Source organism: Oncorhynchus kisutch, linkage group LG6 (assembly GCF_002021735.2).
Source record: "Oncorhynchus kisutch isolate 150728-3 linkage group LG6, Okis_V2, whole genome shotgun sequence".
Taxonomy (NCBI): Eukaryota; Metazoa; Chordata; class Actinopteri; order Salmoniformes; family Salmonidae; genus Oncorhynchus; species Oncorhynchus kisutch.
This window is the reverse complement of record NC_034179.2, coordinates 74,448,414-74,578,154: the sequence shown is the minus strand read 5'-3', so window position 1 is coordinate 74,578,154 and position 129,741 is coordinate 74,448,414. Positions and strand designations below refer to the sequence as shown.

The window sequence follows — 129,741 nt, the reverse complement described above, 5'->3', positions numbered from 1 at the left end:
GCATGAACCATGAAAAACAGGCTCAGACCATTATTCCTCCACCAAACTTTACAGCCGGCACTATGCATTTGGGCACGTAGCTTTCTCCTGGCATCCGTCAAACCCAGATTCATCCGTCAGATTGCCAGATGGTGAAGCATGATTCATCACTCCAGAGAAGGCGTTTCCACTGCTCCAGAGTCCAATGGTGGCAATCTTTACGCCACTCCAGTCGATGCTTGGCATTGCGCATGGTGATCATAATCTTGGTGCGGCTGCATGACCATGGAAACCCATTTCATGAATCTCCCGACGAACAGTTATTGTGCTGACGTTGCTTCCAGAGGCAGTTTGGAACTCGGAAGTGAGTGTTGAAAACGTTATGCTCTATGCACTTCAGCACTCGGCAGTCCTGTTCTGTGAACTTCTGTGGCCTACCACTTCGCACCTGAGCTGTTGTTGCTCCTAGACGTTTCCACTTCACACTTACAGTTGACCAGGGAAGCTTTAGCAGGGCAGAAATCTGACAAACTGACTTGTTGGAAAGGTGGCATCCTATGATGGCGGCACTTTGAAAGTAACTGAGTTCTTCAGTAAGGCCAGTCTACTGTCAATGTTTGTCTAAGGCAATTGCATGGCTGTGTGCTCAATTACACCTGTCAGCTACGGGTGTGGCTGAAATAGCCAAATCCACTTATTGTCCACATACTTATATATATCGTGTAGCACATTTTTATGAAATGTGTTTTTATTTTACATTTGAACTATTTAATTTCATATCCCTGCTCTTCATGGTCTCTACTAACAGGAATGGTGCAATATTTATGCCTCACCAACTGAGTGTCTGCCTTTTATCCCATATCTTTGGTGACTGATTTGAGTTTTCTTACAGCCCTCTGAGTGGTCAAAGTTAGTGCCACTACTGATGCAGGAGGGCTAGGGGACTTGACCAATCAGGTTCAAGTGAAGATTTTTTTTCATATCCATTTCTAAATCGACTGTTAGTACATGCTCTACCAGCCGGTTGATAATATGGTTAAAGGGCTAAAAATCTGTGTGCGTGGGCCAATTATTTAATTGGGAACATTTTGAACTGGGAACATTTTCACGCGGCTAGAAATTTTACAACATGTCAATCAGAACGATTGGGAACTATCTCACTTTGGGAATATCTTTACATGACACCGTGGCCTACACCTTAAACTACTTTACCATAGAAATATACACTGAACGAAAATATAAACACAACATGTAAAGTGTTGGTCCCATGTTTCATGAGTTGAAATAATCATTTGTGTGCACAAATTACTGATGTCAATGTTGTGAACAGTGTCCCCCGGTGACGGTGTGGGTTAAGGTATGGGCAGGCATAAGCTATGGACAATGAACACAATTGCATTTTATCGATGGTAATTTGAATGCACTGAAATGCTGTGACGAGATCCCGAGGCCCAATAATTTTAAGGTATCTGTGACCAACGGATGCATATCTGTATTCCCAGTCATGTGAAATCCATAGATTAGCGCCTAATGAATTTATTTCAATTGACTGACTGACTTATGTGAACTGTAACTCAGTAAAATCTTTGAAATTGTCTGTGGCTTTTATATTTTAGTTCTGTATATCTACTATTTGTGAAGCATAATTACTATGGTGATTTGGAATGTCCAGTCAATTAGCATTACTAGTCATTCTACAGATAAAAAATTGGCCTACAAATGGTTACATAATTTGCATTATGACAGCTGGATCTACTGTGCCATTCCCCAAAAACTGGAAAATAAACTAAAATATAAAACACAGCGGTCATGCAGAGAAAGGAATCTGAAAATCTACCCCTAAACTTTGTTTCAATAAGTCAAAATACGTTTCTATTTACTCCTCAGATACCCGCAAACACAAATTTCCAAGACTGTCTCTGTACTAAAACTGATATTTGTTATTCATTTTTGAAGTTACAAGCCTGAAATATTGAATATAGACTGCTGACACCCTGTGGAAGCCATTGGAATTGCATCCAGGAAGCTAATTTTCAATATGACCTTATACGTGCCATTCTAAGAGGATGGTCTCTCTCAAAAACATCTGGATGGTTTTCTTTGGATTTTCTTCTACCATATCTATTGTTATATTCTCCTACATTATTTTAACATTTCTACAAACTTCAAAGTGTTGTCTTCCCAATGGTACCAATTGTATGCATATCCTGGCTTCAGGGCCAGAGCAACAGGCAGTTTACTTTGGCCACGTCATTCAGGCGGAAATTGAGAAAAAAAGGGGCCTAGCCCTAAGAAGTTTAAAGGGAAACTTCACCACGACACTATTTGGTTTGTTTTTCCAGTCTCACTACATAATTATGAGGGATGAGAGGCGTTTCAGACACAATTATGCACCATAACGCTATTTTTAAAATTTTCGAGCCAGGAGAGTTCAACCAATGACATCATTGGTAGATTGATGGTAACACTTTCCAAGAAGCTCTAGACGATGAATCTGTTTTTTCTCTTTACATACTAACATAGAGACGTAGTTAGCTTGCAATATAAGCTCTCTTCACAAGTGGTAGAGTTGTTCAGTGTAGTATAATTTTGAGAGTCCAACTACTACCCAAATTGAGCTAGCTAGCTGTTTGCTATACCCAAAATGTACTGTATCCTAATGTTATAGCTAGCTAACGTTAGCTAGTTCGCCTCAGTGCATCTTATTAGGAGCAAAACTGTATAAAGGTTTTGATGATGATGACAAAGGGTAAAGGAATGACTTCGGCATTATCACTCATATTAGTCTTTTAATAACTACCTGTGGGTTGTAACTAGCTAGCTAACGTTTGTCTATGAGATATTCTGCATTGTGCTGCTACATTAGGAATACAGACAGTACACAACAATTGCCCATGAAAGTCTAGTGTTTTGGTCATTCTCATACAGACAACACCACTTGATGGTCTACAGATTAATTTTGGAGTTTGTTCTATGTGTGGAGAAGCTAGGCACAGGACACCGAATCCCCTTGCCTGCATGTGTTGGGGCCATTCAAGCAATTTATCCCTCACAAGATGAACAGTATAGTATGTTGGATACAAATAAGTGATGACTTGAGGAGATGTGAAAAGTCCATAACAACAATCTATCCCTTTTATCAAAGTAACTCTCAACACCTCAATGCACCCACCATATGCAAGTATTCCCTTGGTAGAAGTGTATTATTTATTATAGGCGTTGGTAGTACACTCCATACAGTGCATTCGGAAAGTATTCAGACACCTTGACTTTTTCAAAATGTTGTTATGTTACAGCGTTATTCTAAAATTGATTTAAAAACATATTCTCAGCAGTCTACACACACACAACACCCCATAATGACAGTGACATTTTGTTGTTGTTGTACATTTATAAAAATACCTTATTCACATAAATATTCAGACCCTTTGCTATGAGACTCGAAATTGAGCTCCGGTGCATTCTGTTTCCATTGATCATCCTTGAGATGTTTCTACAACTTGATTGGAGTCCATCTGTGGTAAATTCAATTGATTGGACATGATTTGGAAAGGCACACAACTGTCTATATAAGGTCCCATAGCTGACAGTGCAAAAACCAAGTCATGAGGTCGAAGGAATTATCCGTACAGCTCAGAGACGGGATTGTATCAAGGCACAGATCTGGGGAAGGGTACCAAAACATTTCTGCAGCATTGAAGGTCCCCAAGAACATAGTGGCCTTCATCATTCTTAAATGGAAGAGGTTTGGAACCACCAATACTCTTCCAAGAGCTGGCCACCATAATTTGCAAATAAATTCAATAAAAATCCTACAATGTGATTTTCTGGATTTTTTTCTCATTTTGTCTGTCATAGTTGAAGTGTACCTATAGTGAAAATTACAGGCCTCTCATCTTTTTAAGTGGGAGAACTTGCACAATTGGTGGCTGACTAAATACTTTTTTGCCCCACTGAATATACATAAACTCAGCAAAAAAAATAAGTCCTCTCACTGTCAACTGTGCTTATTTTAAGCAAACTTAACATGTTAATATTTGTATGAACATAGCAAGAATCAACAGCTGAGACAAACTGAACAAGTTCCACAGACATGTGACCAGCAGAAATGGAACAATGTGTCACTGAACAAAAGTAACAGTGTCTGGTGTGGCCACCAGCTGCATTATGTACTGCACTGCATCTCCTCCTCATTGACTGCTCCAGATTTTTCAGTTCTTACTGTGAGATGTTACCCCACTCTTCCACCAAGCCACCTGCAAGTTCCCAGACATTTCTGGGGGGAATGGCCCTAGCCCTCACCCTCCAATCCAATGAGTCCCAGATGTGCTCAATGGGATTGAGATCCGGGCTCTTCACTGGCCATGGCAGAACACTGACATTCCTGTCTTGCAGGAAATCACGCACAGAACGAGGGTCATGTCATTCTGGAGGATCATGTCAGGATGAGCCTGCAGGAACGGTACCACATGAGGGAGGATGATGTCTTCCCTGTAACGCACAGCGTTGAGATTGCCTGCAATGACAACAAGCTCAGTCCGATGATGCTGTGACACACCGGCCCAGACCATGATGGACCCTCCACCTCCAAATCGACCCCGCTCCAGAGTACAGGCCTCGGTGTAATACTCATTCCTTCAACGATAAACGCGAATCCGACCATCAGACAAAACTGCGACTCGTCAGTGAAGAGCACTTTTTGCCGGGCCTATCTGGTCCAGCGACGGTGGGTTTGTGCTCATAGGCGACGTTGTTGCCGGTGATGTCTGGTGAGGACCTACCTTACAACAGGCCTACAGCCATCAGTCCAGCCTCTCTCAGCCTATTGCGGACAGTCTGAGCACTGATGCAGGGATTGAGCGTTCCTGGTGTAACTCGGGCAGTTGTTGTTGCCATCCTGTACCTGTCCCGCAGGTGTGATGTTCGGATGTACCGCTCCTGTGCAGGTGTTGTTACACATGGTCTGCCACTGCGAGGATGATCAGCTGTCTCCCTGTAGCGCAGTCTTAGGCGTCTCACAGTACGGACATTGACATTTATTGCCCTGTCCACATCTGCAGTCCTAATGCCTCCTTGCAGCATGCCTAAGGCATGTTCACGCAGATGAGCAGGGACCCTGGGCATCTTTCTTTTGCTGTTTTTCAGAAAGGCCTCTTTAGTGTCCTAAGTTTTCATAACTGTGACCTTAATTGCCTACCGTCTGTAAGCTGTTAGTGTCTTAACGACCGTTCTACAGGTGCATGTTGTTTATGGTTCATTGAACAAGCATGGGAAACAGTGTTTAAACCCTTTACAATGAAAATCTATTAAGTTAATTAATACAAATAATTTTGAAAGACGGTCCTGAAATGGGAACGTTTCTTTTTTTTGCTGAGTTTATGTACAAGAACTAGCAATATTTATACCACAATGCAGTTGTGACCATGCTAGGCATTCCATATTATACTACAACATCACTCTAACTGAATATGGATGTTGTGTTGGTGGAGTGTTCTAGGCATGGTCCTTAATGTTCTTCAGCTGGTGAACCTTGTCTTGTCTTGGGGAATGGCAGCTGGTCTGGCATGTAGGACCGCACCTGTCGAAGGTGGATCCAGTTGAGAATGGGTGTCAATAGGAACGTAGCTAACATTACTTACTGGACCAGCCACTCGTTCATTAAACATTAGCTTGTGAATAACTATTGAATTTGATTTTTATGTCGACATCGACTGCAAACTACAAACAAGCACATGCTGCTGGAGTAACATGTTTGATGGGGACAAAGTGTTGGCTAATCACTGACTAGTGTTCAGCAGACTCATCCTGCTGCTGTTGTTGATGACGTTGACACCAGCTTCAGTAGTACAGAGCCTGTAGACCTATTGGATAAGAGTTTGCAGCTTGGAACAAAGTCAAGCTCAACATCATCTGACTCAGAAGAGGAAAACACTGCACGGGGCTGGCAAGAGCCAGTCTTGGAGTCCATTTTACAGGGTTGGAGGGATACATTTTTTATGATAGTTCGAATTTTGAGTGCAGTCGTAAATTCACTCCGGCTATCTACTCCGATTTCAAAGCCCTCTCGTCTGTGTGCCAGAACGCAGAACAACTGATGCATTTACGAACACACAATGCCCGTTGAATATGACCTGTGTCAGTAAACGTTGGCAAAGAATATATATATATTTGTTGCAAGCAGCACAGTTACATTCGCCAACGCTCTAGATAACATGAAAACAGTCTAAGCAGCTCTGGTCAGACGAGGTTCTCTCATTTGTGTCTGGAAGTAGCTAGCAAACTAGTCAACTTTATCTAGTTACCTTAGGTGCTTGACTGCCGTTGTGAGGTCAGAATGCTCAGATCAACCCTGGTCCTCAGCTAGAGTGCGCTCTAAACGCTCCGAGAGCTAAACGCTCTGAATTTATGAACTGACAATCTGACAATGCTCTGAATTTACAAATGCCCAGAGCACACAATGAGCACACTCTGGCACTCTAGAGTGAATTACGAACACATCAATTGAAAACTACTGTCTTCAGTGTCATCATAGTATTGGCAGGATGACAATATTTTTTATTTTGCAAATTAAAATAGTGTTCTGTTTCTTTGGCCAACCCAATGAACCCTGATATAAATAATCACTTGGCTTTATTTAATGGTAATATGTCATGAGCATTATGGGTAAAAAATACAGAGGAATATGAAGTGGCCAGCCAGACCAACAGGAGGACGTGCTTCTTTTGAGCTTGAAATTAAGAAAATTGGTGCGAAATTGTAGAAGGGGATCCTCCTGCATCTTAGAATGCTTAGGATCTTATAATATAGATAATATAGCTAGATATATAAATGTGTATTGTTAGAAATTGGATATGTAGACGGGCGAGTCGGTCAAGGATCGATTCAGACAAATTGTATGACAAGCTACAGTTTATTCAGAGTGAAGATATCTAGAACAGCGTAATTACGGCTCTCCCGCTGGTTCGTACGGAACTGCAGACGAAGAGGCCGATACAATCAGTACACCACTTATATATAGAACAGAAAGTAGGTTGATTCTGGAAGATCGGATCTTTGGATTGGTTCAGCTGGGGTGTAGTCTGTAGTCTTCCGCCATTGGCTCGGTTGTCTGTCCGTCATCGTAGAATCCTCTTCGGGCACACAATGTTCAGCTACAACCGAGATTATGTGTGTGTGCGCTGGTTTTGGCAATTAGTGTAATGCGGGAGCTATCCTGTAGGGGACCCCACAGGCTCTACTTTGAGTTGTAGCCCTTTATTAACAATAGTTTGGTCACCTGCATAAGAAATAGCATTTCTCTACAAAACCCTCTCTTCACGTCTCACCAGAGACGTGACACAACCTAACTGGATCCAGACACAAAGAGAAACTTCTCCCAAGGGGACTATGAAATAAGGCACGGTATTAAACAGAAATAGATATATATGTATTACATCATGTTCTCCATTCAATCCCACTATGTACTAAGTTGGCTACCAGCCACCTAGGAACTTACAACCCTCATTTAACAGAGCGGAGAACAACAGCTCAAAATAAAAGTAAAATGCTTACATAAGCCAACTTTTTTCCCGCAGGAAAAAGTTGTGATTCCCTCTCTTCACATCTCCAAAGAGATGTGACTTAAACTAGGCAAGTCAGGCGGAATGATCCACTTGCATAACACATACATACATCCCCATAAGGCAACAGCAGATATAATGTAAACCTAATAGTCACTCTCCTCCTCATCCTCGAATTCAAGTAGGTCTTTATCCAGCAGAGGAAACATCTGGGAGGGGGAGGAAGGGTCAATAGCTCTAGAGATAACCCTAGTGGCAAGGGAACGGATGCATGGAATGCAACAGCATCCACAGAGAACTAAAATGGCAGCGAACACCGAAATGGATACCAAAATGGAGGACACCAGGGTTTTATATTTACCAAACGCACTCATCCAGGAGTCCCACATCGAGGTATCCATCCCAGAATGAGATTTCATTTTACCATTAAGCGTCCTCAAACCTTCTAGGGCCATGGTCAAGCTACCATCGGAGGCTGTGTTATTAGGGATGAAAGTGCAACACTGTTCACCAAACATAGTACAAGCTCCACCTTTCTCCGCCAGTAGCATATCTACTGCAATGCGATTCTGGAATGTCATAAGAGAAGTTGCAGCCAGGCTCTCATGCTCCATACCGTTATCACACACCTGGCTCCTGTTATCTAACAAAAGACCGCTTGTTCTCGCAACCCCACGCTCTGAATGTGCCCTCCCTTCTGTATTTTTTCCAGCATGAGAAAGTCCCCTGGCCCTGACACTTTTAACAATGTTTCAAGTCAGCTATGTTGCATAACACTTGCATACATCAACACAAGCCAACAGCAGATAATATTCAATCATATATATGGTAATGGCTATAATGTAAAACACAGGATCCAATAATCCCTCTTTTTCACACCCCCCAGGGTGTGAACAAAAATTCAGCAATGAATCATATAACAGTCACAGAGTTTAAAATACCTTCATGTCAAAAGAGAACAGCTCATTCAAAAACAGAACAAAAGAAAATGGTGTGAAATTTAAGTCCCCCTTTTGACACCCACAAGGGTGTCACTTAGCAAAAACAGGATAACACTTTATTGTTTATTGTCATGTAAGATACAGGATAAAACTTTGGTCATGGAAAACAGAGTAAAGCAAAGCAAAGCATTATTATAAACCATCTGGTCCTCTCAGCTACTATCCTGCACCAGTTGGGCTTCATGCCACCCAGGGACTCCAAACCATGGGTCATCCTCAGTCAGTCCCATCCTCCCCTGAAAGCATGCTTCAGTATCAGCATCTCCAACTGGAGCATCAAGCAAAGGCATCATCATGCCTGAAGCCTTCACCACATCTGTAACAGACTTCTTGAAACACGGTATGATGCAAGCAGCACACCACATCAAATAACAAAAATACAAAAATTGGGGTCAGAAATCCAGTAACCACCATTCTAGTGTACTTACCAAAACCATGCTCCCACTCAAGAGAACAGGCCAGACTCCTCCACCCCCGCCATGGTCCTCATCTCAGCAGATAGTGCATCAAGTGCATCAAGCCCACTAAGGGCCTTAGATATACTACCATCTGGACTGGTGTTATTAGGAATATACGTGCAACATTGTTCACCGAACATCTTGAATATGCCCCCCTGACTGGCAAGAAGCATATCCAAAGCAAGTCTATTCTGTCTGGCAACCCTAGATGTGGCCTCAAACTGTTCAGACATACCAGTGAGTGCATCACGGGGGTAATTAACAAAACGCTGTTGATCATAGTAGATGTAATGAATCCATGCAGTCTGTCTTGCATCCACTATGGCTGGACCTATAATCCATCATTCCTGCCCAAGGCCTGAAGCTCATGAGGAACCCCCACCGGCACTCCCAACAGGTTAGTGTGTATGTCAACTACATCCTCTGTCCATGGAGCACTACTTCTATGTCTCCCATGGGATGGAATGTTTTCAGGTCCCCTGGATACAGAACCCAACAGCTGTTCAGCAGTAACATCAACAATGGTCAGTGGAATTATCAAACTGGTCAGAGCACACGTACCTTGCCAGTCTCCTCTAAGAATGGGTCTCAGCACTCTTTTGGGTCCACAGATCCACCACACATCAGCCAGACCACTAGTTTGGTTTAGGCCTGTAACTGGCCAAGTGGAATTAATGGTTATGTTACTACTGCAATCAGCTTCAGGCAATCTCCCATAATCAATGCCATTACCTGTACCCGTGATGCAACTGTAATTGCCCCCATATGCCTCAACACCCCAAGGGGCCCGATGAGGAGGTACTGTAGGAAACACAAGGCTCAAAGAGGAACAGAGAGTTGAATTGGCCTCAACCAGGTAAAAACCTCTCAGAATACACAACCACCCCTCTCCTTCTCCTATAGCAAATGGGTGTGTAGCCAGAACAGGTCTATCATGACCAATGTTTCATGTAACTCATGCAGCCATTTCAGGGTCTTAACTGTATACCTCATATAAGAAAGCCACAAATTGTCCCTACCAATAACACCAGTCTCAGTGCCTAATTGATCAATAGCTGAATAGTCTCTAACATTAATTACCTGAATGGGATTTTTAACACAGTGGTGGCAGGTTCGGTCCAGGGGTGGTAGAGGAGTGTGTCTGGCCCTGGTTCATCTGGGACCTCTGGTTTTGGCAGCACCTTAATAGAAAACACACCCATCGTGTCTGTCCCGGTCCTTTGTAGTCCGAGGGTGTAAGTGCCTGCATCAGAGAGCTTAATAGTTTTGATGGTTAGTAGGATTTCATCACCTTTACAAAGTTCAACAGTGCTCCCAGGTTTTCCCATATCATGGAAAACCTATCCACCTTTGTGGGATCCCCTATGCTATAAGGATACCCTCTCTTCCAATCCCAGAACTGTCCCAAGTCGGTTATCCTGTAATCCCCATACGGACACCCTCCCAATTTAATATAATTTCATTTATAATTTTCGTCCACTTGTTCTGTAGACATACATTCAGCACTCCACGGGTCAGAACCTGGAATCCGCTGGTACATCACCATCTATTTCCATCGATTTCTCCAGAGTCCTGGAAATAAGGCCTCATACACAGGGAATTAGACAACAGCCCCATAAAACTAAACAGTCACACAGGTGAATGTAGCCCATAATACAGTGATCATAATATTTTCCCCATTTTCTGAACATACTATCAAACCCAATTAATCAGAGAAGTATCCACCCCAGTGTTTTCTGTCAACCCGTGAGCCAGGGTGGTCAAACCAGCTGAGGCTTCGGGCACTGATTAATCCGGAGCTGTGTTATTTGGGATGTCACCCACGATAAGACAGCTCAGACAAACAGCTTCCATGTGAAGCCCCACCCTTTCCCCGAGAACACATCACTTAGCAAGAGCCAGACACATCTTCACTTCTATGAACAAAAACAGGGGTGACAGGACAGGGAGGATTTTCTTCATTCGAGAGATGGCCCCCGGAATTCTGTTAATTCCAGTTCTCCTCTCGAACACTGTTTATTGTTTGATAGTGTCAGTGTGTCTTACCCTCCCACCAAGCGATATGAATCCGGGTAGCTCTTTCAGCTAGCTGTCACCAGGAGACCTTGGTACGGTCCCCCCAACAAGCCTCTGGGACTGGATTGAGTGACTTCACCTGCAGTTCACCTATAATGCATAAAATGCTGGACATACAGGCTTGGTTAACAAACAGTTTCTCATGTTTTATCTGATTCTATCTTTAACTTCTATGCCCATTTGTTAGCTACATTTAAAAAAATATTAGTTTCTTATCCAATAGGCCCCATCCTATCCTAGACCACAATTTACCTATCCCCCTTTTGATACCTGGCTTTGCCCAGGTAACAAACTTACCTACTCTAAATAATGACTTAGGTAAGATTAGTATATTATCCTTCTGTTCTGACATTATCATGTAGGAGCGCCCCTTTAATTTTCCACATGCCCAATTCTCCCTTTTGTCTCCACTCAGTGACTGTTATCTACACACTCCGTTATCTTTGCTCGTCCTGGCTCCCTTCTAAAACTTCTCCTCTCTGCTCTCCAACCGTCAAGGTCTCTGCAGTGCGGGGGAGGGCTCATCTGTCTGCCTTTTCCCATGTTTCCACATTTTAACTAAATGTCTCACTGTTTGGCTTTATCTAAACTCATGGATTTTTATTTTTAGAAAAACCTGTCTATGGTGGCAATTTCTAAAGTCTTTATATAGGTTAAGTAAACTCCACTATAATTAAGTTACCTTAAAAAACTAATTAAATTTCAAAAAAACTTTTTTAATCTTTTTATTCATTTTTTAAAACAGTATCACCCATGACCACAAATGTATTATTCAAATGGCACCCCCTTGTGGCTGATCAGACCACTCGAGAGAGCCATGAAATCCGGTCACAAGTTACACCATCCCCCTATATTCGTGTTCCATACCATAGACATATTAAAGAACCCTTTATCCTTAAAATAAAATAAAAATCACTTGTGTAATTAAAACTCATAAAATAAAAAACTCATAAAGGTTCCATATGTGAGCGTGCCTCTTTAAAATATCATGTCTCTGGGAACATGGAAATCCCCTTAACCCAAACATTTACTACAAAAACAAAACCTAATAATTATGATAATCCCCTCAAACTCAAATAATTTGTCTCGATGTTTCATGTCTTATTCGTGTTTCTCCAAATTGTCTCCCCAAAATACTTCTTAAATACCCAGCCATTAGACAGACACACACAACTGTGATAAATGTGCACTGTCCCTTTAACATAAAAACCTCAGCCTGCAATCCACTCTGCGGGCCTTTCATTGTTCTCCATAATGAAAACAGATTCTAATGTTAGTATACCTTGACCTCCTGTTTAATTTCAATGATGTTATCTGAACAATCAAACCAAAATCAATACCCGGGAAGTACTTGTGTAAATGAATTAAAATAACTAAATAAATCTACCTTATTTCTCAGCATTTGGTTAGAACACCACTCCCGTCTTACATCGACCACACCCTTCGCCCCGTACCTAGTGTACAGCTTATCTATTACTCAGTGGCTCAATTAATGTTTAACGTAAGTATGTTCAGATGTTGATTATGTAATTCTACAACATTAGTATAGTTCAAACATCATAATATAAATCCGCAAAAATAATTTTGCGTTAATAGAGTTTAACACTTTTTCCAACAGTCATGCACCCCCCTCAATATTCTATGATATAACTCTCATCAGCAAGCCTGCGACTTTTTCAACATTCTCACCGGTTCCAGCTCCAACTGAAACACCGAATGTACCACACTCGCTTTGTCCCCGACCTCATTCATATCGATATTAGTCCCCGACTGAATATCAAGCGTGTTTCATGCACAGGATTTGATTCTCACAAATCTTCATTTACGCCAGTAAGCAGACCAGTGGGAGACGCAATGGCCCCGCCTTCTGTTCATTCTCTGTTTGGTCCCTTGGTTCTTAAATACATGGCTTTTATTTCTTTCAACTTCTTTGTCTCTGGCCTCCTGCTACGTCCCTCTCAACTCACATTCCATTGTTTTCAGCTGGGCCCCTGTTGGCGGCCCCCCCCCCTAGATAACCTGCTTGTGTCCATCTTAACTTCAATCCCTCCCAAACTTTCTTTATAGGCGTCCATCGTTCCTTTCCCCCTGATCTATATTCAATTTTTTGTTCTAGGAACTCATTAAACCTCAGCTTTGGAGTATTGGGGGTCGCCATTGTGAATTTGCTTTAAACGTAATTTAATTTAATCGAAATTCTCTCCTTCTATCTGATTATAGTTAGCATATACTTCGCCCGACGTTGATTAATACCCACGATGTATTCGAAGAGACACTGCTGCTCATACTCTGCCTTATCTCAGAGCTTCTCCTTCGTATATTCAGGTTGAGAAAAAACGCATGGGCTGGTATAGCATTTGTGGAGCACACAACCAAGGGATCTATTCGACTATTTAGTCTCAATATTTAAATATTATATTCAGATATTATTTCAATTATACATCAGTCATTTCGTTCCTGATTATACATTTATACATGTACCTATTAACATAGGTACATACAATATAGAAGTTTCGGATTTATCCAATATCCCTTATTATAATTCTATCTCTCTCCCTCTATCTAACCACCAACAATCTTAATGGAAACAATTACAACCACATTGCATTTTAACATAACATAAACAGTTACAAATAGACAAAACAAGACAAAACAACACGTTATATCTCTGACCCCTGAAAGCCGATCCTTATCAGTGAATTTATATCAGACTGAGCCGTACCGGGTCACGGGATAAAATTACAATTTATCCCCTCGGCGCCAGATTTAATGAATAGTAATTAACTACCCCCTTACTGATCTCTATTCCTGATCCCTATCGAGCTGACCCCTATCAGAATTATTACACATGTCCGACCCCTATCGGTGAATCTCTATCAGACTGAGCCGTACCGGGTCACGGGATAAAATTACAATTTATCCCCTCGGCGCCAGATTTAATGAATAGTAATTAACTACCCCCTTACTGATCTCTATTCCCGACCCCTATCGGAACTATTCAGACAAAACAGTGATCACTCATCATTGAAAGCTAGCAGACTGTGCTGACCGGGTCACGGGTCCCAAAATTACAATTTGTCCCCTCGGCGCCAGATTTAATGAATAGTAATTAGCTATCCCCTTACTGATATCTCATCAATGATTTATATCACACCGGCCGTCGCCGGTTCGTTACTACATATGTTCACATACACTGTTATTTCGAGTCGTCAGCAAATTATAAATTTACACAAGAACTATACGACTATACGACAATATGCAAAGTTTGATTTAACAGGCTTTTGCTTACCTTATTTTTTCTGGTGCACCTTGAAATCAGTTTTCCGAGTTGAGCAGAATTGTTGTCCTCCCCCGAAAGTCTTCACCCGTCTTTTTTAAATATTTTTTATTTTGAATTGTCCTTTCACCAACTCGCCCCCCCCCCCCCACACCCAAATCAACTCACTTCGACTGGATCGTTAGTAAACCATCCTCTGCTACCATTTCTGTTAGAAATTGGATATGTAGACGGGCGAGTCGGTCAAGGATCGATTCAGACAAGGTGGTAAATTGTATGACAAGCTACAGTTTATTCAGAGTGAAGATATCTAGAACAGCGTAATTACGGCTCTCCCGCTGGTTCGTACGGAACTGCAGACGAAGAGGCCGATACAATCAGTACACCACTTATATATAGAACAGAAAGTAGGTTGATTCTGGAAGATCGGATCTTTGGATTGGTTCAGCTGGGGTGTAGTCTGTAGTCTTCCGCCATTGGCTCAGTTGTCTGTCCGTCATCGTAGAATCCTCTTCGGGCACACAATGTTCAGCTACAACGGAGATTATGTGTGTGTGCGCTGGTTTTGGCAATTAGTGTAATGCGGGAGCTATCCTGTAGGGGACCCCACAGGCTCTACTTTGAGTTGTAGCCCTTTATTAACAATAGTTTGGTCACCTGCATAAGAAATAGCATTTCTCTACAGTATTCAACACGTCAAATATCCTCATAGTTCTGCAGATAGGCCGATTGTCACGTTCGTTGTAACGAGGAGACCAAGCCGCAGCATGATGAGGGTTTTTATGTCTAGGGTTTTTGTATGTTTATGGGGTTTTTCTAGTCTAGGTGTTTTTATGTCTATGGTTGCCTAGATTGGTTCTCAATCAGAGGCAGCTGTTTATCGTTGTCTCTGATTGGGGACCATATTTAGGTAGCCATATTCCTTGGGTATTTGTCTGGTTAGTTGCATGTCAGCACTCGTTATATATATAGCATCACGTTCGATTTGTATAGTTTGTTTAAGTGTTCTTCATTTTCATTAAAGAAGAATGTATTCATATCACGCTGCGCCTTGGTCTCCTCGTTACAACAAACGTGACACCGATATACTCAAAGTGATCTACAATTCTTGGTTTTCTTGTATAAACAGACATTGAATTTGCTACAACTTATCGGAGTTCCTCCTGAGATGCAAATGGTTGTGTTTCCCTGGAATACAACATCTGAAAGTTGTCACAAGGGAGAGAGGACTCATAGGAGAAGGAAAATGAGTGGGCCACGTAGCTCGTGCACTGGCCAGGAATAAATTAGTGAATTATAGAAACATATCTCAGTAAATCTAAGTCGAATGGCAGGAAGGTCAAAGGCTAGAAAATATATAGGTCAGGGATGGGCAACTTTTGATGGGGGTGGGAGCCAGAAAACAATTTTGAAATCGTCACGAGGGGCCGCAGAGGCTCGCAGTTCTCCATACCCACATCGATACCCACATATGCAGCCTAGCGTTTTGGGTGCCCTAAGCTATTTTTTTTTTTAAATGTTTATAATTATGAATTGTGTTGTTGTATTGGATCAATAGAATATGGGGAATAAAATGTATCCAAATATACCAGTTAATCCTGAAATTAAACCTAGATTCCTTAGTTGAAGCATAAAAAAGAAAGCCATCCATATCGCGGTCACCAACGCCCCACTACCGGACCAGCTAAACACCTTTTTCTCACGATTCGAGCACAATGACCCTAAGCTGCCAAGGAGAGCCCTGATGACAACGTGGGCTACACACCCAGTATCCACTGAGGACATATGTAACTCATTCAAATGGTTTAACCCTCACAAGGCTGCCGGCTCAGACGGCATTGCTAGCCCTGCCCTCAGAGCATGTGCAGACTAGCTGGCTGTTGTCTTCTCTGACATTATCTCTCCCTAGGTCAGGCCGCTATACCCACCTACTTCAAGATATCCACTATCATCCCTGTGCCCAAGAAAGGAAAAGTAACTGAACTGAATGACTACCAACCAGTAGCACTCACTTCCGTTATCATGAAGTACTTAAAGAGGCTAGTCAAAGACCATATCACCTCCTCCCTTCCTGAAACACTCGACTCGCTCCAATTCGCCTACTGACCTGACAGTTCCACGGACGACGCAATCGCTATTGCACTGCACACTACCCATAGCCACCTGGACAAAAGGAATGCATATGTGAGGATGCTGTTAATCGACTACAGCTCGGCCTTCAATACCAAATATTACAAAGCTCATGGCCCTGGGTCTGAAGTCCTCCCTTTGCAACTGGGTCCTTGGTCTCCTGACGGGACACCCCCAGGTGGTGAAGGTAGGCAACATTACCTCGTCGACACTGATTCTCAACACAGGGGCCCCACAAGGGTGCGTCCTCAGTCCCCTTCTATATTCCCTGTATACACACGACTGCGTGGCCTCACACAGTTCCAACTCCATCATCAAGTTTGCTGACAACAAGCCAGTAGTAGGCCTGATTACCAACAACGACAAGAGAGTTTACAGCTAGGAGGAAGGCACTTTGACGGCGTGGTGCCAGGTAAACAACCTCTCCCTCAACGTTAGCAAAACAAAGGAGCTGATTGTGGACTTCAGGAGGAACAAGGCTGGACATGCCCCCATTCTCATCAACAGGGCGGTGGAGACAGTCAATAACTTAAAATTCCTTGGTGTACACATCTTAGAGAAGCTGAAATGGTCTAACCACACGGACAGATGAGGAAGGCACGATAGTGACCTTTCAACCTCAGGATGCTGAAGAAATTTGGCCTGTCCAGAAGGGCCCTCACAGTGTTCTACAGGTACATCATCGAGAGCATACTGTCGAGCTGCATCACAGCCTATTACGGCAACTCCACCGCCACGGACCGCAAGGCGCTTCAGAGGGTGATCCGTGCAGTTGAATTCACTATTGGGTGCACACTGCCTGCCCTACAGGACACCTACCACACCAGGTGTCGCAGAAAGGCCAAGATGATCATCAGGAACCCTGTTCTCCCTGCTTCAATCACTCAGATGCAAACAGTTGTAAGGGATTTCTGCCCTATGTTCATACAAGAGACCACAGGAAACTTCTTTGATCAGAGGTTAGTTTGTTTAATAAGGATTGCAACCCAGAGTAAACATTTACAGTAATTTGCAAGTAACACACTCAGTTCTGGAGATGGTGTTTGCCCTTTTAATCCCCTACTATGGTTCACCCCGCCCAGGGTGATGTCCCTTAACTTTAATATCATATAAGCTCATAATTATCAGTTGCTAATACAAAACTGTCTCTGCTAACCATTTTTTGAGGGTATGCATTGTTCGTTTACATTTAGGCCTACACTGTTTACAAACATTGGTGTCAAACAAGCTTATATTTTGGCTTCTGATGGGGTAGGTCTACAGTTGAACTAGCTCATGAGGCATTTATAACGTAGCCTATTACTCATGAATCAATGGGTAGAGGCTATATCATTATTTTAACGCCTATATCCAAAATTGGATGTAGCAACTAAGAGTTATAGCTGTGTTTGTTGGTTAGAATAAGAGAGCTCCTTTTACGGCTTGCCTCAGAAAGAAAAGTGAGGAGCGCTATACACTATAAACCTACTTCAAACTGAGTAATTTCAGAAAGGCTGCCAAGACATGTGGCTTTCCACTTACATCAAATATTGGGAAGAGAATGTTGGCTGCGTTCCAAAACGGAAAACTATTCCCACCAGGGTCCAGGAAACACGGCGGGCCACAACAGACAAACCAGATTAAGGTGTTTTTCGACAGTGCAGTGAGACCCAGGCTAGTGAAAAACAACAAAACCATCAATTGTTTTGTCTGCGCGTAATGCCTTGTTTATAGAGGCTTCCCAACTAAAATAACCATTATAGTGTATTTCAACTTCAAGACGACGATGCTCTTGCACACCACATTTTGTGTAAAAATAGTTACACATTTAATTTTCTATCTAGGCCTACATGTACAAATAAAATATCTGTAAAAAATATATCAACATAACCAAGTCCATTGAACAAGTATTTATTTGACAGGAACGCAATAGCCTTTCCACAGGGAGCATACAATATGTGCGTAAAATACACTTTACACAGGAGGAATGTTGGCCTTTATCCAAAAACTATTGGATTAAATCCCGGCAATTGCATAACTTTATTCAAAGTATACGAGAACTTTGAATTTCTTGAGGGTGCTGCACAGGGGAGGGACGGACGGGTGTGGCTCATCCCAAATTCACTTGCGCGCCTAATCTTATGTTATGCTCCTCGCAATCGCCTCCTCTATCCAGAACACCCCAGGATGTTTAGATTGTGGTTTGGAAAATGACTTCATTAGTTAAATGGATATTGATACTCTTTGGCCTGATCTCAGTAATAGCGAATATTGTCATCGTATGTCTTTACTCGGGTAGGCTGCCCAAATGCTCCTCGAAGCCGCATCATGTTTTCAAGGGAAAACACAATGAACGCAGCGCGATGTTTGCTGACCTGTCCGCCGAGGAATATCTCCAAGTCCGCGACTATATGAGTAATCAGAAAGACTTGAATATTTCTGTCAATGCGTTTACAAAGCCTTCAGGGAATTTTCTCTTCTTAATTGATATTTTGCTGCCAATGAAAGCGGATGCACTTGGCTACCTAGATAACAATAAACCCAAACCGGTGAGAGAGGCGACTGCGGTGGTTTTCTATGGCACCCTTGGGTACATTAAGGAATATGTGGTGGGACCTCTCCCCAACCCGATTTACCACCGCGATGTCACGGTTAAGAGGTATAAAGAAGAGTTGCCCATCAATGCGCGTACGGTCACCATTGGTGAATATGCACTTATTTTCAAGTTTATTAATGAAGAGGTATTTACAAAACTTGGCAAAATTGTGAAAGAAAGTTTTGATGTCAGTAAAGAGAAAACCCTGAATGGTTTCGAAGGCATGCCTCGGGGTGTCAAATCGGGAGAGAGACAGACATGGATATCTTTCTTTCGTGATTTGAGTGGGATGTACATCCACCCTGTAGGTTTGGAAGTTTTAATCAACCACGAAAGCACCAACGCGTCTCTTTGGAGTGTGAAGAGATTACTTTATAACGGACAGTACTTTGACAGTGTGGAGGATCTTTTAAAACAATATGATGCCGGGACAGTGACTAAAATTGTGTATAAACCTATCCAGAACTATGCATCACTCAAACCTAGAAGTAAACCCACCGGTTTAAGCCCTCAGCAGTTTTACGCGCAGGGTAAACGCTTCAGTGTCAAGAATAATCATGTCATGTATCTCGAATGGAGTTTTGCGTTTGGTCTGAGTTCCCTCACCGGTATGAGAGTTTTTGACATTCGTTTCAAGGGGGAGAGGATAGTTTATGAGCTTAGTGTTCAAGAGGCAATGTCAGTTTATGGTTCCATCACACCTGGCATGATTCTGACTAAGTTTTTGGACTCTAGTATCGGAATAGGTCGCTTTGCGCACGAGCTCGTTCGAGGCGTGGATTGTCCGTACGCGGCAACCTACATCGACACTTTCCGATACATTGACGTCAGTGCACCTCATAGATTCAGGAATTCAATTTGCATTTTTGAGCACAATACAGGCCGTCCTCTCAGAAGACACTTCTCGGACTTTTTCAGCAATAGTTATGGAGGCATGGTAAACAGTGCCTTAGTTTTTAGGACCATTACGGCCATAGGTAACTATGACTACTTGTGGGACTTCATTTTTTACCAGAGCGGCTCTGTTGAGGCCAAAGTGCATGCCACTGGATACATATCGTCATCTTTCAATGTTGACGGCAATCTCAAATACGGACACCAGGTGGCAGAAAATACTATTGGGAACATCCACACTCATTTCATCAACTTCAAAGTTGACCTGGACGTGTTGGGTAAGTGTGAACAATACATATGACCTAGTATGAACCGATGAAAGGTCAAGCACAGTTATAAATGTCTTGTGGCCACTGAAGACCTGGTTTTAACCCCAGTTGGTTACATTGGTGCTGGACGTGTCTGTGAGTTATCTTTAATTTCAATGATAAGATTATAACATGATCCAATCATTAGAATTTTGAATTGGGATTTTGTACCACAGGGGTTGAGAATGTATTCCAGACCAAGGACATGAAGTTTATGAATGTTTCTTTACCCTGGATGCCGGAGCGCTATGCCATGGTTCCTCAGTTGGTGGAGGCCCAGCTAAAGACTGAGAAGGAGGCTGCTCTCCGCTACGACACCAAGACGCCACGCTACCTTCACATCGCCAGCAACCGCACCAACCGCTGGGGCCACCAACGCTCCTACCGCCTCCAGGTGGTCAGCTTCACCGGTGACAGCCTTCCAGAGACGGAGCCAGAGGAGAAGTCCATGTCTTGGGCTAGGTGAGTCTCCCTCCCCTCTCCTCCTAAGGAAGGTCCTACTTCCTAAAACACAGGTTACAGGTAGACCAAAGGCAAAGCAGTTTGACCAACTTTTGTTATTTTATTTGACAGGTATAAAGTGGCCATCACTAAGCACAAAGACTCCGAGCAGACCAGCAGTAGCCTGTACAGTCAGAACAACATGTGGACACCAGCAGTGGACTTCAGCAAGTACATTGAGGATGACGAGAACATTGAGAACCAGGTGTGTTTTTGATCTTACATATATTTTGCCACTCTTGAGATTTGCACATTTTCAGGTCATTGATAAATGAAGGTTTGGTAGTCACCAAATTAGTGCTTTTTTGTCTAGGACCTGGTTGCCTGGGTAACCACCGGCTTCCTCCACATTCCTCATGCTGAGGACATCCCCAACACAGTTACCGTTGGAAATGGAGGTGGAGTGATCCTGAGACCACATAACTACTTTGATGAGGACCCGTCTATTCACTCTCCAGACGGGGTGTACATCAGTCCAGGGTCAGAGGGAAACTGTGAAAATAACAAGATGGCCTGCTTGACTGAAGACTCATGCACCCCAATCATTGAACCCTTCACCTACAATGGGTTTGAAGGGACCATGAAGTTTGAAGAGTGAAGAAAAAAAAGACCCCAGTCCCAATCCTGAGTGTGCTCTGCGCTAAACACTAAAATACTTATGAAAATGTGAATCTTGCCCAAGACAACATTTGAAATAATTAAGAAACAATATTGGATTTCTAATTCGGCATGGACTCTACAAGTTGTCAAAAGAGTTTCACAGGGATGCTGGCCCAAATTGACTCCAATGCTTCCAGTTGTGTCAAGTTGGCTGGATGTCTTTTGGGTGGTGGACCATTCTTGATACACACAGGAAACTGTTGAGAGTGGAAAAACCCAGCAGCGTTGCCATTCTTGACACACTCAAACCTGTGTGCCTGGCACCTACTATCATACCCTGTTCAAAGGCACTTAACTCTTTTGTCTTGCCCATTCACCCTCTAAATGGTACACTCACTGTATATATTCAACTCAATACAGTATAGGTTTATATCTGCTCATTTGCATACTTTATCACTGCACTGAGGCTTTTTAATTCACTTTCGTCTGACCACTCTCTGTATGAGGAGGAAGCTGTAACTCTCCGTTGATTGTTTATGTTTTTACCTTACACATAAGAAATAATCTGTCTAGTTGTCTCTCCAAATAAAAATATTTGTTTAAAATGGGCTGGACCTCAGCTGTTTCCTGTTTTTTACAGTCTTTCTACTCCCCATGGTGTCTGCAGAGACCAGATCAAAGTGGGTGAATGAACTCCCCACCCCTCCTCACTTCATGGGAACGGAAGTTCTTGTTGTAATACCTTAAAAAAAAAAAAAACTTTATTTAACTAGGCAGGTCAGTTAAAAACAAATTCTTATTTACAATGATGGCCTACACCGGCCAAACCCGGACGACGCTGGGCCAACTGCGCCGCCCTATGGGACATTCACGGCCGGTTGTGATACAGCCTGAATAAGAACTAACTTTTTTTCACAGCACAATAGGGTCTGTTGCACAAGATTTTGGCATTTAAGACCAGTGCGAGTTTGTAATTTTCCCTCTTGGACAACTCACAGATTTTGTAACATATCTTGGCGCAGCCTCCAATCCTTACAAAAGGTGACCTGAAAATGACCTCTCCCTTAAATATTTGAAGGAATGTCCATGCAGCTAACAGGCCTCTTACGCACAACTTTGTCCACATTTTGGAAAAAATTGATTTCTGCTCTGTTGCTAAGTGCCTCTTAAAGCTGTGTAGGCTACTCATCATACATATATATACACATACACATATGTCTGCTCCCACTTGTTGCAAAACGTCTATTTTAATTTGACCTTCCACTTTCAATAAATTCCACTCAGACTGTGTAGACATTCAGTTACAGACCAGATGGTAAAGTGTTAGAATGTGAGGGGAATGGATACATTGAATAAACACAGGAGTTAGTGGTGTCAGAGAAAACGTTCCTATGGAGATTACAACATCTAGGTTCACATGATTTCAGTCAGACACTAAGGAAACTTTGGTTTGTCCTCCATTCTAATTAATGCCTGCAGGCTAGCTTGGTTAAAACAAGAAAGATTAGCACAACAAAAAACACTCAGGAGAAAGCAAAGAACTTAATTTGTCAAATTCCTAACTTGACTCCTGACACAGCAACCCCCCCCCCCCCCCCCCCCCCCCAAATGTCAGGGACATTTGCCACTGGATTCAAACTCTTAGCTGCTTAGTGCTCGTCACCCCAATGTCCTCGCCCTGTGATCTTCCTTCTCCACTAACCATATAACGGTCATGAGTCATGACCAGTAGACTGCTCCAGTTACTGGTAAGAACCCCCACCCGCTGACCTCAGAGGTAGACCAAAGACTGGTTGTCAGTCTCTTCAGAGGCACCTTCATTCTGAGAGTCACTTGGAGTTTAAAAGTCTACGCCAAGATTACTAGACTTAGACTAAGCAGTAAGAAGACTTGAATAGAGGAATATACACAGGATAGCATATAGCCTACATAGAAAGATAACATATTTCTATAAAACATTAGATCAAATGCTGGCCAGATAAAACCACACATCTTTAGCAATTTACCTGAGTTCACTTGAGTTTGATTTTCATTTCATAATAAAAGACCCATGCACAACTATTAGGTAACTTCAACCATGGGAAATGTTTTTCTTTATGGCAACAAGAAAATCTAGCATAAATACTTAATGTCAGGGTCTCTTGGTTCAGTGCATACTGTGAGGAGTTTGAACTGACTTGGGAAAGTATGTTGGAAGTTTCTAGAAAGAACCTTACTGTCATAACAAGACTGTTTATCATTTGGATTCTCTTGGCAGACTGCCTGGCGAGACATCGATAGCAACATGGGTGTCACACGCTATGGCTTCATCTGCCTATTTTCAAGGGCAATAGACGGAATGTTGCCTATAAGTTGAGGTTCATGATAGTATAGTGCAACACTTCCTTTGAGACTGTAGTCCTTAATTAGTCTAGTTTCTCTTTCAACAACAACTTCTATAACAGATGTATAAATGCTGAACAGATCAGATTACTTTATATACAAGACCTCAACTTTATGGCTAAATTGTATTGTGTAAACACAGTGATGCTATTTTAATACGCTAATCTAGCTGATGCAACACATCAGATGATTGTTTATTCAATATTTCAATGTGCTTGTACCCATCCCTATTAAAATAAACCATCAATTTAATGAAATCTAGGCCTATGCATGGTGAGACCCCAGTATTTGACTACCCTTTGGAACTTCCTCAAAGGTAAGCCTCTCCAACTGATGAAAGAGGATGCTGACAGAGTCCAGAAACTCAGGGAGGAATCCTACCATGTGATCTGTAAGGATAACTTCCACAAAAATCTCCCATTGACATGAATGAATTATTTCCGCAAAAGTCTGAGCCTTGTGATTCCCTGGTGCTAAAAGTCTCCAGTAGACCATTATCCACCTTTTATAACATGGTGAACAACAGCAACACCAGACAATGTAATGAACACATGGTGTCCTGCACAGGTTTACTCTCTAATGCATCATGCATCCTCACACTTGTGATGAATGTGTTGGGGATGTCTGTAATCATTAACTAATAGACCTGGTTAGGTCATAACTCACAGTCCCAAACAGCCACAGCTCAGAAGCCTGATCTCCATACAAAGCAGACAACCATCGGCTGAACATTCAATATTTGGACAACTGTGTGTTTTTCTCTAGATTATCAGGACATTCCACTGGGACAGATGCCACCTTGGTGTGCAGGGCAGTGATGTTGGTGATGTGGTCTATGGCAAGGGTATTATTGGTGATGGAGTGCCCGGGTTAACCTCTGTTTTAACTCTGTTTATTAAACCTGGTTAAAGCACTCTGGTAATCAATATGGCGCAATTAAGACAATTGCCTTGTTATTCACACAAGTATTTGTGTAGACATATGCTCTTGACTGAGTAAACATCTTCACAGTGACATGTTGTATAGCAGAGATCAACCACAGTTAATGGCCTCCTTGAGTTTCAATCTCACACCAGTAGCAGTCCCTTAGCTGGCTTAGCTGGCTAGAAAATATCAATAGCTTTGTAATGGATTTACAAAGGTTACATGAATAAATCTTGCAAAAAAATATATCCTATTCTACCATCAGGGAAGAGTTCAACAAAACACAGTTAGATCATGCATCTCTCACCTGGTTTCCCCCCTCCCCACCCCACACACGTTCACTTGTCTCCCCCTCCCTGAACGTGTTTCTCAAGGGAAAGCCATCTGCTCCATTAGTGCAGTTGGAGGGGTGGGGGGACGGACATGAAATGGGAATTGTAGGATGTGTGTGTACGTGTGGTGGGCTGCACAGTGGGACCATGCTAGTGTTATTTTTAGCTTCCTGGGGAAGATTATGGTTTGTGGAGCAAACAATAGCAGCAGCAGGCAAGGAACAGGCCTAATGTCTGTCAGCCGGCCTTGGCCAGATAACATATCACCTTGGAAACTTGTGCTGGTTGGAGGGTGGTGGCTGGGAACTCTCAGCTAGAAGTAAACACAGACCCTCTCCTCCTCCCCTCCTCTTCCCTCCTTCACTCCCCTCCATGCCTCACTAAACAAGGCTACACTCTTTTCCATCACTAGCTCGACGTGCCTGTACAGTGTGGGTTTTTCCATGTTATCCTCTTTTTTTCCCTCCATTGGCTTTTAGCAACTCATGCTAAGTAGTATGTCCTGAAAAATACATTTTTCTTAACATGGTTAACCATACACACACTATCTACACACACTAGCTATCTAGAACCTAAAAGGGATCTTCGGCTGTCCCCATAGGATAACACTTTGAAGAACAATTCTTGGTTCCAGGTAGAAAACTTTTGGGTTCCAAGTAGGACCCTTTCCACAGAGGGTTCTACATGGAACCAAAAAGGGTTCTCCTATTGGGACAGCCAAAGAACCCTTTTGGAACCCTTAGAGAGTACATGTAGTTTAAAGCAGTCATTGAATGAAATAAGAATGATGGACCAATTAGACATTGAGGGATACTGAACTCTTGAAAGGAGAAATCTGTCAGCGATTCATATTGAACCCATACGCTTGTTATTGTTCAACTCCACTAGCCCCATAAGAGGGCAATCAGGCGGCGGGGGAAAAACAACACTTCACATTTACTTCATCTGGTATCTACTCACTCTGAGCTCTCAACAGGGCAGGGAGCGATAACTGGATGCATGACATGTGACGGTGGTGATGAGTATGTGTGCATGCATATGTCTCTCAGTGGAGGCTGGTGGGAGGAGCAATAGCAGGACGGGCTCATTGTAATGGCTGGAATGGAATTAATGGAACGGCGTCAAGCATGTGGTTTCCATATGTTTGATGCGTTTGATACCGTTCCATTGATTCCGTTCCAGCCATTACAATGAGCCCATCCTCCTATAGCTCCTCCCACCAGCCGCCACTGTTGTGTGTGTACGTGCGTGCATGTGTGTGTGTGTGTGTGTGGGGGGGTCTTCCAGCAATACCACACCACAGGTATTCCCCATGGTGATGCAATGACCAGCTGGCTAGAGTGCAGTCGGTCATGATGTAATGTTTGTCCAGTTCTTTTCCCTCCCCACTCTCTCCAGTTCAAAGACCAGGCGTGGTGGAGTGACCAGGTGTTCACACAGGGTATAAAAGGGATAGCAGTGGTGACAGGCGTGCACTGGACAGACAAGCAGCATACACTACAAGGGCTGCACAGAGACCTCACACCACTACCTCTTGACTTTATCAGACAATACACACAGAACTATGGTACTGCCAGCGGGCATCTCAGCAGACACCTCCACGCCTATGGAGTTAGCACCACACGATACCTCCAGACTCACTACAGGGACACTCAGAGCTGGTTCCTATTTGTTTCCATGGTAGCTGACCTGCGGAACACCCTCTTTGTTTTCTTCCTTGTGTGTTTCCACCTGCGGGAATCAGTGGGGATCAAGCTGGTCTGGGTGGCTGTGGTGGGAGACTGGCTCAACCTTATCTTCAAATGGTAGGTGACTACCAATACTAATCACAGTGCTCAGATGCTAAGATAAAGAATAACAATATAATATGTATATTTCCAGGATGAAAATACTGCAGGTTCCAAATGTTTTAACTATGCTATGAGAACGATCTAACAGATGATCCCTCCAGTGCGTATGTTGCCAGACAGAGGAGGATTCAATATGTGATACATGATATATTACTCTCTCATGTCTACACAGGATCCTGTTTGGCGAGCGTCCCTATTGGTGGGTTCAAGAGACTCCTTACTGTGGGGAGTCAAATGAATTAAATTCCATTATTTTTTATGTTTTTTATTTAACCTTCATTTAACTAGGCAAGTCAGTTAAGAACAAATTCTTATATACAATGATGGCCTACCAAAAGGCAAAAGACCACCTGTGGGGACGGGGATTAGGAATAAACATAAATTAAATACAAATATAGGACAAAACACACATCATGACAAGAGAGAAAACACAACACTACATACAGAGAGACCTAAGACAACAACATAGCATGAAAGCAACACATGGTAGCAACACAACATGGTAGCAGCACAAAACAGGGTACAAACATTATTGGGCACAGGCAACAGCACAAAGGGCAAGAAGGTAGAGACAACAATATATCACACAAAGCAGCCACAACTGTCAGTAAGAGTGTCCATGATTGAGTCTTTGAATTAAGAGATTGAGATAAAACTGTCCAGTTTTAGTGTTTGTTGCAGCTCGTTCCAGTCGCTAGCTGCAGCGAACTGAAAAGACAAGCGACCCAAGGATGTGTGTGTTTTAGGGATACTTTAACAGAATGTGACTGGCAGACTGGGTGTTGTATGTGGAGGATGAGGGCTGCAGTAGATATCTCAGATAGGGAGGAGTGAGGCCTAAGAGGGTTTAATAAATAAGCATAAACCAGTGGGTTTTGTGACGGATATACAGAGATGACCAGCTTACAGAAGAGTATAGAGTGCAGTTCGATTCAGTTCGATTCCATTCAGTTGGCAATTTTTTTTCAAGCAAAACTGTACTTGACAGCTGTTCTCCTCTCACAGGAAGTCCGTCGGGTCATGCCATGAGTGCTGCAGGGGTTTACTACGCTATGATCTCATCACTCCTCGCCATCCTCCTCAAGGAACATGGGGGTCACATCAAGAACTGGTAAGAGGACCAATTCTATGTTGTTTATCAGAGTTTATCTGCTAGACACAATTATCTAGATTGAATGATCCAACTCTGCAAAGTAGTTGACTGTGTGTCCTTCCCTGCGTGTGTGTGTGTGTGTGTGTCAGGTGTGTCCGCGGGACCCTGTGGGCTGTCTTCTGGTGTGTGCAGGTGTGTGTCTGTCTCTCCAGGGTTTTCATCGCTGCCCACTTCCCTCACCAGGTTGTCGCTGGGGTCGTCACAGGTCAGTGGAGAGCCCCAACTCTTATACTGAATTCTAAATCAAACCCTACACCCTACCCTGTCTGCCCTTCTTTCAGTTCTGGATAAGCAATATGGTAATAGCCCTGCTTTGAACACTGATTGGCTTGGTGTAACTTCTGCCATAAATGTAGTTTATGCCATAGATGTTGTTTATGCATACACACATGATAACATACGCACTATACACACTCACACAGACATAGATTTTGTGTTGTAGATATGTGCTAGTAGAGTAGTGACCTGGGAGCACACTGAGGGCACACACTCAATGCATTGTGAAATCTGTTGTGAAATGTATTGTGATGTTTTTAAAATTGTACAACTGCCTTCATTTTACTGGACTCCAGGAAGAGTATGTACAAATTTACAAACCTTTCAGAAACATTAAGAACACCTGCTCTTTACATGACTTAGACTGACCAGATGAATCCATGTGAAAGCTATGATCCCTTACTGATGTCACTTGTTAAATGCACTTCAATCAGTGTAGATGAAGAGGAGGAGACAAGTTAAAGAAGGATTTTTAAGCCTTGATACAATTGAGACATGGATTGTGTGTGTGCCATTCAGAGGGTAAATGGGCAAGACAAAATATTTAGGTGTCTTTGAACAAGGTATGGTAGTAGGTGCCTGGCGCCTTTGTTAGGTGTTTTCCCATTTGAGAACATGCAAGTGAAAGCTGGGAAAGAACTTCTCTTTGACAAGCCTGTCCGTTTTCCTAGGCATCCTAGTGGCGGAGACCTTTGACCGGGTCCACTGGATCTACAGGGCTAGCCTGAGGCGCTACGTCTACACCACCCTCTCCCTGCTCTCCTTCGCTGTGGGCCTTTACCTGGTCCTCAGGGGCCTGGGGGTGGACCTGCTCTGGACCCTGGACAAAGCCCAGCGCTGGTGCCAGCGGCCCCAATGGGTCCACATAGACACTACACCCTTCGCCAGCCTCCTGCGCAACACCGGCACTCTGTTAGGCCTGGGCTTGGGCTTGCACTCGCCCCTCTACGCCGAGGCCCGGAGAGTAGGCGGTGCCACATATAGGCTGGCATGCGTGGGCGCCACACTGCTGCTGCTCCACCAACTGGACTCATTCAGGCCTCCAGCCCACACCAGGGCTCTGTTCTACCTGCTGTCCTTCTGTAAGAGTGCCACTGTGCCCCTGGCCACTGTGGGCATAGTGCCCTACTGCGTGGCCGAGGCAGCGGGACGGAACGGAAAGAAACACCAGTTTTGAACTAATTCAAACTTATTGTAATTCTGTGAGAAATGCCATGAAGGGACAGACAGAGGCGGACTGTCATAGGAGAGGCAGGAATGTTCACCCCAGTTGAAAGGACTTGAAGGTCGGTCAGTAGACCCTTGTTGCTCCATGAGGTGGATGTTTAATATGACTTTTCCCCCCCTCTTTTGTCACATGCACAGATGTAGTTGCAGTGTACAGTGAAATTCTTAAGCTCCGAGCTCCAGCAGTGCAGGTATGAATGAAACAATACAAAAATACAAATGATTATTATTCAGTATACATGTCTACAACGTGACAATGATCAATATAAATGTTCATTGGGTGTGGGCAGGGTAATTGTCCGTTGGGGGGGGGGTGGATAAAATGTCCATAGAGGGATCAGCTGTCGTTTTTCAATGGAGAAGTGCTGGTAACCTCACACAGTGCAGTGGTCATGGACAGGGCTTGCCCTGAGAAATTAGACAGCAATATAAAGCCGTTATTAGCTCACTACTTGGTTCTCTTTTTAGATGATATGAGACAATTATTTTAAAATTAAATATATATATATTTTTATTGTGTACAATCCAGATGAATCATGTTCTATGAAACAACCCCTTTTCCTGTAAATGCCCTGTGATTTATAATACCCAATGGCACATTTTATCAAATAGCATAATTAATCATCACTTACTGTAGATAGACCACAGTTCATGTATTTGTTATCGCTCTCAGCCAGAAAAGCCTGTGGGGGATTCAGACTTTAGATTGTAAAATCAAGAAGCACTCCCAATCGGTTTCTTGTCTTCATGAAATATTGTTATAGAGAGAGGTGGGTGAGCATATAATTACATATATACTGAACAAAAACGCAACATGTAAAGTGTTGGTCCCATGTTTCATGAGCTGAAACCAAACATCCCAGAAATGTTCCATACGGACAAAAATCAGATTTCGCTAAAATTTTACATACAAATTGGTTTACATCCCTGTTATTGAGCATTTCTCCTTTGCCAAGATAATCCATCCACCTGACAAGTGTGGCATATCAAGAAGCTGATTAAACAGCATGATCATTACACAGGTGTCACACAACACAATGCCACAGTTGTCTCAAGTTTTGAGGGAGCGTGCAATTGAATGACTGCAGGAATGTCCACCAGAGCTGTTGCCAGAGAATTGAATGTTAATTTCTCTATCATAAGCTGCCTCCAACCTTGTTTTAGAGAATTTGGCAGTGTGTCGAACCGGCCTCACAACAGCAGACCTCGTGTACTGCTGTCTGCGCGTAACCGACTTCAGTGGGCAAATGCTCACCTTTGATGGCCACTAGTAAGCTGGAGAGGTGTGCTCTTCACGCATTAATCCCAGTTTCAACTGTACCGGGCAGATGGCATCGTGTGGGCGAGTGGTTTGCTGATGTCAATTTTGTGAACAGAGTGCCCCATGGTGGTGGTGGAGTTATGGTTTGGGCAGTTGTAAGCTACGGACAATGAAAACAATTGCATTTTATCAATGGCAATTTGAATGCACATCCCGTGACGGGATCCTGAGGCACATTGTCGTGCCATTCATCCGCCGCCATCACCTCATGTTTCAGCATGATAATGCACTGCCCCATGTCGCAAGGATCTGTACACAATTCCTAGAAGCTGATAATTTCCCAGTTCTTCCATGGCCCGCATACTCACCAGGCATGACACCCATTGAGCATGTTTGGGATGCTCTGGATCGACGTGTAAGACAGTCTGTTCCAGTTCCCGCCAACATCCAGGAACTTCGCACAGCCATTGAAGAAGAGGCCACAATCACTAGCCTGATCAACTCTATGCGAAGGAAATGTGTCTCACTGCATGAGGCAAATGGTGGTTACACCAGATACTGATTGGCTTTCTGATACATGTCCCTATAAAAAAAAAAAAGTATCTGTGACCAACAGATGCATATCTGTATTCCCAGTCATGTGAAAGCCATAGATTAGGGCCTAATGAATTTAAATTGACTGATTTCCTTCCATGAACTGTAACAGTAAAATCTTTGAAATTGTTGCATGTTGCATTTATATTTTTGTTCAGTATAGAACTCGGTGGGAGTGAGACTTAGTGGTAAAGACAGAATGTGTGGGGGAGGGGAGGTCCCCTGATATACACTCAATGAGCGCTCTACGATGAATGAATGGTCTATTTACATCCTCATCAAACAACTTGCTATGCATCTTGTGTACTGTACTGTATCTTACCTCAGGAAAAAAATACACAGTCTATTTTTATGTAAACTATATGAGTCAGTGTACCAATGTATTTCCCTGTACAGGATCCTGGGACTGAACACCTCCCTCTGCAACTAGATCCTGGACTTCCTGACGGGCCGCCCCCAGGTGGTGAGGGTAGGTAGCAACACATCTGCCATGCTGATCCTCAACACTGGAGCTCCCCAGGGGTGTGTACTCAGTCCCCTCCTGTACTCCCTGTCCACCCACGACTGCATGGCCAGGCATGACTCCAACACCATCATTAAGTTTGCAGACGACACAACAGTGGTAGGCCTGATCACCGACAACGACGAGACAGCCTATAGGAGGAGGTCAGAGACCTGGCCGGGTGGTGCCAGAATAACAACCTATCCCTCAACGTGATCAAGACTAAGGAGATGATTGTGGACTACAGGAAAAGGAGGACCGAGCACGCCCCCATTCTCATCGACGGGGCTGTAGTGGAGCAGGTTGAGAGCTTCAAGTTCCTTGGTGTCCACATCAACAACCAACTAGAATCGTTCAAACACACCAAGACAGTCGTGAAAAGGAAATGACAAAGCCTATTCCCCCTCAGGAAACTAAGAGGATTTGCATCACTGCCTGGTACGGCAATTGCTCGGCCTCTGACCGCAAGGCAATACAGAAGGTAGTGCGTACGGCCCAGTACATCCCTTGTGCTAAACTGCTTGCCATCCAGGACCTCTACACCAGGCGGTGTCAGAGGAAGGCCCTAAAAATTGTGAAAGACCCCAGCCACCCAAGTCATGTTCTCTCTACTACCACATTGCAAGCAGTACCGGAGTGCCAAGTCTAGGACAAAAAGGCTTCTCAACAGTTTTTACCCCCAAGCCATAAAACTCCTGAACAGGTCATCAAATGGCTACCCGGACTATTTGCATTGTGTGCCCCCCCCCCCCCCCGCCCCCCCCAACCCATCTTTTTACGCGGCTACTCTCTGTTTATCATATATGCATAGTCACTTAAACTATATATTCATGTACATACTACCTCAATTTAGCTGACCAACCAGTGCTCCCGCACATTGGCTAACCGGGCTATCTACATTGTGTCCCACCCACCACCGCCAACCCCTCTTTTACGCTAATGCTACTCTCTGTTCATCATATATGCATAGTCACTTTAACCATATCTACATGTACATACTACCTCAATCAGCCTGACTAACCAGTGTCTGTATAAAGCCTCGCTACTTTTATAGCCTCGCTACTGTATATAGCCTGTCTTTTTACTGTTTTATTTATTTTCCTACCTATTATTCACTATGGTTTAGAGCCTGTAAGTAAGCATTTCACTGTAAGGTCTACACCTGTTGTATTTGGCACACGTGACAAATAAACGTTGATTTACACTCTCTGGGGCCCTTGGGATGTCCCTACCTCTAAACCCTAACCTTACATTTCAACTTCAATGTGGGGGGTAGGGACATCCCAAGGATTCCGAATAGCAAGGGGCCTTTACACAAGGGACCATCGTGTACAAGTTACAACACTGCCATCTAGTGGCCAATTAAATAACAGTTGAACCGTTTCAAAACATTCCGAAACGTGTCGACTTGCTTGAACATACCACGGAAGTGTGAGACAAACGTTGAGCGGTATGTCCAGTCAACCAGTTTATTTAGTGAGCATTTTAATTTTAAAACGCTGTGTTTATTTTTACTGCTAAGGGATAGCCAACGTCTTAAAACAGACGCCGTTAAAGTGAAATATGCCTCGGAGAAAGGTAAGAACTTGGTTGATTTAGATACTTAACGTTGGTGGTAAAATACAGGTGACTGACTCATGCTAGCTAACGTTATATGTAATGTTAATTTGTTTAGCTAATTAGCTATCATGTCACTATAACGTGACAAATAGGAGCTAATTGAACCCTAGTTTGCGTTCAAGCATAGCATAATAAGTTGTGTAACATTTAGAATAGCACAAATGCCATGGTAAGCTGATGCGATACTGGTCTAGCTAATGCTTGCTAGCTATCTGTGAGTGTTCATTCATGGCTATAGTGATGGGGCGCATTTGAACATTTCTTCACAGTCGTTTTAGCTAGCTAACGTAGTTATCTAGCTTACAGATGAACCACCAGCTAGCAGTGATGGAACCAAAAGCTTGGTGGAACAGGCCCGCAGGGTATACGGAAAAGGTGTTATATAGCTTCAAACCTCTCTGGCTGTAGCTAGTTGAATCCTGCTGGTGGTGAGGGATATACTTGTCTTCCTGAAAACAACGATTTTATTGGATTGATTCAGGAATAACATAGTGTCAATTGGTTTAATATTCTCATGTCCCGCCTTTCCTCACTTGCAATTGGTTTAAAGACACATAGTGCCCTCAAGATTGTTGAGCCATTTTCATCTCGAAATTATTTTCGCAACGCTAGTTGTTAACGTAACAGTATGGTAATGTTATTGATATACATATGTATGGTCCGTTTCATGTTCATGTTTGTTTTGGAACATTTCCCGAGCGGATTTCAATTCTGGCCGTTGGTAAATGTTTTGACATGGTGCATTGTGGGAAAAGTACTACGGAAGTGTTGCTTGTACACATGCTCCTCCTCCATATTAATAAAGGTGTAAACCATTGACCCCTGTAAACAATATTTTCGGGTGATTCTTGTATTTTATGTGCTTGTGCTGTTGGATTTTTTTAAATTTTTACTAGCTAGTACTCCAGTCCAGTTTGCTTCAAAACATACAGTGCCTTCAGAAAGTATTCATACCCCTTGACTTATTCCACATGTTGTTGTGTGACAGCCTGAATTCAAAATTGATTAATGTTTTTTCTCACCCGTCTACACACAATACCCCATAATGACAAAATGAAAACATGTCGTTTTAGCAAATTTATAAAAAATGAAATCAGAAGTATTCACACCTGTGTCCAATACATGTTAGAATCACATTTTTAAATTACAGCTGTGTCTTTCTGGGTAAGTCTCAAAGAACTTTGCACACCTGGATTGTACAATATTTGTACATTATTCTTTAAAAAAATTTTTAAGCTCTGTCAAGTTGGTTGTCGATCACTGCTAGACAGCCATTTTCAAGCCAATTTCAAGTCAAAACTGTAGCTAGGCCACTCAGGAACATTCAATGCCATCTTGATAAGCAACTCTTGTGTATGTTTGTCCTTGTGTTTTATGTTATTGTCCTGCTGAAAGGTGAATTTGTTACCCGGTGTTTAGGTTTTCCTCTAGGATTTTGCCTGTGCTCAGCTCTATTCCATTTATTTTATCCTAAAAAACTTGCGTTTCCTTGCTGATGACAAGCATACCCATAACATGAGGCAGCCATCACCATGTTTGAAAATATGAAGAGTGGTACTCTGTGATGTGTTGGGATTTGCCCCAAACATAACGCTTTCTATTCAGGACATAAAGTACATTTCTTTGCCACATGTTTTTGCAGTTGTAGGGGGCTTTTACACAATTGGTTTGGTGCATTTTCTCCCCGACCTCAGGTGCGTTTACCCCTTAGTTCGGCTCGTTTGGACTGGTGTGATTACTATCTGCACTTGGGAGCACACTGAATAACGCACCATGATTTTTTCAAAAAGGGTGTACTCTGTCCGATTCAATTCATACCGTGGTGCGGTTCACTGCAGGTGAGAATACAGTCTGGACTAAACACAGGAAAATAACCTGTGTCGCATTATTTGTTGTTTGATGAAATGCACGCAGCATCATAACTTGAGATCTCTGAAACATTCTGTGAGTAGCAGAGAATTTATGAGTGCATCCCAATGCAGATTAGGGGAGACCGGAGCTATATTGGGGATATACAGTGTATTCGGAAAGTATTCAGACCCCTTCCCCTTTTCCACATTCTGTTACGTTACAGCCTTATTCTAAAATGTATTTAAAAAACATCTCAAATCTACACAATACCCCATAATGACAATGCAAAAACAGTTTTTTAGCAATTCTTGAAAATGTATTTTTTTTAAACACCTTATTTACGTACGTTTTCAGACCCTTTGCTATGAGACTCGAAATTGAGCTCAGGTGCATCCTGTTTCCATTGATCATCCTTAAGATGTTTCGACAACTTGATTGGAGTACACCTGTGGTAAATTCAATTGATTGGACTTGACTGGTACCACAGTTAACAGTGCATGTCAGAGGAAAACCAAGCCATGAGGTCGAATTAATTGTCTGAGGAGCTCCAAGACAGGATTGTGTCGAGGCACAGATCTGGGGAAGGGTACCAAAACAGAGCTCCAGAGTTCCTCTGTGGAGATGGGAGAACCTTCCAGAAGGACAACCATCTCTGCAGCACTCCACCAATCAGGCCTTTATGGTAGACTGGCCAGACGGAAGCCACTCCTTAGTGAAAGGCACATGCCCTGTTGGAGTTTTCCAAAAAGCACCTAAAGGACTCTGACCATGAGAAACAAGATTCTATGGTCTGATGAAACCAAGTCTGGAGTAAACTTGGCATCATCCCTAAGGTGAAGCATGGTGGAGGCAGCATCATGCTGTGGGGTTGTTTTTCAGCGTCCGGGACTGGCAGACTAGTCAGGATCGAGGAAAAGATTAACGGAGCAAAGTACAGAGAGATCCTTGATGAAAACCTGCTCCAGAGCCCTCAGGACCTCAGACTGGCGTGAAGGTTCACCTACCAACAGGACAACGAACCTAAGCACACAGCCAAGACAACGCATGAGTGGCTTCGGGAAAAGTCTCTGAATGTCCTTGAGTGGCCCGGCCTTGAACCCAATCCAACATCTCTGGACAGACCTGAAAATAGCTGTGCAGTGATGCTCCCCATCCAACCTGACAGAGCTTTAGAGGGTCTGCAGAGAAGAATGGGTAATCACTGCCAAAGGTGCTTCAACAAAGTACTGAGTAAACAGTCTGAGTATGTATGTAAATGTGATATATTTGATAAATTTGCTAAACTAAAAAAACGTTTTGCTTTGTCATTATGGGGTATTGTGTGTAGATTGAGGAGGAAAAAACAATTTAATCTATTTTAGAATATGGCTGTAACATAACAAAATGTGGATAAAGTCAAGGGGTCTGAATACTTTCCGAATGCAATGTAGGCTACTGAATATAGCCTATTCACGTCCCAGTTAGAGCGGTTATTGCGCTGTTTCCTCCCGCATGTTGGAAGATAGGAAGATTGGGGCACACAAGTGATGCTTCATGATAATCATAAATGGATTCAACGATAGCAGTTTTGTTTATAGAAGCTAACAGAAACCAAACCAAAGAATCATGATATTTATGTTACTGATTGATGTGCATAACTGACGATGATCTTTCCTTTTGTTCTATGAAAGAGGAACGCTGGGAGCAGCTCAGAGGGCACTGAGGATTCAGACTTCTCTGCTGACCATGAGCACACAGACAGAATCGAGACCTATGGGAGAACACGGAGGAACACACGCCTCACCCGGGCATCGCTGCGACTCAGCCAAAGTTCTCAAGGTAAATATGCTGTTTTCAAATCAAATTTTATTTGTCACATGCGCTGAATACAACAATGCAGTTTTGATATGGAACTGTCATGAGATGGCCAAGATATTTATATTGTTATTTTTCTGCATCAAGAATCTGCTGAATATCTATGAATCCTATATGAATCCCTTGGATTCCATCCCTATGAGTTTTCAGTCTCGGTCATTGAACCAAATGTTATGACAATAGTCTAAGTCAGAAGATTCAAAATGAGGATACTGACTGTAATGCTGGGGTTCTCTTTTGTCTGTCTGTAGATATACCCATAGATGTGCTCATGAGTTGTTATCTCTTGCTGTACAATAACCATTGTATATCAGAATTCAAGCTCATAAACTGTGAATAGGTTTAGACAGCAGTCATCCCCCCCCTGATCCCTATTCGGTCTGGCGGTCATGGTTTGAGTAGAGGATGATATTGTTCCCACTCCCTTTTGCTATAGAATGCTTCCAGTTTTTTTTCAATGTGGTTTTTTGAATAGCTTGGCACGTCCCTTGGTCCTCAATGTGACAACTGAACTGATATTGTTATTAAGTTGTTATATACAACAAGTAGCTTACTGCTTGGGCCTATGTTTTAGTTTTTTTGTTGCCTGTATATGAATCCTATATGGTCAAGTATGTTGTGGAAATGAAACCGTTTGTTAAAGGGATTTCTCCATTGACGAGACAGAAGACTTGTAGCTCCTAGCCTGCTACATTACTTCTGAGGGCCAGAGACCCCTGAAGACGCCTGTTTAAAAAAAAATGTATTTTTAGATTCCAGCCCTGTCCAGATCAGCCCAACAGAGGTGGTGACCTTCTCTGCCCGGCGTGTGACCCGTAGCCGTAGTCTGCAGCAAGGGCCGCCGGTCACCCCCAAGAAATACCCTCTGCGCCAGAGTCGCTCTTCGGGGTCGGACACGGAGCAGCATGTGGAGGGTAGGAGGACAAGGCAGCATGGTCACTTTCTCTCACAGTTCCCCCCTGCTCAATTGTCCACACCTGAGAGCTGGCCACCCACTGCGTTATTTATGATATATTTTTATTGTATCATTTTAAGTTTTCGAAGAGGAAGTGATGCTCAACCAGCGCATTTCTACTCTTTAAGTTTGTTTTGGACTTGTGTCCTCAAACATAGATGATTTGAGCTTGTGTTGTCCTCCACATGTTATTCCACTCATTTGTTATGTTTCTGCTCGTTACTCAAGACAGTTGTGCTGAAAATTGCAGCCTATGCTTGTAGCTACCATCCCTATTCATTCCTTTGGGTTCCGTTCCTGGTGTGGTGGGGTCGTTGCATGTGATCATGTATTGGGTGTTTGGTGTCACGATGAGTCATCATCCCCTCTTGTTCTATTTCATACCCCTCACTTTTTGCCTTTGGAAAAACATGCCTTGGGAAAACCTGAAGGGGGCGTGCAAGAATTTTGTGAAAAACAAATGCATCATCAAAATTGACAAAAATATATAGCATACTGTGTGTATAACAGCATCACAACAAAATTGAATCTTGTGTCCTGAAACTGTATAAACATGGTACTGTGAGAGTGTGGTGAGATAGTTGGAATGTCCTCATTTATAATTCTAGATTCATGCCAGGCACTTGAAATATGAACTAAGCCCCATCGTGTGGGCTCCCGAGGGGCTCAGCGGTCTAAGGCACTGCGTCTCAGTGCTAGAGGCGTCATTACAGACCCTGATTCGATTCCAGGCTGTATCACAACCGGCCGTGATTGGGGTAGGCCGTTATTGTAAATAAGAATTTGTTCTTAACTGACTTGCATAGTTAAATAAAGGTCAAATAAAAAAATGTGAGGTGTCTGTCGGGCTTGTGAGTATAACAATTCCTTTACATGTGTTCTTCTCCTCGTTGGCTTTTCCAGACCTGAAGCGAGCAGCAGACCAGGACGAGTCTCCGCCCCGCACCCCAACAGGGAACGCCCTCTCATCGGAGTCGGACATTGACGTGTCCAGCCCTAACGCCTCTCCTGACGAGTCCCTGGCCAAGGAGCTGTCACTCAAAGACTCTGGCAGCGACCTCTCCCACAGGCCCAAGCGGCGTCGCTTCCACGAGAGCTACAACTTCAACATGAAGTGCCCCACACCAGGCTGCAACTCCCTGGGTAAATGATCTCATTCTTAACTGTCAGCTCCAACGTCAATGAGGGCAGGACATTTATTTACATAGTTGACTTTTTGTGCAATTTGGACCTCAGAATGCAACACCTTTAAAACACACACGGTTAATTGTTATGTTCTGCATTTGTTTCACTTGACGTTCTGTTTTATTTTTTTTCAGGCCATTTGACAGGGAAACATGAGAGGCACTTCTCAATATCTGGCTGCCCTCTCTTCCACAACCTCTCTGTAGATGAATGCAAGGTAAATCTACAAGACCTTGGAAGTTGGCCTTAGTGTTGAGGTGTGGGATTCTTGGGCCGTGTCTGACATCTGTCTGCCTACTACTTAATAAAACAACATACTGTAGGCATATCTTTAGTAGGGATGGCTTACCAAACGGGATTTCTCTTCACAGACGAGGGCCTCCTCTCGTGACAAACAGGTGGAGGAGCGGACGTTGTCCCACCGGCAGGATGAGAACAGACACGGTACCCGTCACCAGGTACTATGATCCTGATCCTGGGCCTTTCATTTGGTCGACCATCTCATTTTATCACTACGCTACTGTTTTTGGTTTGGATTTGTGCTTCCTTGCAGTAAATGTTTCAAGAAAGGCAATAGGGCGCAAATTAATTAAGGATTTGGATTTAAAGGCAGTATCATGGCAGTTTCATAACATTGCATAATGGATTAGGCCCCAACGGAGAGACAGATGAGGTACAAGGAGAAGGTGACGGAAATGAGGAAGAAGAGGAACTCGGGTCTGCTAAAAGAGCAGAAAGACCAGTACATGGTGAGTGTGATGATCTGACCTCTAATCCAAACTCTAGGAAAGAAAAAACGACCCTTTTCCATTAGTGCCAGAAGAAAAAGCTGTAGCCTACGCGTTGTAATACACTCTTATCCCATACGAAAGGTAAACAAATATAATACTTGCAAAATTAAAAAGTGTCTTGCAAGCACAGTTTGACAACTGTTCGGACAACAGATATGTTGAAGGTAAATAATGTGTCCGGTTGAAGAGATGTGCTGATTGTTCTGAGGTTAAAGGCTTCTTCTCCCTCTCTGATGTCCCAGGATCACCGGCAGTCCCACGGCAACAACCGAGAGCCCCTCCTGGAGAACATCACAAGTGATTACGACCTGGAGCTCTTTCGAAAAGCCCAGGCACGTGCTTCGGAGGATCTTGTAAGAGAGAGAGAACTCATCGCCCTTCCTCCCATTTTCCTCTTTCTTTTCCTGAGCCTGTACTAGTGACTGTCTGGACTGGGCCCAGTCGACGCCCAGCTCTCACCGTTTATGGTGGGCAGTGCCAGACAGGGAGCATTCTGGGTAATCTGGCTACTCACTCTGTCTGGTGTTGTCAGTTACAAGACCGGGTAGTTTATGGAGAAGTTCTTCTTCACTCTCTTTGAGCTAGATTTACTCTAGCCGATATCTTTAAGAGGCTCCCCTTTCAGTCTTCCAGATCAAAGCTCTCTCTTATCCTTTCCACACATATTTATAACCTTTTTTTCCAAATCAAAGCGTATTCTCCGTGGTCGCTTCCACGGAGAGTAATGAGTTCTCCTCCCGTGGCGTTTTGCCTGCCCCTCTCCCTCGCTGCGTTGGTCAAACCTCTCTCTTCCTCTCTTTTCTGTCCCCTCTCCCTGTCCTCCGCCTGGTGCAGGAGAAGCTGCAGGGTCAGGTGGCGGAGGGCAGCAACATGATCAAGACCATTGTGTTTGGCCGCTACGAGCTGGACACCTGGTACCACTCGCCCTACCCCGAGGAGTACGCCCGCCTGGGACGCCTCTACATGTGTGAGTTCTGCCTCAAGTACATGAAGAGTCTGACCATCCTGCGCCGGCACATGGTGAGAATGTTGGTGCATGTCAATTAGTTTCTCCGGTGTTTTCTGATTGTTCTTTATGGATGGATTCAGACGTTTCAGAGTGGATCTCAGTTCTCAGTAGGTTTTTGTATGATGATCGGTGCTGTCCATCCCCCTGTACAGGCCAAGTGTGTCTGGAAACACCCACCAGGGGATGAGATCTATCGAAAGGGAAACATCTCCGTCTTTGAGGTGGACGGTAAAAAGAACAAGGTGAGAGATTGCTGTGGTCCCAGGAATGTTATGTTATCCTGCCTTGTGAATGTTATGACTACCCTGCTCTGACCATAGCCCTGCTAAATGACCCTATCGTCCACAGATCTACTGCCAAAACCTGTGCCTTCTGGCTAAGCTCTTCCTGGACCACAAGACCCTATACTACGACGTGGAGCCCTTCCTCTTCTACGTCATGACAGAGGCTGACAACACCGGCTGCCATCTTGTTGGCTACTTCTCAAAGGTAACCAGTCAGTCGTAGTCATAATGCTACGTTTTATTTATGAAAGGCTTTTCTCAAACTCAAAACGTCTATGCCCTCCCATTTTAGGAGAAGAACTCGTTCCTGAACTACAATGTCTCCTGTATCCTCACCATGCCACAGTACATGAGGCAGGGCTACGGAAAGATGCTGATTGACTTCAGTGAGTACAGCCACTACCTTGTGGTCTCTCTACCTGATCTCTCTGTAACCCTGTGTCTGGTCCTGGTTTCTCTCTAACCCTGGTCTCTGTGTAACCCTGTGTGTGGTCTGCCCTCTCCCAGGTTACTTACTGTCTAAAGTGGAGGAGAAGGTGGGCTCTCCAGAGCGGCCCCTCTCAGACCTGGGCCTAATCAGCTACAGGTCCTACTGGAAGGAGGTGCTGCTGCGCTACCTAAACCAGTTCCAGGGGAAGGAGATCTCCATCAAGGAGATCAGCCAGGAGACAGCCGTCAACCCAGTGGACATCGTCAGCACCCTGCAGTCCCTCCAGATGCTCAAGTACTGGAAAGGGAAGCACCTGGTCTTGAAGAGACAGGTATGTCACCTACCATTTCTTCATATATTTATTCTTTATATATTATTTAATCAGCCAAGAACAAATTCTGATTTAGTGTGACGGCCAGGACATTTCTCCAACTAACTGTGGAATTAGTTGGGGTTTGGGTTAGTTCAGTCTCGATATTGTTGTGGACATCCACTTATCATTGAGCCTAGCAGTGCTAACGTGCTACTAACTTCACAGAGCCATCCTTCCAAATCTCGTCACGTTGACTTTACTATTGGAAGTCTGGAGAACGTGGGTATTGGATTTAGAGTATTAGTGACGTTTCTCCGCAGGAGAGGCTTTTTCTTTTGCTGTATTTTTTCAAATTTGCTTTGTTTCTCTTTCTACCGTGTCAGACAGTTTGTCTATGTTGTGTATAAAAAATAAAAAAAATCTAAAACATGCTAAATATTTAATAGGTTTGAAAATGGCAACATGTCTAGTTTCCATCTATACCACTGTTGTCTGTCCTTTCTTTTAAATTTCATTTTGAGGAGAACTTCCACAGGATTTGGAACAGAACGTGACAAACCTTGGCTTCTGAGGCTAACATGCTAACTATCTCCTCCAGGACCTAATCGACGACTGGAAAGCCAAGGAGACCAAGCGTGGCAGCAGCAAGACTATTGAACCCACCGCCTTAAAGTGGACCCCACCTAAAGGAACATAGGACACCCCTCCCCCGACACCATACCACGCCAACTCTCCAACACAATGACATGGGTTCAACGCTCACTATCAGAATAGTTTACTTCAAACAACTTTTTGATCAGTATTATTGAGAGTCCTAACCAGGCTTAAGTAGTAGATCATAATATCAAGAAGAATACTAATGGTGGATTGCTTGAAACCAGACCCTAGCTTTCCTCACACGACTTCTCAGTAGAACCGTGTTAACCTAGTGAGCCAGTCAGTATGTATGGATATATAGCGGTCTTTCTGGGGAGGGGTCGAGGTAACACAACAATGTATCCATGTGTCTTGATTGTCTTTAGTGTTTCTGTTTGGTTTTGGCTTTATTTTAATTTTTAAAAATTGTAATTTTTTACTTCTGTTTGGTTTTACCACTGTTTTAAGCTGTTTTGGCTAATGTCCTTTTTTAAGCTATTTTAAATTTGGCTTCCTGAAAGATTGCCAATTCCCTTTCTTCCCCTTCTCTCCACAGTGTGCACTCTTTCAAGTATTTAAAAGCATCGGACTGGTGAAAACGTTGTCTGGAGGAAGTTCCTTACCCCAATCCATTCCTTTTAAATCCATGAGGGAGAGTGCACAAGTAAACATTTTGGGAGAGAAGAAAAAAGAACAGAACTGGAATTTGCAGTCAGGCTTTGTCTGAGGCCGAAGTACGAATTTGATGTCAAGTTCAAGTCATGCTGTCAATATATTTAAATGATAGAGAGAAGATTTTATGGTACAGGTTTGGCAAGACAAAGTATATTTGAAGAAAGTTTTTAAAATGTGCAGGACTGGTTTCCTAGCCGTACTGAGGACTAGATTTGAATGTGTCATTAGAAGAGATTTTCTCGAACATGTTGCAGAGGAACAATGCATGTAGTACCCAACAATAGAGACTATTTGTTTTGCATTGTGGTCAACCCATTTTATGTCAGTTTATGTGTATAAGGATAAAATAATGGATTTTTTTTCACCAACATTTTGAATTGCTGCAAATGTTACTGACTGCTAGACTGATTGTGCATATACATTGGATGAAACCAGAAATGACCTCCATCTGCTGTGTGTGTGTATATAAAGATTTTGAGTTTCCACAGCAATGTATGGCCCTCATCTCAAGAATTTATAGCCACAATAGGGCAATAAATATATAAAGTGCACATCTTTATAGTTGCAGAAGAAATGGCCTTTACTGACCATATGTCAGAAGTGATCTCTTTATTAACACCGTAAAGGATTCACAAACTTCCCTGTCATTCTGAAATCGTGTTAATCCTTGTGTAGAGTTTTTATTCAGTTGTGTTTCTGGGTTGTTTTTGTTTTTCTTGTGTATTTAAAAAAAAAAAATAAGCTATTTGATCTGTGCATTTGTATGTCATGGGGGAGTAACAAAACAAGCTCAATCTGAGAGGAGGTATTTCTTCAAGGCTGCCAAATAGACTATATTTCACTGTCATATTTCAATGGATCCAGGTTTGAATTAAGAAAGTAATTCTCCAATAATATGGCATTTATGATTATTTTCAGAATATAAGCACTCGTGTTGAAGTTTTGGATTTCCAATTGAAATTGCATGTTAATTAGTTTTGGGCCAGTCAGGCTTCATTCATTCCTTCTGCTTTTGAATGTTAAGTGAAAGGCCTTGAAATATACCTGCCCATCAGATTGTTCACTTCCTTATTTTGACTCTCTAAAACTAGATTGTACACTGTCCACTACACTGTACACTGTCCACTATATTTTGTGGTATGATTTTGATTTAGTTGCAAAGTTCATGGTTCTTCAAAGAGTCTGTATAATATCAGCATCTTTGGCATGAATAGATGCTAACTTGGCCTAACATCACACAGCGGTATTATAGCAGGTCAACTTGCAGCTCATTTCACTGTATATTTTATTGGAACCTGAGAACACTGCTACAACAGGTCAACTGTTAATTTCCCACAAACAATTATCTTCCTTTACCTCTGCCTTTCATATTTTGCCTCCCAACATGTTGCTGTGGTCTGTGTTGTCTTGATGCTTCCTCCTGTGCCAGTCATGGCAGCTATAGAAAGCAACTCCAGAACAGCTCGGTTTACCTGAAACCAGTGTGCGTGGTCATAACGTTCACCTTCATACAAGCAGTTGTTCTTCAATAAGCTATCAAAAGAGCAGTAGACCACTGTAGCTACACAGCAGTCAGCAGTACCTCTGTACAGCATTAATATGTAGATAAGTTGTGTGCACCTGCTTTTGTACTTGCTTCTTCTCCAATAAATCTGAACTCCAAAATGTCTTGATCCTGTGTGCAAGGTGTTCTTTCTGGGGCAGCATGTGTAGGGGTTCACTGACAAATTATCAGCATTTCATATGAAGCACAGAAAAGCAAATCCTTTTTTCCACTATTAATGAATCTTGAAGTTCAGTAATGCTCTCAGTGATGACACGTGAATTATCTTAAGTTAGATAAATATACCTGTTTGTATGCATAACAAGCCATCTAATATTATGCAACAACAACAAAATACTTGATTGAACATGACAAGCAGCTTGTATTGCAAAGGAGAGTACAGAATGATATAGTTAAGGAAGGCATACAATGTCAATTAGTTGCAGCAAATCCCTGACACAGTTTTTAAACACACGGGTCAAATAATTATTGACCCTCATTACACATTCCTTACTTATGTTACATCAATTAAGCTTTGTTGCATGTATTGGATTGCTTTGACCTAGATTAATAATTTGAGCAACATTGATTATTACAGTAACTTTGAACAATCAAGTTCATAACTTCATCTCTAGTAATACTGGGGCTTGTTCCATTCCTCCTGTGACTCTGGAAAACAACAAATATGGAATAAATACATTAGATTGAAATTGTTCTGAAGAATGATAGATAACATATTTATCATCTGGTAAGGTGCTTGAGTCTACCTCGACTTGAGGACCTTCGACCCATGAGTCCAATAAACATGTCTGCTTTATTCCCTGATGAAACACAAACACACACATATTTATTTGAGAAGTACATAATATAGGCTATAGCCCAAAGCAGGCCAATTAATAATTTAATTTAAAATGCTTTCAAATTTGAAACACCTACTTAGAATCGGTTGAGGGACTCCTAAATCTGGAAATTGAATGTGTTCATTCAAATTTCTATCATTTCTATAAATTATAGCCTACAAGCTCATTTTACTATGACCCCCCCCCCCCCCCCCCCCCCCCCCCAAAAAAAAACTGACCAAAGATATGAAAGTTGAATTGACCTGAGCTTTTCCCCACGAGTTGTTGAAACTGCTGCAATTCGGACCTCTTGGTGAGGTCAGCCACGCCGAAGGCCAAGCCACTCTCCAACGGATCCCTCTGTAACAATAATTGTAACAGTGAATAAGTAACAGAAGCCTTCTATCAACCATTGCCTTATCAGATGTCCTAAACGTGAAACCTAAAAATAACAGCTTGAACGCAGCAGGACGCTACAACATTCGCTAGTTCCAACTAGCTATGCACTTCAGAAGAGGGACGTGCGTTTTACCTGCCAGTTTTCAATCGACCAAATATCTCCATCGTCGCTGGTTGGGGTTCCCAGGGCACAGTAAACCTGCGCAAAAACTGCAACTATCAAAACCACAAACTTTAAAACGTCCATGTCGGTAAATTTGGGGGAATAGATGATAGGCTGCAGGTGTTTCTTCTGTATGAAACAAACAGATATCTATTAAGCAAAGCCGAAGTTGTAACAGGCGTTATAGTGTGGTCTCTCTCGTGTGCCTGTCAATCGGTAACGCTGTGGTCAGTTTATATTCCAATGTTCGGCTCCGCCCCTCTCTCCATATAGCATCATATGTGCATTTTTATGAGAGTAAATATTGTTTTTGACATAGCTTTGTGCGCAACTGGTGAGCAAACTCACGAGTGTCTAAAGCCTTGTCTAAAGCCACCTGACCTTTTTCTCATGACGCATGTGTTGTTTTTTTCAACCCATTTGTTTTACATTGTGTGTTCGAATTGTTTACCTCTGGATAAATGATTATCCAATAAGGGCAGAACACCCAGAGGTGAGTACTATTGAGTTAGGACAATAAGCAATGACTTATTGAAGACATATATATTGCAGTTGCAGTTGACTTGGTGAAAAAGGCTAATGGAATCCATGTTGGACAAATCAAACCCTCTCTAATGAATATATGTATTGATCTTAACAGTTCTTATTCTGTGATTTCACTCTTTCTATCTCTGTGTCAGACAGGGGCGTCATGCAACCCAAAAACCTGAGGGGGCACAAAGTATGTGAGGATGGCTGGTGGGTGGGTCAGAGAGGGGCTATAAAAATAAAATCACAGAAGCTAATTTACAAAATAAACCCAGAACACAATTATGTATGTAATTAGGAATGTATAACATTTCTTTCTTCATTATCACCAATAATTCAGGTATTTGCCAATTTGGAGAATTTAGCATTCTTCAAACATATGAAACAGCTTTTTTTTCTGCAATCCAGAGCCATAAGCATTATGCTTAATTCTATGTAAAAACAACATGGTTATTTTTCTGCATATCTAATCATACCTCTTGAGCTATCTGTATACTACTGACTGTTGTTTTTTAAATTTAAGACACTAAATATGCTACTCTGCATTTCTACTAAAATCTGAGTAAAATATTGAAAGGAATGAGTCTTGTTCAGTATATTTAGTAATTGCTTGCTTTTCTAGTCCACCAACCTTGCCAGCAGGCATGCCAGCTAAGATAGTTAGACAAGTTACTCTAACTTGAGTAAAGCTAGTTATGTGGTAGGGAGATTGGAAACATATCTGGGTTAGCTAAAGCCAACTTCATAAAATTGCTACAGAATTGTAGGAGCTCAGATACAATAATGTAATAACCTAATAACCAACGTTTTGACAGACAAGCTGTCTTCATCAGGGTATAATGACAAACACTGCGGGGTGACTAGTTTATAGTGTCAAAGGACACACACAGGTGTCTGTAATCATGGCCAGGTGTGGCCTGATATCATTGGTTCATTCTCAGATATAAAAAATAACATACAAAAATCATGAATGGATAGCATACGATCATAGATACAATTAGGCTTCATAGGCCTACAAACATTTACAATGAATAGCTAAATCACAATAATCACAAGAATGGCTTCAGATCAAAGTCTACGTTAAGACCGAAGGGGGCAAGGGTCTATAAATGAAAGATCAAGACAGCCTCTCATTTTAACAATAAATTGTCGAGGTCACCCCCTCTCCTAGGGAGGGTGACATGTTCGATGCCGATATAAAGTATGGATGCAGTCGAGTGGTTTGATTCCAAAAACTAAATTAGGTCACCCTGTTGCAGGATATGTAACACTTGTAGTGTATTTGAGGTGAATTTTTTTTTCTGAAGTCTGTCATTTCCACTTTGAAATAACAGACTTGATTTTCCCTTACAAAAAAAATGTGCATTAATTATAATCCACATAATAATTCCCATTTCCTATTGCTGCGGGATTATTTTCCTGCTGTAGTAAACTGCCTCAAATTAACATCCTACATCTGTAGGGGTCTAGTAGTATTACAGAGAAACAATAACAACAAATGAAACAAAAAAATGTAATGTTATTTTTTTCACAGGACACATCTGAGGGGGCACGTGCCCCTGTGCCCCTTATGGGCATGACACCTCTGGTGGCAGATCTGCATGTAGTATGTAGGTCTACAGCTTCCATGTGTTTTATGGCATGCATCACATAGCAGGCATAGGCTAAGGTCTATGTTAATACACACATACAGTTGAAGTTGGAAGTTTACATACACTTAGGTTGGAGTCATTAAAACTCGTTTTTCAACCACTCCACATAACAAACTATAGTTTTGGCAAGTCGGCAAGTCTACTTCGTGCATGACACAAGTAATTTTACAGACAGATTATTTCACTTATAATTCACTGTATCACAATTCCAGTGGGTCAGAAGTTTACATACACTAAGTTGACTGTGCCTTTAAACAGCTTGGAAAATTCCAGAAAATTATGTCATGGCTTTAGAAGCTTCTGAGAGGCTAATTGACATCATTTGAGTCAATTGGAGGTGTATCTGTGGATGTATTTCAAGGCCTACCTTCAAACTCAGTGCATCTTTGCTTGACATCATGGGAAAATCTAAAGAAATCAGCCAAGAACTCAGAAACAACATTGTAGACCTCCACAAGTCTGGTTCATCCTTGGGAGCAATTTCCAAATGCCTGAAGGTACCACTTTCATCTGTACAAATAATCATACGCAAGTATAAACACCATGGGACCACGCAGCTGTCATACCGCTCAAAAAGGAGACGCATTCTGTCTCCTAGAGATGAACAAACTTTGATGCAAAAAGTGCAAATCAATCCTAGAACAACAGCAAAGGACCATGTGAAGATGCTGGAGGAAACAGGTACAAAAGTATCTATATCCACAGTAAAATGAGTCCTATATCGACATAACCTGAAAGGCCGCTCAGCAAGGAAGAAGCCACTGCTCCAAAACTGCCATAAAAAAGCCAGACTACGGTTTGCAAATGCACATGGGGACAAAGATCATACTTTTTGGAGAAATGTCCTCTAGTCTGATGAAACAAAAATAGAACTGTTTGGCCATAATGACCATTGTTATGTTTGGAGGAAAAAGGGGGAGGCTTGCAAGCTGAAGAACACCATCCCAACCGGGAATCACAGGGTTGGTAGCATCATGTTGTGGGGGTGCTTTGCTGCAGGAGGGACTGGTGCACTTCAAAATTATGTGAATATATTGAAGCAACATCTCAAGACATCAGTCAGGAAGTTAAAGCTTGGTTGCAAATGGGTCTTCCAAATGGACAATGACCCCAAGCAAAGTTGTGGAAAAATGGCTTAAGGACAACAAAGTCAAGGTATTGGAGTGGCCATCACAAAGCCCTGACATCAATCCTATAGAAAATTTGTGAGCTGAACTGAAAAAGCATGTGTGAGCAAGGAGGCCTACAAACCTAACCTCAGTGACACCAGCTCTGTCAGGAGGAATGGGCCAAAATTCACCCAACTTATTGTGGGAAGCTAGTGGAAGGCTACCGGAAATGTTTGACCCAAGTTAAACAATTTAAAGGCAATGCTACCAAATACTAATTGAGTGTATGTAAACTTCTGACCCACTGGGAATGTGATGAAATAAGTCAAAGCTGAAGTCATTCTCTCTACTGTTATTCTGACATTTCATATTCTTAAAATAAAGTGGTGATCCTAACGGACCTAAGACAGGGAATTTTTACTAGGAGTAAATGTCAGGAATTGTGAAAACTGAGTTTAAATGCGTTTAGCTCATGTGTATGTAAACTTCTGACTTCAACTGTAAAATACAGGCTGGATATACACCACAAGAAATAACAAAATAACATGCTACACACGTGTTGGTTATATCATCCCTCTAATGATAGATGGACCAATTCCAGGCTGAAGTACAGGTGCTATTGGATGTGTGTGACAAGAGTGGTTCAATCAGCACATAGCCATGTGTTTTGCATTCAATATCCCAGCCAGTCACAAAGGTTCCTAATATCCTCATTGTCTTTTTGGACATTGGGGTCAACTCTAGGGATGAATCTGTGAAATGAGATTGCTGCTCTATCCAGCTCAATCCTACCCAGGACACAGAGGTAGTTTCAGTGAAATGGCGGTCTCACTGAGTACGCAGTCAATCTCAGGCATGTTGCTGCCTCATGTCTAGAGGTGTGAATATGTGCCAGGAAGATCAGGCTGGCTGGGAGGTTAAGTTAACTTAGCGTCTTTGACAGGATTCACTTTTTTAATTTGATTGCTAAAAAAACAAAAAAAGTATATGTAATAAAAATTAATGTATCATTGAAGTAGAACGATTGATACAGGTGAGAGGTTATATAGAGCCTGCCATAATGACACGATAGAAGCTCAAATGTCTGTAATCAAGCTGCATTGAAAATCAAACCCATTTGAAAATCATTCTCCATTGAAGTCATAAGGGTCAGTATCAATGGCAGCATCAATGGCAGCGTAGCCTAGTGGTTAAAGCCTTGGACTAGTAACCAAAAGTGTGATCGAATCCCCGAGCTGACAAGGTACACATTTGTTGTTCTGCCCCTGAACAAGGCAGTTAACCCACTGTTCCTAGGCCGTCATTGAAAATAAGAATTTGTTCTTAACTGACTTGCCTAGTTAAATAAAGATAAAATTGTGGACGTCATCAGGAGATAATTACATATTTCTGGAAGATAAAAAACTGAAATAAATGTTTTGTCTAGTCATCTTTTTTTTGTTTGTTTTACAGTCCTGTTTCAGCCATATAACTAAAACAACATTTTGGTAACATAGCTGTGTTGTGTTAATCATGTCTAGCACAGCTCAAGAGATCAGCCAAATTAGATGGAGACATAGCAGCCATGTCGTTGAGTAGTTTTCTCCCAGCTATCTGACCTTTCAGAATCATAAAACACACAGCATTCTGCGCATCAATGCGCCCACATATTGTGATGTTGTCAGGCAACCCATCTACAGAGAGCAATAAATAGCAATAAAGAATGTCAGTCTTCAAGTTTTCAACATCTGATGTCAACTTGAAAGCTTCTTTATTAGTTATTGCAATTAATTCGGAAATTAGCCTACTAATTTGGATTGTTTACGCAACCCAACCCAACATATGCGACATCTTATAACTCTGAGGGTATTCATGAGTAAAAAAGTGTTCCTAGAATTGGACCTCATTGAAAAGTCATCCCACCTGGGTGATACATGTCAGTCATTTCTTTACAGGTACAGGTAACGAGGAATGCATAGGTTAGATTGACTTCAAGCCAATTAGGATGAGAATTTATGTCAGTACCTTCTCAACACTTCTGCCTTCAGTCTGGAATGTCACACTGCCAACTAAAACACTACTGAGGGAGAGCATGATTAGTCCTTATTGTTATCTCTCGTTCCACAAATCAAATCAAGCTTTATTTATACAGCACATTTCAGACATGGAATGCGACGCAATGTGCTTGACAGGAAAAAAAATATTACAAACCTACGAAAATAAAAGCTGAAATATTTACTACACAACAAACATAAGATAAACATACTAAAGAATGACACAAACTGAACAACTAAAAAGCACCCTAAAAAGCAAAGCTAAAACATGTGTTTTAACATCTCTTTTAAATATGTCCACAGTTCCGGCCCCCCTCGGGTTCTATTGGAGGCTATTGCAGAGTCTGGGGGCATAATAACTAAAGGCTGCATAATAACTTTGGGATAGTAAAAAGGACAGTGCCAGGGGACCTGAGGGACCTACAGGGTACATAACATGTCTGACATGTATTGGGGTGCACAATAGAATAATTCACATGAATTCTAAAACTCACAGGCAGCCAGTGCAGAGACCTTAAAACCGGTGTAATGTGTGCTCTCTGTCTGGTCTTGGTCAGTACCCGTGCTGCAGCATTCTGTATGTTTTTGCAGTTGACCAATGGCTTTCTTGGGTAGACCAGACAGGAGAGCATTACAGTAGTCAAGCCTGCTTGTAATAAAAGCATGGATGATTCTCTTTGTATCAGTCTGAGAGAGAAACGTTGGCAATGTTCCTGTCACGTTCTGACCTTAGTTCCTTTGTCTTGTCTTTGTTTTAGTTGGTCAGGGCGTGAGTTGGGGTGGGCTGTCTATGTTGGTTTTTCTATGTTGGTTTTTGAGTTTGGCCTGGTATGGTTCTCAGAGGCAGGTTTCGTTAGTTGTCTCTGATTGAGAATCATACTTAGGTAGCCTTTTTCCACCTGTTTTTCGTGGGTGTTTATTTTCTGTTTTGTGTGTATTCACTAGACAGGACTGTTTCGGTTGTTCGTTCTTCCTAGTTATTATTTTGTTTAGTGTTCAGTGTTGATTATATTAAAAATCATGAACACTTAGCACGCTGCACCTTGGTCCTCACCTTCTTCCACCGACGACAGCCGTTACAGTTCCTCAGGTGGCAAAAAGCTATTTTGGTCACATTCCTAACTTGTGATTTGATATTTTGTACAGATTCTAAAATGAAACCTGGGATTTTTACCTTTTGTTTTATCTTTATGGCCCGTGAATTAGAATGTGCAGCTAGATTATCTCTCTGTGCTTTGGCTCCAACAATAAATACCCCAGTCTTGACTTGATTTAGCTGGAGGAAGTTGTGAGCCATCCAATAATTTAAATCACTAATACAGTCTAATAATTTATCTGTGGAGCTAAATTCCTCTGGTGACACAGAAATACAAAGTTGTGTATTGTCTGCGTAGCAGTGAAAATCAATGCTTTGCTTTCTGATAACGCTGCCAAGGTGTAACATATATATATAAACTGAGCAGTAAAGGACCCAATATCTAACCTTGTGGGACGCCACATGTGATATGTATTTGATGGGTGACAAAGAATTATTGACTGGTTAAATCAGTCCGAAACCAATTTATAACTGGACCAATGGCTTTCACATAACTCTCTGGACAATGTCAATAATAAAGTTATCCAGTCCACCATCAACTATCAAGGTATTCATTTTATGTTAACAAATGTAAGACATCAATCTCATTTAATTGCAGACAAAGACATTCCACTTGATTGGTAATCATCTTTGTGCTTTTAGCACAACTCTCCCAGATGCCAACATTTCGTCACGGCACACATCTACAGAAAGGAACCTTTAGTTGAGGTAAGACATTTCTCGCTGTCACTTTGCGGTGATTGAAAGTAGTCAGACATCTCTGGCCATGTTTAGGCGTGGAGTGATGTGGGAAGGGTCAGAGGATGCAGAGAGATGAGATGAGTTAGACCAGACCAGACCAAGGCTGATTGAGGATGTGATCTAAGGAGTGTCCTCAGATGATCTGAGTGTCCTGATGAGAAACACTGTCACCACTCTCAAAACGGACAGGGAATAAATTAGACTGCTTCTGTCCATATGAATTCTACACCAAAAGGAATGACAATACCATCATGTCACTGGTCATATCTGTCTCTACAGTAATGTGGCTACAAATATTTTGTAATTCCTTGTCTAGCAAGGTTAATACTGGTGCTATCTGGAGGCGAAAGAAATGCACACATGTTTAGGTGCTGGCTGGCAGAGTAGAACACTTGAAAAAGAAAAGGAGAGACACACACTCTAGGAGCTCAGACGCACTCATTTTATAACCTAATAACCAACGTTTTCGAGTCGTGGTGCTATATCATATTTATGCACATACAGTACCAGTCAAAAAAGTTTGGACACACCTACTCATTCAAGGGTTTATCTTTATTTTTAATGTCTGTGTGTGGAATTGTTTTCTGTAAATGTATGTGTACTCCAGGCTGGTTTGCGCCGGGTTATTGTAACCCGTGTGTGTTTAGTTTTCATAGTACCGTGTTCTGTTCGCCTCAATAAAGGGCTCCGTTTGCTACCCATTTCTGCTCTCCTGCGCCTGACTTCCCTGCAGCCAGTTACACACTCCTGTACAGAATCACACACCCAGACATGGGGGGAAACAGAGGGTTATATGCAAGACGAGTAATGAGGGAATGCAAACCAGGTGTGCGGGAAAACAAGACAAAACAAATGGAAAATTAAAGGTGGATGGCTAGAAGACCAGTGACGTCGACCGCCGAACGCCGCCTGAACAAGGAGGGACCAACCTCGGCGGAAGTCGTGGCAACATCATTCATATGACTGGGCATTTCCCTCAATGATGGATTGACTTAATCATTTGCCTGAGAGACCAGCATGGGTATTTGAGGCATGTTTCCTCTAAAGTCCTCGATTGATTGGAAAGCAGTTAAACTAAAATCAAACATCAGTCAGTTAGTTGGTGTGTTGCCTTATGGTACACACTCACTCTCCACTGCAACATGTGTGTGTGTGTGTGTCACAGATGGGCTAGATCTCACTACCTGCCAGACTGAGCTGTGAGGTACACCCACACCCTGTTAAGAAATTGACTTTTAAAGAGCGAGTCACTGAGAGGCATCTGCCTTCATCTCCTCTCCACACCACTAGCTACTGTGTGGTAAACTACTGACGCACTGTGGGCTTTATAATCAAGTCAACCCCTTTTCACTAAACTATAACTGTCACATCGGAAGATAAGCAGTGTTAAATCACACATGGGATGGCAAGCCACTGTATTGAGTCAATGAATGAGTTGTGTATTCAATACTCAGCAGGATCTTGCCATTTAGTCCGACCTTCTGTTTATTATATGAAGATATCAGGGTAACACATAATGTGATGCCATTTAACTTAAAGTAATAACGATATAACTACATTATTCTATTGATCATTTATAAATCATCAATCAACTTTTACTCGTTCCTCAGGGAAAGATAACCTTGTAAAGAGATTCATCCCCAAGGCATTTCCAAGCTCATAACTGCTTTCCATATGCTTCAATTTGGCAAACAAATATTATTTTCCAGGGGCAAAGATAAAGATGAGGAATAATGACTGTATAAAATAAATTATTCAAATACTGGGCTATATTGTACGCTCAAAAACAAGTGGGAAATTATATAATTTTACAGCAATACAATTGCTAAAGAAAAATTGATTTTTCTTAACAAGAAATACCATTTTTCTCAAAAAGGTAGGAGTCCAAATTATTGACACCCTTAAAGATTTGTAAAAATAAAGTAGTCAAAAATTTAGTATTTGGTCCCATATTCCTAACAATGCATTTGCAGTTAGTTTTGGTTGTGATTCAGATGATTTTGTGCCCAATAGAAATGAATGGTAATTAATGTATTGTGTCAGAAAATCCTGAATGACTACTGGTTTTATTGGTTTATTAGAATCCCTATTAGCTTTTGCTGAAGCAGCAGCTACTCTTCCTGGGGTCCACACATACAACACGACAAGTAACAAAACGCTGATAGACAAGAACCGTCATACAAATATAAAATACAACGATATATAAACCATACAACTAAAGAATGTATTTCTAAAAATGTATTTTACCTTTATTTAACTAGGCAAGTCAGTTAAGAACAAATACTTATTTACAATAACTGCTTACACCGGCCAATCCCGAACAACACTGGGCCAATTGTGCGCCTCCAAATGGGATCGCGGCCGGTTGTGATACAGCATGGAATCTAACCAGGGTGTCTGTAGTGACGCCTCTACCACTGAGATGCAGTGCATTAAACTTTGTTAAGAGTGTGTCAGTGTGTGTCATTTCACAGTTCCTATTCTGCGATGAGATGTTGTTTTATAAAACATTTTTAGGTCATTGTGATGTTTACTTGAGTAATTGGAGATAGAAGGGTGGTTCCATGTGATCATGGCTCTGTATAATGGCTCTGTATAATACTGTGACGAGTCCACTGTCTTGTGGGGTATGTATGTGTGTCTGAGATGTATGTTATTATTGATTATTATCTGGAATTGTCATAAAAGTAATATTTCTTATAAAAACTACAAGATAAGTATTTAATCTCAAGGAAAGATTGGCATGCATGTTGTTGATGTTATGCATTTACTGTGCATTCGGGAAGGTATTCAGACCCCTTCACCTTTTCCACATTTTGTTAAATTCTAGCCTTATTCTAAAAATGTTAATTATAAAAATTAAAAAAATCATTATTAATCATTAATCTGCACATAATACTCCATAATGACAAAGCAAAAACTGTTTTTTGGAAATTGTTGCAAATTTGTTAAAAATAAAAAACAGAAATACCTTATTTACATAAGTATTCAGACCCTTTGCTATGAGACACGAAATTGAGCTCAAGTGCATCCTGTTTCCATTGATCATCCTTGAGATGTTTCGACAACTTGATTGGAGTCCACCTGTGGTAAATTCAATTGATTGGACATGATTTGGTACCACAGTTAACAGTGCATGTCAGAGCATAACCAAGCCATGAGGTCAAAGGAATTGTCAGAGGAGCTCCAAGACAGAATTGTGTCGAGGCACAGATCTGGGGAAGGGTACCAAAACATTTCTGCAGCATTGAAGATCCCCAAGAACACAGTGGCCTCCATCCTTTTTAAATGGATGGAGGACCACCAAGACTCTTCCCAGAGCTGGCCACCCAGCCAATCTGAGCGATTGGGGAAAAAGGGCCTTGGTCAGGAAGGTGACCAAGAACCCGATGGTCACTCTGACAGAGCTCCAGAGTTCCTCTGTGGAGATCGGGGAAGCTTCCAGAAGGTCAACCATCTCTGCAGGACTTCACCAATCAGGCTTTTATGCTAGACCTCACTACCCTCTGGAGAGACTTCCGGTTATGGGCGGAGCAGCTGCCGTACCAGGCAGTGATACAGCCCGACAGGATGCTCTCGATTGTGCATCTGTAAAAGTTTGTGACTGTTTTTGGTGACAAGCCGAATTTCTTCAGCCTACTGAGGTTGAAGAGGCGCTGCTGCGCCTTCTTCACCACGCTATCTGTGTGGGTGGACCATTTCAGTTTGTCCGTGATGTGTACGCCGAGGAACTTAAAACTCGAACATCTCGGGAGAGACCTGAAAATAGCTGTGCAGCAACGCTCCCCATCCAGCCTGACAGAGCTCGAGAAGATCTGCAGAGAAGAATGGGAGAAACTTCCCAAATACAGGTGTGCCAAGCTTGTAGTGTCATACCCAAGAAGAATCGAGGCTGTAATTGCTGCCAAAAGGTGCTTCAACAAAGTACTGAGTAAAGGGTCTGAATACTTATGCACATGTGATATAAGTTTTTATTTATTTTTATAAATGAGAAAACATTTCTAAAAACCTGTTTTTGCTTTGTCATTATGGGGTACTGTGTGTAGATTGATGAGAAAAAAACTATTGAATCAATCTTAGAATAAGGCTGTAAAACGTAACAAAATGTGGAAAAAGTTAAGGGGTCTGACTACTTTTAGAATGCACTGTAAAGGCAAGGCGTGCTGTCGTTTTCAACCAGCTGCAGATTTGCTCGTTTTTCTTTGCTTCATTTGGCCATATTACCGGACAGTAATCAAGAAGGGACATACCCCTCCCCGTCTTCACAACAACTTAGTCAATATGATAATTGACCATCCAATGTTATACCTAGGAGCTTAGTCCCTCTGTAACTTTCTCACTCATCATTATTTACGATTCATTAAAGATTATACGCAATCAAGGTAGCATCCACATTAATGTAGAAGTGTTTAGAAACATTATATTCTTATTTACAATAAAAGTGATTCCAAAAAGACACAATACATGATTTACCATTCATTTCTATTGGGCACAAAATGATCTGAAACACAACTTAAACTAACTGCAAATGCATCCAAAAAGTTTGTAGTCACAATCTTGATGTAGTCATTGTGTGCTAGGGACATGGGACCAAATACAAAACCTTTGACTATTTTATTTATAAGAATCTTAAGGGGTGTCAATCATTTTGACCACAACCTTTTTGAGAGAAAAATAATATTATCTGTTAAACAACATCTCTTCATCTGAGGAATTGTATTAGTATAAAATAACAATTTCCAAAAATGTTTCCGCTTACAATATAGCTCAGTGTTTGAATTCTTTATTTTATGAAGTCAATATTGCTTATCTTTATCAATAACTTTGAACCCCACTGTAAATGTTTTTCTCAGGTCATTCTGAAACAAACAGAATAAATTGTGCTTTATTGGTGTACAGGTATCTTCTAAATTATTTACAGTGATATATTAAAATCCATGGGGGCATGTCTGTGATTTTTCCTCCTAAAAATTGTGAAAGAATCCAGCCACCCATATCAGACTGCTCTCTCTGCCACCGCACGGCGAGCGTCACCAGAGCGCCAAGTCTAGATCCAAAAGGCACCTTAATAGCTTCTATCCCCAAGCCATAAGACTCCTGAACACTTAATCAAATGGCCACCCTTTTTTTTTACCCTGCTTCTACTTGCTGTTTATTATCTATGCATAGTCACTTTACCCCTATCTACATGCACATATTACCCCAATTAACCTGTACCCCGCACATTGACTCGGTATTGGGAACCCCTATATATATATAGCCTCGTTATTGTTATTTTATTGTGTTACATTTTTGAATATTTTCTTATATTCGTACTTTTTTAAAACTCTGCATTGCTGGTTAAGAGCTTGTAAGTAACATTTCACAGTAAGTCTTCAACATTTCACCTGTTGTATTCAGTGCATGTGACAAATACAACCCGAGTCGTATTGAAAATGAATAATAGTAAGATTTCATAATGCATTATTTGGGTTTTTTGGGGGGGGGACCAAAATGCATTATTTGAGTTTTATAATATATTCTTGTTCAAGTTGATATGACAAATCTATTTGAACACACACATTATTAGAAAGCTATCTCCTGAATAGGTAACCAAAAGTAAAGTCAGAATTATGGGCAGAAGCCAGTGCGGTCAATCTCCCCTTATCATTCAGACATTAACAAAGCAGCAGCAACAACACGTGGCAACACTTCAAGAAGCATAAACAAAGACAAAAGCAAAACATGAAACTAGTTCTATCATCTCACTTATATCATCTGACTGTTGTGAATATTGAGCTGTATTTTCATGGTTTTTAAAAATGAAAGGAAAGTACAACCAATACTATGTCAGTAGGCCTATGAGATGCCATCCTTACACTGAATGTGAACCTAAGAAAAGTGATCATATCCTGATCGTTGGAAGCACCATTGGGGAAGCATGGAAGCTGCTCACGACTGTTGGTCACTGGTAACATCAGTGCTGCTCTAGCTGCTGCTGCTACCACTACTGTTGTCCTCTTCACTCTCCTCTCTGATGTCATCCATGATGAGGTCGTACAGGTTCTCCAGGCTTCCTTGGCTAAGACAGGTGTTGACGGTGGAGCCGGAGCTGATGTGGACGGAGCTGGGATTGACTACGCGAGGCTTCCTGTTCCTCTGGCGACTGCGGGGGTGGACACACTCTGTCCCAGGAACATGGGGCTCTGGAATGGAAGTACAAGGCCAGTTAGTTGGCTGTAGCCAGCAGCCAGACAGACATGTAAAAGGCCGCCATCTTGTGGTACTTGTTTGTAGTAACACACTCTACAAACCACAGTACATTGCACTGTACAGCGCAATGTGTGTGTGTGTGTGTGTGTGTGTGTGTGTGTAGTTTAACCTTGTCTGTTGTAACAGTCCTCAGCGAGGCAGCTGTGTGGGATAGGTTTTCTGGGTCCTACTACTCCTACCCCTCCCTTGCGTGGAGGAAGAATCTCTGTTGGGATCACCAGAGTTCGGCAGGAGTAGCAGGGGGAGCCCAAATCCATCCTCCCAAAGCCCCTGATGGACAAATCAAACCAAGTGCATAGAGATTAAATCACATTTCTCATTTCTCATAATCACACATGTACAGGACAGCTCCAGCTTTTACCTGAAAGTGCGTGTGCATTTGGTGCAGCAGAACTCTCCAATACCCCACATTTTGTCATAAGGGACAGGGTCATATTTCTTCTTGCACAGGTGACAGCGAGATACCTAGGAGAGATGACAGTCAGTGGAGTCCCCAGTTAGTAGATGAACTGGCCATGTGAAATACACATTCTAAGACAAAGTAACAAGGTAACAGGAACACAGTTACAGACACAGGTATGGAGAAATACGTTTGAACTATTATGAATGGGTTTGGCATGCACATCGAACAGAGTGTACCAATGTGTGGAGACCACGGTGAATACCAGGTGGGTATGTATAGAAGAGCATTACCCTCTTCCTCTGGGGTACCCGACGCCACCAGTCATTGTCACAGGTCTGGCAGGCAAACTGGTGCAGGACAGAGGGGGTGAGGTGGCGCTGGGCATTATCAAACATTCTCTTGTTCTTCTCAGTGAGAGGCAGGACCCGCAGACGCTCTCCCAGCTCCTGAAGACTCAACACACACAAGCCACACACATAATGGCAGGGACACACCGATGCGCACACACACCTTTCAGTTAGCCATCCACTTAACGCATAATCTCTTTCCCCACCAGTAAAGTCGGTAAATAGTCTGTGGATGACTGACCTTGATATCATTATCGTCTTCAGGCTGTCTGCTACCTCGGGGCTGTAGGGAAGACAAATGTAAGTCATAGAATTAGAAATAGTCAAGGCAACCAATTTACCAACCTGATTATCAGATTGGATATAGGACAAATGTAATATGATAGGAGTTTTATTCCCACTTTCAGCCCTTGAACAGTGTTGTTATAATAGCTCACAAATCTATTCCCAATGTGTTATTACCCATTACCAATATGGTTATGGAATATAGAACTTCAAAATCAACAGAGATTTTTGCATTATACTAAAATGCCTGAAATCCAGATGTCTTCTGATGAACATTGATTCTTTAACCCAATGAAAGACAGACTAACTAACACTGTGACTGTGTTGTACCTGTTGTGCAGGAGGGACCTGAGGTTCCCTGTCCTCAGCGGTGAGTTTCTGCACCACATTCTGAAAGAGAGAGAGGTGGGTCAAGGGTCAGGGTACAACTGAACTGTCATGTTTATGACCACAAAGATCACATTTTCAAAGAAATATAGACCCGCCTGGATACACCCCTAACCCAAATACACACACAAAGCGACAGAGAATAGTATGGAATGTATTAATGTAACCTTGACTGCCTGATCCGTCTGTAAGCATTTTCTGTCCTCATCATCCAGCTCTGCACAGCAAGAGTAGAGAAAGAGGAAGAGTCCGAGATTAGATTGTCAACATGGCCAACCCTTTAACGCAAATAAAAATGGGTCTGGTTGTTAAACCACCCGAGACCATGTCTGAATAGAGGTTAAAGAGGCCATCAGCAGCTGAAACAATAACAGTCTTCCTCGCCCATGTTTCTGTAAAAAGATGTAGGGACTTTTAAATGTATACACAGAGCTACGGATGCAAGGACTGACCATCCATTATATAAAAATGATAGTTTACACCACGTTTTGAGGCTATATAGTGTTTGTTTTTCATTTACTTTGTTTACAAACAATGGAGTAAAACAAGCTTATATTTAGAGTTCTGATGGGTTACGACAGTTGAACTAAGCTCAAGAGGCATTTATAAGTTATATTCTTCAAGAATCAATGGGTACATATCATAAATGCACAAGTCCAACAAATGGATGTAGCAACTGCAGATTGCCCCTTTAAGGGAAAGTTTCCAGGACAGATGAATCCTAGTTCTGTTCCTGGACTAAGGGGCACATTTAACGGAGAATCCCCACTGTACAGGCTTTTTAGTACAGGACCCGGTGTCTTGGAACCCCCTCCATAGGGTTTCCTATGGTGGTATGACTGGGGTTTGCATCTACTGTCAACCATTTCTTTACCGTTGCCTTTCTTCAGTATAACTGCCCAGGTGACCATTTGATGTTTGTTGGCATAGCGTCTCATCAGTAAGGTTGCCTTTTCCACCGCTATCTTTCCATGGAATGTCTCCCTGAACCGCCTGACACTTTTCTCCAGCTGAGTTAACAGACAAATAAGAAAAGGACAATAAGAATCGAAAATAAACAGGCTGGTGTCAATCATGTTGTAAATAAAATAGAAGATCAGGCACATTCAACAGGAAGATCGATAGAACATTGCAACAAATGCAAATGCAGCCTAAGGGCATGGTTTATTCAAAAACAGATCACAACACAACGCACAATGAAACACACACTGCTCTTGCCCTGTCCTCTCTAACCACATAGGCCTATTTATAAAGTGTAATAACTCTATAGTGTTTGATGACGTTATTTAGGTTTAGGCTAAACGTATGAGAAATGTGAGAAAACAAACATAATTATTATCCAACGTTAAAAGTTTCACATCGACCAAAACACAAATTGGACATTTGATCCGTAGGACTACAATACAAACAAGAAAGGCGCATACAAATCGACCATGTAAAACAGTGTTACTGGCCAATTGAAAACTAAGTTTACCGTAGCCTACCTCAAATTCATCTTGCATACAGCTCATTTTGTTATCGTCTAGGCTTTTTCTACCCTTGCATATGTCGTTCTATAGCAACATATTTCGCAACAATCGATATATTTCCTTGTAGCGCTGCAGTTGCAGTGTGCTGACTAACGTTAACAACTTTCACTTTGATAAAATGGCGCGTTCAAAACCACTGGGATCTTGGAACAATACAATGTCAGATCATTACGTTAGGGTGAAAAGTCGGAGCTCTGGAAAGATGCCCGAGTTCACGAGTTGAAATTCCGAGTTGAATGACCGTTCAAATTATTATTTTTCCAGTCAGAGCCCCTTTTGTTGTGCGAGTTCCCATTTATTTTTAACACACTGAGGTCGGATTTCGGGATTCCCAGTTCCGAGTTGTTTTGAACGTATCATTAGACTGGTCATACGTACCACGCGTCCACGCACGCCCACGCACGCCACACCGTAAAAACAAATACACACCAACCAATGAACACACAACCAGCCCCTGCTACCTCTTCTTCTTCTTATTTGGTATCATGGCGTTGCACATTTTGTTTGTGCATTTCGCCACCTACTGTGCGGCAGTGTATGTTCAATCACATTATACAAAAATAAAAAGTGGTAATATATATATGTACATATACATTTCACCACCAACCAACCCTACAAATATATACCAATATTTCATTAAAAAACATCTAAAAAATCTCACACCCATCTGCCAGCTACACTCCTGCTCCTACACCATGCCAATGGCCTGGGAGGACGGGACACCCCCACTCAACACACCCTGTAACTCTTCTGAATTCAAATCTCAAATATCATATACCCAAATACTTCTCTGCAGCTGCCACCACAACATCTATTTTCTGTGATTTACGTTCCCTTTCTGCGGTACAGCTGATAACCATTGCTATGAACGCTGAGAAGGCAGCCTCACTGAAGCTCAAAACACTATGGCCTCTCCCTCTGTGCTGACACAGATCTACGACTCACTGGGCTCCTCTCAGGATTCCTCACCTTTGACCCATCCGCCTCTACTTTCTTCACTGCCTCGGAATACAACACCTTCTGCACTACTGTCTGGCCACTTCAACCTGCCACTCTCATACCGGACTCTTCCGATCCCCAGCAACATGGGCACCACGACAGTTGACACACACAACTTTACCAAAACTACACAATCCTCTGTCCAATGCCCTCCTGCACACTTCTCACAACTTGGAATCTCCCTCCTGCACACTGCTGCAACATGACCATAAACATTGTACCTGAAACAGAGCAGTGGATTCACCACAAACGCTCTAAGAGGATGATATATCCTAACATGACTTTGTCTGGTAAAGACTCTGACTCAAAAGTCAAACTGTTTCACCACGCTCACCACCAGGTCTGTGTCGTGCCAAACGGCGGGCATCAAGAGCAAAGCATGAAGCAGATCTTGACCCAAGTTGCATGACACGGAGCGCCTGCTTCCTTGGGTCAGAAGAAACATAAACAAAAAGAAAAAGTCCACTTCAGGTTACCTTCACGGATTCTACTGTAAACAACTCCTTTCCCACCCATCCTGAAACCACAAATGGATCTGCCAAAAGGCAAGGGTCCACTTTCCCTCAAAAATGTCACTCCTATTGAACTAGATTATTTTGTATTTTGTTCAATGATGTCAAGCTCTTCACCATACCTTCCACCTCACATAACTCGCCCTCATACACTTCAATTTCTCCTCTAGAACTCAGTCTGGCTCATGGCTCACTCTGTTTGACACCAATCATTTTCAACATTTTTATCTCCATCTTCCTCCAGATTCAAATCCTACCTCTGCTTTCCTCATTCTCTTCAACCGCCTCTTCCTCTTTTTCCACCTCCATTCCTCCTCAGAAATCCAAATTTCTGTGTCCCTGTCCCAATATTCCTTTTCTTGCTCCAGGATTCCTCTTCAGAACCCCTTTCAAGTGAACCGTTCCAACCAGCCCGCTCTGCTCCTTCTTCTTTGGGATTGGATTGGTGGATCGCATTCAACTTTTAAGGTGCATACACCACCACCTACTGTACTGGAGTGTAAGGCCAGTCACAGCATACCAAAAAGTAATTATCTTCATTAGTCCTGTTCATCTAAGAAGGTGAAATACCACTTCCCTCCCATTTACTCCCCCCACTACACCAACCAAACCCCAACCCCGTCCAGCCTCTCTAACCATTTCACAAAATCTCTCTCTATGTACATTACCAGTCAAAAGTTTATACACACCTACTCAGTCAAGGGGTTTTCTTTATTTTTACTATCTTCTACATTGTAGAATAATAGTGAAGACATCAAAACTATTAAATGACACACATGGAATCATGTATTAACCACAAAAGTGTTAAACAACAAAATATATTTTAGATAGTAGATTCTTCAAAGTAGCCACCCTTTGCCTTGATGACAGCTTTGCACACTTGGCATTCTCTCAACCAGCTTAATGATGTAGTCAACTGGAATGCATTTCAATTAAAAGGTGTGCCTTGTTAAAAGTTCATTTGTAAAATGTCTTTCCTTCTTAATGCGTTTAAGCCAATCAGTTGTGTTTTGACAAGATACGGGTGGTATACAGAAGATAGCCCTATTTGGTCAAATCTTGCCATATTATGGCAAGAACAGCTCAAATAAGCAAAGAGAAACAACATTCCATCATTACTTTAAGACATGAAGGTCAGCCAATCCGGAAAAGTTTCTTCAAGTGCAGTCGCAAAAAACGTCAAGCGCCATGATGAAACTGTTTCTCATGAGGACCGCCACAGGAAAGGAAGACCCAGAGTTACCTCTGCTGCAGAGGACAAGTTCATTAGAGTTACTAGCCTCAGAAATTGCAGCCAAAATACATGCTTCACAGAGTTCAAGTAACAGACACATCTCCACATCAACTGTTCAGAGGAAACTGCATGAATCAGGCCTTCATGGTCGATTTGCTGCACAGAAACCACTGCTAAAGGACAGCAATAATAAGAAGAGACTTGCTTGGGCCAAGAAACACGAGCAATGGACATTGGACTGGTGGAAATCTGTCCTTTGGTCTGATGAGCCCAAATGTGAGATTTTTGGTTACAACGCAGAGTAGGTGAACGGATGATCTCTGCATGTGTGGTTTCCACTGTGAAGCATGGAGGAGGTGGTGTGATGGTGTGGGGGTGCTTTGCTTGTGACACTGTCTGTGATTTATTTAGAATTCAAGGCACATTTGACCAACATGGCTACCACAGTATTCTGCTGTGATACGCCATCCCATCTGGTTTGCGCTTAGTGGGACTATCATTCGTTTTTCAACAGGACAATAACCCAACACACCTCCAGGCTGTGTAAGGACTATTAGACCAAGAAGGAGAGGGATGGAGTGCTGCATCAGATGACCTGGCCTCCACAATCCCCCGACCTCAACTCAATTGAGATGATTTGGGAGGAGTTGGACCGCAGAGTAAAGGAAAAACAGCCAACAAGTGCTCAGCATATGTGGGAACTCCTTCAAGACTGTTGGAATGGCATTTCAGGTGAACCTGGTTGAGAGAATGCCAAGAGTGTGCAAAGCTGTCATCAAGGCAAAGGGTGGCTACTTTGAAGAATGTAAAATACAATGCTCAAAAAAATAAACACATCCTAGATCTGAATGAATGAAATAATCTTATTAAATACTTTTTTCTTTACATAGTTGAATGTGCTGACAACAAAATCACACAAAAATTATCAATGGAAATCAAATGTATCAACCCATGGAGGTCTGGATTTGGAGTCACACTCAAAATTAAAGTGGAAAACCACACTACAGGCTGATCCAACTTTGATGTAATGTCCTTAAAACAAGTCAAAATGAGGCTCAGTAGTGTGTGTGGCCTCCACGTGCCTGTATGACCTCCCTACAACACCTGGGTATGCTCCTGATGAGGTGGCGGATGGTCTCCTGAGGGATCTCCACCCAGACCTGGACTAAAGCATCCGCCAACTCCTGGACAGTCTGTGGTGCAACGTGGCGTTGGTGGATGGAGCGAGACATGATGTCCCAGATGTGCTCAATTGGATTCAGGTCTGGGGAACGGGCGGGCCAGTCCATAGCATCAATGCCTTCCTCTTGCAGGAACTGCTGACACACTCCAGCCACATGAGGTCTAGCATTTTCTTGCATTAGGAGGAACCCAGGGCCAAGCGCACCAGCATATGGTCTCACAAGGGGTCTGAGGATCTCATCTCGGTACTTAATGGCAGTCAGGCTACCTCTGGCGAGCACATGGGGGCCCCCCAAAGAAATGCCCCCCCCACACCATGACTGACCCACCGCCAAACCGGTCATGCTGGAGGATGTTGCAGGCAGCAGAACGTTCTCCACGGCGTCTCCAGACTCTGTGACGTCTGTCACGTGCTCAGTGTGAACCTGCTTTCATCTGTGAAGAGCACAGGGCGCCAGTGGCAAATTTGCCAATCTTGGTGTTCTCTGGCAAATGCCAAACGTCCTGCACGGTGTTGGGCTGTAAGCACAACCCCCACCTGTGGACGTCGGGCCCTCATACCACCCTCATGGAGTCTGTTTCTGACCATTTGAGCAGACACATGCACATTTGTGGCCTGCTGGAGGTCATTTTGCAGGGCTCTGGCAGTGCTCCTCCTGCTCCTCCTTGCACAAAGGCGGAGGTAGTGGTCCTGCTGTTGGGTTGTTGCCCTCCTACGGCCTCCTCCACGTCTCCTGATGTACTGGCCTGTCTCCTGGTAGCGCCTCCATGCTCTGGACACTACGCTGACAGACACAGCAAACCTTCTTGCCACAGCTCGCATTGACGTGCCATCCTGGATGAGCTGCACTACCTGAGCCACTTGTGTGGGTTGTAGACTCCGTCTCATGCTACCACTAGAGTGAAAGCACCGCCAGCATTCAAAAGTGACCAAAACATCAGCCAGGAAGCATAGGAACTGAGAAGTGGTCTGTGGTCACCACCTGCAGAACCACTCCTTTATTGGGGGTGTCTTGCTAATTGCCTATAATTTCCACCTGTTGTCTATTCCATTTGCACAACAGCATGTGACATTTATTGTCAATCAGTGTTGCTTCCTAAGTGGACAGTTTGATTTCACAGAAGTGTGATTGACTTGGAGTCACATTGTGTTGTTTAAGTGGTCCCTTTATTTTTTTGAGCAGTGAATATATATATAATATTTGTTTAACACTTATTTGGTTACTACATGATTCCATATGTGTTATTTCATATCTTTGATGTCTATTATTCTCTACTGTAAGAAAAACCCTGTAATGAGTAGGTGTGTCCAAACTTTTGACTGGTATTGTACGTCATACAGTTCACAAAATATCAACACATGATCTGTTTCATCCACTAAACACTCACCACACAGACCTGTTTCATGTCTCCCTATCATCCATAACGTGGCATTTAAACCTGTGTGTCCAAACCGTAGTCTACTCTACACACCTTCCTTTCTCCTACATCCCATTCTCCCCACCTCTTTATTTACTGACTGGTGGTCATCAATTCGGCCGCATACACGGACACATAATCAGTTAACCGCTTACGAAAACGAACATTGAAATCTGGGATATACACCCCTGCCCCCACCCTACCACTGACTGGATCCTTTGAACTAGCTTCATATATCATCAAGCTCTGGGAAGAGTATTGGTGATTCCAAACTTCTTCCATTTAATAATGGTGCAGGCCACTGTGTTCTTGGGGATCTTCAATGCTGCAGACATTTTGGTACCCTTCCCCAGATCTGTGCCTCGACACAATCCTTTCTCAGAGGTCTACAGACAATTCCTTCAAACTCATGGATTGTTTTTTGACCTGTGGGACCTTATATAGACAGGTGTGTGCCTTTCCATATCATGTCCAATCAATTGAATTTACCACAGGTGGACTCCAATCAAGTTGTAGAAACATCTCAAGGATGATCAATGGAAACAGTATGCACCTGAGCTCAATTTCAAGTCTCATAGCAAAGGGTTTGTCTATCTATGTAAATAAGTTATTTCTGTTTTTTAAACTTGCAAATACTTCTAAAAACCTGTTTCCACTTTTTCATTATGGAGTATTGTGTGTAGATTGTTGAGAGGGAAAAACATATTTAATACATTTTAGAATAAGGCTGTAACGTAACAAAATGTGGAAAAAGTCAAGGGGTCTGAATACTTTCCGAATGCACTAATAGAACCCATTCCACCGAGGGTTCTACATGGCACCCAAAAGGGTTCTACCTGGAACCAAAAAGGGTTATCCTATGGGAACAGCCGAATAACCCTTTTGGAACCCTTTTTTTTTAAGAGTGTACCTATATCCTGACCATATATTTTCAGCCTTACGTTTTTAGCCTTCCTCCTAGAATATACTAAAAACCCAGACTTGGCCACAGACATTCTAAACCCTCATGTTAGATACCAATCTTCCACTACTCCCACAACTTCCTGTAACTTCCTCATCACATATTTCACATTCCCACCTCTCTTCCACACAGCCCAATCATCGGCATACAAGGCCACACCCACTCCCTGTCTCAGCTCCTTAAATATGTCATCTATCATCAGGGTGAACAACACCAGACTAACCACACTTCCCTGAGGAGTACCATTGTCCACTTCAAACCCCATTGACAATTCTGACCCCACCCTCACCCATATGACTCAATCGAACAGGAAGTCCATGATCCAGTTATACAGATGTCCCTCAATGCCCAATGCACGCAACTTGATCAACAACCTTTCCCTCCACATGGTATCATAAGCTTTCTCAATGTCAAAATACACAACACTCATCACCTCTTTAATTGTCAGAGCCTTGGCTGTCTCTGTAGTAACTGTCAACAGGGCATCCATGGCAGACCGCGCTCTCCTGAACCCACTCTGTGCTACGCTCATCAAACCCTTAACTTCCAAGAAATACATCATCCTACTCACTATGATCTTTTCCATCAATTAACACATGTTGGATGACAGCGCAATAGGCCTATAACTGCCCGCACTAGTGGTATCTTTACCTGGTTTTACAAAGGGCAACACCAGCTCACGTTTCCACCCAGCAGGTATCACCCCAGTCCGCCACACCTTATTATACAACCCTAACACTGCTTCCAACACACTGTTTGGTGCATGCTTAAACATCACATAACACACCCTATCTTCGGAGCAGTCTGCCCGCAGCCCTCCCAACACCCTTGGCATCTCAAACATCCATAGCTTCTCCTGACTCCCCTTTTCTCTCTAAGACATTGCTATGCTCCTTTAACTTTTCCCTACGTCTCCTCTTACTCTCATCACACAGGTACTCACATCTATGAACCGCTGCAAACACCTCCTAGGACATTTGCCTTTTCTTCACTTGATACAGCTGTGATGTTTCCTTCTACCAACACTGGAATTTCAGCAGTTTAACCCTTCCCAATCATTTTTTAATTTTTCTTCCAAACCTCACCAATTTTGGCCCCGATCATTCTTCTGGCCATCGCTCTCTTTCTTTGATACTTCATGATACACACTGGAACAGTCACATCGGCAGCTGATATAATTACAGACATTACTGCCTCGGTGCACTCCTTCACAGACCCCTCCATTGATCGCGTTTGTCCCACACAGTCACACAGGTACTAACATCTTCTAGTTAGCTTTCTCAAAGCACCACCTTATGTTATTTTCTTATTTTACCCGGTAAGTTGACTGAGAATACATTTTCATTTACAGCAACAACCTGGGGAATAGTTACGAGAGAGGAGGGGGGATGAATGAGCCAATTGTAAGCTGGGGATGATTAGATGACCATGATGGTATGAGAGCCAGATTGTGAATTTAGCCAAGACACTAGTGTTAACACATCTACTCTTACGATAAATGCCATGAGATCTTTTAGTGACCACAGAGAGTCAGGACAGCCATTTAACGTCCCATCCGAAAGACAGCACCATACACAAGGCAATGGCCTTGAGGCATTGGGATATTTGTTGAGACCAGAGGAAAGGGTGCCTCCTACTGGCCCTCCAACACCACTTCCTGCACGCGCACACGCACGCATGCACACACACACACGGAAAATGATAACTCCCTACCGTGGTTTCTCTCATCACTTCCCATTCATTGACACCTCCCTGCCACCGCTGCAGATACCAATGCCAAGTCCGAGCATTGACTCTCACCACATTGATTCTCGTCTCCTTCCCGTCAATAACACACACTAATCCCCTGTTATCCATACATTGTTCAAATGTACTCCCATTGTCGTCTTCATTATGGTTATTAAAATCACACCATATTAGCTTCTACCCCTACAGGTCCTATCAATCCTTTTAACTTTGCTAACCAGAGAGGTTTGCAGGGGTTATAAAAGTGAACTATTACAATATTACCCCTATTCCTACATACAGTTGAAGTCGGAAGTTTACATACACCTTAGCCAAATACATTTAAAGTCAGTTTCACAATATCTGACATTTAATCCTAGTAAAAAGTTAGGATCATGATAAAATAATTCCACTCTGAACCCTTATAACTGTGTGAAATTGATTAGAATCATAAAATGATAATCTGATGATGTGTGTAGTTTTAGTCGGAATTAGGTTAAGCAATGTATCTGTATAGTGGAAAAACACAGACTGTCTGAGCAAGGCGTAGTTTGGGATTTGAACCTGCGTGTGTGTGCCTAGTAAAATACAGAAGAACAATTAAAATTGTGTTTGAACTGACCTGGCTAGGCCTCTGAGAGACTTGGGAGAGGACAGGGAGTACTTCTCAAGGTCTCCCTAATCTCGGGGGAATGGAACTGTCGGCTAGGTAGTGATACACAGTGGTGAGAACTATGGAGAAGGATAAAACTCACCTACTGTTTATGTGTATGTATGTGCGTAGGATACCTACTGTTTGTGTGGAAGTACGTGCGCAGCTATAATATTGATGTCTTTGTATAATGAACTTCAGAGCGTTCTCTGAATAAACTGTACTATCTTTTTGCATAAGCTGAGTCTTTGACTAATTACTATTAAACCCATGGTCTTACAGATCTCGGGGATTGGTCAGAGCTATTGATTGTCAGTTATTATCATTGGGATTGAAAATTCTCGTGACAGATCACCACTTTATTTTAAGAATGTGAAATGTCAGAATACTAGTCGAGAGAATGATTTATTTCAGCTTTTATTTCTTTCATCACATTCCCAGTGGGTCAGAAGTTTACATACACGCAATTAGTATTTGGTAGCATTGCCTTTAAATTGTTTAACTTGGGTCAAACGTTTCAGGTAGCCTTCCACAAGCTTCCCATAATAAGTTGGGTGAATTTTGGCCCATTACTACTGACAGAGCTGGTGTAAATGAGTCAGGTTTCTAGGCCTCCTTGCTCACACATGCTTTTTCAGTTCAGCCCACAACATTTCTGAGGTTAGGGATTTGTGATGGCCACTCCAATACCTTGTATTTGTTGTCCTTGAGCCATTTTGCAACAGCTTTGGAAGTATGCTTGGGGTCATTGTCCATTTGGAAGACGCATTTGCAACCAAGCTTTAACTTCCTGACTGATGTCTTGAGATGTTGCTTCAATATATTCACATAATTCTTTTCCACATGATGCCATCTATTTTGTGAAGTGCACCAGTCCCTCCTGCAGCAAAGCACCCCCACAACATGATGCTGCCACCCCCGTGCTTCACGGTTGGGATGGTGTTCTTCGGCTTGCATGCGTCCTCCTTTTTTCTACAAACATAACGATGGCCATTATGGCCAAACAGTTCTATTTTTGTTTCATCAGACCAGAGGACATTTCTCCAAAAGGTACGATCTTTGTCCCCATGTGCAGTTGAAAACCGCAGTCTGGGTTTTTTTTAAATGGCGGTTTTGGAGCAGTGGCTTCTTCCTTGCTGAGCGGCCTTTCAGGTTATGTCAATATAGGACTTGTTTTACTGTGGATATAGATACTTTTGTACCTGTTTCCTCCAGCATCTTCACAAGGTCCTTTGCTGTTGTTCTGGGATTGATTTGCACTTTTCGCACCAAAGTACGTTCATCTCTAAGAGACAGAACTCGTCTCCTTTCTGAGTGGTATGACGGCTGCGTGGTCCCATGGTGTTTATACTTGCGTCTATTGTTTGTACAGATGAACATGGTACCTTCAGGCGTTTAGAAATTTCTCCCAAGGATGAACCAGACTTGTGGAGGTCTACAATGTTGTTTCTGAGGTCTTGGCTGATTTCTTTAGATTTTCCCATGATGTCAAGCAAAGAGGCACTGAGTTTGAAGGTAGGCCTTGAAATACATCCACAGGTACACCTCCAATTGACTCAAATGATGTCAATTAGCCTATCAGAAGCGTCTAAAGCCATGACATGATTTTTCTGGAATTTTCCAAGCTGTTTAAAGGCACAGTCAACTTAGTGTATGTAAACTGCTGACCCACTGGAATTGTGATACAGTGAATTAATTATAAGTTAAATAATCTGTCTGTAAACAATTGTTGGAAAAATGACTTGTGTCATGCATAAAGTCCTAACTGACTTGCGAAAACTATAGTTTGTTAAAAAATAAATTGTGGAGTAGTTGAAAAACAAGTTTTAAAGACAAAGTGTATGTAAACTTCTGACTTCAACTTTATTTCTATTCCTCCTACACATTCCAATTCCTGTATCTCCAATACTCTGTATGCCATCCTCTCTTTAACGAATGTAGCACAACCCCCACCGGCCCCACCACTCTGTCACACCTAAGAGAACTGAGTCACGGAATCACCAGCCCAAACTCCTAAACCAACGATTTAAAACGTATGTAAATTGCCGACGAAGAACTACAACTCCCAGTAGAGCAGCCATAGTTTGCAAAATGACATGACCCAGATAGGTCATCGGGCAGTATGTGACTGTTCACTTTGCTTTAAACGGTGTTGACTTCCTAAACTTATCCCTATAGAATCTTACATTAAAACGAATGAATGGATTGTATTGGCAGGGCTACTCTTCAATGATGTCTACTCTGCTTCAAACTTTGCTGTGGAGGGGTTCTGTGAGAGTCTAGCAGTACAAGCCATGAAGTTCAGTGTGAAGTGAGTCTACATTTAAGGAGATCCAGCCACATCACTTCACATGAGTCATACATCAGTAACTAAACCAGCACTCGGCAGTAATAAGACTTTGCCCTAATGCCACGACAGTGAACCCGCAGGTTATATTTTCATGTAGATGATTAGCCTGAGATAGGGAATAGCTGATCGCACATGTATGTGCAAGCAGGAGGATTCCCTCAGTTAAACAGTGGTCTTTTATCTCTCCCGGCTCTGTCCATCTGTCCATCTCCCTGCTCTGTCCATCTGTCCTTCTCCCGGCTCTGTCCATCTGTCCTTCTCCCTGCTCTGTCCATCTGTCCTTCTCCCTACTCTGTCCATCTGTCCTTCTCCCGGCTCTGTCCATCTGTCCATCTCCCTGCTCTGTCCATCTGTCCCTCTCCCTGCTCTGTCCATCTGTCCATCTCCCTACTCTGTCCATCTGTCCTTCTCCCTGCTCTGTCCATCTGTCCTTCTCCCGGCTCTGTCCATCTGTCCTTCTCCCGGCTCTGTCCATCTGTCCTTCTCCCTGCTCTGTCCATCTGTCCTTCTCCCGGCTCTGTCCATCTGTCCTTCTCCCTGCTCTGTCCATCTGTCCTTCTCTCTGCTCTGTCCATCTGTCCATCTCCCTACTCTGTCCATCTGTCCTTCTCCCGGCTCTGTCCATCTGTCCATCTCCCTGCTCTGTCCATCTGTCCCTCTCCCTGCTCTGTCCATCTGTCCTTCTCCCTGCTCTGTCCATCTGTCCCTCTCCCTGCTCTGTCCATCTGTCCTTCTCCCGGCTCTGTCCATCTGTCCATCTCCCTGCTCTGTCCATCTGTCCTTCTCCCTGCTCTGTCCATCTGTCCTTCTCCCGGCTCTGTCCATCTGTCCCTCTCCCTGCTCTGTCCATCTGTCCCTCTCCCTGCTCTGTCCATCTGTCCCTCTCCCTGCTCTGTCCATCTGTCCCTCTCCCTGCTCTGTCCATCTGTCCTTCTCCCGGCTCTGTCCATCTGTCCATCTCCCTGCTCTGTACATCTGTCCCTCTCCCTGCTCTGTCCATCTGTCTTTCTCCCTGCTCTGTCCATCTGTCCTTCTCCCTGCTCTGTCCATCTGTCCTTCTCCCTGCTCTGTCCATCGGTCCTTCTCCCTGCTCTGTCCATCTGTCCCTCTCCCTGCTCTGTCCATCTGTCCTTCTCCCGGCTCTGTCCATCTGTCCTTCTCCCTGCTCTGTCCATCTGTCCTTCTCCCTGCTCTGTACATCTGTCCCTCTCCCTGCTCTGTCCATCTGTCCTTCTCCAGGCTCTGTCCATCTGTCCTTCTCCCTGCTCTGTCCATCTGTCCTTCTCCCTGCTCTGTCCATCTGTCCTTCTCCCTGCTCTGTCCATCTGTCCTTCTCCCTGCTCTGCTCATCTGTCCTTCTCTCTGCTCTGTCCATCTGTCCTTCTTCCTGCTCTGTCCATCTCCCTGCTCTGTCCATCTGTCCTTCTCCCTGCTCTGTCCATCTGTCCTTCTTCCTGCTCTGTCCATCTGTCCTTCTCCCTGCTCTGTCCATCTGTCCTTCTCCCTGCTCTGTCCATCTGTCCTTCTCCCTGCTCTGTCCATCTGTCCCTCTCCCTGCTCTGTCCATCTGTCCTTCCACTCTGAGGATGACTCTAGTGGAGCCTGGTCCGGTGGGGACCGAATTTAAGAGGAAGGTGTTTGAGGACGCTGAGAAGATGGACCTCGCGGGGGCAGACGAGGAGACTGCTAGGATCTTCCGTGAAATCTACCTGCCCTACTCTAGGAAGGTGTTCAACTCTCTCGCACAGACACCCGAGGAAATAGCAGAGGTAACACTCTGTTATGTCACTATCTTATATTTTGTGACTACTATCCTAGTATTATTTGGTATGCAGTCTCAACATCTCATCCTTTGGTGGCTAAATGGGACTAAATCGCTCTACTCTACTCTCTTGCAGCAAACACTTCAACTGATGACAGCGAAGGAGCCTCCGTTTCGCCACCAGACCAACCGTGTGTACATGCCCATGACTGCCCTGAAGCACGCAGACCCTACCGGTCGTCTACCCCTGGACACCTTTTATAAGCTGTTGTTCAAGCACGACAGTCTATTCACTGCCAGTCTGGGGCTGCTGCGCATGTTGCAGAAGAGGACGGGGAAGAGCTCCAATTGAGCAGAAGGTTGGAGAGACAGAGTGAATAACCTAGTGAGGAGAGATAGGGGGATAGAGAGAGTAGAAGGTTGGAGAGACAGAGTGAATAACCTAGTGAGGAGAGATAGGGGGATAGAGAGAGCAGAAGGTTGGAGAGACAGAGTGAATAACCTAGTGAGGAGAGATAGGGGGATAGAGAGAGCAGAAGGTTGGAGAGACAGAGTGAATAACCTAGTGAGGAGAGATAGGGGGATAGAGAGAGCAGAAGGTTGGAGAGACAGAGTGAATAACCTAGTGAGGAGAGATAGGGGGATAGAGAGAGCAGAAGGTTGGAGAGACAGAGTGAATAACCTAGTGAGGAGAGATAGGGGGATAGAGAGAGCAGAAGGTTGGAGAGACAGAGTGAATAACCTAGTGAGGAGAGATAGGGGGATAGAGAGAGCAGAAGGTTGGAGAGACAGAGTGAATAACCTAGTGAGGAGAGATAGGGGGATAGAGAGAGCAGAAGGTTGGAGAGACAGAGTGAATAACCTAGTGAGGAGAGATAGGGGGATAGAGAGAGCAGAAGGTTGGAGAGACAGAGTGAATAACCTAGTGAGGAGAGATAGGGGGATAGAGAGAGCAGAAGGTTGGAGAGACAGAGTGAATAACCTAGTGAGGAGAGATAGGGGGATAGAGAGAGCAGAAGGTTGGAGAGACAGAGTGAATAACCTAGTGAGGAGAGATAGGGGGATAGAGAGAGTAGAAGGTTGGAGAGACAGAGTGAATAACCTAGTGAGGAGAGATAGGGGGATAGAGAGAGCATAAGGTTGGAGAGACAGAGTGAATAACCTAGTGAGGAGAGATAGGGGGATAGAGAGAGCAGAAGGTTGGAGAGACAGAGTGAATAACCTAGTGAGGAGAGATAGGGGGATAGAGAGAGCAGAAGGTTGGAGAGACAGAGTGAATAACCTAGTGAGGAGAGATAGGGGGATAGAGAGAGCAGAAGGTTGGAGAGACAGAGTGAATAACCTAGTGAGGAGAGATAGGGGGATAGAGAGAGCAGAAGGTTGGAGAGACAGAGTGAATAACCTAGTGAGGAGAGATAGGGGGATAGAGAGAGCAGAAGGTAGATAGATATGATTTAGCACTGTTTGAAGCGTGAGTGCCCTGGCCTTTGTCGAAGATGGAGAACTTCTGCCCATTGTGTTCATCCATAGATTTTCCTGAAATGCAGAAGGGATTGTTCCACATTTCCATTTACAGTATAACTTTCTTCAGACTGTATCGACCAAGTAGTCCTTTCAGATTTGTAATACTGTTGTTTCACGGGAAAGGAGGAGAAATGTAAATGTTCTTTAGACTCACCAGCACCTCCATCTTTGAAGCCACTTAAATGCAGCTTGTATCCTTCATGCTCAGAGTCGACAGAGAAGGAGGAGTACTGCACGTGGGCTTTAGCTCCTTCGAAGTCCCCCAGGTCCACCCTCAACTCATACTGCTTCCTCTGAGTGAGGAGATGGGTGTTTTCTAGGCCTGAGGGAAAGCACAAGGTGTTGGGGGGGAACATATAACACGAGGTGAGTATTAAAGATAGTAATAATACACATGAATAGACATTTAATGCATTTCGTATCTCAGCATAGACATTTCAAATGTGTCCAGTGAGTCATGCTCTTACCTAACCAGTACTCTCCAGATGACTGCCCAAACCCACTCCTGTATTGGTCCCATCGTTTCTCTCCTGGATCACCTGGAATAGAGGGGCATTTTGAGATGTTCCACAGAAATATGAGATGTTCCACACAAGGGGAAATTTATCCATCTCTCCTGGTTGATAACATTCTCTACTTCAAAGGTTAATTGAGCAAACAACAACATGGATTGAGCCCTGAGGTAGTGGTAGTGAAACAAACTTTGATGAATCTCAAAAGACTATAAACAAAAGGTCTAGTCACTGTACACACGGTCCATTTCTCCCCCTCAGGTTGGTCCTCACAGCTTGTTCCTGCAGGGTAGATGGTGTACACGCCACTGTGTCCAAAGCCCCTTCTATACACATCAACACAATACACTGGCATGATATCATATGGTAGAGTATTGATTGCCACTGGGAGTAGTAGAATGAGCACATCCAAAGCCTGCAATAAATGTCAACTTTAACTTAAAGACATTATTCTAGAATAATAAACCCCCACCCCCTATTCAAGGTAACCAATCTCACCTTCATTATTTTTCTGATAGGATAAAATGACCTTAGGGAAGTTGTCCAAAGTTGTGATCCTTCCTCGCTTCGAGAGTAACGTTGAAATGGAGAATAATTATGAATAGCAAGGTCTTTGGAAGTTCAATTTTATACCATTTAAAGAACATGCCTGTCTCTTGTAGACTCATTTACTTTTGTGCAATTGTGACAGAGTGGAAATCCACTGCAAATGTGACAAGAGTGGAAATTCCACCCGGCATGGGCACGAACTCACAACTCTCAGCGGCGTAACAACGTACTCAAGAAGTACTGTCAGTACCACTGACCCAGAAATGCTAAGGCATTTCTAAACCCAGGGAGACAGTACTTCTAGGTCTCAGGAAGGCCGTAGCGATGCCTTTAACCATCCACTAAAACGGCAATCAACCTCATATTCTATATTTGAAACGATTTTCTCTATTCACATGCGATACTTAATAATTAGTACATTATTATAAGTCAAATATAAATGTGTGAAAATACGATGAATGCAAAAAGATACACAGAAATGTAGTTCCCTACAGTTTTTATTAGAAGTGACTTATTTTACAACTTTTGTCTGTAGAAAGAAACATTGTGGAACAGTTTTTTTATGTACAACGATTTTTAAACTACTTTTAAACAAGTATAGGAATTAATAATAATGATAGAAAATATCTATGACTTCTAATAATACAAGACCAATAAAATATCAGTCACATCCTCAATTTTCACAATAATCCTAAAAGGAAGTACATTTTATTTTTGTCCTTTTTAGTACATAATCATTTTTAGAAACATAAGATGCATCATAAACAAGTAGATCTACACAGGACAAACATTATTTACAGACAGAAGTTGGGATATCTGAAATGTACAGACAGAGCATAGTAGTGTCGCCAGGAAAGGAAATCAAAGGATAACAAATAAACACTTCACTAAATGAACCCTGAACTGGAATCTGAACCTAGTATCAGTCCAACCCAGAAACCTCCCAGGTCTGACTGTACTGTAGTAGCTGGTTATAGTGAACAGGCTTGGACCAGTGAAGGAAACATAGTCATGAAATCGAACAGGGGAGGAGGATCTGATTGGCTTTCCCAGTAGTAACTATCCTATCCAGGGAGCAGCAGTGGTCTTGTGAGGGTTAGTCGGATCCCTGGGGAGTGACATCCATAGTAAAGAGCTACAGTAGGGGGGTGCAGCACTACATAGTAGTGTTCTCTCTCCTTCCACGTCTTCTAACAAGTCATATGTAACTGTCCTCTCCGTGGCTAGTGGGGTGCAAGCTGCTAAAGATGCAGAGGAACGCTCCTCTGCATGCTGTAGTATAGCACCTCCCTGAGGAGTGACAGAGCACTAACAGTCCCAACCCACCAGCCAGGCCCTCACACTGACCGACTGACCGACGACTGGAGCGCACCAGAGTTAGAATCAGTCCACAGACTTATCCGTAACTGAACCGCAGGAGAACATACCAACACCTCCATTACCAATGGAACCGCAAGAGAATGTGCTTCTATTGGCCAACGCGACAGCTAGCCTGAGTCCCAGATCTATGTGTGCGGTCTTACACGCATAACAATGACAGCAACGGAGTCGGCAAGAGAGCACAAATAGATGTGGGACTCAGGCTACACAAAAACAGGACCAGGGGTCAAAGAACTAGAATAGAAGCAGTCAAAAACATGCTATCACACTGACAGGCAACATGCAGGAATGTTTGCAGGGGAGTGGTAAAGGAATAGCAGCTGATAAACATAGCTTAGTACACCGAGGAGATGTTCAAAAAGTAACCATGGTGTCAACACATATACAGTATATAAAACAACACATAACTGAGTTAAAACCTAAACTAAAGGGCAGTGACGGGCTGATTTTACAATTGGCATAATAATGCTCTCATCTGAATGAATGTTCAGAATGAGTGAAAACAAGCTGCATGACTGAAGTAGTGATGGCAGACTGGGGGGGCAAAGCCCTTTAGACCAGGACCAATGAGACTAATGACTAGGATGACTCGAGCCATGCCTGGGACTGACACGCAGACGGCCTGGGACTGACACGCAGACGGCCTGGGACTGACACGCAGACGGCCTGGGACTGACACGCAGACGGCCTGGGACTGACACGCAGACGGCCTGGGACTGACACGCAGACGGCCTGGGACTGACACGCAGACGGCCTGGGACTGACACGCAGACGGCCTGGGACTGACACGCAGACGGCCTGGGACTGACACGCAGACGGCCTGGGACTGACACGCAGACGGCCTGGAGGAGAACGTGGCTTAAGTCAATTGGAAGTTGAAACTTGAACACGTCTGTTTAGTTGTCTGTCTGACTGAACACTGGCCAATGTACGTACTGTAATGAATGTTTAAATGCCTTCCTGGCTGTTGTGTGTGGATAAGCAGAGTGCCTCATTGCAGTGTCAGAACCCCACCTCACGATCACCCTCCCTCCCATCGCTTTGTCCCGTCAAGTGCTTCAGAGACGCCCATCATTCTACATTCTTACACATAATACTTCTACGGAATGTAGTCAGTCCTTTTTTCCCTAGTTCGTCAAATCAGAACGTAATATCACTAATTACAGCCAACTTAAAAGAGTACATATTTGTTCCCAAGCCAATCTGATCGTTTTACCTGGTGGCCTAAATAAATAACATCAGTCAAGAGAGGCGAGACCTCTTCCTCTTTCTATCTGAACCCCATGTTGATCTGCCTACAGAGTGTTAGACACCGGTGGTGGGCTGGGTGGAGAGTTAGTGAGTGAATCACTAGTCGTTTTCCTTGTAACACCACTGGACCCAGGTGAGCCCAAGACATGTGTTCCATGTAACAGGTGAGTGTGAAACACTGTGAGAGGACAGGACAGAAAGAGGCTGAGAAAACACCTGAAAATGCACTTCTGAGAAACACAAACAAACAATAAATAAAAATAAAGGAATTCCCTTCAACATTGTTGCTTTTTTCTTTCTTTTATCTACTTTTTTAAGAGTTTGTTAGTTTTTCAGGAGAGCATCCCTAAGTCTTTGAAATGAAAGACTTCGTTTTCTTCATATACTTTTTATAATAATAAAAAAACAAGTCCATCTGTGACAGAATAAGTCTTACTTCATTAAATTGTCTGTTCTTTTATATCCAGACAACACATTTCCCTTTACTCTTTCTCTGCAAACAACACTAGCAGACGGTCCTCGTGATAAAACACAGTCAATCCGAATCCAATGGAAATCTTGGAACCAGGCTGACGCATAAACTCCAGACACACAGGCCTTTACATCCAGTCGTCTCCTCTCTCCTCTCCCCCAGGCAGGTCTCTGTTAACCAGGTGCCTTGGGGGTTCATGCAAACACCTGCATCTTGCCGTTGGACTCCTGGACATGTGGGATCTGGGTTTGGGCAGGACCGGCCACCGCCGGGCTGGGGGTGGAGTCTGACCAATCAGACACACAGTGGGGGGAGGGGCTGGACCAGGGCTCGGGCGACTCTGGGGAGGGGGTCAGGTAGGGATGCTCGCTGGACAGGCGGAGGTAATGCTTGGGAGTGGCATCCAGGGTGGAGGAGTAGCTGTGCTGGGAGGGCGGGGTGGGGTAGTCCTCCAAGCCTGCAGTGCTGCCACTGGCCTGGGGAGGAGGGGCCTGGGAGGCCTGTGGAGAGGTGGGCTGAGTGGCTGGCTGGGACTGAGGAGGCTGCTGCTGCTGCTGGAAGAAGGCTGGAGGGGGCTGTGTCGTCTGGGGGGTGGATGGGGAGGAGGTGCCCATGCGGAGGCTCTGCTGGCTGGCCATGGAGTGGTTGTGGAGCTGCTGCTCTGCGATGGATGGCAGCTTGACGGGGCTGAGGGAGATGGGCGTGCTGGCAATGACAGGCGTGGGCTGCAGCATGGCTTGCTGGGCGCTGCGGTACAGGTGCTGCTGATGCTGCTGGTGCTGCTGCATCATGAGGCTGTTCTGCTGCTGCTGCATGGGGCTCTGAGGGTGCATGCCCGCCTGGCTGCTGTGGACCAGATTCACCACCTGTCCCCCGCACTGGGAGGAGGAGGGCATGCGGCTGTGCCAGTCGAAGGGCACGCTGACAGGGCTCACCAGGCCCATGTTGAGCCCCAGCTGGCCGGCGTTGAGCACGTAGCCGTGGGGGCCCTGGTTGACCTGGCTGGCCATGGACACGCGGCCCTGCATGGACATGCCTCCATCTCCCAGGTCGTTGAGCTGGGCCAGAGACACAGCGAATGGACCAGAGCCGTCCATCATGCTGCTGTGCACCATGGGAGTGCTGGGCACCGACATGGAGGAGTGGAAGAGCCCCGAGGAGGGCATGGCTACCGGGGAGCAGGGGTTGGTGATGTAGCCGGCGTTGTTGGCCCCTCCGCGGGGGGAGTCCAGGGAGTCGACGGGGGACAGGGTGACAGAGCTCTCCAGCAGGGCGCTCTGCATGTCCAGGGTCAGCTTCTTGTTGCGGGCCTTAGCTGAATCCTTCAGGTTCTGGGCATGCTGCCCTCCCAGACCTGAACCCTTTGCCCCGGGGCGGCGACTCTTCTTCCCCTGGGGGGTGTTCTTCAGGCCGGGCATGAAGGCACTGGGGGGGCACATGAGGGGGGACAGGGTGTGTCCCCCAGCCAGGTGGTGTGGGGCCCCTCCGTGGCCCTGGGGGCTCCTCACTGTGTTGTACTCATCCAGCAGCTGAACGATGTCATGGTGCATTCTCTCCTGGGCGATGTCCCGAGGCAGACGGTCCATATGGTCGGTTATCTCCCTGTTGGCGAAGTGGGCCAGGAGGACCTTGACCGCCTCACAACTACCCTCACGCGCCGCCAGGAAGAGAGGCGTCTCCTCCTAATATACAGAGAGAGAGAGAGATAGACATGTTGGCTCCTCAATATCTCTATATATTCCAGACTGTATGACTGTGGGGAGCTGACAGTTGTAGATATAGGTGGAGGGCTGTGTGTACCTTGAGGTCCTGCATGTCTTTGTTGGCTCCGTTCTTCAGCAGGGCCATGGTGGCCTCCACGTTGTTGACAGCAGCTGCCCAGTGCAGAGCAGATTTACCTGGGATGGGAGGAACACACACGGTTGTTACTCATCCTACCGCTTACCACGAAACACAGCATCACCATTCAACTGCATCAACTCTCTCTTCAACACACACACACTCACACACTAGTTTAGCCAATCACGTACCCAGTTCGTCGACAGCGTTGATGTCTGCGTGGCAGGTGATGAGTTCCTCCACCATGCCCTCTACGGCCAGGCGGGCAGCCAGGATCAGGGCGGTGGAGCCGTCGTACATACGAGAGTCCAGGTCTGTAGCCCGGGTACGGATCAGAATCTAACCAGGACAGACAGGGAGAAATAACATGTCAATCTGGCAGATGACACAACAGTCTACTCAGCAAGTGGGAAACCGTAAGCAGTAGCAAAGTCAAGTCTTACATGTGTAATGCTGCGTATAGAAAGACAGAGGAATACATTGAGTAAGTGTGAAGATATAACTTAAACATTAAGCATCTGAACAGTGTGTGTTTACCTGGAAGACCCCCTGGGCGTCGGCTGCCACGGCGGCGTGTAGCGGCGTGCGCCCTGTGTTGTCCTGCGCGTTGGCGTCGGCCCCGGCGTCCAACAGCCGCTTAGCGGCGTCAGCGCGGGCATAGCGGGCAGCCAGGTGAAGGGCGGTCTCTCCAGTGCGGTCCGTCTGGGCGGCCAATGTGGCGCCCTGGTAGATGAGGTCAGAGATGATGTTGGCGGAACACTCCTCTGACTCCTCCTCCTCGGGGAGCTCGGGCTCCAGACCGCCTCCGCAGAACGACGCCAGCATCAGAGGGGTGAAACCGTCTGGAGGGGAGAAGGACGGGAGAGGCGAAGGGTCAGTCAATGTGTCAATCAAAACACAACGGACAGGAACAGATCAAAGAGATCAAACGTAGCAACTAACAATAAACACCAGGAATACGAATCAGGAGGAGCGTTTTTTAAAGGATATACTACAGCCTCAAGGATTCCAGTCCAGACACATACAACACTGCACATGACACAACAACGCTCCATTTTGGTTCATTTCAATACTGACCAGGTCCTCGGACGTTGACGTCCATGCAGTCCTGGTCGAACTCTCCCTGGGGCGGGGTGAGGGCCATGGAGGGGGGCATGCGGATGTCTGCAGCCGCTAGGTGGTGCTGGGTCCACTGTCTACAGTCTACAGTGTCTTCACTATCTGACAGGATACTGGGCTCCTCAATCTTCAGTCTCTTGGCCTCGGGGCAGTCTGTGTCGATCCACGAGTCACTGTGGTCGCCAAGCAGAGACTCCTCCACCGTCTTGGGCATGTATCTGGAGAGAGACCGGTAACACACAGTCACAATACCATAGTGGAGCAGATACATTGATTTGGAATCACCATAGGAGTGCTGTAAGTGAGGACACAACAGTGTGGTTACTCACTTCATGCCCAGTGCGTCCTGGCCTAAGGGTTCCCTGCGGTTCTTGTTGCTGCTGGGTTCCTTCTTGGGGAAGAAGCCCTCGGGGAACCACAGGGTGCTGTGTTCTCTCTTTCTGCGGCCGATCAGCACGCCCACCACCAGGATGACCAATAGGAACAGGGCTGCCACGCCCACCAGCATCAGCTTGCCCCACTCTGGCATGTCTACAGGGTCTGGGATCTTCTCACCTACATGTTATTACAAGGACTTTAGTATATGAGCTGTGGTTACAGTATTTGATGGAGAAATGACATATATATATATATATATAAATGTTTGTAACGTTATTCTGTATCCTGGTATAGTGTCCGTGGGTTTCTACTCACTGCGGACTTCTTTGAGGGGGTAGGGGAAGCGGAGCATCTCCACGGCTGACAGAGCTCCCAGGTAGTCTGCTGCGCTGTCAGCCGAAGGGAAACAGTCGTCAGACCGCTGGGAACACAGACGGTTGTCTATCTCCAGGTACACGATGGACCCAATCACCTCCTGGTGGGGCTGCAGCTCTCGTTTGAGGCGCGCCTCTCGGCGGGTGTAGGGTCGGATCATGGGCTCTCCGTTGTGGTCCAGGCGGAAGCGCAGGGTGGTTCTCAGGATGGCGCTGAGCTTCTGCAGGAAGGCAGGGGCCGTATTCACGAGTTCGTCCGGGGGTAGCAGGACCACCAGGACCAGCACCCCGTCAGCCAGGTTCTCTGGAACCTTCCCTGCACAGTCCAGCCCGTCCCAGCCACACTCCTCTGAGTTACAGCCCTGGTCACAGCGGCCGTCAGCGTAGTGGTCGATGCAGTACGCCTCGTAGATGGGACTGGTGGAGACAGAGAGTTACAGAGATCAGCTTAGAAGGTCTAAGGTGAAAGAATGAGAGTCCAGAACAGAATGCTGGCGGTGGAGTACTTACTTGCAGATTTTCTCCTTGCTCTTGCAGTCAAAGTTGTCGTAGAGGCAGTCGGCGTTGTTGCACGACTCGTCACACTGGCTGTTGTTGAAAACACGCCAGCAGCGCGGATCGGTGCAGCGCGCCCACGGGTTCACCGCCAGCGAGCAGTCACCCCCGTCCCAGCGGCAGGGGAATGTGTTGCACTCCTTGTCGCAGACACCGTCGTTGGCCTTGCCGTGGCAGTCGGCCAGGGGGCAGGCGGGCGGCAGAAGGGCCTCTACCAGCCTGGTGCTGCCCTGCTCGCAGCGCTTGCCCGTCCAGCCTTGGGCACACTGGCAGAGGAAGAAGGGGAAGCTGGTCTCCTCGGTGCAGATGCCTCCGTTGCGGCACGGCTGGGAGGAGCAGCCCTCGTTACTACGGTGCTGGCACTGGGGCCCGGCATAGCCTGTCAGGCAGGCACAGCGGGCGCCCCGCGTGGTCAGAGCACAACTACCTCCATTATAGCAAGACAACTCCCGACACGACATGCTCCTCTCACAGTTGTTCCCAGCATAGCCCTGTGGAGGGAGAACAATCACATACAACGTAAGTGTGGGTAGGAAACAGATGTGGTCAACTACAGGACGTTAGCATTGTAATAAATCCAGGGGGTTTTGACATATGGTTCTAGGTTATGCTCTGTGAGCAGGGAAGTTCAGGGAGACAGAGATGGTTGTAGAAATATCAGCTGTTTCCACAGGCGGACTAGACACGGGGTAAAAGTGTGCCACAGCGACATGTTGATACGTACCAGCTGACAGGTACAGGCGTATCCCAGGGATGAGCTGCTGGAGACAGAACAGGCCCCTCCGTTCTGACAGGGCTGAGACTCACACACACTGAACCTGCTCTGGCACCGCCGACCTGCACACAATAACACACACACACACACACGTTAGAGTGGCGCAAACAGATACAAACACACACATTTATTACACAGCAATACGACTATACACACACGCGCACCCTCCTTACCTGTGAAGCCGGGCTTGCAGACACACTGGTAGTCGTTGGGGAGCTGGATGCAGTCCAGACTGTTGGCGGGGCTGCAGGGGTTGGAGTGACACTCGTTGATGTCCCCCTCACACCTCTCTCCAGTGAAGCCAGGGGGACAGTTACAGCGGTAGCCCCCCACTCTGTCCACACAGGTACCGTTGTTCAGACACTTAGGAGGAGTCCCGCGCAGCCGCAGAGGAGGAGCACAGTCATCCTCGTTGATCTCACACAGAACACCTGTAGGAGAGATGGACAGGTATCAACATTGAGTATGTTTACATGCACACTAGTAATGAAATATCAAACTGAGTATGGCATTAGTAATGTAAACACCTTACTCTTCTTATCAGCGTAAGGTTATAATGGTAGTAAGCATACGCCGATTAAACAACTGGTTGTCTGAGCAATCTTCTCTAATTATTAGGACATGTTAACGGCTTAATCTGACTTCCAGCAGTGTATTTGATCTGTACCTGTACCAGGCAGCACCAGCGGTGTATTTGATCTGTACATGTACCAGGCAGCACCAGCAGTGTATTTGATCTGTACATGTACCAGGCAGCACCAGCAGTGTAATTGCTCTGTACATGTACCAGGCAGCACCAGCAGTGTATTTGATCTGTACATGTACCAGGCAGCACCCGCAGTGTATTTGATCTGTACATGTACCAGGCAGCACCAGCAGTGTAATTGATATGTACATGTACCAGGCAGCACCAGCAGTGTAATTGATCTATACATGTACCATGCAGCACCAGCAGTGTATTTGATCTGTACATGTACCAGGCAGCACCAGCGGCGTATTTGATATGTACATGTACCAGGCAGCACCAGCGGTGTATTTGATCTGTACATGTACCAGGCAGCACCAGCGGTGTATTTGATCTGTTCATGTACCAGGCAGCACCAGCAGTGTATTTGATCTGTACATGTACCAGGCAGCACCAGCGGTGTATTAGATCTGTACATTTACCAGGCTGCACCAGCGGTGTATTTGATCTGTTCATGTACCAGGCAGCACCAGCAGTGTATTTGATCTGTACATGTACCAGGTAGCGCCAGCAGTGTATTTGATCTGTACATGTACCAGGCAGCACCATGGGTGAGTATGGAAGAGGACATGCTGTGAGTATGGAAGAGGACATGCTGTGAGTATGGAAGAGGACATACTGTGAGTATGGAAGAGGATATGTTGTGAATATGGAAGAGGACACATTGTGAGTATGGAAGAGGATATGTTGTGAGTATGGAAGAAGAAATGTTGTGAGTACGGAAGAGGACATGGGTGAGTACAGAGGACATACCCAAGGTGCCAGGTGGGCAGGAGCAGATGTAGTGTCCCACCAGGTCAATGCAGGTGCCACCGTTCTGGCACGGGTGAGATTGGCACTCGTTGACCTCCATCTCACAGTTCTCTCCGGTGTAGCCCGGCATACACTGCAGGGCCATAGACACATAACATTAACATCATATCTAGAACCATATTACAACAACATTAAGACAATCACTTCAGAGTTATTCGACAAACTGTTTATACAGAATTCTGACTTGACTAATCCGACTCACGTCACACTGGTATCCTCCCACGTAGCCCCTGCAGGTGGCGCCGTTGCGACAGTGTTTGTCCTCACAGTGGTCCACCTGGCTCTCACAGTAGCTGTCTGTGTAGTCTATGGGACACTTACAGTAGTGGGTGTTGCCTGTGTTGACACAGTGACCTCCGTGATGACACAGCTCGTCTGTCTGGAGGCCTGGGAGCAGACAAGAGACCAGGGAAAGTTATACCATGGTGTACATACAAACACATACTGCATACATGCCCTAAACCAGGGGTGTCAAACATAGGGCCTGTGGGTGGTTTGAGTAAAACAAAATATATATGTGATAGGTGAGATTGATAGGTGAGAATTGTCTGTTAATTGAATGATTAGAATATTCCGCCCTGAAACATATAATTGTATGGAATTGATTAGAATGTATAAAATCATAATCAATAAATGTGTAGTCCTAGTCAGAATTAGGGTAAAACAGCATGTCTTTATGGTATTATAAACATAGACTGTCTGAGCTTGGTGCCGACCTGACTAGAGATTTGGGAGAGAACGGGGAGTACGTCTCAAGGACAAGGTCACCATCTCTGTCGGCTGGGTAGTGAGACACAGTGTGTGTAGCAGGACAAGGTCACTATCTCTGTCGGCTGGGTAGAGAGACAGACAGTGTGTGCGTAGCAGGACGTGTGTGCGTATGTTTGTGTGTATGCGTGGGCGTGAGAAGTCAGTATAAATTGATTTGTTTTGTATTCTTGACTTTAGAACGTTCCCTGAATAAACTGTACTAACCTTTTGTATAAGCTGAGTCTTTGACTAATTATTATTAAACCCATGGTCTTACAGATCTCGGGGATTGGTCAGAGCTATTGATTGATTGTTATTATCATTGGGATTGGAAATTCTCTTATCAATATGTACAAACTCAATATACTTTAAAATGACTAAAACCAAATGGAAACAGTGTAGTAATGATAATGGACCTACATTCATACAGTTTGTTGACTGTTTCCAGCTCTCTAATAATCACCAAAATGAAGCTAGACCGTCAGGGAGCATCAGAAAATCCCACAACTATGGATAGAGGACAATTCTTTGCTAACTGATGGAGAGGAAATATAAAGATTTTTGTGTGCGGCCCTCTGGACCTGGTTGAAGACCGAATGCGGCCCCCGGGGTAAAATGAGTTTAACACTGCTGCGCTAAACACTTACAGTAAACACACACACACACAAATAACAAGAACAGAGCATGCCTCCGTACCTCTCTTGAGTGCGGCAACCTCACAGGAAACCCCAGGGATGTCACAGTAGCGTCCAGACCAGCCTCCCAGACACTCACAGGAGAAGGAGGCGTCCTTCTGACGACAGCGCCCTCCGTTCTGACAGGGAGACGAGCGTCTGCACCAGTCCACTGGCATCTGGAGAGACAGAACCAGCTTAACACCACAGTATCTGAACATATGTTTGTGTTAATGCTTTCTGGATTGGTATAGAATAGAATAGTATAGAATAGTATAGAAAATAATAGTATAGAATATAATAGTATAGCATAGAAAATAATAGAATAGTATAGAATATAAAAGTATAGAATGTAATAGTATAGAATATAATAGCATAGAAAAGAATAGTATAGAATAGAAAATAATAGTATAGAATATAATAGTATTGTGTAGCAAAAAATAGTATAGAATCGTATAGAATATAATAGTATAGTATAGAATAGAACAGAATAGTATAAAATAGTATAGAAAATATTGTATAGAATATAATTGTATAGTGTTGTATATGCTGTGTGTGTACCTGGCAGCGGTTGCCTGTGTATCCCTTGGGGCAGGAGCAGCGGAAGGACTCCAGAGCGTCCTGGCAGACCCCTCCGTTGAGGCAGGGCTGGGAGTCACACTCATTCACCTCATACTGGCAGTGGGAGCCTGTGAAGCCTGAGCGACAGGTACAGGAGTAGCGGTTGATCTTGTCTGTACAGGTACCTCCGTTGAAGCATGAGCTGTGGGTGTAGGGTAAAAGAAAGTTCAATCATCACTGCTGATCCATTCTGCACACATCAGAACACGCACCGTTTCAAAGGTCACAAAGGGCAGACGTGCACGCACACAAACAGAGCGGGCTATGAGACTCACCTTTCAGTGCAGTCTGGGATGTTGGTCTCACAGTTAATGCCAGTGAAGCCAGGTCTGCAGGTGCAGGTGTAGCTGTTGACGTAGTCTGTGCAGGTGCCTCCGTTCTTACAGGGGGCGCTCTGACACTCGTTGACCTCCACGGCACAGCGAGGCCCCGTGAAGCCTGGCAGACAGCTGCAGTGGAACGAGTTCACACCGTCCGTACAGGAACCCCCACTCAGACACGGGTCTGCAGGAAGACAGAGAGAGAGAGAGAGGGGTTCTATGGATAGTTCTATGGATAATGTGATAAACTGGAGTTGGAGGAAGTAGAATCAGATATGGAGGCCAGTATTGTACAGCAGCAGCAGAGACTGTGGTTCTATGGATAATGAAGTACAGTAATAGAATATTGCTAGTCTCTCATTGGTCACTCACTAGGGGCACAGTCATTGATGTCCGTCTCACAGTTGGGCCCGGTGAAGCCGCCGCGGCAGGAGCACACGAACCCTCCCAGTGTGTTGGTGCAGGTACCACGGTTCTTACACGGGTTGGCGATGCACTCGTTCACGTCAATGTTGCACAGCTGACCTTGCCATCCTTGCTGGCAGTTGCACTGGTAGCCCAGGTAGTCAGGTGTGTTGGTGCACAGGGCATGGTTGGCGCAGGGGTTGGGGGAGCAGGGGGTGAGCACGTCGGCACAGGTGGGCCCGCTGTAGGGCAGCTCACACAGACAGGTGAAACTAGCCACGCCGTCCACACACGTGCCCTGGTTCAGACACGGACTGGACGAACACTCGTTGATGTTGACCTGGCACAGGTTACCTAGGCAATGCAGGATAGAGCGAACACAAGGGAGATGTGTTAGATTACGATACAGAGTAGAGTCATTGAATAGGTTAATTTAACATGGGGACAAACTTTGTCTGTCAACCACTGCAGTTCTTTTACATATACACTAGGGGGCGTTATGAGCCAATATATTAGATGGGACTCTTTATGGATTATCTGGAAACCAAACAAGGCCTCTTGAGATGTGTGAAGCATCAGTTGGCACTAGAATAACGTGCAGAAGTTTACACGGTCTGTAGATGGTCAAGTGTTTTGGTGCATACATACATCTCCAGGTGGGTGTTTATCTACCATGTGTTTGTATACTGTGAAAGTGTATACATCACAGGTGCCTGGTGTATGTTTGTAGTGCCTCTGTGTGTCTAGAGTCAGGGATCGGGATAGAGATAGGGTTTGGGGTAGAGTCAGGCTTCGGGATAGAGATAGGGTTTGGGGTAGAGTCAGGCTTCGGGATAGAGATAGGGTTTGGGGTAGAGTCAGGCTTCGGGATAGAGATAGGGTTTGGGGTAGAGTCAGGCTTCGGGATAGAGATAGGGTTTGGGGTAGAGTCAGACTTCGGGATAGAGATAGGGTTTGGGGTAGAGTCAGGCTTCGGGATAGAGATAGGGTTTGGGGTAGAGTCAGGCTTCGGGATAGAGATAGGGTTTGGGGTAGAGTCAGGCTTCGGGATAGAGATAGAGTTTGGGGTAGAGTCAGGCTTCGGGATAGAGATAGGGTTTGGGGTAGAGTCAGGCTTCGGGATAGAGATAGGGTTTGGGGTAGAGTCAGGGTTTGGGATAGAGATAAGGTTTGGGGTAGAGTCAGGCTTTGGGATAGAGATAGGGTTTGGGGTAGAGTCAGGCTTCGGGATAGAGATAGGGTTTGGGGTAGAGTCAGGCTTCGGGATAGAGATAGGGTTTGGGGTAGAGTCAGGCTTCGGGATAGAGATAGGGTTTGGGGTAGAGTCAGGGTTTGGGATAGAGATAAGGTTTGGGGTAGAGTCAGGCTTCGGGATAGAGATAGGGTTTGGGGTAGAGTCAGGCTTCGGGATAGAGATAGGGTTTGGGGTAGAGTCAGGCTTCGGGATAGAGATAGGGTTTGGGGTAGAGTCAGGCTTCGGGATAGAGATAGGGTTTGGGGTAGAGTCAGGCTTCGGGATAGAGATAGGGTTTGGGGTAGAGTCAGGCTTCGGGATAGAGATAGGGTTTGGGGTAGAGTCAGGCTTCGGGATAGAGATAGGGTTTGGGGTAGAGTCAGGCTTCGGGATAGAGATAGGGTTTGGGGTAGAGTCAGGGTTTGGGATAGAGATAGGGTTTGGGGTAGAGTCAGGGTTCGGGATAGAGATAGGGTTTGGGGTAGAGTCAGGGTTCGGGATAGAGATAGGGTTTGGGGTAGAGTCATGGTTAGGGATAGAGATAGGGTTTGGGGTAGAGTCAGGGTTAGGGATAGAGATAGGGTTAGGGATAGAGATAGGGTTGGAATAGAGATAGGGTTAGGGTTGGGATAGAGATAGGGTTAGGGTTGGGAAAGAGATAAGGTTAGGGATAGCGATAGGGTTAGGGTTGGGATAGAGATAGTGTTGGGATAGAGATAGGGTTAGGGTTGGGATAGAGATAGGGTTAGGGATAGAGATAGGGTTGGGATAGAGATAGGGTTGGGATAGAGATAGGGTTGGGATAGAGATAGGGTTAGGGTTGGGATAGAGATAGGGTTGGGATAGAGATAGGGTTAGGGTTGGGATAGAGATAGGGTTAGGGTTGGGATAGAGATAGGGTTGGGATAGAGATAGGGTTGTGGATAGAGATAGGTTTAGGGATAGGACAGCAGGCTCACCTCTGAAGCCCTGGCGACACTTGCAGGTGAATCCGTTCAGCTGATCAATGCAGGTGCCAGCATTCTGACAGGGGCTGGGCAGACAGTCATTACGGTCTAGGTCACAGTTCTTCCCCACCCAGCCGGGCTCACAGTCACAGCGGTAGCCGTTGATGTCGTCTCTGCAGGCGCCGTGCACACAGGGGTTGCTGCCACACTCGTCCACCTGGGAGTAACAGTAGGGAGGCTGGAAGCCCTCGGGACACTGGCAGTGGAAGCCGTTCTCCTCGTCCACACACGTCCCCCCATTCCTGCAGGGTCCGGACGAGCACTCGTCCATTTCCACGTTACACAGAGGGCCGGTGAAGCCTGGTTTGCACACGCAGTCGTAGCGGTTGATGCCGTCCTTGCAGATGCCATAGTCACATGGTTTGCTGGCGCAGTCATCAAAGTTAATCTCACAGTTGGTACCTGTGTACAAGAGAGAGACCAACCACATTAACAGCAGTACTAAGACAGAGAACCCAGCAGAAACTCTGTGTCCATAATCAGAATAAAGTAGAAGATATTTAGTGTTATGAATCTCTGTTGGTACTGCTCTCTCACCTGAGGTACCGTGCTGACACTGGCAGATGTACTTGTTGACCAGGTCCACACACTTGCCCCCATTCTGGCAGGGGTTACTGTGGCACTCGTTCAGCTGGTTCTCACAGCGGTAACCCGTGTAGCCCGCCTCGCAGTTACACGTGTAGCTGGCGATGCCGTCCACGCAGGTGCCGTGGTGGCACGGGTCGGGCTGGCAGTTGTTGGTGTTGCTCTCGCACAGTTTGCCCTCGTACCCTTGGGGAAGAGACAACAGGAATTAGAACAGGCCTCCTGGGGTTTCTTTGCATCTCACTCTTCATCTTTTAGATAGTTATTTCTCTTTAAATCTGCCTGCCACCCAGCCACCTCTCCTCATCCAAAACCCTCCTACCATTTCCCCTCTCCCATTCACTTCTCTCCATCTCCACTTCCCTCTTTATCCCTCTCTATTTCCTCCCCCTATTTCCCACTCTTTCTCTCTCTATGAAAGCTTCTACAGTTTGGAGTTCTGGGCCCCATGGTTTCCATGCCGACGGTGGTGTGTGTGAAACTGAGCAGTGTTAGTTGGTTCGTTAGTGTGCCGAGCCGTGTTGAGAGAGTTGAGTGCTGCTGTGCCGGGTGCTAGGTAGGCACTGTCGTGCTGTGGGCCAGGGGACAGGGCCTTGCGGTGTAGAAGGAGTTGGGCCCTTGACAAGGCTCACAGGCCTGGCTTTGTTCCCACCGGGGACAATGGACCGCGCCACGTCTAACAGGGCCACTTCACTCAACAACAGGAGGGGGGGGGGGGGGGGGACAGGGAATACCAAGCAGCTGGTCACCGCTAAACAATGCAACAGACTCCCCCATACACACACAAACACAGAGCCTCCGACAAACACACAAACACACACTAGACCTACTAACACAAACACACCTGCTCAAGAAACAGCTAAAAACACTGTAGCTGAGCTGTTCACAGTCTTACACATAGCGTGTTGGGGTGTATGTATTGTGGGGTACAGAGGAACAGATGTCGGAGGGGACGACCAGCCCTACCCCCCCCCCCCCCCCCCCCCCAGCAGCTGCTGGCCCTGGGTGACCCTGTGTGTGATCCTGAGGTCCGAGGGACCGGCTGGGGAGAATAGGGAATTTGGGGCCTCAGCCCAGTCTCAACCCCAGCCCAGTCTCAACCCCAGTCCAGTCTCAACCTCAGCCCAGTCTCAACCCCAGCCCAGTCTCAACCCCAGCCCAGTCTCAACCTCAGCCCAGTCTCAACCCCAGCCCAGTCTCAACCCCAGCCCAGTCTCAACCTCAGCCCAGTCTCAATCCTTGCCCAGCCTCAACCCCAGTCCAGTCTCAACCCCAGTCCAGTCTCAATCCATGCCCAGTCTCAATCCAAGCCCAGTCTCAACCCCAGTCCAGTCTCAACCCCAGCCCAGTCTCAACCCCTGCCCAGTCTCAACCCCAGTCCAGTCTCAACCCCAGCCCAGTCTCAACCCCCGCCCAGTCTCAACCCCAGTCCAGTCTCAACCCCAGCCCAGTCTCAACCCCCGCCCAGTCTCAACCCCAGTCCAGTCTCAACCCCAGTCCAGTCTCAACCCCAGTCCTGTCTCAACCCCAGCCCAGTCTCAACCCCAGCCCAGTCTCAACCCCAGCCCAGTCTCAACCCCAGCCCTGTCTCAACCCCAGTCCAGTCTCAACCCCAGCCGAGTCTCAACCCCAGCCCAGTCTCAACCCCAGTCCAGTCTCAACCCCAGCCCAGTCTCAACCCCAGCCCAGTCTCAACCCCAGTCCAGTCTCAACCCCAGTCCAGTCTCAACCCCAGCCCAGTCTCAACCCCAGCCCTGTCTCAACCCCAGTCCAGTCTCAACCCCAGCCCAGTCTCAACCCAAGCTCAGCCTCAGTCCATCTACAGCCCATCTCCAGCAACAGTCTCCCAGGTCCAGTCCAACCAACAGTCTGAGGCCGCAACAGACACACAACCAGGGAGTCTTCTGACCCGACTATCACTCACTCTCACTGAGACCATCACCATCTATAACCCCTATAGAGGTGAGGGGACAGACTTGTCTGCTGTAGGGGCTGACTGTCAGTCTAGGACCACTAATATATGTACACACTGGCACACACAAACACAGAACACACACATGGACATAAAGAAATTGACATTATTATTGCTCCTTACCTTCAGCACAGCGGCACTCGTATCCGTTGGGCCGGTCGTAACACTTGGCTCCGTTCTGGCAGGGCGTGCTGGCGCACTCATCAATGTCGATCTGACACATGGTGCCAGTAAACCCTGGGACAGGCAAATACAGAGGTGAAGGGTCAGAGAAAAGCTCCGGTAGACGGGTCCACAGTGAGGTCAGCCAGAGGTCTCCAGGCTAGGTTATAGGGGTGGGACGTCCGTACAGTGGGATGGTAAGGCTCTAAAGTGTCTGGGTGATCCATGGACTTGAAACGTCTACTGTGATCTACAGTGTAGGACCTAAACATGGTTATGGAGGGGGTTAGGCTCTGCAATGTCTGGAATCTGCAGTGTTCTGTTACGTCTGGACTATGATGCATTCTGGGATGTGTGGTGAATTTGAGAATGTCTGGACTTTTAAGGAGTGTTCTATGTTGTGTTCTGGAATGTCTGCTAATGTCAAGTCACGGTTCCAACTTCCAACACGTCTACCAATCGCTTAACCCAGCAACATTTTATCTCCCACATGCTTACCATTTAAATGGATTTCTTGCCCCGACATTAATGTAAATGTCAAACCAGAATAGTGAATATGCTAGCTGAGCCATTTCATCTTGTACATGTTCTTCTACAGTGTCTGAAACCGCTCGTTCTCAATTTGTTGAGATGGAAACACCAAAGTAGGCTTTAAATGAACTTGTATTCCATGTCTAAGAAAAAGCAACAGAAATCAATGGGGAAGGGGCCCATGGAGGAGTCAATTGGTGCGGGCGGTTTAGGAATACCTAGTGGTGATTAACAGTGTGAGGAGGATGGACCTGGTCTATGTGTCTGTGTTGCTGCTTGGGGCAGGAGGTTAGAGGGAGAGAGACAGTGGGATTGTTTTCTCTCTCAGGGACACCCCCTCCCCCCTGCCTGCATCAGCTACAGGCTCAATAGCTAGATGGGGGGTGAGGGGGGATGTCTGCCCCAGATGTAAATTGCCAACCTGAAAAAGAATCTCATTAGTAGGACTGCTGTCCCTTCCACATTCCACCATAGATGAGGAGAGGAAGGGGGAGGGGTTGTGGGGGGGGGGGGTCACAATAGTGTCTTTGTTCAGTGGAAAGGATAGGCAGGCTGCCTCTGGGGCCTGCATGGCTTTTATGACTGGGCTTGGTTGCTCTAAACTCCCATCAGACAAAACCAGCAAGAGGAGCACTGATTCACAGGGACATTTAACTCTACATCTCACACCTGTTCGGTTCACACTGACCAACACCGGCACAGGTCAGCTATTTTCATTCATTGAAAGGCCGGAGAGGTTCTTTGCTGTACCTCAACAGCTCAGAGAGACTCTGAGGTCTTACCTGGCTGGCAGGTGCATGTGAAGCCGTTGACCATGTCCCGGCAGATACCGTCGTTCACACAAGGGTTGCTCTCACACTCATCCACATCCACCTCACAGTAGGTCCCCATGTAGCCTGAAAGGAAATACGCATATATATATATATATTGTAACATATATTTATTGGATTTTCAAACGGGACAATCAGCATAATTATTAAAGAACAGCCCCCTGCATATACATTATTAACACAAATATCAAAGATCATAGTTATTCATAAAATACAAAAATGTGAAGTGAAAAACGATTCATATGGGCCCTTCTATGTCCAGGAGACGTGACTATATAGTTTCCCTATCTATCGAGGGGACTTCTAGCAGTGGAAAGAGTTAACAGTCTCAGGGGGCCACAGAAGGTTTTCAATCAACACTGCTCTTGTCAGAGTCCCAAACCACAGGGGGAACGTTAGCTTTTCCTCCCAGGATGGGAAACCATCACAAATACACCTAATTGAAGTACTGTCTGGGCTAAGGCTGTGACCTGTATCACCAAACCCCACCGTAGTTCCACGTGGTATTACCACTCCCTGTCCCTGGGTCATCTTTCCCTTAATAACAACTGTCCTATATTCAGTGGAACCGTGCTATAGAGTGTTGCAGTGTCCCCTCCATTGAGGTGAAGCTGAGTGTGGAGTGGGCCGCGGCGGCTCTGAAGAGACAGAAGCGGCGTGGAATCAGGAAGAATCGGCCACTCCACATGGCGCTCCACCAGGCTAGCCGATGATGAGGAGGGTGGAGAGAGAGGAAGGGGGCTGCCTGTGGAAAATGAACGGGGAGGTGGAGGGGAAGGGGGAGGGTAGAAGCTCTGGGAAAAAGCCTCTCTCCCTTCTCCTCTCTGTGTGTGTATGAGGGGTATAAAGTGGAGCACAGAGGGGCCCTATTGTCCTGCTCCATTCCCACCACTCCACCGCTCATTATTATTCACAGCACACTCCTCCCCCTCGCCTCGCTTCTCTCTCTCACCATCCAGCCCTATAGACCACGACTCCCATCCCTAATTTGCATAGTCCCCCAAACCAAACCCCCAGCCAGCATGCATGGACTGAGGACGGTGCCGTGCGTGAGAGTTTCAATGTGTTTGTGAAGGAGGGTCGGGAGCCTTAACTCTGTACCATTCTAACTAACACACTGGCTGGCTGTCTTACTGGGATCACCGGTGTCAAGGTTATGAGCACCTCTCTAGCCCACCACCACCAGCACCAGCAGCAGCAGCAGCAGCAGCAGCAGTGAGAGCGTGTTACATAATAAGATCTAGTGCTGAGGGTTGATGGAGGGTTAGAGCTGTGGGTACTGCTACTCTGGGAAAGTCAAGTGTAAAGCCATCATCGTGTCTGGGGCTCAGAGGGTCTATAGTAAACAAGAGGGATGGGAGAGCAGTGAGAGATGAGATGAGACAGGACTTGGCTGTAGTTCTCTGGCTGCAGTTCCCTAGCTGAAGTTCCATAGCCGTAGTTCCCTGGCTGTAGTTCTCTGACTGTAGTTCCCTGGCTGAAGTTCCATAGCCGTAGTTCCCTGGCTGTAGTTCCCTGGCTGAAGTTCCCTGCCTGAAGTTCCCTGGCTGTAGTTCCCTGGCTGAAGTTCCATAGCTGTAGTTCCCTGGCTGTAGTTCCCTGGCTGTAGTTCCCTGTCTGTAGTTCCATAGCTGTAGTTCTCTGACTGTAGTTCCCTGGCTGTAGTTCCCTGTCTGTAGTTCCCTGGCTGTAGTTCCCTGGCTGAAGTTCCCTGGCTGTAGTTCCATAGCTGTAGTTCTCTGACTGTAGTTCCCTGGCTGTAGTTCCCTGGCTAAAGTTCCATAGTTGTAGTTCCCTGGCTGAAGTTCCATAGCTGTAGTCCCCTGCTGTAGTTCCATAGCTGTAATTCCCTGTTGTTCCTAGCTACACGTCTCTGTAGTTCTCTGGCTGTAGTTCCGAAGCTGTAATTCCCTGTAGTTCCCTAGCTGTATTTCTCTGTAGTTCAGTAGCCGTTGTTCCCTGTAGTTCCCTGGCTGTAGTTCTGTGCTGTGAGGTGTCTCCAGGTGGTTGGGGTGTGGTCCTACCTGGCATGCAGATGCAGGTGAACTCTCCAATGCGGTCCAGACAGGTGGCATCGTTCTGGCAGGGCATGGACAGACACTCGTTGATGTCGATCTCACAGCGGGGGCCGGCGTAGCCTCGGCCACACTGGCACTGGAAGGACCCCTCTGTGTTCACACACTTCCCAAAGTGTTCACAGGGGTTGGCACCTGCAGGCAGAGGGAACAGGGGTCAGTGCACCCGCTCACACATAGTGCATATAGGGCGGGGCCAGGTGAGATAGGACCAACACAAAGCAGAGGGCGGTGCTAAATAATATGCCCTCTTACCAATGAAACACTCGTCCATGTCCTGGTTACAGGCTCCGCCCACGAAGCCGGCGGGGCCAGGTGAGATAGGACCAACACAAAGCAGAGGGCGGTGCTAAATAATATGCCCTCTTACCAATGAAACACTCGTCCATGTCCTGGTTACAGGCTCCGCCCACGAAGCGGGCGGGGCCAGGTGAGAAAGGACCAACACAAAGCAGAGGGCGGTGCTAAATAATATGCCCTCTTACCAATGAAACACTCGTCCATGTCCTGGTTACAGGCTCCGCCCACGAAGCCGGCGGGGCCAGGTGAGATAGGACCAACACAAAGCAGAGGGCGGTGCTAAATAATATGCCCTCTTACCAATGGAACACTCGTCCATGTCCTGGTTACAGGCTCCGCCAACGAAGCCGGCGGGGCCAGGTGAGATAGGACCAACACAAAGCAGAGGGCGGTGCTAAATAATATGCCCTCTTACCAATGGAACACTCGTCCATGTCCTGGTTGCAGGCTCCGCCCACGAAGCCGGCGGGACAGGTGCAGATGGCGCGCCCGTTCAGGGGGTTGGTGTCACACACGGCGCCCTCGTTACACGGGTTGCTGACGCATGCGTCGTCCAGGTGACAGAGCAGACCTGAGGGAGGGGACACAGGGACAAACAGAGCCATGTCAGGAACACTGTCCTCCTGTGAGTAAACAAACAAGACCCTAACTAACATACAGCTGACTGCTTTTCCAGACCGGGATTTCAGGAAAACCAGGAAATTTGGGGAAAGTTCCTGGAATTTCACAACCCTAACAGGGACACAGAGAAACAGTGGACCAGTGGACTCACCGGTTTTCCCCACGGGACATTCGCAGAAGAAGGAAGCCACGCGGTCGTGGCAGGTGGCGCCGTTGAAGCACACGGCGGTGGCACAGTCGTCGATGTTCTCGCTGCAGTCGTCTCCCGTCCAGCCGTTGACACACACACAGGTGTGCCCCCCGATGGTGTTGAAGCAGGTGCCCCCGTTATGGCAGGCGTTGGGCTGCATAAGGCACTCATTGACATCCTCTGCACAGTACTGACCTGTCCACTCAGGTGAGCACTGGCAATTATAGGTGTTGACTCCATCCACACACAGGCCTCCATTCATACACCTATGCCCTGGGCAGTCGTCCACGTTCGTCTCACAGTTGTGTCCCTCGAACCCTGACAGAGAGAGAGAGCAGAGAGGAGGGAGAGAGAGAGAGAGAGAGAGAGAGAGAGAGAGAGAGAGAGGTGAGCCAAGAAGCTAAGTCTCAGGGATAATAAGCACTCGCATTTGAGTTAAGTGCTCACTAACACATCCAATGCCTCCCCACTTCCATTCATATGGTCTTCCTAAACATTCCCCTCTGCTTCCCACAGCCGTGGAGGTGAAGGGCAGAGAGGGGCAGTAAAAGTGTTTACATGTTCTCATGGCGTGGTGTTTCCCACAGTAGGTAGCAGCAGCAGCAGAGCACCAGGGAGGCCCCTGACACCACCGGGCTGACACACAGCGCTGTGCTGCGCTACAGAGGTCCACTACTCCCTGCCATGTTTGCTTGTTTTATAATCTCTCACAGTTTCAATGACTTCCTCTCCGGCCCAGAGACATTTCCTGTCAGCTCCCAGGAGGGAAGCCAGAAGGGCCATGAAGTAAATTCCTCCTGAAGGGAGCAGTTTGGAGTAGAGCAGCGGCCCACTCTCCTCTCCCAACCCCCGTTTGTCCCCCCCATCCCATCAACAAGCTATTAATAGAGAGTGAGAGAGAATAATATAGAGAGAAAGGCATGGGAACCTGGGAAAGACAGGGGAGTAGATCCACATCCCACCAGACAGCACTGGCAGCTACGTCAGACAGCCTGCCTGGGGAACCCTGAGAAAGACCTGGGGTTTATAGTGGCTGGTGGGGCTCTGGGGTCTGTGTTGAGGCAATGTGTGTGTGTGTATGTGGTCCGGTTTATGAGCCAAACAGTTTACCTGGCAGGCAAGCACAGTCGTAGGTGTGATCTCCGGTCGGGCGGCAGGTGCCCCCGTTGATGCACTGGGAGGGGGCGCAGGGCAGGGAGGACACCTCGCAGGTGCGCCCGCTGTACCCAGGTGGGCACTGGCAGCGGAAGGAACCATGGGTGTTCATGCAGAGGCCTGCGTTGAGACAGGCGCCAGACTTGCGGCACTCGTCGATATCGTTGCGGCAGTTCTTCCCCTGGAACCCGGGCGGGCAGGAACAGTTATAGTGGTTATTCCAACTGGCACAGCGGGCACCATTGGCACAGGGGCTGGTGGCACAGGCGTCTATGAGGGAGCAGTCTTGACCTGTAGATAGATAAGGGATGCAATGTCTCATTATGAACATTTTAGTTAACACCTAAACCTAATATATGCTTTATAACTTGTTATAAGCATGCATGAGCCTTCAACTGCCTCTCATAAATGTTCTTGCATACTGCACATAAATGTGCACAGATCAGCTCTTTCCCACACCACTCTCTCAGGAAACACTGATCCACACAGACAGACAGACGTACCTCTGAACCCTCTCTGGCACACACAGGTGAATTGTGGCATTCCGTTGGCCACCTGGCTCTTGCAGGCGGCTCCATTGAGGCATGGCGACCGGTGACAGGGGTCCAGGCTTTGGCACAGAGGGCCGATGTACCCCGGCCGACATCTGGACAGAAATACGGAACACAGCATGTTAGACCCTAGGTTAGACTGACAGACTGGCAGCAGAGCAGCAGGCCTCAGAGCTGAGCAAGTTGGGAGAGAAGTGAAACTAACTAGAACTACATCAGTGTGATTTTCCAGCCAAAAGCCAGGCAGGCAACCCTGTTCCCAGCTCCCTCCCTGTTCCTGCTCCACCCCCTGACAGACACCTTGGCAGGCGCCCCTGACTCTGACTCAGACCCTGGAAGGAGTCAGTCCCCTTGGCCCTGGGCTGGGTGGGCTCCATTCAGGTTCCATTCAGTCTGAATATTCATACTGCAAGCACACACACACACATACACATTACACACACTATTTCTAATTCGGAAACAGATGTAAGCCATCAGTCATTGTCTTTCTCTCTTGTCTGTAAAAGACAAGACATCCACTCTTCTCCGTTTCCCTCTCCCTCTGTTGTTCCCAGCTGGAAAGCATCACTCTCTCCATGCCAGTTCACATTCTTCCACCATTACTCCTTTTCCGCACTTCAGCTCTCACTTTTCCCCTCGTACGTTGAAACAAGCACGCCCAAAACCAGCAGCTTAGACCACCTGTGACATAGCTGACCTATGAGAGATGCAGACATTAGGAACCAGGACTCCACTAACACAACAACATTTCACTGACTCTGAGAGCTGCTTTGGAACGATTCTAAAGACTAGGTGAGTCTCTGCTTCCTGGGCCTCTTCCTAGTTGTTTTCCAGTAACGCATCACACCATCTTGATGGACGACTAAAGCCTGAACTAAAAGTGTGCAGGTAGGGTGAGATAAACAGCAGGTTTCCTGTGGCCTACTCCAGGGGCCCCAGGGGAGGGAGAGCTCAGCGAAGCAGTACCTTTTGGGGTCTGTTTGAGAGGGAGGCCAGTGTGATAGGTAGATAACCCTACATCCACCCAGGGAAAGGGAGCCCCGGTCCGGCGAAAGGGATAGGGCCGGGAATTGGCTCCCACTTCAAACAGGTCGTTTGAAGCTGATGACATGGAAGTGATGGCTGGGACCTGGCCCTCCCTCCGGGCCCGCTCTCCTATTTCACTGTAATATAACCCCCAGGCAGAAAACAACAATGGCTTTTCCTCTTCTTGTTTGCAGGAGGGGGTAGATCATCTCTGTTACTTTTTGTGCATCTTTTGTGACCTACTCTCTCTCTCCTCCCGCAATCTGCTTTTCTGACTCTGCTCTCTGACTGGGGGGCCTGAGGCTAGTGCAGGGGGAGGAGGAGCTGTTCCTGACCCGTAGGGACCACTCTTCTTGTGGGTTACCAGGCCCTGTGTGCTGAATACTGAGCCGGCCTGCTCTGTCTCTCTAATACACTGTGTTCCACTGGCTGCTCTGCTCCACTTCCTAAAAACAAGACTGCTCAGTGTTCTGTGGCCTTTCTTTCTACCTGCCATGACAATGGCGAGACCGAGAAGCCACAGGGCTCAGCATGGCGAGGCAGGCACACCCATATGAATGTGCAGCCGTAGAGACACACACACACCGGACCTAAAATCCAGAGAAACCCAGGAAAGTCCTCCTCAGACCATTTGTTTCCCCTCTACAATTTCAATGACATGCTAAAGAATTACCAGATTATTCAAGTACGCCGCTCTGATTAATTAGACAACCGGTCATTTTGAACAAAACTGCCATTACAGCAAAAACATAATGGTTCTTGGCAGTTGGGACAGTGTTGGGGCCTGGGAGAGTTATGCTCCTCTACATGGAAGAAGAGCTAGAGCAGCAATATGGAGAGAGAGGAGCGAGAGAGGGAGAGAGAGAGAGAGAGAGAAAGAGGGGGGAGAGGTCCCGCTGCCTCGTTTAGTTTCCACGGCTACTCCTCCGTGTCCCAAAGCTCCTGCAGCATAGGCCTGGTTTTCCCTATGAACCCACTCACATGCTGGGAGGTCAGATGTCAAAGGTCACCAGTCTGATTGTAATGATAATGTCAGTCAGGCTGTGGAAAGGAGGGGGCGGAGCTGGCTGGGGGATGTGGGTGGTTGTGGGAAGGGAAGGCGGGGGTTGGGGGGATTCTGTGGGAGAGAGAATGTCTTTGGGAGGGTATGGGTGGGGTATAGATGGGGGTCTGGTCCAGAGAGAATGTCATGTCATATTTCCTGTAATCCCTCGTCCCCTGCTCTGAAAACACTCTCTCTGAATCCCATATCCCTGTTGCCCTGGCAACCTCACAGACGAACGAGCAAGCCTCACCTCCCACCCTCGCCCCCTCCCTCCCAAGCCTTCGTCCCCTTTGCTATTTGTCATGGCTTGGCTGAGTTTATTTAGAAGCAAATGAACTCTGTCTGGAATCTAGGGTGTCACCCAGGAAGAAAATGAAACGAGGACAGCGCTGCGTCGGCACAAAGAGAGGTTTGGACGGACTGAGGAGGGGAAGGGGAACCGCTTGGAGGTTTTAAAACTAACAACACAGACTGACACTCAAACTCTTCTGAGGCCATTCTGTGCTGTGGCCATTTAAAAAGCTGAAGAAAGAATGGCTGAACAGCCATCTTTTACAGCCTGTTGTTCTGTTCTAAAGGCCTTCACAACTCTCCTGGACAGACAGACAGAAAGACAGACAGGGAATAACTTACAGCTAGAAACTAGCGGATGTGAGACTGTATGTGTGTGTGTTATTTGAGGCACAGTGAATGAGACCCGGGCAGTCACACTCAAATCTTTTTGACTTCTATTCTGTTGACACGGCAGTTAAAAGTTTAAGGGAGAGAGGAGAATCTCAACCGACGACTGTGGAGAGAGATGCATAATGTGTGGATAATACTGACTGAGAGATGTTACAATTCAGGAAGTAAGGGTGAAAGAGTATGACTGGAATGTGAGAATAAATGAGGTGTGTGTGTGTGTGTGTGATTGAGCAGCAGCAGCGGTAGAGCAGGAGGGAATGCAGTGGAGGGATTGTTTGCTTTCCTTTAAAAACACACAGAGTCCAGCAGCCAAAACACACATTCCTTTGTCTAGGGCCTTGGCCATTGTCAACATGCTACTCCCGGAACACATAACTAAACCAGGGTTCTGTCAGTCTCGTTGCTGTGGAGGACGCTATTTTGTCCTGCACCTGTGGTTCAGTCATGCAGCCTTATCAGAATCTGGGAGTTCAGACTTTTACAGCCATCTGGATTCCACCACTGTTGTGAAAGTGCTTGTCCACTGAGACTGCTGTAGTGTAGCCTAGCAGAGCAGTAGCTGTTGGACCTTCGACCAGAGCCAGGGGGTGTTAAGTGTTTAGTGGTAGGATGTGGAGAGAGCAGGTGTGTGTGTGTGTGTGTGTGGGGGGGGGGGGGTTGCGCAACCTCTGTTAAGATTTACTGAGGGCTGACTCCTGACCTTTGAGGAAGAGAGTGTGCCAGAGCCAGACGAGGGGGAGGTCTGTGGGGTGCAGCGGGGCCCGGGGCCAGAAAAGCCAGGATAATCTCCTCACGTCACAACAGACCTGAGGGTTAACGCCAGCTGCAGCCCCACTCAGCCCCAGCCAGCACCATGCATCTGTCCACATCTGTCAGAGAGACTCAGGCTGTCTGGTGTTGGTCCACTCTGCCAGGGCTTTACTTTACTCTTGCTAGAACAATGGAGCTATTCTGCCTGGCTGGTAGACGAGGCACGAACCCCAACACACACACACACGACATTACTTCACAAACACTCACATGCAATGGAGTTACTTTTTACACCTTCAACCAAAAGGGCACCAACGACAACAAAAACAAAGCAAATATTCACATGGTATAATGTGCACACACATGCAAAGAAACACCACAGTACACATCCAAACACAGGCAGGAACTTACAACCACTATAGCTGCTGGAAGAGGAGGGAGGCAGTATGGTGAGCCCATCACAGGGCTGGGGATCCACTGGGAAATGACAAAACAGGTGACAATGACATTGAGCTACTCCAACGATCTACACTTTATGGGGGACACTTCTGAACAACATCAAGGGACCGGGACAGACCTACCGCAAAGACCCATTAGTAACTCCTATGTTTTACATGTTGAAAAGCAGACGTTTGGTGTGATTTCCCTGTGTTCAGGCTGAGCATGTGTTCCTCTCCAGATAAAGGACACGTGATTTATGTGAGTAAATCAGGACACCTCCGTTCAGCCCGTGTGAGTGACAGTAACCCAGAGACACTTTTTCTGCTCTGTGGGTCATTGTGCAAGGTAACCTGAGCCCACCCTCTCAGACACAATACATCACCCAGCCTGACACAGGGGTCGCAGGCCAGCTCACCTGTGGACGTCACGCAGTAATCTGTGACACGGTTCGACACACCGCGGTCACGGCTTACAGAGCAACAAGTATGGATGGTATTGTGAACCAACCACAAGCCCATACAAGACAGATGGACAATAACAATAACAGGATAGAAAGCACAGCGGGGCCACCATCTTGTCATCCCCTTCAGCAGGAAGGAAGGAATCTCCAACCTCTACACTTCTGAGAACTGTCATGGAAGTCTTTTCCTTCCCTTGTTTGCGAGCTTGCTTTGGGAGGAATTTATGAAGGTATGGAAATTTGGTAACCTCCAACAAAAGTCCCTCTTAGGCAGTGTTCTGCCCACAGCAAAGCACAGCCCCCGCCAGGAAAACTCCCACCATCATCACCACCATCATCACCACCATCACCACCACCACCCCATCACTACCACCACCACCACCACAACCATCATCACCACCACCATCATCAACACCACCACCACCACCAGGAACCAGCAACTCCATTTCTTATTTCTTTGTGAGAGTCCATACTGACACCACACTGCCAACAAGAAGAGATCCTCCTCCCCCAACACCCCCTCTCCTCTCTCTTGCCCTGCTCTCCTCTTTCTCAGAGAGGAGCCAACAGGTTGGGGGTAGGGGAGAGTTCTGTGGGCCAAATAAAAGAGCTAAAGTAGTCAGAACTCCATTGTGTGAAGGGGGGCTGGAGCGGAGTGGAGGGAGGAGGGGCAGTGACCCAAACAGACAGTCTTTCAGGCCTGAGCTTACACGGACCAAAAGATCTCAGCAGTAGCCTGGCAACAGTAACCCATGGTTGGGGAGAGGGTGAGAGGTGAGGGGGGCATTTGGGAGAGACACAGGGTTCTGTGAAGACAGTTTGTAAAGTTCTGGAGAACATACACAATGTACAGGTAACTTAGAGTTCAGTTAGTGACCAGATCAAACAGAACGACCATGATCGACTATAAAAGGATGTGTGTACCAGAGTTTCCCAGTTTAAAGTCCAATGTTTAATTGAACAATGGTGCTTGGCAACAACAATGGAGGTATTGAAACGAGCAGAGGGAGGTTTGAGGAGCGCCCCCATGGCATGAATATTAACCATGTGAACATTAAGACAATTAACCTCCTCTTAGAGAAAAGCAAATATGAATCTGAGCAGAAAAAAGCTGTCACTAAACGCTCTTAACCCTCGAGAGGACAAGAACACATGGGCCTATGAGTGTATTTCAAACTCCTGTGGCTTTGCTCGTCTCAATGCTCTTTGTAACTCCTTGTTTTCTCTGGTCAGAAGACGACATGGTGCATTTTTGTACCTTGGCGTGACACATGTCAGCAATTGTGTAAATAAGGGCTCAGTAATGCAGTAAACACACACATTTACCTCACATTAAACTGAAATGAAGACACTAATTCTTTAGGAGACAATGCAACACTAAAGTCGATATCTTAAGAAATACCTCACAAGTCAACACCTTTTCTTCTGGAAAAAAAACCTCCCTGAAATAGTTTGAATAGCAAAGCAGACGTCCATAAACGCATCACATGCACCCCAGGATCGAGGTCTTCCAAAGCATTCTTCTCAACGTGCTCCACCACAGAACCCCACCCCACCACCTAAACTGAACCAGACTGCTGCAAAGCCTGAGAAAATAAAAGGGAATTTTTCCAGCACAAAAGACAACTTCAAAAATCCACTTCCTCACAGAGTTTCTCAACAAATGATTCCACATCATGAAATGACAGAACTTCCCTTCCAATATCTTGCCTGTTTCTCACTGTGCTGGTTCCAAGTTCATTCAGGAATAATGTAATGCCAGGCCTAAATGTGACTAATGATGATGAGACAGCATTTGTTCCAATCCAAAGACCAAGTTCATTTATCATAGTTGGCCATTCTACTCCTCGGTGAACATTTATATCACAAAGACTTTGGGAGAGAGCAATGAATGGATTCCAATATGTTGAAACAAAAGCTTTTATGAAGACAGGTTGATGGATTAGAATGTGGAGTCCAAACCAAACAGACCAGCAGACCGTTTTACAGGAGAAACGCTGTGTGAGAATCAGAGTCATTGGAGGTATGTTTACAAGACAGGGACTATCTTCCACCGTGATAAGAAACCTGGGGGAGAACGCTAGGAAAAGGGCCAAAGAATGTCCGTTATCTCAAGCACTCTCACCAACAAACCGCTGGAGAACGTTAAGATGAAGGGTGAGGTCCTCACTTCTATCTCCTCCAACATCTCATAAACACCAAAACAAACACTCGACAACGTGGGATTCGACTTGTATCTTTCTGTAACCGTGTCTGGTTTCTATCTACTTTGAAGATGGACGATGCAGATATCGCTCCACCATTTCCTGGTTGCTAAAATTCGAATAGTTCGCCAACATTTCAGTTTATGTGACAAAACAAGCAAATATAGTGTAGAGAATCATTGTACCATCTAAACCACTGTGAAATATCCTTTATATAACCAAAAATATTGTATTTTCAGCTGTTTGAAGCTGGTGTGCAAAATCGAAAGTAAAACTCGATTTAAGAGTGGGAAGCATAGAAAGAGCACACATAGAACAGATCTACTGCGTCGTTGACTTGCTTTCAATGAGAATGACAGATCTATAACTGATCGCCCAGATCGCCCCAAAAAGTTCGATATTGCAGCTTTAATGCACCCTGCTGCTCGGCGGCTACATTAACACATTTCTGTGTTGTGGAAAGTGTGCTTGCCTTTCCTCTGGTTGTCTGAGGGAAGAACCCATCCCTTCCTCTCCTCAGCTAGTCTGGGTCTGAGAGGAGAGGAAGGGGAACACGGGGAGGAATCTCAATCGGCTGGGCTCAACCTCAGTTATTCCAATTACATGTCTCTTTAGAAGCCGTAGTCTCCCAGCAGAAAGAGAAACAAGCAGGGGATGAGACATCGGAGGAAGGCCTGTCCCTATCTAAGCACGAGATTTAGAGGGACTGAAGCATAATGTAGTAATAATATAGGACTTCATTGCATATTTTCTTCCTCTTTGGGCAACACAATAATGGACAGTCTGACAATGATTATCTCAGTTGAGTGTCTGTGTCTCTGTGTCTGTCTCTATGTCCCTGTGTCTGAGTGCTGTGTGCATGTGTCTGAGTGCTGTGTGCATGTGAGTCAGTGTTTGTTCTTTCCAAATACAAACATGAAGGGTTCACATGAGAAAAACAAGCAGGCAAGTTGTACCACAATCCCTGATGATGAGTTGTGGCAGTAACATGATTGCGTGGGGGACGTTGTTGGTGGTATTGTGGTCAGTGTGGATGGAGGGGTCAAGGAGGAGGAGGGCAGAGAGCAGTGAGTAAACTGCTTTAAGCTGCACAGACAGTCAGGATGTGCGTATGAGAGCGGGTCAGAAGGCACCACTTCCTCTGATAGGGCCTGGGAACCACAGCCCCCAGTTCTCCTCCAGCCCCCATGACCCAGGAGCAGTGGGGACAAACCCCCTTCTACCCGCTACCTCCTCTCTCTGCTCAGACCCAACCACCACTGTCTCAGATAAAAACAGGTCATCTTCCCTTAGATATACAACCACCTTGAATCTTATCTACAGGCCCAACAAGCTGAATCCACAGGTTCCTTCAAGTCGGGAAGAGACCACTGACTCCTTGGGAGTGAATCTCAATTGTGTTTACTTGACTCCATGGATCCTCTCTCATGGATGCGTTTTGAGGAGTTGAGGGAAGAGGATGTAAGGAATCAAGAAACACAATTGAGATTCACCCATGGAGTCAGTGGTCTCCTCCCGACATGACGGACTGGGGATGGCTCAATCTGCCTGTCAACCAGACAGGAGTGATCTGTGGTTCCCTCCCGCTGCATGTTGGCAGAGAGAATCTAATTGTCTGTCTATCCCACCAGTCATTCCAAACATGGCATTTTAAATGAGAGCCTGTGGTCATGGTTTTTGAAGCATTCCTGAGATGACTGCAGGGGTGAACGGGCTGGAGGTGAGCAGGACAATACACTGAGATGACTGCAGGGGTGAACGGGCTGGAGGTGAGCAGGACAATACACTGAGATGACTACGGGGTGGACGGGCTGGAGGTGAGCAGGACAATACACTGAGATGACTGCAGGGGTGAACGGGCTGGAGGTGAGCAGGACAATACACTGAGATGACTGCAAGGGTGAACGGGCTGGAGGTGAGCAGGACAATACACTGAGATGACTGCAGGGGTGAACGGGCTGGAGGTGAGCAGGACAATACACTGAGATGACTGCAGGGGTGAACGGGCTGGAGGTGAGCAGGACAATACACTGAGATGACTACAGGGGTGAACGGGCTGGAGGTGAGCAGGACAATACACTGAGATGACTACAGGGGTGAACGGGCTGGAGGTGAGCAGGACAATACACTGAGATGACTACAGGGGTGAACGGGCTGGAGGTGAGCAGGACAATACACTGAGATGACTACAGGGGTGAACGGGCTGGAGGTGAGCAGGACAATACACTGAGATGAGTGCAGGGGTGAACGGGCTGGAGGTGAGCAGGACAACACACTGAGATGACTGCAGGGGTGAACGGGCTGGAGGTGAGCAGGACAATACACTGAGATGACTACAGGGGTGAACGGGCTGGAGGTGAGCAGGACAATACACTGAGATGACTACAGGGGTGAACGGGCTGGAGGTGAGCAGGACAATACACTGAGATGACTACAGGGGTGAACGGGCTGGAGGTGAGCAGGACAATACACTGAGATGACTACAGGGGTGAACGGGCTGGAGGTGAGCAGGACAATACACTGAGATGACTACAGGGGTGAACGGGCTGGAGGTGAGCAGGACAATACACTGAGATGAGTGCAGGGGTGAACGGGCTGGAGGTGAGCAGGACAACACACTGAGATGACTGCAGGGGTGAACGGGCTGGAGGTGAGCAGGACAATACACTGAGATGACTACAGGGGTGAACGGGCTGGAGGTGAGCAGGACAATACACTGAGATGACTACAGGGGTGAACGGGCTGGAGGTGAGCAGGACAATACACTGAGATGACTACAGGGGTGAACGGGCTGGAGGTGAGCAGGACAATACACTGAGATGACTACAGGGGTGAACGGGCTGGAGGTGAGCAGGACAATACACTGAGATGACTACAGGGGTGAACGGGCTGGAGGTGAGCAGGACAACACACTGAGATGACTACAGGGGTGAACGGGCTGGAGGTGAGCAGGACAATACACTGAGATGACTGCAGGGGTGAACGGGCTGGAGGTGAGCAGGACAATACACTGAGATGACTGCAGGGGTGAACGGGCTGGAGGTGAGCAGGACAATACACTGAGATGACTACAGGGGTGAACGGGCTGGAAGTGAGCAGGACAATACACTGAGATGAATGCAGGGGTGAACGGGCTGGAGGTGAGCAGGACAATACACTGAGATGACTACAGGGGTGAACGGGCTGGAGGTAAGCAGGACAATACACTGAGATGACTACAGGGGTGAACGGGCTGGAGGTGAGCAGTACAATACACTGAGATGAGTGCAGGGGTGAACAGGCTGGAGGTGAGCAGGACAATACACTGAGATGACTACAGGGGTGAACGGGCTGGAGGTGAGCAGGACAATACACTGAGATGAGTGCAGTGGTGAACAGGCTGGAGGTGAGCAGGACAATACACTGAGATGAGTGCAGTGGTGAACGGGCTGGAGGTGAGCAGGACAATACACTGAGAGGAGCAGCAGAGTGGAAAGGAGGAATCTCACTAAAGCATTCCTCTCTAATCCAGCATGAAGACGCCAGAGAAAACACTACCAGCCCCAAGGTGTTCTGGGCAAAGCCAACAGTAATAACTAACTAACTGTGTTGTCTGCCTGCTTCGCTCTGCCTGTCACCGTGTGACTGCCCACTGGGGTTTTTGTTGTTGTTGTTGAATCAACATTGTTTCCACGTCATTGCAACAAAACAAAATCAGTGTGATGACGTTTAATCAACGTGGAAAACTGATTGGATTTGCAAAAAGTCATCAACTTAAGGGAATTTAGTGTTTTTTTGTACCTAAATCCAATGACATGGTGATTTTTTTTGTTGATTTCATGTTGAATTCATGTTAGTTGACAACTCAACCAAATGTACATCAAAACTGTTGTTGAAATGACATCTGTGCCCAGTGAGTGTGGAATGTGTGTACATCTCTCTTCCAAGGTGAACTGGCTCTGTTCAGGGGTACTGTACAGGATTACATGTCAGGGATGGGCAACTTTAATGGGGGCGGGGGTCACAAAACGCTGAACTCGTCATGGGGGGGGGGGGGGGGGGGGTCTGCATACCTGCATCCATACCCACACATGCAACCTTTTGGGGGCCCTAAGCGAAATTTGAAGTTTTAGAGTTCATTTCCTGCAATTCTACTCATTTTGCCATGGGGTGGAGAGAAATGTTTGCAGTTTTTAATATGATATCTGACTGAGATTGACTAACAAAATCAATTGGGGCCTCCCGGTCGGTAATTCTACCGTGATTACTACAAGTTTAGATAGCTGGCCGCAAGACTAATTTACAATCTAAAATATGTTTGCTGACCAGGGCTAATTGAGTGACTGCCAGTTACCCATCCAAATCAAATCAAATCCCTGGTCTATCTGGTTTGGATCCAAATGACAATAATCACATTCAACAGAACCTGATGCATTTTTCATGAGGATACTCGGAATTCTGCTCAGGTCTTTCTTTCCTCATGGCAACTGAAAATAAAGCAAACATTAACACCCTACTACACAGAGACCTTACTACACAGAGACCCTAAGACACAGAGACCCTAAGACACAGAGACCCTACTACACAGAGACCTTACTACACAGAGACCCTACTACACAGAGACCCTAAGACACAGAGACCCTACTACACAGAGACCCTACTACACAGAGACCTTACTACACAGAGACCCTAAGACACAGAGACCCTACTACACAGAGACCCTAAGACACAGAGACCCTACTACACAGAGACCTTACTACACAGAGACCCTACTACACAGAGACCCTACTACACAGAGACCCTACTACACAGAGACCCTAAGACACAGAGACCCTACTACACAGAGACCTTACTACACAGAGACCCTACTACACAGAGACCCTAAGACACAGAGACCCTACTACACAGAGACCCTAAGACACAGAGACCCTACTACACAGAGACCCTACTACACAGAGACCCTAAGACACAGAGACCCTAAAACACAGAGACCCTACTACACAGAGACCTTACTACACAGAGACCCTACTACACAGAGACGCTACTACACAGAGACCCTACTACACAGAGACCCTAAGACACAGAGACCCTACTACACAGAGACCTTACTACACAGAGACCCTACTACACAGAGACCCTAAGACACAGAGACCCTACTACACAGAGACCCTAAAACACAGAGACCCTACTACACAGAGACCTTACTACACAGAGACCCTACTACACAGAGACCTTACTACACAGAGACCCTAAGACACAGAGACCCTAAGACACAGAGACCCTACTACACAGAGACCCTACTACACAGAGACCCTACTACACAGAGACCCTACTACACAGAGACCCTAAGACACAGAGACCCTAAGACACAGAGACCCTACTACACAGAGACCCTACTACACAGAGACCCTACTACACAGAGACCCTAGGACACAGAGACCCTAAGACACAGAGACCCTACTACACAGAGACCCTACTACACAGAGACCCTACTACACCGAGACCCTAGGACACAGAGACCCTACTACACAGAGACCCTACTACACCGAGACCCTAGGACACAGAGACCCTACTACACAGAGACCCTACTACACAGAGACCCTACTACACAGAGACCCTAGGACACAGAGACCCTACTACACAGAGACCCTAGGACAAAGAGACCCTACTACACAGAGACTCTAGGACACAGAGACCCTACTACACAGAGACCCTAGGACACAGAGACCCTAGGACACAAAGACCCTAGGCCACAGAGACCCTACTACACAGAGACCCTAGGACACAGAGACCCTACTACACAGAGACCCTACTACACAGATACTCTATTACACAGAGACCCTAGGACACAGAGACCCTACTACACAAAGACCCTCGGACACAGAGACTCTACTACACAGAGCTCCTAGGACACAGAGACCCTACTACACAGAGACTATACACACACACACATACACACACACAGGCTGAAGTGGCTGTTCCCTATGAAACTGAAAAACTGTCCCTCGTTCATCATGTTCTAAGAGTCCGGGAGCTTCCATGGAGGTCATTAAAACACAACACTTACAATTTATAGACCTCACTCTGCTACTGAGGTCACATCACAGCTATTAATAACACACAGAGCCAGTTTCCATCCCTCCATCCGCCTGGCCTCACAGACAGAGGGGAGAGAGAGAGAGAGAGAGAGAGAGAGAGAGAGAGAGAGAGAGAGAGAGAGAGAGAGAGAGAGAGAGAGGGAGAGAGAGAGAGAGAGAAGAACATATCTTTCAGATCCATCCCTCCCTGCCAGAGGATCTGAAGCCATTGTGCAATCTGCGGTGGGGTCCACCACTGTGGGCTTTGAGAGACACAACACACAGAGGATAGATAAACCATTGGAGGAGCTGGGAGACACACAGAGACAAAGAGCGTTCATCCCCAATAGCAGTGAGAGAGAAAGGGAGCATGTTTAGAGAAGAGGAGGCCTGTGGGCTGGTCCGCCGGCTGGCTCCATTCCTCCACGCACGAGCCCGTCTCTCCCAGCATGCGGCCAGCAGGCCGCTCAATGGCAGCACCTGGCCCTCCGCTTCACCCCCTTTGTCAAAGATCTGACTTCACTGGATTACCATCACAACATCCACCAGCTGTCCCCCCCCCACCCCACCCAATTCTTCCAGCTGGATCCACTCTGAATGTCACCCTCTCAATCTGCCTAATTATCTCAGACACTCCAGCGGCCCCTCCGTTGCACATTCCATCTACACACAGACATACAGGGGCGGAGCAGAGGGGACCCGTGGCCCTTCAACTGACTGCTCACCTAGAGGGCCACTCTCTCTGTGATAGTCAACCTCTTCACCATCAAGTGCACCACACGTCTGTCTTTCTGTCTGTCTCTGGGCTTTTTGCTCCCTTGGTCTTGTGTTCAATTATGGGATTCAGAGAGACAGAATGAGGGACAGAGAGAACAACAACATTCTGTCCAATGATGTGTGTATGTTTTGTACTTTCCCCAACCATCCAGGATGCTGATGTAAGCAGGTGCATCAAGAGAAGAGAAAAGAATAGCTAAGACTCAAACTATGACTCAACAGGGAGTATCATTCCCTGAAGCCAATGTACTGGATCCAATATACTGTTATCATGATTCAGAGAAGAAGAAAAAATCCCTTGGATCGTTGTAGTGTGTGTTACAGGTCCATCAGCATAGTAGTCCCGCCCAGGCCAGACCTGCCAGCCCAGGCCAGACCTGCCAGCCCAGACCTGCCAGCCCAGGCCAGACCTGCCAGCCCAGGCCAGACCTGCCAGCCCCTACACCTATCAGAAGTGACCCGTCATGCTGGCTCAGTGAGACGGTGGAACAGGTTCCAGAAGGATTACTCCTGTAATCTGCTATCCACTACACATGTCTGAGACCCTGCTCGTTCACCTTAGACAGGGCCACAGCAGTGAACCATGAGGGGACCACACAGACAGGGCCACAGCAGTGAACCATGAGGGGGCCACACAGACAGGGCCACAGCAGTGAACCATGAGAGGGCCACACAGACAGGGCCACAGCAGTGAACCATGAGGGGGCCAGACAGACAGGGCCACAGCAGTGAACCATGAGGGGGCCAGACAGACAGGGCCACAGCAGTGAACCATGAGGGGGCCACACAGACAGGGCCACACAGACAGCGCCACAGCAGTAAACCATGAGGGGGCCAGACAGACAGGGCCACAGCAGTGAACCATGAGGGGGCCAGACAGACAGGGCCACAGCAGTGAACCATGAGGGGGCCAGACAGACAGGGCTAACAGGGAGGGAGCAAAGCTTCATGGTTCTGGCATGCTTAGAGGAGAGTTTAGTATCATGTCTTTATGTTTGCCAACCAGACAGAGGATACATTGGTATCTGGGACAGTAACAATGACAATAAAAAAAATATAGAATATTACTGTCACCTGAGAACAGAGGAAAATAATACTCATGCTGCACAACTTCAGAGAAGGACCTGATCAACAGCTTCTGCTCTGAAACATCAGATAGGAAAATCCACAGGTTGATTTCAAACAGAGAGCTAATGGCTAGTTTGCCCTCTGTGATTTTCAGGTAAAATCTCACGTGTCTCACCAGCGCTCTACAATTTCTTCCTAAAGCTACCACTTTTATCTCTATCTTCTATTTCTCTCTCTCTCTCCATTCCTCCCTCACTCTCCTGTGCCCTTTCCATTTCTCACCCTCTCCCCAGCTCTCCTGATGGTGTACGGTTGCAATCGGGTATCTGGGGGAAGAAAGGATCTTTTCTGCTGTTGTGGTTCTCCAGTTACACTGGGATCCCAGGGGATGGGGTGAGGTGGGTCCTCCAGTCGCCTCTGTCTAGGACTGGTTTGACCACTCCGCTCCCCCGTTGGCCGGGCTGAGGCGTCGCTGCCTGTCCCGGTCATGGCCCTGCTGTGGGCGTGTTACCATTTTGTGTGGTACGGCATTTAGATTTCCTATTGGGAATCTCTTCTATGTCTCGCTGTTGACACTGACCCAGAGGGGTGATTACGCATTAATTGATAGCCCTCCACGCCCCATACATATAGACACACAGCGCCAAAAAAAGCTGAGGAACACAAATCATGGACACACTACACACTCTCTGAGAAGTGAACACTAACCCAGAGACGTGACGCCATTAGAGTTGGGAGACGAATGAACACGCTCGGTCCAAGTTCAAGGGTTTAACTATGTACAATGATACAGTAATGACCCGTAGAAGGTTGAAGCATAGGCCAGTTGGTAGCAGAGTTATGTGAAGACACACAAGTCTTTAGCTCCAGAAAGTCTAAGCAGTTTGAAAACAGAAGAGAGCTCCTCTCACAAAGAACAGCTTGAGGAGCTATTCACACAATTACACATTTACCAACCGCTTCCCCTGCTTTAGGTAATGATTTGAGAACTATATTGTCGTTTGTTGGTGACTGGCTTCACGTGCATTTACACAGACACTACCTGACACTTTTATACCTTTATATGGTGTCTGTGACTGATCTTTTACAATGGCCATGTTTTCAGACAGGTCAGAACTGGGATGTAAGTAATGAGATGGCAGCGTGGAATGTTCCAGGCAAGCAGCAACTATAGTATAGACTACTGTGGTGGAATCAGTGGTCAATCACTAGCCTACATGAGGAGCTACTATATAGCCTGGTTGAGAAACTCTACTGAGCATCGGAATGATGCTTGGTGATGTCAAATAGCCTTTGGCTCAACTGTAGCATGAAGGTGAGGGTCTTGTCACCAACCAAGTCCTAAAAACGACTGTAGTGGAGGGAAGCTTCCTGTCAGCAAATCTCATCAGACAAAAGTAAAAACCAAAGGAACCAAGTGTTATTGTTCCGTCCAATTCTCAGCTCTGGTCCAACTTCAAACACTAATGCATTATAGGCCCAATGGTAAAACGCCTAATGGCCCCCTCGCCATCATCACTCTGTATTTATCCTAACTACTGAGATTGTTTCCCACGTAGCCGCCTCGCCTATTGGAAAAACAAAGACCCCTAATCACTGTGAATGAGTGTGAGAGCTCACACAGAACATGTCCAAATCAGGCGGGAAAGTAAAAACAGCAGCCCCGGGCTCTCTCATGATAACAATCGTGTTGCTTCACCGATATAGAAACCGTGGGAAACTCTCAAAATGAATTCTGCTGTTTACGAAACAATCCATGGAATTGCTTATAAGGAACACCTTAGTCATGCTATGAGCAGTTTAATACTGTAGTTTATGGTCCACAAAGCTCTTCATCTTCAACAGGTGCAACTCCGGTGTGAACGGTGTGTCACAAGCCAAACAAGTCCAGGCTGGAACACTCCATTCAACCTGTCTGTATGTATCCATGTGTTGTTCATTACACACATTACACCACATGTAGTGGTTCGACTGCAGACTGAAACATTTCATTAAACGTGTCAAATGTTCACCTTAAACACGTGCCATTGTCCACATTGTATCGATAACCACCAAGCACTTGGCTGAGTTCCAGCCAATTGTGAGCGCGGTGCAGCTCAAGTTGTATGCAATGCAATGATTTACTAACCAACGCTAAATAACACAAGTTCTGCATACTGATACAAATGACTAAACTATGCCTACTTGAACCGTTTCTACCCCATAAATCCTCAACTAATCCTGAGAGCCTACTCATAGGCCTGGGCCTATACTGTTTTCAGAGTTCCTCCTCATCATGTCACCATTTAGATCAATGTAGGCCTGCAGTGATTTCGTACATGTGTGATCCATAAAACATGATGTTGCACTTACATGCATCGCGAGGGTGAGTCTATGCACGTTCCTCCATTGTCACAAGGTCTGTATTTATCCACGCAGCGGAATCCTGTGGAGAGGAAGGAGAGATGAAGGGAGGCAGACCCATGGTGATCAGGCCCTTTTCTCAGGGCAGGTTTGAAATATTAATTTAATCCAGACATTTGATAGAGCAGCCTAAATTATTTGTGGGAGGAGAAGTGGCCATCTAAAAAAAAAGATATATATATATATATAATCAAATGACACTTCTCCGCCGTTCAGAATCAATCATTCCAACATACCGGTAAGCCATGTGCTGGATTTCAAACATGTTGCTCTTGGCTAGACAGTTCCATTTTCTCACTCGTTAAAATGACACTTTATGGACCCACCCGCTGACATGGGTACGCTTATGTTTACTTTCTTGGCAAGAGCTGATAGCGTTATCTGCGTCTGAATGCAGATGCATGCTGAGATGGGTGTAGACAGGGAAACCAGATAGGATTCCATTTATTTTTCATAGATTCAAAATCATTTTTTTGTAATAATAGGCTTGATATGGTAATTATTGACTATGTGGGATAACTAATACGAGTATCTGCCAACCCGTTTCGTTGAGGGTAGGCATAGCATATAAGCCAATGAATGGTTTCCATAATTAGTTTAATTACAGTGTAATGTAGTTGATTAATGTTCAGGGTTATTGCAAGATAATTAATTTATTCAGAGTTCAACTATGAGCTTCCATGTATACAACCAATCAAATTTTGCTACCATAAACTTGTATTTTACGGGATGTCAACAAAATAGACCTATAGGTTACTTTCTCAACAGTAGGCCTAGTTCAAAGGATTGTCAAACAGATCTGGAACTCACAACCCCATCAAACATCCATCCAAAAGGTTTGTGAGCCATATGTGGATGCTTATTACACAGCATAGACAGATGCATGACCATTTTTTAATCATGTTAAATGATATTCTAGCACTCATCCCATCCCCCACAACAACAAAGTTCAATTGTTAAAAGCTCTTTGTTCAGATAAGGGGGGGGGGGGGTAAAGTTGCCTCATCACCCCCCTTCACTCACAAACCAATCTCACCCTATACCCCCACGAACGAGGATAATACCCTTGAATGAAATAGGGAAAATACTTATCTCCTACAAGACATACATATGGAATTCCGTTTTTATGTGAGTGAACCGTGCTTCTAGCCTACAACTTGTGGACGAATGCCCGAAGTAACTTTCTGTCAATTGTTACATTCCGCGTTCCGTTCTTGCGGGCTTGTTGCACAGCGCTGCCAGCGGCACTCCATACTATCGCTTGTAATTAAGTTCTCACCGTGGCGATCAGCCTCGTAAAGTTACCCACAGAGACGCATACCAATCCCGCAGAGACAAGCGGATTCTTTGCTGTTATCGGATGCAATCTGTAAACAAAAATCTCACCCACACAATAGAACATGCAACATTTGTATCAACTCCACAAAACACCTCCCAACTTCCTTCCATTGAACACATTGGGCTTTGTCACTCAACACTGCTAGAAGATAGAATAACTTCAGGGGGCAAATATTCCAGGATAGAATCCTCCTTGTTCACTACCAGTCTACAAAGAACATTATGCAAATACAAAGTTTCGTAGCCTATTACTGTAGGCTATACAACAACGAATGCTTGTTATCCAGTTATTAACCCGTTATAATAGCCTTCGTATGTGTTAGAAATCGAACTTTGAACTGCACTAACAACCAACCATGCTTTTGTAAATGAAATGCTTAAAATAAATATTTGTAGCCAAAACTAGAGATCAGCTAGCATGTTGTCTGGCATGTGCTTCAATATGATGCCATTTAAATTGCGCAGCGCACAGGTGACAAAATGTAACGTTAACCATTTGTGAAGGGGAAAAAAACTGAAAAAGCTAGAATATGTCGACTTGTCTGCTAGCCAAATTTAGAAAAAAGCTCACATACACATTCATTGAAATTTATGTGACTGTCAAATAAATGAATTGTCCTTACCTTCGCAATTATGGACCAAGAATAACATTGCTAAAAATATCCAAACTTTATAATTCCCCCCCATCTCGGTGGAAATTTGTCCCAACTCTTCTCTTTGAAGTGTTAACTTAGCAGTAATACATCCTTTGAGTTCACCGAGAGATAAAAGTTCCAAGAGGCAGTGTCTGGGATCTTCAAAAAGTTCATTAATCAACTAAAAGTAAAAACGGTGTATAAATCGTACAGGTCCTATCCCGTATTAGCATTCGCAGCTCGGACGCGGCTGCTGTGCGTCTCCTCCTGGAACTTTTGAAAAACTATTTTTTCTTCTCAGCTTGAAGTCTGCGCTGGGAAACAACTTGGTATTACTCCGCCCTCCTTTCCTCCCCTTTCCACTTGCAGTAAGGGGTTACACTCCGCTCAAGACAAATAGTCCGCAAGCCACCCCTCAATGGACCGGGTAAAGTGTTTTTTTATATGTCATTAGCAACATTTAGGGAGAGACCAGTCTTGTTGCCTTTCAAGAGTATCACATATAACGGTACCATTGAGGTATCTCTCACTTGAAAATCATTTCAAATAAACAGTAAATTATCTAATTAATATGACAGCACGTTAAGACAAATGTAGACAGTCAGTTTATACTGGCACTTTATATAGAGTTTTTTCAGCATTGTAATGGATCTGTAATAGCCCATCTAGAGTAGACTTACATTAAAAAGTTGTGATCTCAATGCAACAAATCCATGAATTAATGTTGACCCACTGTTAGCTATCTAATTTCGGAATTATGTAATTTTTTTAGTAGCCTACATTTTCCATGGGTCATGTTGAGTGTCAATCAAGTCCATTTTGAAATATCAAAGGCATATATAGAAATGTCAACTTCTACCATAGAAAATCTTTGCCATTACTACTTGATATGATCTGTTATTATCAACTTGATAATAACAGATAACAATCTTTGTATAATCACAACATGTTTACAGTTTAGTGTGATGGACTACTGTTTTCCTGACAATGCACCTCTTGTTATTCTGACAGGAGTGTGTCTGGGTGCTACTTGTTTGTTTGTTTGTTTGTGTGTTTACACTTGATGCTTTGCAGAGGAGACTGTGAATCATGTTTACATGATGGAAATGAGAGCAGACATCCCTGTTACCACCCTTTATACTGCTACTGTCAGGGCTACAGGCCTCTCTTTCTCTCAGCCTGCCTCTCCAGAGTCCACAGCCCTACGTCAGTGGACTCATTTTATGCAGTCGCTGTATAGGGCCTCGGTTGTTCTGTGTGCTCAGAACGGAGCCGGTCGCTTACAGAGACAATAAGCGTGATTTGAATGAGAAAAGGAGTCCGCCATTATGACACAGTTTCTCTCCGCGGGGGACTGAGGTGAAGGGGGGCAGTAGCACACTGACATTCTGCTCCTGGCCTTGAATAAATTAGCAAGCGCTAGATAGGGGGTGTGAATGTAGCAGAGCTCGTTTGGAGTGGAGTTCGTTACAGCCAGTGACGTCACTCTATAGGGGTAATTGAAAAGAGCTTGTTAGGGCCCACCAGACACCTGTCTCTTTTGGCACCGACCCTCTAAAACGTGTTCTGCTGTAACCATCCCAGTCAATAGCCGGATTCAGCAGCGAATACAATGGTTCATGATGTACACATGGTGGGTGGATGAGTTCATTTCTTCACCAGCACCACCAAATCATTTTCATGTTGTCACACAGATATAGCCACGGGGTGCAAACTGACTCTCAACCCAGACTCTCTGACTATGTGTGAGTGTCTCCATATGTTTGCGAAAGACAGATGTAGAGAAGAAGAGAGGTTGCGAGTGTGTGTGATCGGGTGAGTTTGTGTATCTCACCTGGCTGGCTACAGTTTTGTCTTGCAGCCGCAGGGCTTGTGGTGTAACCTCTCTGTATGGGTCATGGCAGGCTCCCATCTGTGTTGAGAGTCCTTTCCAGCTGGAGGACTTCCCAGAGAGGGTTTTCTCCCTGTGTGCTATAAGACAAAGAGTCTGTTAGGAGAGTCTATAATCACCCAGGAACTCCATGTCTGACTGTGACCGCCGTATCATCCCTCATCCTTCCCTGATGACCTTCACAATAGAGGTCAAAATGGGCAGTTGACCAATCCCAGCTGCAACCTTGTCATATGCTCATATATCTCAGTAGAGATTTCTGTTGAAGATGTTATATTTGGGGGTAATGGACCACTGAGAGGGGCATTCCCCAGTACCACAAAGTAGTTTGGTGACACTTTTGTTTGTGTATGTGTTCTGGTATTTCCGATGTATGTACGGCACGGGTCCGGCACGCCCTGCACCTATATCTCTGTCATATCACTGAGTGAAAAAGTGTGTGTGTGTGTTTCCCTGTGCTTACAGCTAGCAGGCTGTTTGGCTCTGTTCCATAGAGGTTGTTCTACTCTGACAGTGCTTTGACAACAGAGGTGTTACCGATCAATCACATCACTAAATGTGACAGAGTAATGATGGCACAGGATTGGAAACCTGTAAACTCTCACTATTCATTGTTTTACTGCTGTAAATACAGTGTAACAATACAGTGTAACAATTTACAATATTATTGTAACACTGTACTTACTGTAAAACAATCATTTCACTGTTATAACAACACTGTAGTTAAGTGTTACAGTGTGTAACGGAATCCAATAAGCATCACAGACACAGACTTGCTAGTGTAGAGCCTTGACACTATTTGAGGTGTAACATTTTTTGGCGTATTAAAGTTGCATTATGTTTGGGTGACCTGACCAAATTCACCAAATTCACATAGAAAAGTGTGTTGTAGATCTGTCATTCTTATTGAAAGCAAGTGTAAGAAGCAGTCGATCTGTTCTATATGCACTATTTATATGCTACCCGTTCTTAAGTTTTGTTTTTGCGTCCTTTACTTTTGGTTTTGTGCATCAGCTTCAAACAGCTGAAAATACAAAGTCTTTGGTTATGGAAAATATATTTCACAGTGGTTTAGATGGTACAATGATTCTCTACACTATATTTGCTTGTTTGGTCACATAAACTGAAATTAGGAGAACTATTAGATTTAGCAACCAGGAAATGGTGGAGCGATATCTGCATGTTGCATCTTTATGGATAATGGATCACAGCCCAGTTAGTTGGATTTTGGAGCACACAGTGGGACCAGAGTGGGAGAGCAGACGGAGTAGCGTGATCAAAAGGATAGTTATTTAGAGTGTTGTAGGCCTACAATGCAAAAGTGATGTTGAGGATATTTACAAATGTACAGTCCAGGAACATTTTTTTTAAAGGATTGTCGTAGTAGGTTTTAAGTTGACAAAAAAAAGATAGGTTAAAAGGATCCGAAGAAGGCTAACAACAGCACGTTGTCTATACACCACCAACATCAGGTGAAAAAGCACAAATGGCTTAAGTAGCCTGAAAATGGAAATGGTCATAGTTTGACCTAATGACAGGTGGATCGATTTATGATTTGTCAAAATAGATAAACACCTCAACGAGATTCAATAAACATGTATTTTACATCAATACATGCAGTGGTCATTGGAAATAGTATAAGCCATTTTAATTAGCACAACATTTTATATTATGTCACTGACAATTCAGAATGAATGATCCCAAACAATGTGCGTGCACTACACAGGTAAAGTAGTGCATGAGAAGGGAATGCACGCTCTCTAGAACTCCCAACATGAAGACAGATATTGGCAGGAACGGAGTGGGGAAATGGTGGCGAGTAGTGTGGTCAAAATGGAAGAAATGGAAAGAAGGTTGGAGAAACGAAGCGGAAAGACATAGGAAAAAGAGAGCTCATATGATCGCGATCGCCATAGCCGATGTAAGTAAGACCTTAAAACAGGTCAACATTCACAAGGCCGCAGGGCCAGACGGATTACCAGGACGGGTACTCCGAACATGCGCTGACCAGCTGGCAAATGTCTTCACTGACATTTTAAACCTGTCTCTGACCGACTCTGTAATATCTACATGCTTCAAGCAGACTACCATAGTCCCTGTACCCAAGAACACCAAGGTAACCTACCTAAATTACCTCTGACCCGTAGCACTCACATCTGTAGGCATAAAGTGCTTTGAAAGGCTGGTCATGGCTCACATCAACACCATCATCCCAGAAACCCTGGAACCACTCCAATTTGCATACTGCCCCAACAGATCCACAGATGACGCAATCTCTTTTGCACTCAACACTGCCCTTTCCCACCTGGACAAAAGGAACACCTACGTGTGAATGCTGTTCATTGACTACAGCTCAGCGTTCAACACCATAGTGCCCTCAAATCTCATCACTAAGCTAAGGACCCTGGGACTAAACATCTCCCTCTGCAACTGGATCCTGGACTTCCTGATGACCGCCCCCAGGTGGTTAGGTTAGGCAACATCACATCTGCTACGCTGATCCTCAACACGGGGGCCCCTCAGGGGTGCATGCTTAGTCCCCTCCTGTACTCCCTGTTCACCTATGCCTGCATGGCCAAGCACGACTCCAACACCATCATTAAGTTTGTCGATGACACAACGGTAGTAGGCCTGATCACTGACAACGATGAGACAGCCTATAGGGATTAGGTCAGAGACCTGGAAGTGTGGTGACAAGACAACAGCCTCTCCCTCAACGTGACCAAGACAAATGAGATGATTGTGGACTACAGGAAAAGGAAATCCGAGCACTTCCCCCATTCTCATCGACGGGGTTGTAGTGGAGCAGGTTGAGAGCTTCAAGTTCCTTGGTGTCCACATCACCAACAAACTATCATGGTCCAAACACACCTAGACAGTCGTGAAGAGGGCACGACAACACCTATTCCCCCCCAGGAGACTGAAAAGATTTGGCATGGTTCCTCAGGTCCTCAAAAAATTATTTAGCTGCACCATCGAGAGCACCGCTTGGTATGGCAACTACTTGGCCTCCGACCGCAAGGCGCTATAGAGGGTAGTGCGTACGGCCCAGTACATCACTGGGGACAAGCTTCCTGCCATCCAGGACCTCTATACCAGGTGGTGTCAGAGGAAGGCCCTAACAATTGCCAAAGACTCCAGCCACCCAAGTCATAGACTGCTCTCTCTGCTACCACACAGCAAGTGGTACCAGAGCGCCAAGTCTAGGTCCAAAAGTCTTCTTAACAGCTTCTACCCCCAAGCCATAAGACTGCTGAACATCTAATGAAATGTCTACCCAGACTATTTGCACCAAAATATGTGGCAAGTGTGGAGGGGAACATGATTACGTTTAATGTGGAAGCAATGTGGAGGTTAAGTGTTGTAATTGTGGGGGAGGACACAGTGCAGCATTTAGTGGATGCCAGGTGCAGAGAGAGGCTCAGAGAGGCTGAGAGATATACAGTAGGATCAGTCATGATATGCAGAGGCTGTAAGACAGATTGGTAGAACTACAGACCGGACTGATGGAGTTTACATGGATGTACCTGTAGTAAGTGAACCTACTGTCAGACTGATGGAGTTTACATGGATGTACCTGTAGTAAGTGAACCTACTGTCAGACTGATGGAGTTTACATGGATGTACCTGTAGTAAGTGAACCTACTGTCAGGCTGATGGATCTGACATGGATGTACCTGTAGTAAGTGAACCTACTGTCAGGCTGATGGATCTGACATGGATGTACCTGTAGTAAGTGAACCTACTGTCAGGCTGATGGATCTGACATGGATGTACCTGTAGTAAGTGAACCTACTGTCAGACTGATGGAGTTTACATGGATGTACCTGTAGTAAGTGAACCTACTGTCAGGCTGATGGATCTGACATGGATGTACCTGTAGTAAGTGAACCTACTGTCAGGCTGATGGATCTGACATGGATGTACCTGTAGTAAGTGAACCTACTGTCAGACTGATGGAGTTTACATGGATGTACCTGTAGTAAGTGAACCTACTGTCAGGCTGATGGATCTGACATGGATGTACCTGTAGTAAGTGAACCTACTGTCAGGCTGATGGAGTTTACATGGATGTACCTGTAGTAAGTGAACCTACTGTCAGACTGATGGATCTGACATGGATGTACCTGTAGTAAGTGAACCTACTGTTAGGCTGATGGATCTGACATGGATGTACCTGTAGTAAGTGAACCTACTGTCAGGCTGATGGATCTGACATGGATGTACCTGTAGTAAGTGAACCTACTGTCAGGCTGATGGATCTGACATGGATGTACCTGTAGTAAGTGAACCTACTGTCAGCTGATGTTTCTGATGGTCCTGACAGGGTTTCGAGGCCTGTTCGGAAAACTTGTGCTCATGAATGTGCAGTGTCAAAGGACACTTTGATAATGAATAAAGTAGACTTCATAGCTTTTATTGGTAAGGTTATCAATGCTACTCAGGTTGTGGAAAGCAGAAATGGCAGGTTAAAGGCTATTGTGACGGCAAAATAGATATTTGGAGAACAGATGTTACTGTTGAAATTGTTCTTGACATGCTGAACAATCCTAAGGGTGGAGTGTTACAGCATGATATAGATCAATTTTAATGGTGTAGGGGGTTGGGGAGTTTTTTTTGGGGAGGGGGGGTAGAAGTTAGTAGGGATTAGTAGGGTGGTACAGAATTGAGCAGGTCATGATTGATCGTACATTCCAGCACAGTAGGTGGCGGCATGCACTTAAACGTTTGTTTGCGGACCGCCATGATGTAATAGAAGACTTTCCAACACGATTTTCACGCAAGCAGGTGAGTTGCGGTAGAAATGTTACTATCTAAACAGTGTATTTTTAGGCAAAATAAGCAACATAATGACTTGGTCTAAGCTTGACTGTAAAGAAACACTAACACATACCAATGTTCATTTGAAAATGACAGGCCTAAATAGGCAACTGTAATCACACGTGACAGCGCAAGACACAAATAGGTCTAGGGCCTACTCTGAATAAGCGTTATTACGCGAGCCCGTATCGTCACAGAGATGCAAAAAAATTGGCGTTAGTCAGTTGCCAGGTATTGCAGCAGTGATATGTTTTGCTGTTAGAAGGAATCCTAAATCTCCCATGGGCCATGTTACCCGCTACCTCTTATCCACAGTGCAATTGAGTCAATGTACGGGGCATGCTTCTTCACCAAACCAGATCTCAGGAGTGCTTACAACCTGGTGTGTATCCCAGAGGGAGACACGTGGAAGACGGCGTTCAGTACGACCTCAGGGCATTATGAGTACCTCGTCATGCCGTACGGGTTGATGAATGCTCCATCAGTCTTCCAAGCCTTTGTAGACGAGATTTTCAGGGACCTGCACGGGCAGGGTGTAGTGGTGTATATTGATGGCATTCTGATATACTCCGCTACTCCGCTGGTGTGCAGGGTGCTTGGTCGAGAAATGTCTGTTCTTCCAGCAGTCCGTCTCCTTCCTAGGGTACCGCATTTCCACCTCGGGGAAACTCAGAAATGTCTGACTTGCTAACTGGTTGAACGTGGCAAGTGTATAACTCAAACAGTTATCAAGTCTAACATTTCTGAGTTTCCTACTTCCGACTAGCACGTGAACGTGGCAGATGAGTATGACACGTCATAGTCATCATTGTCATCTTGAATGCACTGGTACCGGGGCAGGTTTGACCTTGCCTGAGGACCAGTTGATGAACTTCTAAATAGACCGTCTGGAACATGAGTGTTTGATTCTGGAAATGGTCCTCTACAATCCAGAATATTGAAAACAATTATATTTGAACTTGTCCATGGTGTTGGTCCTTCAACTACTCAAAATTTGAGACAAAATATCCACAGGAAACTATTGTTTAACCATGTTTTTAGAGCACAGGTACTGAAATTGAAATTTGTTTAACCTGGCACATGCGCAAAACCCTGTAAACATCTCCAAGACTTCGGTTCATATGCATGTGGGCCTAGTCTTTAATTCACCCTGCAGGCCCAGAGGCCTGCGTTAAACCCCGTAATGTGTGGGAATAATACCAGGTTCATCTGATCTTAACCCAGGAAATAGGAACACAATCACATCAGATTCTGGTTTGACGTATTTTCTCTGAACTCATCAGTGGAAGAGCCCCAGCCCTTCACCTCTGGAAATGTGAAGTCTCCCTGATTGTTTGGAGAATTAAAGAGAACACCGTGACCAGACTACTTCTGTGGTGGTGAGTGTGTAGTGTACTGTTGTGTTGTTTTGGCTGTGCACAGCAACAATGGTTTGTTTGTGTGATGCGTTTTTGGGACTAGGTGAATTTAGAACTTCATGTTGATTCTGTAGCCAACATTACTGCACATAGTTTCACATACATAAACATGTGTGTGGGTGCGCACACAAACACACACACACACACACACACACACACACACACACACACACACACACACACACACACACACACACACACACACACACACACACACACACACACACACACACACACACACACACACACACACACACACAAACAGAGAGAGGGAACTTAATGTTTGTTTGTGTTAGGGACAGAGAGTGTGAGAGAGGAAACGGCTGGTGACAGAGTTCTCGCAGGACTCCGAGGGGATCTCACATCAGATAAACAACACTGACAGCAGTCAGGATTTATAACCCCTGGCCACTGATGGGAATCCAGTAACACTCCCTGTATTACCCTTTGAACCCTCACTCCTATAGGAGAAATGCACTGAGGAATTCTACAGATATGTGGACCTGTGTCTCTATTAACAGTCTACATACAGTACATACTGTATTGACATGGACATACATCAAATTACCCTCACCCCTATGGCATTCAGCAATTCTCTGAATTATTTTGATGATATAGATCTATCTGTCCCTATTCAAATTCTATATTTACACTAAGGACATACATCCAAGGGCTTGGCTATTAAAAGTAGCTTTTTGTAAGATCTTGTTGTTGACATTTCCCTACATATAGTTAGTTGTATGTTCAGCTGTACTAACTAGTCCAAATTATACTATTCCAAATCTGATTACCATGAGTAACCTACAGTATGTGCTTCTGTACTATTGTGACGCAACACCGGCCTGGCCTGCATGCTAGTCTGCTTTTAACCATTCAGCAGCACATTAGAAT

General features: G+C 45.2%; 8 protein-coding genes across 16 annotated transcripts; 4 read left to right on the top strand and 4 right to left on the bottom strand.

Annotated features, from left to right (window-relative positions):
* The first annotated feature begins 18,633 nt into the window (after nucleotides 1-18,633).
* LOC109898551 (primary amine oxidase, liver isozyme) lies at nucleotides 18,634-21,966 on the top strand. Its single transcript, XM_020493561.2, has 4 exons — nucleotides 18,634-20,227; nucleotides 20,434-20,719; nucleotides 20,831-20,963; nucleotides 21,072-21,966. The coding sequence occupies exons 1-4, from the start codon at nucleotides 18,670-18,672 to the stop codon at nucleotides 21,354-21,356; spliced, it is 2,262 nt and encodes a 753-aa protein (XP_020349150.2). The 5' UTR covers nucleotides 18,634-18,669; the 3' UTR covers nucleotides 21,357-21,966.
* Nucleotides 21,967-26,471: 4,505 nt separating this feature from the next.
* On the top strand, nucleotides 26,472-29,524 carry LOC109897336 (glucose-6-phosphatase-like). The gene is made up of 4 exons (XM_031827516.1): nucleotides 26,472-26,801; nucleotides 27,852-27,957; nucleotides 28,089-28,204; nucleotides 28,947-29,524. The coding sequence occupies exons 2-4, from the start codon at nucleotides 27,872-27,874 to the stop codon at nucleotides 29,450-29,452; spliced, it is 708 nt and encodes a 235-aa protein (XP_031683376.1). The 5' UTR covers nucleotides 26,472-26,801; nucleotides 27,852-27,871; the 3' UTR covers nucleotides 29,453-29,524.
* A 3,570-nt stretch (nucleotides 29,525-33,094) lies between these two features.
* On the top strand, nucleotides 33,095-45,135 carry LOC109898549 (histone acetyltransferase KAT7). Of its 3 annotated transcripts, none has more exons than XM_020493556.2 (14): nucleotides 33,095-33,437; nucleotides 37,001-37,148; nucleotides 37,937-38,098; nucleotides 39,043-39,282; nucleotides 39,459-39,541; nucleotides 39,696-39,782; nucleotides 39,975-40,073; nucleotides 40,358-40,447; nucleotides 40,950-41,135; nucleotides 41,277-41,366; nucleotides 41,473-41,613; nucleotides 41,701-41,794; nucleotides 41,916-42,169; nucleotides 42,750-45,129. In XM_020493556.2, exons 1-14 carry the CDS (start codon nucleotides 33,423-33,425, stop codon nucleotides 42,846-42,848), a joined length of 1,788 nt encoding a protein of 595 aa, XP_020349145.2. In that variant the 5' UTR covers nucleotides 33,095-33,422; the 3' UTR covers nucleotides 42,849-45,129. The 3 variants fall into 3 exon arrangements, with proteins under 3 accessions (XP_020349145.2, XP_020349144.2, XP_020349147.2); XM_020493555.2 differs by having other exon boundaries at nucleotides 33,096-33,437; nucleotides 40,358-40,468; nucleotides 42,750-45,135; XM_020493558.2 differs by lacking the exons at nucleotides 39,975-40,073; nucleotides 40,358-40,447 and having other exon boundaries at nucleotides 33,250-33,437.
* Nucleotides 44,730-46,833, bottom strand: LOC109898550 (uncharacterized). Of its 3 annotated transcripts, XM_020493559.2 has the most exons (5): nucleotides 46,377-46,794; nucleotides 46,108-46,204; nucleotides 45,942-45,968; nucleotides 45,773-45,826; nucleotides 45,364-45,674 (listed from the first exon to the last, which is right to left on the bottom strand). In XM_020493559.2, the coding sequence occupies exons 1-5, from the start codon at nucleotides 46,488-46,490 to the stop codon at nucleotides 45,637-45,639; spliced, it is 330 nt and encodes a 109-aa protein (XP_020349148.1). In that variant the 5' UTR covers nucleotides 46,491-46,794; the 3' UTR covers nucleotides 45,364-45,636. The 3 variants fall into 3 exon arrangements, with proteins under 3 accessions (XP_020349149.1, XP_020349148.1, XP_031683375.1); XM_020493560.2 differs by lacking the exon at nucleotides 45,942-45,968 and having other exon boundaries at nucleotides 44,730-45,674; nucleotides 46,377-46,833; XM_031827515.1 differs by lacking the exon at nucleotides 45,942-45,968 and having other exon boundaries at nucleotides 46,084-46,204; nucleotides 46,377-46,793.
* Nucleotides 46,834-58,064: 11,231 nt separating this feature from the next.
* On the bottom strand, nucleotides 58,065-64,712 carry shfl (shiftless antiviral inhibitor of ribosomal frameshifting). Of its 4 annotated transcripts, none has more exons than XM_031827513.1 (9): nucleotides 64,537-64,712; nucleotides 62,114-62,249; nucleotides 61,407-61,456; nucleotides 61,183-61,242; nucleotides 60,809-60,850; nucleotides 60,511-60,666; nucleotides 60,179-60,282; nucleotides 59,927-60,087; nucleotides 58,065-59,750 (listed from the first exon to the last, which is right to left on the bottom strand). In XM_031827513.1, exons 1-9 carry the CDS (start codon nucleotides 64,549-64,551, stop codon nucleotides 59,533-59,535), a joined length of 942 nt encoding a protein of 313 aa, XP_031683373.1. In that variant the 5' UTR covers nucleotides 64,552-64,712; the 3' UTR covers nucleotides 58,065-59,532. The 4 variants fall into 4 exon arrangements, with proteins under 4 accessions (XP_031683373.1, XP_020349142.2, XP_020349143.2 ...); XM_020493553.2 differs by lacking the exon at nucleotides 64,537-64,712 and adding an exon at nucleotides 62,724-63,134; XM_020493554.2 differs by lacking the exon at nucleotides 64,537-64,712 and adding an exon at nucleotides 62,941-63,088.
* A 7,010-nt stretch (nucleotides 64,713-71,722) lies between these two features.
* Nucleotides 71,723-75,916, top strand: LOC109897335 (retinol dehydrogenase 8-like). The gene is made up of 4 exons (XM_031825973.1): nucleotides 71,723-71,747; nucleotides 73,670-73,763; nucleotides 75,388-75,571; nucleotides 75,701-75,916. Exons 1-4 carry the CDS (start codon nucleotides 71,723-71,725, stop codon nucleotides 75,914-75,916), a joined length of 519 nt encoding a protein of 172 aa, XP_031681833.1.
* Nucleotides 75,917-76,966: 1,050 nt separating this feature from the next.
* LOC116352931 (microfibril-associated glycoprotein 4-like) lies at nucleotides 76,967-77,679 on the bottom strand (the record flags this gene model as incomplete). Its single annotated transcript, XM_031825972.1, has 3 exons — nucleotides 76,967-77,100; nucleotides 77,243-77,410; nucleotides 77,556-77,679. Coding segments are annotated over 3 exons (426 nt in total), but the record flags the coding sequence as incomplete, so codon positions are not given.
* Nucleotides 77,680-78,618: 939 nt separating this feature from the next.
* On the bottom strand, nucleotides 78,619-120,982 carry LOC109898546 (neurogenic locus notch homolog protein 2). Of its 2 annotated transcripts, XM_031827511.1 has the most exons (27): nucleotides 120,709-120,982; nucleotides 118,697-118,769; nucleotides 101,786-101,928; nucleotides 101,238-101,573; nucleotides 100,089-100,445; nucleotides 99,732-99,887; nucleotides 98,966-99,151; nucleotides 96,894-97,007; nucleotides 95,542-95,655; nucleotides 93,399-93,632; nucleotides 92,814-93,263; nucleotides 90,588-90,974; nucleotides 90,171-90,399; nucleotides 89,836-90,037; nucleotides 89,297-89,453; nucleotides 88,053-88,237; nucleotides 87,791-87,923; nucleotides 86,466-86,723; nucleotides 86,242-86,354; nucleotides 85,473-86,008; nucleotides 84,904-85,379; nucleotides 84,540-84,765; nucleotides 84,169-84,428; nucleotides 83,629-83,933; nucleotides 83,283-83,430; nucleotides 83,053-83,150; nucleotides 78,619-82,934 (listed from the first exon to the last, which is right to left on the bottom strand). In XM_031827511.1, exons 1-27 carry the CDS (start codon nucleotides 120,770-120,772, stop codon nucleotides 81,447-81,449), a joined length of 7,428 nt encoding a protein of 2,475 aa, XP_031683371.1. In that variant the 5' UTR covers nucleotides 120,773-120,982; the 3' UTR covers nucleotides 78,619-81,446. The 2 variants fall into 2 exon arrangements, with proteins under 2 accessions (XP_031683371.1, XP_031683372.1); XM_031827512.1 differs by lacking the exons at nucleotides 99,732-99,887; nucleotides 100,089-100,445; nucleotides 101,238-101,573; ... (1 more) ...; nucleotides 118,697-118,769; nucleotides 120,709-120,982 and adding an exon at nucleotides 99,617-99,639.
* Between the last annotated feature and the right edge of the window lie 8,759 nt (nucleotides 120,983-129,741).

What these genes read in the sequence shown, in the direction of transcription:
- LOC109898551 (XM_020493561.2), top strand. Translation starts at nt 18,670, where the DNA reads ATGACTTCATTAGTTAAATGGATATTGATACTCTTTGGCCTGATCTCA. An exon ending in AGTTGACCTGGACGTGTTGG is followed by an intron (nt 20,228 to 20,433) that starts GTAAGTGTGAAC and finishes TTTGTACCACAG; the next exon opens with GGGTTGAGAATGTATTCCAG. An exon ending in ACGAGAACATTGAGAACCAG is followed by an intron (nt 20,964 to 21,071) that starts GTGTGTTTTTGA and finishes TTTTTTGTCTAG; the next exon opens with GACCTGGTTGCCTGGGTAAC.
- LOC109897336 (XM_031827516.1), top strand. Translation starts at nt 27,872, where the DNA reads ATGAGTGCTGCAGGGGTTTACTACGCTATGATCTCATCACTCCTCGCC. An exon ending in GGGGGTCACATCAAGAACTG is followed by an intron (nt 27,958 to 28,088) that starts GTAAGAGGACCA and finishes TGTGTGTGTCAG; the next exon opens with GTGTGTCCGCGGGACCCTGT. An exon ending in TGTCGCTGGGGTCGTCACAG is followed by an intron (nt 28,205 to 28,946) that starts GTCAGTGGAGAG and finishes CCGTTTTCCTAG; the next exon opens with GCATCCTAGTGGCGGAGACC.
- LOC109898549 (XM_020493555.2), top strand. An exon ending in TGGACGGTAAAAAGAACAAG is followed by an intron (nt 41,367 to 41,472) that starts GTGAGAGATTGC and finishes TATCGTCCACAG; the next exon opens with ATCTACTGCCAAAACCTGTG. An exon ending in TTGTTGGCTACTTCTCAAAG is followed by an intron (nt 41,614 to 41,700) that starts GTAACCAGTCAG and finishes CTCCCATTTTAG; the next exon opens with GAGAAGAACTCGTTCCTGAA.
- LOC109898550 (XM_020493559.2), bottom strand. Translation starts at nt 46,490, where the DNA reads ATGGACGTTTTAAAGTTTGTGGTTTTGATAGTTGCAGTTTTTGCGCAG. An exon ending in AGTCCCTCAACCGATTCTAA is followed by an intron (nt 45,827 to 45,941) that starts GTAGGTGTTTCA and finishes GTGTTTCATCAG; the next exon opens with GGAATAAAGCAGACATGTTT. An exon ending in TCGAAGGTCCTCAAGTCGAG is followed by an intron (nt 45,675 to 45,772) that starts GTAGACTCAAGC and finishes GTTGTTTTCCAG; the next exon opens with AGTCACAGGAGGAATGGAAC.
- shfl (XM_020493553.2), bottom strand. Translation starts at nt 62,750, where the DNA reads ATGAGCTGTATGCAAGATGAATTTGAG. An exon ending in AGACGGATCAGGCAGTCAAG is followed by an intron (nt 61,243 to 61,406) that starts GTTACATTAATA and finishes TCTCTCTTTCAG; the next exon opens with AATGTGGTGCAGAAACTCAC. An exon ending in AGGTCCCTCCTGCACAACAG is followed by an intron (nt 60,851 to 61,182) that starts GTACAACACAGT and finishes TCTTCCCTACAG; the next exon opens with CCCCGAGGTAGCAGACAGCC.
- LOC109897335 (XM_031825973.1), top strand. Translation starts at nt 71,723, where the DNA reads ATGGTCTTACAGATCTCGGGGATTG. An exon ending in CTTACAGATCTCGGGGATTG is followed by an intron (nt 71,748 to 73,669) that starts GTCAGAGCTATT and finishes TTGTATTGGCAG; the next exon opens with GGCTACTCTTCAATGATGTC. An exon ending in CACCCGAGGAAATAGCAGAG is followed by an intron (nt 75,572 to 75,700) that starts GTAACACTCTGT and finishes ACTCTCTTGCAG; the next exon opens with CAAACACTTCAACTGATGAC.
- LOC109898546 (XM_031827511.1), bottom strand. Translation starts at nt 120,772, where the DNA reads ATGGGGGGGAATTATAAAGTTTGGATATTTTTAGCAATGTTATTCTTG. An exon ending in ATGTCCCGTGGGGAAAACCG is followed by an intron (nt 99,888 to 100,088) that starts GTGAGTCCACTG and finishes CCCCTCCCTCAG; the next exon opens with GTCTGCTCTGTCACCTGGAC. An exon ending in CTGCAAGCCCGGCTTCACAG is followed by an intron (nt 86,355 to 86,465) that starts GTAAGGAGGGTG and finishes TATTGTGTGCAG; the next exon opens with GTCGGCGGTGCCAGAGCAGG.